Source organism: Crinia signifera, chromosome 4 (genome assembly GCF_055691185.1).
Source record: "Crinia signifera chromosome 4, ASM5569118v1, whole genome shotgun sequence".
NCBI classification, from domain to species: Eukaryota; Metazoa; Chordata; class Amphibia; order Anura; family Myobatrachidae; genus Crinia; species Crinia signifera.
The window spans coordinates 269,717,491-269,861,669 of record NC_139220.1 but is presented as its reverse complement, the minus strand read 5'-3'; the positions used below and the strand labels follow the sequence as shown (position 1 = coordinate 269,861,669).

The 144,179-nt window shown below is 45.1% G+C and overlaps 1 protein-coding gene and 2 pseudogenes across 1 annotated transcript; 1 reads left to right on the top strand and 2 right to left on the bottom strand.

Moving 5' to 3' along the window:
* Nucleotides 1-2,005: 2,005 nt before the first annotated feature.
* LOC146076167 (5S ribosomal RNA) lies at nt 2,006-2,128 on the bottom strand (annotated as a pseudogene).
* A 4,766-nt stretch (nt 2,129-6,894) lies between these two features.
* LOC146077293 (5S ribosomal RNA) lies at nt 6,895-7,017 on the top strand (annotated as a pseudogene).
* A 23,774-nt stretch (nt 7,018-30,791) lies between these two features.
* On the bottom strand, nt 30,792-129,073 carry LOC146075375 (pyroglutamylated RF-amide peptide receptor-like). Its single transcript, XM_083184539.1, has 6 exons — nt 128,344-129,073; nt 55,564-55,722; nt 49,691-49,752; nt 49,314-49,549; nt 38,878-38,975; nt 30,792-34,086 (listed from the first exon to the last, which is right to left on the bottom strand). Exons 1-6 carry the CDS (start codon nt 128,684-128,686, stop codon nt 33,698-33,700), a joined length of 1,287 nt encoding a protein of 428 aa, XP_083040665.1. The 5' UTR covers nt 128,687-129,073; the 3' UTR covers nt 30,792-33,697.
* Nucleotides 129,074-144,179: the final 15,106 nt, after the last annotated feature.

The following is a 144,179-nucleotide window of genomic DNA, read 5'->3' as shown; positions in this document are numbered from 1 at the left end:
TGTAATACCGTGCAGAATCGGAGTGTTTCTCCCGCACACGCATGGTTTGTATGTCGTCCGTAAACACGCCCTGTTCTTAAAGAGTGAGTCCGTCCGAATGCGGAGGACACGTGGGCGTTTCTACGGACGATGGCCGCATGCGGCAAAACACCGTAGCGTGCGGACCGCTCCGTAAGAATGCGGGAATATCCGCACCGATCAGAATAAGGGCCGTAGAGAGGTAGTTCAGGAGTCTGACCATATTGCCAGGACCTCATTGTCGTTACAAAACTATATGACTTCACTAGGAAAATATTCTTTCTTGATGATATTTCTCATTTTAAGGAACAGGGTTGGATGGGACAGTATATATTATATTTATTTATGTATTTAATACATTATTATTATTTTTTGTGTTGGGTGTATTTATATATATTTTTTTTATTTTTTTTACAGTAATATTGTTCATTGTTATGATAACATTGAATTATCCATAAGATAACTATTCTTGATGTTTTTGTTTATTATTCCTTTTTGAAATGTAAATGCCTTTCTTTAAAATAATAAAATTACTCTATTGGAAAAAAAAAAAAACACAAAAGACAGAATATATTTTCTTATCAATGTAATATTTGTGCAAAAATTAAATATAACTTTTATTAATGTGGGTTCAATAGATGAAGATGCGGCGACTATTGCTCTGGAGTAGTCTATACTGAGTGTGCTGGTCCGCACCGTAACAACCATAAAAGAGTTTTTTTAAAAGTGGATTTAGAACACGGTATATATTTCTCTATAGGTATGATAAAAATATCAAAAGGTAGGTATAAAAAATAGATACATTTATTTGAACAAGGTAGAAGAAAATATGTTTCCAATAAAAAACAGACAATTTAATAATTTTTTAAAAAACGTTCTATACTAAAAAATTATTAAAAACAATAATAAGGTGCAAAAAGAGAAAGGAGGGTAGCTTATCTTTAAATAGATGAGACAGGAGGGCTGTAGAGTCCCAACGCGTTTCGTCCTTCAGACTTTATCAAGGGGTGCAAGTAGACTGAGACCAGACCTATATTTATACTGGTATAGCTCCTGTTCCTATAGTGACATCACTTCCTGTCACTTAATTTTGCTATCTAAATATCAGGGTATAAAATCGTTATATCTGAGTCTCCTATATTTTGCGCTGTAGTGCGCTACAGTAGCATTAAAGAGTGTGTATGGATAACATAAATCTTTTATAAAACAATAGATACGAGTAAATTGGATATGTGAGCGGTACTTCCGCCACACATCCGGTGTCCGTTTAGCGCTACTGCGCATGCGCCCGCATCGCGTTAGTTCAGATGCCGGCTTTCTGTACTGTAGTGTCCTCGCGCTAATGCGCATGCGTCCGTCCCTTCCATGAGATGTGACGTTCAGGTTCTCTAGTGGATGGAAAGGCGTCTCGAGGCTGTGTATACAGTTGTCTGTTCTGAATATTTCTCATAGCGGCGGCCATTTTAATGAGGACTGCTGATCATTTATGAATGCAGGAGTTGCGGTGGCCATTTTGTGAGGGGTTTTCCTTATGGCAACATAGAGTGGGATAGAGAATAAAAAACGTAAATGGACTTTAAATGACAAATTACATGAACTTGTATTCAAGTAACGTTTTGTGGTTTATTAACGTATTTTAGGTGACTGGAGGTGTTCAACATTAACACATACAGACTTTATGAGTGATGAGCGATAATAAAGTGATCCGTGCAGAAAGTGCTTAGTGCTAATTATAGGTGGCTTATTTATTAGTATGTATCATAGTGATGTGCCTATAAATAATTAATTCAAGGGTATCATGATTAAATGCATTTATTTATTGAACAGTGTCCAAAAACAAAATTAAGTATACAATCTATCATATGAACAATAAAATAGACGATTAATACAATGTAATAGATTTAATAATATAATAATATAAGTATTAACCCTCCCTTCGATATCACAATGGTGTTTAAAAATGACATTGACCAATGTTCACAAGTGTATTCTACAGCACTGAATTTTCCCGGGAGGTCTCCCATCCCCGTACTTGTCCAGCCCAACACTGCTTAGCTTCCAAAATCGGACAAGATTGGGCGTGTACCAGTAATGTGGTTTGACTGTAGAAGTGTGAACCGGTCCGATGTATAGTGGTCCAAATTAGTGATTCGATAGGGAGGGTGTTCTAAGGTGATCGTGCTTAAAGTGATAATAAGTAGGTGGTGGTAAAGGATAAATGGCGTATAAAAGATAGGACCTTATAAAAACGGGGCAATTTCGTAACTTTCATTAAAACCGTCTGGATGCATGGTTTTAAGCTCGAATATCCAGAACATCTCTCTTTGCGATAGTTTATTAGCTGGGTCACCTCCTCTGGGGCCTAGTCTCACATGTTCAATTGCCTTGAAGGTGAGTCCCTCAGGGTTAGCGTCATGATGCGTCTGAAAATGTTTGTAAATATTATGTGTGTCCACTTTGTTTTTAATGTTTCTGCTGTGTTCTTGTATACGTAGTTTCAGGATCCGCTTGGTTTTACCAACGTATTTTAGGTTGCATGGACATTCTAGCAGATAAATAACTGAAGAAGTATTGCAGTTAGTGAAGTCTTTGATTTTGTAATCCTTGCTGTTATCCGAGTTTGTGAAGCTTTTCCTGTTCGGATGTACATGTTTGCAAATATTGCATTTGCCGCACTTGTATGCACCTTTGCACTTTGGTCCTGATGGGTTTTGATTATCATTTGAAGTTAAAAGGCTGGGTGCCAGGATGTCTTTCAGGTTTCTGGATTTTTTGAATATTAATGCAGGTCGTTGGGGGAGAATCTCTTTGAGTATGGGATCCATTAGAAGGATGTTCCAATGGTCGTTCAATGATTTCCTGATTTTTGGTTCATGCTGGCTGAAGGTCGTAATGAATGCTGTAGAATTGTTTTTATCGTCTTTTGTTTTATACTGTAGGAGTTCCTCTCTGTTAGTATTCTGAATTCTGGATGTCGCTTGTTGTAGAATATTTTGAGGGTACTCTTTCTCCTCAAATCTTTTCTTATAGATTTCCAGTTGTTTTGCACACTCATCCTCCTTGCTACAATTCCTCTTGATCCTGTGGAACTAAGAGTAGGGAATGTTTTCCTTCCATTTGCGTTGATGGTTGCTTTTATAGTGTAAATAACTGTTTGTGTCCACTGTTTTGACAAAATTAAGTGTGTTTATGGAATTATTTTCCCCTTGCAGTATGAGGTCCAGAAATTCGATTCGGTTCTTGTTGAAGTTAGATGTGAATTTCAGGTTCAGTTGGTTTCCTCCTATGTATTTCGGAAAATCATCAAACAATTCCTCCGTACCTTCCCAGATAATTAAAATGTCATCAATATAACGTTTATAAAATTTGATATTATTTTTAAAAACGTGATCAGTGTGGATAAAACGTCTCTCCCAGCTACCCATAAAAAGATTCGCAAAGCTGGGGGCAAAGGTCGTCCCCATTGCGGTCCCGCATTTTTGTAAAAAGAACTGGTCTAAAAATTTAAAATAGTTGTGACTTAAAATGAACTTCATTGCATCACATATAAACGTTTTGTGGTTCGGATCCAGTTCGATATCTTCTTCAAGAAATTCTTTACATGCGTTAATCCCCATCTCATGTTCGATACATGTGTAAAGGGACTGAACATCGATGGTTGCCCAGTTAAAGGAGTTGTCCCATTTAAGATCTTTTAAAAGGTTTAAAACTGTGGTGGTATCTTTTAAAAATGCAGGGAGATCTCTTACATATTTACTCAAGAAAATGTCCACATATTCAGAGAGTCCGGATGTAAGGGAGTCGATTCCTGCCACAATGGGGCGACCGGGTGGGTTTTCTAGAGTCTTATGTATCTTGGGCAGGAAATAAAAAATGGGGGTGATGGGGTTGGTCTTCATCAGAAATTGGTACTCTTCTTTCGTGATGGTGTTGCTCCGAAGGCCCTGTAGGAGTAAGGTGCGCAGTTCATCTGTAAAAGTTTCCGTGGGGTCCTTCTTGAGTGCCGTGTAGGAAGATGTGTCCCCCAGAAGTCTGTTGGCTTCCTTTTCGTAGTTTTCACGGTCCATAATGACCAGCCCCCCCCTTTGTCAGCCGGTTTGAGGACTAACTCCTTGTTTTCTTTAAGTGCTTTAAGTGCTTCCCTCTCCTTATTGGTCAGGTTTTTCTGCTGGATAGGTTGTGCTTCAGTTTCGCATAGGTCCTTCTTCACCAGGTCAAAAAAGATGTTAATGTGATTGCCCTTCGATTCAAGTGGGTAGTATTTTGAAGTGGGCTTCAACCCTGATTTTGATCGAATTTCATAGTTGTTTATTGCCGCGTTTTCTTTTCTTGCAAAGTGTCTCTTTAGTGTTAATTTCCTGACAAATTTGTTCAGGTCTATGTATGTTTCAAACTTGTTCATTCCACCTGTTGGTGCGAAGTTGAGTCCCTTGTTAAGTAATGATGCTTCTGCTGTTGTCAAGTCATGTTTAGAAAGGTTGAAGATCCCTTTAGGTTGTGCCATTACTGTAGGTTTCTTTTCTTGAGGTCTCTTCCTCCTTCCGCTCCGTTTGCCTCTTCGTCTGTGAGTCTTCGTTTCAGTGGTGATGCGTGTTTGATATTCTCCTTTAGGTTCGTTCTCAGGTTTTCTCTGACCCGGGTGGCTGTGTCCGATGACAAAAAATTCTCCTGTTCGCCTGTAGATCTTAATCTCTGAAGTGGTTTGTAACGATTCTGCAGTCTAATGGTCGGTGTACGGGGTGATCCATAGTTCTGATTATGGAATCTTGATGGTTTATTGAAGTTTGTGTAGTTTCTTCTCGTATCATTTCTTGGTTGCCGGACGTTATCCGTGAACCTGCTCCAATTTTAGATTTTTCCCAAGTCATAGTCATTCTTGTCTCTTGCAAATTTCTTTTCTTTATTTCTTATTACTTCCTCCTCCATTCGTTCAATCTTCTTGTTAAGTACCACCTCATTCTCTTTGAAGTTCACCTTGTCTTTATATGTGTTAAGAGTGGTTTCTTTGGATTTAATTTCTTCCTCAAGTGTCTGTAGCGTTTTCCTTTTTTCTTCTACTAGTAGTTTCATTAGGTTGAGAGAACAAGTATGTAAAATGGCGTCCCATTTCTCCACAAATGTGTTGTCTGTGTTACCAAAGGTGGGTTGTTTAGTGATCCTCAGACCTCTTGGTATTCTGTTGACGGAGATATATTGCTTAAGTCCTTTGATGTCCCACCATGTTTTCATTTCTTTTGCAAGAAGTCTTTCCATGGACCAGAATTTATCGTCTAGGTCATTCGTGTTCTCGATTTCCACTATAGGTTTGGTTTCATTGAATATTCTCTGACACCAGTCATTTCTTATATTAGTACGTTCGTTTATTCTAAACATGTTTCAACTGGCAAGGATATTCACCAGGCAGCCACGCAAATGATACCAGAATTTGTGAAAACAAGAGGATGTGTGGCGCCACCTGTGAAGACCTCAGTCCAGATACCAGGTATACCAGGCAGTATCCCCCTTCTAATTACGGGGTGTCAGCCAATCTTCAAAAGTAGAAGTAATGGTAAGTTACTTTAGGAAAAGTGTGGGTTCAATAGATGAAGATGCGGCGACTATTGCTCTGGAGTAGTCTATACTGAGTGTGCTGGTCCGCACCGTAACAACCATAAAAGAGTTTTTTTAAAAGTGGATTTAGAACACGGTATATATTTCTCTATAGGTATGATAAAAATATCAAAAGGTAGGTATAAAAAATAGATACATTTATTTGAACAAGGTAGAAGAAAATATGTTTCCAATAAAAAACAGACAATTTAATAATTTTTTAAAAAACGTTCTATACTAAAAAATTATTAAAAACAATAATAAGGTGCAAAAAGAGAAAGGAGGGTAGCTTATCTTTAAATAGATGAGACAGGAGGGCTGTAGAGTCCCAACGCGTTTCGTCCTTCAGACTTTATCAAGGGGTGCAAGTAGACTGAGACCAGACCTATATTTATACTGGTATAGCTCCTGTTCCTATAGTGACATCACTTCCTGTCACTTAATTTTGCTATCTAAATATCAGGGTATAAAATCATTATATCTGAGTCTCCTATATTTTGCGCTGTAGTGCGCTACAGTAGCATTAAAGAGTGTGTATGGATAACATAAATCTTTTATAAAACAATAGATACGAGTAAATTGGATATGTGAGCGGTACTTCCGCCACACATCCGGTGTCCGTTTAGCGCTACTGCGCATGCGCCCGCATCCTGGCACCCAGCCTTTTAACTTCAAATGATAATCAAAACCCATCAGGACCAAAGTGCAAAGGTGCATACAAGTGCGGCAAATGCAATATTTGCAAACATGTACATCCGAACAGGAAAAGCTTCACAAACTCGGATAACAGCAAGGATTACAAAATCAAAGACTTCACTAACTGCAATACTTCTTCAGTTATTTATCTGCTAGAATGTCCATGCAACCTAAAATACGTTGGTAAAACCAAGCGGATCCTGAAACTACGTATACAAGAACACAGCAGAAACATTAAAAACAAAGTGGACACACATAATATTTACAAACATTTTCAGACGCATCATGACGCTAACCCTGAGGGACTCACCTTCAAGGCAATTGAACATGTGAGACTAGGCCCCAGAGGAGGTGACCTAGCTAATAAACTATCGCAAAGAGAGATGTTCTGGATATTCGAGCTTAAAACCATGCATCCAGACGGTTTTAATGAAAGTTACGAAATTGCCCCGTTTTTATAAGGTCCTATCTTTTATACGCCATTTATCCTTTACCACCACCTACTTATTATCACTTTAAGCACGATCACCTTAGAACACCCTCCCTATCGAATCACTAATTTGGACCACTATACATCGGACCGGTTCACACTTCTACAGTCAAACCACATTACTGGTACACGCCCAATCTCGTCCGATCTTGGAAGCTAAGCAGTGTTGGGCTGGACAAGTACGGGGATGGGAGACCTCCCGGGAAAATTCAGTGCTGTAGAATACACTTGTGAACATTGGTCAATGTCATTTTTAAACACCATTGTGATATCGAAGGGAGGGTTAATACTTATATTATTATATTATTAAATCTATTACATTGTATTAATCATCTATTTTATTGTTCATATGATAGATTGTATACTTAATTTTGTTTTTGGACACTGTTCAATAAATAAATGCATTCAATCATGATACCCTTGAATTAATTATTTATAGGCACATCACTATGATACATACTAATAAATAAGCCACCTATAATTAGCACTAAGCACTTTCTGCACGGATCACTTTATTATCGCTCATCACTCATAAAGTCTGTATGTGTTAATGTTGAACACCTCCAGTCACCTAAAATACGTTAATAAACCACAAAACGTTACTTGAATACAAGTTCATGTAATTTGTCATTTAAAGTCCATTTACGTTTTTTATTCTCTATCCCACTCTATGTTGCCATAAGGAAAACCCCTCACAAAATGGCCACCGCAACTCCTGCATTCATAAATGATCAGCAGTCCTCATTAAAATGGCCGCCGCTATGAGAAATATTCAGAACAGACAATTGTATACACAGCCTCGAGACGCGTTTCCATCCACTAGAGAACCTGAACGTCACATCTCATGGAAGGGACGGACGCATGCGCATTAGCGCGAGGACACTACAGTACAGAAAGCCGGCATCTGAACTAACGCGATGCGGGCGCATGCGCAGTAGCGCTAAACGGACACCGGATGTGTGGCGGAAGTACCGCTCACATATCCAATTTACTCGTATCTATTGTTTTATAAAAGATTTATGTTATCCATACACACTCTTTAATGCTACTGTAGCGCACTACAGCGCAAAATATAGGAGACTCAGATATAACGATTTTATACCCTGATATTTAGATAGCAAAATTAAGTGACAGGAAGTGATGTCACTATAGGAACAGGAGCTATACCAGTATAAATATAGGTCTGGTCTCAGTCTACTTGCACCCCTTGATAAAGTCTGAAGGACGAAACGCGTTGGGACTCTACAGCCCTCCTGTCTCATCTATTTAAAGATAAGCTACCCTCCTTTCTCTTTTTGCACCTTATTATTGTTTTTAATAATTTTTTAGTATAGAACGTTTTTTAAAAAATTATTAAATTGTCTGTTTTTTATTGGAAACATATTTTCTTCTACCTTGTTCAAATAAATGTATCTATTTTTTATACCTACCTTTTGATATTTTTATCATACCTATAGAGAAATATATACCGTGTTCTAAATCCACTTTTAAAAAAACTCTTTTATGGTTGTTACGGTGCGGACCAGCACACTCAGTATAGACTACTCCAGAGCAATAGTCGCCGCATCTTCATCTATTGAACCCACACTTTTCCTAAAGTAACTTACCATTACTTCTACTTTTGAAGATTGGCCGACACCCCGTAATTAGAAGGGGGATACTGCCTGGTATACCTGGTATCTGGACTGAGGTCTTCACAGGTGGCGCCACACATCCTCTTGTTTTCATAACTTTTATTAATGTTTAGCTAAAATACCAATGGCAAATTTACACTAACGAAAACAAAACATACATAAGCATGGAAAACAAATATACAGTACGGTTATGCAAAAAATCTCCTTCATACTATCATTGTTGGACACAAATATCAATATATTGGAGTTCATCGGCCACATGTTATAGCCCCCAGGTTCGGCGGCCATGCAGGATGCCAGCCGAGCGCTCATATTTATTTTTTAGGGGCAGTCATTTATACGGCAATCCTGTGCCTTGTAAATGATTGCCCTTTTAAGAACCCTTAGATCTTGGACCGGCATCCTGCATGGCCACTGAACTCAGAGGATATTACATTTGTCAGCATGTATCAACTTCTATGTATGGCAGTGGCAATTAGATGTGGAAACCTTAGACTGCCTTAGAGTTATACAGAGCAAATTACTCTATATAGAGTATGATTATATAGAGTAATAGATCATAACAATAAGTGGTCGGGACTAACAAAGTAGGTAGGGCCCTCTTCCCCTTTCTCGAACACCCAGCATGCCTGGTGAGACCTCCTGTGTCTGCATCTCTGTCTGAGCTACGCAACATCTTCATTGCTTCAAGGAAAATGTGAAATCTGTTTACAACTCGAGTCCTGGGCATCCTTTCTGTCTGGGCCTGGGACTGGAATCATCATAGCCCCCCTGATGGCTGCCCTGATCTTAACCCCTTCAGTCCCACTGGGCAAGTTTTTTCCGGGGAGCGCTCCCAACCCCCCCCCCCACCACCACTGTGTCCCCGGGTTCGGGCAGCATTGCTGAACCGTCCATCAGCAGCTGCCCCCGGCCCTGTACCCCGGCACCCTGTCCCTGCATGTGGCAACCCAACTTCTCATAAGCCAGTGCCGCAGGCTGTAATACAACAGCCGGGGGGGGGGGGGGAGGGGGAGGCAGAGGCGCGGCGCGGCGGAGTAGAGGGAGCCGGCTCTAAACACTGGCAATCCCGAGAATTTTCCGGGCTTGCCAGTCTGGGCATTAAGGCATAGCTTGGAAAACTCTCGGGATTGCCAGTGAATGGGTTAATGGTCAGTGTGGCCTCTTTTTAGTGACCAATGTGTTGCAGGCCATTCAGAGTTTTGGGAAGGGGGTCGGGACTTTGAGAGATGTCGGGGGTGGAGCAAGGCCTGTGTCCCAGCATCTTAAAGAAGAAGAAAAAACGGTAACTCGTTATCATCAATGGTTGGAAACCATCCGGTTCTCCACCATCGATGGTAAAAGTTTCTACAATGGGCCTTATTCAGACCCATTTGAAAGGGCTGCAGATTTGTAGTCTGTCTGATTTTCAGACAACCTCGCCTGCCCACGGTACGCTGTCCGCATGTGCAAGCCGTATGCAAGGTGATTGACAGCCGGCACCCAGAAAACGCAGGCGGCCTCCTTCTCCCTATGTCCTTTGCAGCGCTGAGCCTAGACTTACTCAGCAGCTGTGAACAGGAGGGAATCCATTCGACAGTGAGTGATTAATAATGGATTTCCCCCTGTGTGCACGGCTGCAAACGCATTTGCAGCCGCGCACGTAGGCAGGCAGCGTTTATCTGATCGCTGGGCTCCGAACACTCGCAAACGGCGCTCAAGTCTGAATCGGGCCAAATAGGTCATAGACATCTGAATGATTGCCTGTGTGCACTAATTGTACATACATATGAAATTGACAGCAATCCCAGCTTTTGTTTTTATACAAATTCATATTTTATATACTGTACAGTTCTCACATATATTTGCAGGTCCCCACAAGGCTTGTTTACCCTCCCAGGAGATTAGACCAGTATGGCAGTAGGAGAGATGCTGTCTATGAAGTTTCTGAGCTCCAGAATAAAAAATATATATACACATTTTGCCAAGTAGTAATGTCAAAATAGTAATAATATGCTCTTATTCTTTGTAAGTCTTAGTCAATTCAACCACCCATACAGTAATTCACTCAAGTTGTGACCCACTCGTATTTCTTAGCTCCTCTTGAAATCGTTCTTGCACCATTTTTCTAGCAAATGTTATTTTGATTTTCATTTTGTTATCAAGACATGTAGATAAAACAGAAATTTTCTTCTCTGTAAAAGAAGGAGATTATCACCACAGCGCTACAGAGGAATGCTATTCCAAGCAGACATTTCAATTTCAAAAAGATCTATAAAATATGATGACCTTTTTACTGGGTTTTCAAAGACAAAGGCCCTTATTCTGGTTCACTTGCAAAGGCAAATTCCTTCTCAAATGGACAAAACCAAGTGACTGCAGGGGGGCAGATGTAACTTGTGCAGAGAGAATTAGATTTGAGTGGGATTTTATATCAAAGTTCTATATTGCAGTGTAAAAATAAAGCAGTCAGTATTTTCCCTGCACAGAAACAAAATAACTCACCCAAATCTAATTCTCTCTTCACATGTTACATCTGCCCCCCTGCAGTGCACATGGTTTTGTAAATTTGAGAAGGAATTTGCCTTTGCGAGTTAATCAGAATAAGGGACAAAGTCATACAGGGTGTCTTAGTAAAGTCTCAGAAAGGGCACTAGAGGTGACAGTTAGGGGCAGATGCTGGTATACCTCTTGCATCTTTTCACACTTCACCTGCCCTGGAATGTACACAAGTATGGATGTGGACTATGGAAAATGGAGGGGTTTGGGGGGGGGGGGGGGGAGTTCTGTGCTGTGGACAATGGAGGGGGAGAGTGCTGTGGATGTTGAAGGGGTTGGGGGAGAGTGTGCTGTGAACATTAAAGGGGGGTTTATTGTGCCGTACTGTCAGTGTTGGAGGTGTTGGGAGGGAGGGAGGGCTGTGTTGTGGTAAACATTTAATAGGTTGGGGAGAGGTTAGTTCTTTGGGGTAGACATTGAAGGGTGGGTGAAGTGACATTATGGGCCTGATTCTGATTGGCTCAATAAGCTGTGACGATCCAGAGAGGCCGCCTCACTGAATACCCGGCCCACTCCCCGCCGTCGCCATTTCCCCTTGCAACCATGCAGGGGGATGTCTACCTAAGACACTTCCCCTTGCATGCCGCAGCTGCAGGAGATATCATTCAATGGTCGCCGACAGGGTGGGCAGCTATCATCACCCTGCCCGCGTACCTCTGCGTTTTCATGGGGATGCCCATAAACCGCTAGGTGTTCCCATGGCCTAGCATGGCCACCGCCCCCGATCCTCCCTCCCCACTGCGAATGGCCCAGCGAGTAAGTAACCCAAGCCTCTATTTGGAGGGTATAGCTACAAGCTTTTAGATCCCATATGCAAAACGCTAATGTGTTTCATAGCATGCAAGTCACAATGTGAACGGTCTTCCTCATGGTGTGTTGGCTGGGACCGTTTTAAGGTTATATGAGGAGTCACACGAGGGTCATAACATTTAACTCCTCATATGCTTCAGGCTAGCCTTTTGTCAAGGCCAGATATAGTACCAGGCTTAACGTAAAAGGTAACATCAATTAAATACAAAATGATAAAAATAAAGACCATTTTGTTCCATTTATCTATATTCTTGAGGGACATTTGAAGACAAAACTGATCTATTGTTTTGATTGTGTGACCCCGATCTATGCTATTTCATCTGGCCTGAGTGAGGCCTATATAGAGAATGCAAGCTTGATAATCATTCCATTGCACAACCCACCCTCTGAGTATCTAAGTCTGCACCATAAATGGTTTCTACATTTGTCTCCCTATTTTGAGGTCCATTGTCACTGCTCTAGAACATAAGACAACATAAGAACTTTGAACTTAAGCTTCAGTCTTGTAGACAACCGCCTATACCCCGATAAGAAGCTCGGGTTCCACCTGTTTTTGTTTTCTTTGGCACTGCCTGTTATCTCCCATAACTGGTCACTCCCTATCAGCCACTCTGTGATTATATGCTCACCGCGAGTGTGATCACAAGGGCACCTTTACTCATGCGCAGTGCGACTGAGGCACATGTGCAATCTGCAGATAATCACTCAATTGGGAAATATTGGCATTGTGTCCTCTGTCCTCTGTACACAACATAGTTTTGAATATCAACATCGTGACCATCCCCAGTTATCCTTGCGATGAGATTCGAGGCCGGCTCTAGGCAGCTTACTAGGTGGTCCAGAATCTTGGAGGAGCCATTGATTCTTTTCACAAAATAAGGGATGATTCTGACAGAACTTATTGAACATAATGCAAATAGCAGGTGGAGACCTTCTAAGACGCCACCTTCACAGCTTCACCTGAGATTCTGGCAAGTTGGTATTGGTGTGTGGCTGGTGGTGGGAGTTTTGCCTACGGTGACGAAAAACCTTGCACCGGCCATGACCATATTGCATTTTCAGGTACCTATAGAAATCATAGGTTCACACCACTGAACTGCATTGCAATCATTTGAGTCAGTTGTGGGATAACCTAGTTCGTGGAGGGTGCAGGTTATTGTGCCTGGAACTGGAAGCCCTAACTTCTGTGCCTGTAAGTTTGTACCTTTTTGTTATGTGTACTCACTTGAACCCATATCATTAATTTCATGTCCTTATAACCTCCTTCCATGGCTGTAGAGGAGAACTCTTCTCATGCTGTGTAGAGATGTAGATATATTGAAGAGTTCCTTCTCTTTGACACATATTACCAGCACAGGGACTAAACAGCAAGTCTCGGCAAATGACATATGGATGTAAAAACGATCTTCCCAATGTGATGGATGACTTACTGGGTACTCTGAAAGAAATACACTAGAAATACAGATTGTGTGAAACATTATGCTTTTCCTTAGATATATCTAGTGTAGACACGGATTGATCGCAACCGCTGCACAGAACAAGGCTGACGGTATCACCCCCGTGCACATCACACTCCGCAGTTACAGTTACCCTGGTTACATTCTGGAACATGGACTAGCTGTAGTGATTTTGATCATAAGGAGTAAGGAATGTTTAGGCCTTAAGCAATATTGCAACTGTAGTGTACAGATAAGGGGTGGGTGCGTAAATTTTAACTTTCCGTAAATATTTCCTATTACAGGACATTGGCATCTTTCCATATTGGATACTTGCCCTGCACCTTGTGGAACCTCATTATCTAACTTTCTGTCAGTTTCTTATTTCTATTTCAGTAGCAGTCATTTCTCTGTTCGCTCTATAAATCCCTGCTGCCTCCAGTTATTATATCCTTGTTTTTGTACCCCTACTTTTTTCTGTTCAATGTTTTCCCATTTCACTTCTGAAGTTAATAAAGTATTCCACACCCCCTCCTATGGGATACAGCCCATCCTCAACCCTCTTCAGTCACCATTTCTGCCATGGCTCCCTGCGATTTGTCCCCGGTACTCCCCCAAGGTGTACTACGTCTCCTTCATTGGTAGTCTGTTAAACCTGTCTTACAAAGTCCTCAGGCATCCAGTCACCTGCTCCAGTCCTTACTCTCAGTATCACAGCCAGGTCTGCTGCTGAGGTTCTTGCATGACATAACTCTGTGCTGCATTGAGTATCAGCATTTTGGCAAGGTTTTGGCTTTAATATGGGTGTTTGGTTAGGGAGCCCTGGTGGTTGACCTTAAGTCGTCTTGTATCCTTCTTTCTCTTTATCCTGTGAATGGGATGTACCAAGCCTTTGGGGTACATCCCACCACTTACCACAATTATACTAATCACATGAGTACTATCTTATGTACTGTAATTAGTATTGCAATGTATTCTGATAAGAGATATTCGTTGAGATGTCAGTATTTCCAGTTCTCAGCCCCAGGAGTCCCCCTGCGCTTGCGCAGAGAAATGTGACGGCAGTGGGGGTTGCTGGGAAGGATCCAGTCAGATCCCTCTACAGCACAATGCTGAAAGAAGCCCATTGTCTTCTACAGGGTAATGCCAGCAAAATCTGGCCTTACCCCTTGCACCAAAGCCCTGGCATCTGGGGCTTAGTACATATGGGAAATGAGGCCAAAGCTCAAAATATAGCTTTTGGACACAGTTCCCCTGTATTACATCCTGCCATAACTCCTTTAAATGTATGCAGCTTTGCAGTGAGGGCGAGTATTTTATGGTCAAGTTCTTGCTGGTGGCCATCCAGCTTTTTAGCTAGTTATTGTGTTGGTGCATGTCAGCAGGTACTGGGCAGCATGCTATAGACTGGGGAGCTAAACATTACTGCTGGGGACCTGCTATCCCTGCCCTGAGACCGCTTCTCCTCCTAGTTGCACTGTATCTGAGTGGTGGGCTTCGACCTGGAATTGGGCCGAACAGTGGAGATGCCGTACATGCCGCCCATCACGCGTGTTTGTGAGGAGGACTGGGATATCAATCTGGGATCGGTGAGCAGTTTTTTGCAAGCAGCGTCTGGGGCCGGAACATCTCAACCTTCATCTTTCCTCTACCCTGTTCCTCTGAGCAACGGTTTGTGAACTGTTTTGATGTACTTTTACCGGTTTTTTTTTGGACATTAAATATAAGCATTGGGACTGTGTGAATTAAAGAACCTGCTACAGGAATGCAAGCTTGAACTATTAAGTAAGTGAATAAAATATCAGCAGTCAAAGGATAAAGAAACCAAAGTAAGTGTTTGCCTGGTATATGAAAAAGTGTCCTTTGTCCTTTGACCAGTGATATCCAAAAAGAAACTGGGTACTTATGTAGTATCTGGGTGCCCGATTTTGTGATTGTATGCCTTACCTTAAGGCATACAATCAGATGCGATTCGACGCGATTTTCGGCAAAATCGCATCGAATCGCATCCGATATCGCATGCAATGCGATGCGATTCGATGCAATTTTGCATAGGATTCAATGTTAACAAGGTCATGTTCATTTCCCCACTATCCAAGTGGGAATAGAGTTGATTGTATATAGCGTGGCGAGCGCAGCGAGCCACCGAGCCTGAAGCGTGGCAAACCCCGCGAGGGGACGCGGAAAACATTTTAAGTAATCCGCGGCCCCTCGCGGGGCGCGCTGCGCTCGCCACGCTTCGGGCTCGGTGGCTCACTGCGCTCCCCACGCTTTATAAAATCAACTCTATGCCCACTTGGATAGTGGGGAAATGAACAGGACTTTGTTAACATTGAATCCTATGGAAAATCGCATCGGATCGCATGCAATATCGGATGCGATTTTAAAATCGGGCGCCCAGATACCACATAAGTACCATAAACTGTTACATGAACGCGCAACTAAAATTAGAGTAAGTAAATGTGAAACCAATGGGAATTTGAGTCCACCAGAGTCTGCTGCACTCCACCTCATAGCAAGCTCACAACAGCGCTGGTTTTTCTCCTAAACCTTCTTCTTGTCACAAGCATGCGATGGCGCTCTGCTATCATGCCTGGCTTTTGTTGGGTTCCAGCGATAGTTTGGTTTGTACTGATGTCCTTTTTTTTGTGTATGTGTTGTTTTTCAGTTTAAGGGCCACCGTAGTTAACTATAAGTCTGAAGGCCCCGCTGCTTGCTTGTCTTATTCGGGATGGAAATAGATACAGTAGTACTTCAGGGTGTTGTTGTTTGGATGTTTAGCAGATAAAGCCCCAATGAGTTTAGCAGAGTTTGTATTTGGCCTTCACCTTCAGTGTTTATCACTGTTCTTCAGTGTTTTACTGACACGGTGAGATTGGTGGGTCTTTGGGAGTATTTGGTTTGAAAGTGGTGTGCTACCTCGTGGCTAACTAACATAAAAGGTGTACTTCATGTATACCAAAAACTTATTCCTAGAGGAGGAGGGGCCCCAGCCAGTGGGGCCAACCAATGGTTTCCCACTGTACCCCAGAACAGAGGGGTAAAATCATTTAAAAAAAATGATGAATAAAATTGCCTGCTGCAGAAGATGCTGCCAGTCCAATGGTATCCCACCATGAAATTACAATGGTATTAACTCACAGATGCGGCCAGTGGCAGTGATTGGGCTTAGTGTCCAGGTACAGTAGGTCGAGCAGCCCAGCAGGGGTGTGGATGACAGGATGGTGAGCAGTCATCGCTGTTCCCAGGTCATACAGCAGTCAGATCATTGCTGCTTGGGAACTGCTGCCAGTCTCTGTTGGTTTGGTATTTGTGAGGGTAAGAGCCTGTTTGACCGGGGACATCAGCTTGGTGCTTCATCGCCCTGGCATGTGCACTTCTAGATGGACTCTGGGGCTAGATTTATGAGAAATGCTGAGCCCCTGAGTAGAGAGCTCCCTATGTACTGTGTTGCATAATGTGTTTTGGCAGCCCTACAGTGTGATAAAATGGTAATTAAGGCACTACTATGGGCTATGGCATCAACTAAGGCACTGCTATGGCTCAGAAAATTAAAATGAACAAGTGCTGTAGAGAGGTATCACTCTAGAACTGTGGTGGCCAAGCTGGTCCTCTAGAGTTAACAACGGTCCATGTTTTCCAGACCACCTGTGGATCGGTAGAATGTGTTGGATAGTAATGAATGCAGCGTACGTTTGAATATTTGACCTAGTAATGAATGCACCTGTGCACCAGCTAGGTGGTCTGGAAAACATGAACTTTTGGTAGCTCTCGAGGACCTGTTTGTCCACTCCTGCTCTAGAGGCACTGGCAAAGAGTCCAATTCAATATGTTGCGATTGGGCCCATCTGGTTTCAACCCTAAGTGTCAGGCTTGAAATAGAGCAAAACCTAAGGGTTAGTAAACTACCCCTATTAGACCTTAAATACACTTGTCCTTATATTTTGCTGGCTGGCATAGATAAGTGATTTCCCAACCTGTCTTCTTCACCGTTTAGTTAGTTAATGAGAGTACTTTGCAGAAAGAAGACTGTATCATATGGGGCTGCTGTCCTGAAAAAGAGTCTTTCCATAGGTAGGAAATCCTGCTGTTCTGTGTTATTGTCAGCTCCAAAGGCAATTATGGAAATCGCCTGAAAAGCCTCCCATAACTCACACTGCGTACTTTTTAATAACAACTCTTTTATCAGAGGAATATTTTACCCCTTTGATTTGGTTGTATATTACAAATTAGAGTTATTTGTTAAAAGCAGCATAATCACTTTCCTTTGAGAGATGGGTCCCACGGAAACCATCAATGTGTTTGGATGTTTTGTGCTCTGAGAGACAAAACAAAAAAAGGCAGCATTCAAATTGTGATTGTTATCCTGCTTTTTACTGCTGTCTGAATGTAAATTGATTGTAGAATCAGATTAGGGGTTCTTCATAAAGAGCTTGAATATGGCAATCTCAAATAATAACAGGGACACTTTCTCACTGTAAAACCACAAAACTATACTCACATACTGTAACTTAACTTATTATAAGCAACCCAGATCATACATGCCTACGTTTGAAAACTAGTTTCATGGTGATTTTAGTTGGTAGCAGAATTTTGCAAAGTGCCCCATTGAGGGGGCGTGTCAAGCTCCAACCAAAGGGTGTGGATAGTTCCATAAATTAAGAGATTGTAAAAAGAGATTGTGAACCTGTCACCTAGAAGCGTGGGTGTGTATTGATACATCCAAGGCCGCCATCAGGGGGGTGCTTAGGATACAACTGTTGCACCCTCTACCTAGCCGACGGTCCACCACGACCCGCTTCCTGACAGCCACTTACATTTACAGTGGCAGGCTGCGAGTTGTCCTCCGTCGCAGCCTGCTGCATGCCGCCTGTCAGCCTTCTGTCACATGCCTGCAGAGGAGCCACCGTCTGGAAGAGCAGGGAACTGCGACACTGTCTACAAGAGGAGAAAGGTGATTTTCAAAACCACGGGACGGGGGTTTCGGGGCCCTGCCTATTTTGAAAGTGCCAGGCCCCATAATTTCACATGGCAGCCCTGGCTACATCTGAGAGGAATCTTTTAAAATGACATACTGTATCAAAATGTATCCCGATATAATTGGTCCTGTCTTTGCAAAAAATTTGTTCAATGCTCTTTGCAGACAGGATTTTTTCCTCAACCACTAAAGGAACCAATTGTTCGACCTCTTCTCAAAAAACCTAATACAGATCCAGACTGCACAACCAACTGTGGTGGCCGGGACACGAAGGGAACGGGTTCCCCTTACCGTGATACTTCAGGAGCGACTCAGGTTCATCCGTTCTTCTGTTCTCCAGTGGACGGGAGAGGGGCGCTTCAATGAAAGGGGACAACGTTCTGCGGTTAAACTCAAGTTTATTAGGAGATAAAGGCAACCTGTGCCCACTGACCCTCGCGGCGCAGTAGCCCTTGGGGTTTGAGGCACATTAACAAGTGACAACAGTTATCAATATTCACTTTAACTCTTGGTATTTATCTAATAGAACAATAAGACGTGATAACTCGCCACCAAGGCGTTTCACTGGCAATTAGGCTCGGTAGTACCAACCACAAGCGACCTAGTCACACTACGCATGTGCCCACTAGGGCCTACAGACTCCACGTGTTCAAGGTACCGTGACGGCGTTCTGGGTAAAACACCCCCGCTTTGAGTTTACTTTTGGGTCAACAAGTCGACACGATACCGTCAACACTGAATGCTACCTTTGAAATATACACACATCAACTTCACATGAATCATGACACATTAATAATCTTGACAATAGACAATATTCTGAACAGCTGGTGCACCAGTATAACCTTTTAGCAAATGACCTGAGGTGACGTCACCCTCAGTGTAACTCAGTCTTGGACAACCTGTGCACAGGGGGAATAATGTCAATCCGGGGTAACTATCCGGTGCAAACAGTGGCCCCCGTATTACCTTTAGAATAAAGGCCTGTTGATCGGGGGTCGGTACAGCGGGACTCCAGAAGGGGTTCCTATGGCCGCAGGTACTCAGTCACAAACACACCCTGTAGCACAAGGCAGCCAGCCTAGTCAGGGATTCCTGATTCCTGGTGAATGATCGTTGTACGGGCACCGGCCCTTACTACCACGGGCCGTTGGGGCAGTTCTCTGACACTCCCCGTGAGAATAGCCCTCTGACTCTGCTGGGGGCAAGCGGGGGATTGGGGCTGCTGCTCGGGATCCACGGGGCACCAAGCGGGCACCAGATGGGACGAGTGACAGGCAGGGGAAGGCTGCGTGTATGTCAGGTGGAGGGACGGTACCTGATTGAACTGGATCAAGTTGCAGGCTCCTGCCCATCATGCTCTGCTGTGCAGGGTCGGCGTCTTCTTCTTCAGGGCGGGTAGCACATCAGTGGGGGCGCCACAGCTGTGGCGTTGCCGCACTCGGTGGCTCTCCCGGTCCCTTCTCTCCCCCTTGGATGCGGCTGACAGGCTGGCTGGCAGCGGCAGGAAAAAGGTGCGTCGCATCTCTTCCCTCTTCTGGGGGTCAGCGGGGGTCACGCTGCTGCGCCCCATCTCCAGGTGTCCTCTTGCTCTGGCTGCGGCAATTCTCCGGGCGCCGTCTCCTACTCCAGAGGTCGGCGGGGGTCACGCTGCTGCGCGGCTTCCTCTCACTTCTCCCTTCTCCTCACGTGAGTCTCTCCTTCCTCGCCCACGCGCTGGCTTCTTCCTCTCACTTGGTCCTCCTCTTCCTTCCTCCTCCCGGCCTCAGTACAACCAACCCCTGACTGCTCCAGCCTGCCAATCAATTTCGCAGGCGCGAAAGCGCCGGGGCATAGTTTACCCCTGATGTCCTGTCACTGGGGGGTGGGGTGGGGTGGTTGCGGGCCTCATGCAGTTCTGGGGCACCACACAACTACCGACCGGTATCAAACCTCCCTTTTCTAGGAAAAAGTCATTGAAAAAGTGTTGCAAATCAACTGGAAACCCGCCTGATATGTATGAGTAATTACATTCAGGATTCAGGAGAAGCCATAGCACTGAAACAGCCCTGGTATATGTGCTTAATGATCTTCTGATGGAAAGAGACAGGTGACTGTTCAATCTTAAACCTTGTGGATCTCTCTGCAGCATTTGATACTGTAGATCATCGGCTTCTGATTGAGCGCCTGTGAAAACTAGCATCGGGCTCCACTAGCCAAAAGGTAATGCCACAGCCTGGGGACACTTTTATGTTGTTCCTCCATGGTGGGCGCATTATCCCCCACCCCAGCTAGTCAGAACAGGCCGAGGTCCTGGGGAGTGGGAACTCCCCCCAAAAAGGGGTCTCTCCAGGGCTTAAAATGGTCCGGGAGAGGTAGGGGACTCATTTCCCTGCAAACTAAAATGCTTTTCTGTTACAATTACTGTGCATGGCCAAAGTGGAGATTGAACTAGTTCCACCTCACCACCCCCCCCCCCTTTCTAGGGCTATCCCAGACACCCCATGGGCTGTGGGTGCTGAGTTGAAAGTCTGCTAAGTGTAAAAAAAGAATTATCTTTTACTGGTATACCATACCTTCCAACTGTCCCATTTTCCGCAAGCCAGTCCTGTTTTTTGGGAATGCGGCGCGCGGGGGGGGGGGGGGGGTACAGTTGCATGCGCACATCGTCTATTCCCCGCAGGCAGAGGAACGGTGTTGGCAAAACAGGGGCATGGCCTTGCCTGGGTGACGCAATCTGAAGGTCATGCCCCCTCGCCACGCCAACACAAATTTGGGCATGCGGGAAGGTCCCGTTGAGCCACCACTGAAAGGTGTGAGGTATGGATATACTGTAACTAAAGTTTCCAGCAATCCTCCTCGCTTGCTAATACTTGGAGAACCACAAGTACCATCATGTAGTTCTACCTGTAAAATACATTTTACAATAAAGAAAATACACACACTGTGACAGTACAACTTTAATAAATCATTGTTGCACATACATACATACATACATACATACATACACTCACACATACACTCACACATACTGACGTAAGCATGCACATGTGTGTCTGTCACATTCACCTGCCTGAATCTGGTCTATTATTATGGAGACTTTTGGTAAGGTTTGGTGTGCGCTTTTTACAATCGCACCCTATAACATGTTTTACTTCTATACTTTTCAATGGGAAAACATCTGGATTTGATTTCATCTTTGCGGTTTTTGGTAAAGGCAGGAAATGTGCGATTTTGACCCTAACTGTATCTTACACATAAAAATCGCACCCTATTACATTTGGCCCTTTAATTTTTAGAACTACTTCCAGAAACAAGAAGACAATTGGATCATTTCAGAAATGAATACAATAAGTATATGTACAGTAGTTCAATATATAGTAACCAGTCTTCAGCACTTTATTTTGGCACATTTTTATTATTTTTACATTTTTTCCCAAAAACATTCAGTTGATGATGATGACTGCTGCATCTTCACGCTCTTTGTACCAAAATGCCCTCATAGTGTCCCTTCCATTGGGCACATATTGATACTGTACTGCGAGTTGCATGCATCTGTTAAAGACTGCTTAAAGACTGCTTACTGCAGTGGTCTTGCCCACTGCTGTAAGCAGTGGGCAAGACCAAGTCATAGTGGGTATGTTCTAACTAGAAGGTCACTATTTTGTTCCTGTACCCAGTAAAGGTACCCAGCCCCATTGAACTGTAAATACCACCCTCCCCTCAACCACTAGCAAATTGGGAGAATTGAGAAACCATGACCTAGCAGAACAGTCCTCCAAATCAGGACTGTCCAACTGAAATCTACATGGCTGTTAAGGTGCCCACACTCTAGAACGATTTTTTGGCCGATTGGCCAATTTCCGATAATTTGGCCGATTTTGGTCCGATGCACGCTCCCGTGGATCTTTTGCTAAATCTTCTGATCTTACGTGCTGCATGAAAGATCAGAACATTTAACAAAAGATCCATAGGAACGCACACGGGATCTTAAGAAAAATCTTTGGTAAAGATGTGCGCTTGCCTGAAATCTTTTGTCCAGGACAGGCAAAAGATTTGAAAGCGAATTTATGCGCACATCTTACGATCGCAGATCTTTCTAGTGTGTGGGCACCTTTATGTATGACGTTGGTGATGTTGCTTCGATAAACTTTCCAGGCCCCTCCCACTGCATATCAGAGTGTGTGCCTGTTCTATGCCAGGAGACAAAACTGCGGAGATCCACGCTCATCCATGTACTAACCTGACAATTGAACTGTGTAAAATACACAGCCTTCTATTACTGTAGTATCAATTACTCTAGTTATTAATTTTGATGACAAATAATTCTGAGAGAATCAAACATTTTAATTAAAGACATTCTACAGCAAACATGATTATACAATTATCTCAATGGAGTGCGGCAAAATAAATGTCGGAGGTATCTGAGTAGAACAATATTGATTTTATACAATGAATTTCTTATTAAAGTTCACATATGAATTGAAAACGGTCTAAAATGGATTTAAGAGGGAAATTATATTCAATACAAAACCAGTAGCGGTTTGTATTGAATGTAATTACCTATTTAAATTCATTGGCCGATACTATTCAAGACACGAAAAGTGCTTTAAAGTTACAGTAACTGTTTTCTCTGTATTTTGTTATACAAAAGATACAAAGCCGGCTTCAGTAGAAGAAGATATATTGGACATTCAAAGTGCTATAAAGATGGTCTGGAAATAAAATTGCTGCAACATATGAAAAATAATGACACTTATTAATACGCAATTTGTCATGTTTCTAATACATCCCTGCCTCTATTACCACTGTGTGGTACTTCCTGAGTTTTATAAGTATCCAGTATAACAAATAGGTGCAATATAGGGAACGCACAAAGAAGACGAACAAGGACAATGTTGGCCGCATCCGGTAAGTTAAGTGATTCATACTTGGATTCTCTGGGGCAGATGTATTAAGCCTGGTGAAGAGATAAACTGGAGATAAAATGGAAGGAGATAACGCACCAGCCAATCAGATCCCAACTGTCATATTTCAAGCACAGCTGATTGGCTGGTGCGTTATCTCTTCCATGTTATCTCCACTTTACCTCCAATTTATCTCTTCTCCAGGCTTAATACATCTGCCCCATTGTGTGCATGAGATTTATTATTCCATTATATTTATATACAATAGAGTTTTCTGAAAACTAATTATTCAATGCATGAATAGTTCATAATTCCCTTGATGATATTGCTATCTACAGTATTTTATTGTTAATTTGAACCCCTTTCTTCCCACAACATCTGCTTGCATTGTATCGTCCTTCACCTGTTCCATGTTAGAATGGGGACCTTATTCACAAGAGTACGTTTGTGATCACTTTCTGACTCGTACTGTGTGTTCTGCGCTGTTGATACAGATGCAGCCGGCGTCATCCAGCCAGGGTCTGGTGGTCGGATCGCCAACCGCCAGCCGCCAGGAGGGGACATGCGCGCACGAGATGATCGCGTGTCCCCTTCCAATGAAGCCCACCGCTGCCCTCTGCCGCCTCTAAACCACTGCCCCATCAGTGCATGCAGCCCCCAACACCCCCCCCCCAAAACCCTTCCCATCTCCCTGAAGCGGAGACCGGCAGGGATTACTACCCCCGCCTCGAAAGGCGGGGATGCGCGTGCGTGTGAGATGCTTGCGCATCCCAGTCAGATGGAGCACCTCTTTGCCAGCAATCGCCAGCGGGAAAATTCTGGCAATCCCCGGCACTGAATGAGAAGTGCTCCATCTGTAGGTACTGAAATTTCAGACCCCGGTCTCTCTGAGTCTCTCCAGTTTCTGTGAGAACCTTTGCTGATGGTTTAAATGAGTTAATAAGCCTTCAAATGAAATAGGACGCAAAATAAAGCAACATAAAAACAACAAGGTAATAAAGAGTGAAATCAAGACTGTAGACAACACTCCGCCTTGATTAGACACCAGATGCACTAAGCTTCAAAGGTGATAAAAGGGGAGTGATAAACAGCCAGCCAATCAGCTCCTGCCTGCCATGTCACAGACTGTGTTTGAAAAATGTCAGGCAGGAGCTGATTGGTTGGTTATTTATCACTCTCCATTTTATCACTTTTGAAGCTTAGTGCATCTGGCCCATTGAGAGCTAGAGCTTATGAATGTTCCTTAGGATGCTTGTTTTTTCACTGGAACACTCAGACATCTGTCTGCTATTAGAAGACATCTGTGCAACCAAACAAAACTTAGATGTGCTGAGAGCTGAGATGAACTTGTATTAATAATGAGAGAGAGAGAGAGAGAGAGAGAGAGAGAGAGAGAGAGAGGACATTTATCACGTGACAGATAGGTACATCTGTGTGGTAGAGAAAATCAGAGCCAGAATACAGCTCCTATTAAAAGTACAACGTGAAACCCGAGGCCGGCTAGTTCTAGATAGAGTTAGTACACAACTGAGGTTCTGTTTGGTGCGGTGGAAACCCTGTGCTCTCCATTGTACTGTATGACAAGAAATACCCCTAGACCAGTGTTTCCCAAACATTTTTTTCTGCTCTAGAGTATCCAAATTTTATTTATAGCACCCCTAGGCCAAAAGATTCTTATTGTGAAATTCAGAAAAACTTATTAATTTAGGGAAATTATGTTTAATTGTCACCCTTAGGTTCAGTTATGTCATGAGGGACAGGTTTTGCTTCTGAATGTCCACATATTTTATAATTGAAAGCCACAAGCACTGGTTTTGCTTATTAGATTAACCATAAATAATTTGAATTGGTCCGGGACCCCCAAATCAGGGCATCCCTGCAAGTGGCGATAGGCACCCCAGGGTTCCTATGCACACAGTTTGGTAACCACTGCCTTAGACTAATCTTGCATCTACACTGCTTTACTGAAGGAAAGGTATTGGTCCATCTACAATTTAATAGGATCACCCTAACTTTCCAGCACTCATTTCCACCTGTCCATCTGCTGCAGTTCTGCAAATACAATCATCCTGCTATGCAAACCCAGACACGTTATTGGAATTCTAGCCATGCTTGTGTGCTGCAGATTATTCTTTCTGTGCATGACCTAGAATTCTCGAATTAAGAATCTAGAATAATTGATAGCCCAAGAATTAACACAACACATAAAATGAATGAACAATTAATACTGTATATCAGATTGTAATTATTTTCTGAAAAAATGTATGTACAAGCGCAAAGCAATTGCTTTGGCATTTATATCAATACAAGTAAGTCAGCTCGAAGCAAAAGCGTTGAAAGCTAGTCTGGTACCTTCTGTGTTTGTGCATGTGTGAGAAAGAGATGTAGTTTCACTCTCTGCCAACAGATGGCAGTGTTTCGGAGACTCAAGGACATTAGACATATATAGATGATGGTGCTTTTACAAATAACAAGAGGCCTATGTTGTTATGTGTTAGGTATAATGCAGTGGCGTAACTAGCTTTTGGGCGTCCCCTCGCCGTTAAAGGGAGGGCGCCCACCCACGCACCCTGCCGCACCAACCCCCGCCCGCCTGCCCCGCCGCACCAACCCTCGCCCGCCCCGCCGCACCAACCCCCGCCTCGCCGCACATGCAATCCCCCCCATCCCCCGCAGTCTTACCTACGCTCAGTACGCGCTGGTCCCGGCTCCCTTCTTCTGCTATGAGGACCACCACAAAATGTCCGCCCCCATGCAGCAGACAGTTTCAGAGAACTGCCTGCTAAATGGGGGCAGACATTTTGTTGTGGTCCTCACAGCAGAAGAAGGGAGCCAGGACCAGCGTGTACTGAAGAAGACACTGACAGGAAAAGACTGCGGGGGATGGCGGCGGGGCGGCGCGGTGTAACTATAGCACTGTAGCCCCCGGCGCCCGCACATGCACAGCGCCCCCACGCGGTCGCGGGGGCTGCGGTGCTATAGTTACGTTCCTGGTATAATGTCTTTAAAAAAGTGGTAAAACAAATGAACATAAAGACAAAACTAACTTTCTAAGAAGTGCTGGATAACGGTTCCATGTGCATCAGCTATCTGCAATAATATAATTAATAGTCATTCTCTTTATATTCACCCTGAGAGCTTGTTCTGGACTAGACACTGAAAGCATGCTCAGTCTTTAATGGGAACTGTAGGCCTAAATCTGAGTCAGGTGTGCTCTGCAGTTGCATCTGCTACATAATGCTAATGCAGCGACAGAGTCCCTCCCTGGCAGGGGCGGATTGGGGACTAAAAGTGGCCCTGGAAAATTTCTGGCAGTGGCCTCATGTGGGCGGCTACAAATCAATAATGGCGGCTCTCAAATACATGCACCAGGTCCCTGCCGCTCTCATACATACATACATACACCCTGCCGATCTCATACATACATACACCTGGTCCCTGTCACTCTCATACATACATACATACACCTGGTCCCTGCCACTCTTATACATACATACATACACCTGGTCCATGCCGCTCTCATACATACATACATACAACCTGCCGTTCTCATCCATACATACATACATACATACACCCTGCCGCTCTCATACATACATACATACACCCTGCCGCTCTCATACATACATACACCCTGCCGCTCTCATACATACATACACCCTGCCGCTCTCATACATACATACATACACCCTGCCGCTCTCATACATACATACACCCTGCCGCTCTCATACATACATACATACATACACCCTGCCGCTCTCATACATACATACATACACCCTGCCGCTCTCATACATACATACACCCTGCCGCTCTCATACATACATACACCCTGCCGCTCTCATACATACATACACCCTGCCGCTCTCATACATACACCTTGCTGCTCCCATACATACATACACCCTGCCGCTCTCATACATACATACATACATACATACATACATACACCCTGGCGCTCTCATACATACAACCTGCCGCACTCATACATACACCCTGCTGCTCTCATACATACATACACCTGGTCCCTGTCACTCTCATACATACATACATACACCTGGTCCCTGCCACTCTTATACATACATACATACACCTGGTCCATGCCGCTCTCATACATACATACATACAACCTGCCGTTCTCATCCATACATACATACATACATACACCCTGCCGCTCTCATACATACATACATACACCCTGCCGCTCTCATACATACATACACCCTGCCGCTCTCATACATACATACACCCTGCCGCTCTCATACATACATACATACACCCTGCCGCTCTCATACATACATACACCCTGCCGCTCTCATACATACATACATACATACACCCTGCCGCTCTCATACATACATACATACACCCTGCCGCTCTCATACATACATACACCCTGCCGCTCTCATACATACATACACCCTGCCGCTCTCATACATACATACACCCTGCCGCTCTCATACATACACCTTGCTGCTCCCATACATACATACACCCTGCCGCTCTCATACATACATACATACATACATACATACACCCTGGCGCTCTCATACATACAACCTGCCGCACTCATACATACACCCTGCTGCTCTCATACATACATACATACATACATACATACACCTGGTACCTGCCGCTCTCATACATACATACATACACCTGGTTCCTGCCGCTCTCATACATACATACACCCTGCCACTCTCATACATACACCCTGCCACTCTCATACATACATACACCTGGTCCATGCCGCTCTCATACATACATACACCCTGCCGCTCTCATCCATCCATACATACATACACCCTGCCGCTCTCATACATACACCTGGTCCATGCCGCTCTCATACATACATACACCCTGCCGCTCTCATACATACATACACCCTGCCGCTCTCATACATACATACACCCTGCCGCTCTCATACATACATACACCCTGCTGCTCTCATACATACATACATACATACACCCTGCCACTCTCATCCATCCATACATACATACACCCTGCCGCTCTCATACATACACCTGGTCCATGCCGCTCTCATACATACATACACCCTGCCGCTCTCATACATACATACACCCTGCCGCTCTCATACATACATACACCCTGCCGCTCTCATACATACATACACCCTGCCGCTCTCATACATACATACATACATACATACACCCTGCCGCTCTCATACATACATACATACATACATACATACACCCTGCCTAGGGTGACCAACTCATCCCTTTAATCCGGGACACACATTAATTACACAGGTTCTGTGGCTGGCTTTCACTTGTTTTAAAACTGCCACACCTCAAGACTCCAGAAATGGTTTTAAACTGCCACAGAACCTGTGTAATTAATGTGTGTCCCGGATTAAAGGGATGAGTTGGTCACCCTAACCCTGCCGCTCTCATACATACACCCTGCCGCTCTCATACATACATACATACATACACCTGGTTCCTGCCGCTCTCATACATACATATACCCTGCTGCTCTCATACATACATACATGGTCCCTGCCACTCTCCTACATACATGCATACATACACCCTGTCCCTGCCACTCTCATACATACATACATACATACACCCTGCCACTCTTATACATACACCCGGTCCCTGGCGCTCTCATACATACATACACCCTGCCACTCTTTTACATACACCCGGTCCCTGATGATCTCATACATACATATATACACCCGGTCCCTGCCACTCTCATACATACATACACCCGGTCCCTGCCACTCTCATACATACATGGTCCTTGACGCCCTTATACATACACCATGCCGCTCTCATACATACATCCTGCCGCTCTCATACATACATGGTCCCTGCTGCTCTCATACATACATACATACATACACCCTGCCGGTCTCATACATAATGTACATACATACACCCTGCCGCTCTCATACATACATACACCCTGCCGCTCTCATACATACATACACCCTGCCGCTCTCATACATACATACACCCTGCCGCTCTTATACATACATACATACACCCGGTCCCTGCCACTCTCATACATACATGGTCCCTGACGCCCTTATACATACACCATGCCGCTCTCATACATACACCCTGCTGCTCTCATACATACATACATACACTCTGCCGCTCTCATACATACATGGTCCCTGCCGCTCTCATACATACATACACCCTGCCGCCCTCATACATACACCCTGCCGCCCTCATACATACACCCTGCCGCTCTCATACATACATACATACATACACCCTGCCGCTCTCATACATACATACATACATACATGGTCCCTGCCACTCTCATACATACATACACCCTGCCGCTCTCATACATACACCCGGTCCCTGATGCTCTCATACATACATACACCCGGTCCCTGCCGCTCTCATACATACATACACCCTGCCGCTCTCATACATACGTACATACACCCTGCCGCTCTCATACATACATACATACACCCTGCCGCTCTCATACATACATACATACACCCTGCCGCTCTCATACATACATACATACACCCTGCCGCTCTCATGCATACATACACCCGGTCTCTGCCGCTCTCATACATACATACGTACACTCTGCAGCTCTCATAGATACATCCTGCCGCTCTCATACATACATACACCCTGCCGTTCTCATACATACATACATACACCCTGCCGCTCTCATACATACATACATGGTCCCTGCCACTCTCATACATACAAGCATACATACACCCTGTCCCTGCCGCTCTCATACATACACCCTGCCACTCTTATACATACACCCGGTCCCTGACGCTCTCATACATACACCCGGTCCCTGACGATCTCATACATACATATATACACCCGGTCCCTGCCACTCTCATACATACATACACCCGGTCCCTGCCGCTCTCATACATACATACACCCGGTCCCTGCCGCTCTCATACATACATGGTCCCTGACGCCCTTATACATACACCATGCCGCTCTCATACATACATCCTGCCGCTCTCATACATACATGGTCCCTGCTGCTCTCATACATACATACATACATACACCCTGCCGGTCTCATACATAATGTACATACATACACCCTGCCGCTCTCATACATACATACACCCTGCCGCTCTCATACATACATACACCCTGCCGCTCTCATACATACATACATACATACACCCTGCCACTCATACTACCACTTTTATACATACATACACTGCTGCTCTCATACATACACTGATGGTCTCATATATACATACATACACCCGGTCCCTGCCGCTCTCATACATACATACACCCGGTCCCTGCCGCTCTCATACATACATGGTCCCTGACGCCCTTATACATACACCCTGCCGCTCTCATACATACATCCTGACGCTCTCATACATACATGGTCCCTGCTGCTCTCATACATACATACATACATACACCCTGCCGGTCTCATACATAATGTACATACATACACCCTGCCGCTCTCATACATAATGTACATACATACACCCTGCCGCTCTCATACATACATACACCCTGCCGCTCTCATACATACATACACCCTGCCGCTCTCATACATACATACATACACCCTGCCACTCATACCACCACTTTTATACATACATACACTGCTGCTCTCATACATACACTGATGGTCTCATATATACATACATGCACCTACCTCCACCCTCATCCATTTATATGCAAATATATACTTCGACCCAGTAAACGCCCCCCCCCCCCCCCCTCCCCCATATATTAATCCCCCATCCAACATTCACAGTCACACAGAGACCGCCTTACCAGGGATGGTGACTTCAAACAGCCACTACTCCGGGGCGGGCCTCAGTTTGCCGCTTCTTCCGATGGGGCACTGGCACTGCTCCCAATCCTGCTCCCGGCTCCATAGTCCTGCTGGAGCGTTGGTGGTCTCGCTGCAGGGGGCGGCATTGGCACCTGCACACAGGAACCTGCGACCCTGCGTCCAGTCCCGGCCAAGCACACCTCCTCCCTCCCGCTGTTCTCCTCCAAGCCCTGCCTCCTCGAGTCCTCTTGAGTCGCCGTCCCAGTGCCCCCTGCGGCCCCGCCTCCTCCCGCCCGCTGTTCTCCGAGTCCCGCATACAGTAGCAGGGCGCCGATTAATGTGGTTGATGGAACAACCATAGAGGACTCGAGGAGGAGGTGGGGCAGTGGACAGCAGCGCCGCACGGAGAGAGCCTGAGGAGAACAGTGGGCGGGAGGAGGCGGGACCACTCTGGGAAGAATCTCCACTCCGACTGCAGCCACCAGTGACAGCCGGAGGAGGCGGGGCCACACGGGGACTGGGCTGAGGCTGAGCCTGCAAGTGAGGCCGCCTACCGCTGAGCAGTCAGCCCAGCCGGAGGTGAGCTGAGCTCGCTGTACATTTGTCTTGTTTATTTGTTTGCGCTGCATGCACATCTTTCGGCCTCACTACCGTCGGCCTCCCGGGAAAGTTCCCGGTAGATTTAATGGCCAATCCGCCCCTGCTCCCTGGTACAGGTCGCTAAGTGCAAGGACTGAGACACCCAATGTCAGCATCCGTAGATACTGAAATACCCACTGATGCTTCTGTAGGTGCACCATCAGTCGCACTATAGAAACTTGCACTAGATGTTTGGTAAGTGCAGTTTATTAGTCTGTATATGCAGGGCAGACGAGAGGTATGCCGGGCCCGGGCAAAAATTTTGGGGCATGGCCTAATTGTGGGAGGCGTGGTCACCTCCCGCTATTAGGCCACACCCTCAAATGTTTAGGGGGTTGAAAAATGCTCTAATGTTGAGGGAGGGAGGTGTTATTGTCCCCTCTCCCTCAGCAGCAGAACACTGACAGCATGGGCTCTCACGTTGTCAGTGAGACGCTCATGCTGAGCCTGCTGTCAGCACAGCACTTGTTGTAGGTGTGTACTGCCCAAGAGGAGGGGAGTTGGACAAGGGCCCCCGCCAGGCCCCTCCAGCAAGCCCAGGCCAAGGTAATTAGTGCCCGCTCCCCCCCCCTCTCGGCGGCCCTGTGTATATGGCTTCCAGCGGACATAGCTCCCACAGACACTCCCATAAGAAGAATCATCTCCATACATCATTTAAGCCAACCGTCCTTCCCGTTAATCCCTCTATCACGGCCAAGGAAGCCTCCATACATTTCTGATACACTGTCTACATTCAATCTGTGACTCCGTATGTACAAAATTGAGACAATGGACAATGTGACACAAAACATTACTTGACATTCATCTCAGAACCGAGTTGTTGTACAGGGCGAATGAGACATAGTATTCTCTAGTCACATGTTTCTTCATACAGTAAAAAGCTGGTACTACAATCCGCTGTGCTGGGAAAAGTGAGTATCCTTTGATTAGTTCATTAAACAACATGCTGATATGTCTATTTACCTTGTGGGGAATGTCAGGTACCACATTTCAGTTTTCCTACATATACAATAATAAAAAAGCTTGTCTCTCAATCAGCATCTTAACAAAATTTGCTTCAAACAGATTCCAAGTATCCATGCAGTGATGGTGTCATTAGCATCAAGAAGCCGTATTTTGGAAATTCGATTATAAAGTGACATTGGTTTGCAAATCATTACCCCATGGGTAATATGAATATTTTGGTGTAGTAGAAAGGCAGACAAATAAACCATAAATATAAGAAAGAGTCCCCCTGATTTTAACCAAAACTGAGTTTTGGTCCTTTGTTTATATGAGGTATTTTGAATAAAATGAATTTACTAAACTATGGTAAGGTTTCAAATCCAGGGAAATTGTGATTTTCAAAACCGTATCATAACAAGCATACGGCATAGTGCTCTGGTCAACTACATTTTAATAGTTAGCGGGCCTGATTTTTCCTGCTTTCAAAACGCGTAGTAAACAAACCATGGCTAAAAGTCTGATTCCTTCCTGCTTACAAAACGCGTGGTAAACAGACCATGGCTAAAAGTCTGATTCCGTCCTGCTTACAAAACGCGTAGTGGACAGACAATGGCTAAAAGTCTGATTCCTTCCTGCTTACAAAACGCGTGGTGGACATACCATGGCTAAACATCTGATTCCGTCCTGCTTACAAAACGCGTAGTGGACAGACAATGGCTAAACATCTGATTCCATCCTGCTTACAAAACGCGTGGTGGACAGACCATGGCTAAACATCTGATTCCGTCCTGCTTACAAAACGCGTGGTGGACATACCACAACTAAGTGTCTGATTCCTTCCTGCTTACAAAACGCGTGGTGGACAGATCATGGCTAAACATCTGATTCCGTCCTGCTTACAAAACGCGTGGTGGACATACCACGACTAAATGTCTGATTCCTTCCTGCTTACAAAACGTGTGGTGGAGAGACCATGGCTAAAATCTCGATGCATAAGGAGCAAAGGAGAAGCTGTTCAGGCCAGGCTTATAATGGAGAGTCACTGCTTCCTATGTACATCATTTTATATCAACAGCTCATCATTTACGCCTTCATCTTCTGTTGACCGAAAAGTACTATCTGTTGGTGATTTTTTCCTAAATAGCAGCCATTTTCCTCAGCTCTTAAGTCAAATTCCTGTAGTGTCCCTTTTTTTCCACACAATTAGTTTTCATTAAAATGTTTTACTGATTAAAAGCCCGGCTTAGATTCCACAGTCCTTATGCTGACTGTGCATTCGGTAGAAGGTCCTTAGGAGGGTTCACCAGAGGGTAAGTGACAGACTCCAGTTTGGCAGCTGGAAACTGCTCATATAGCCGGAGCTCCAGGTTCTCTGCACTGAGGTGGCTGTGGGCGCTGCGTCCATCTCGCCTATGAAGAAATACTGCTGCTCCAACTTTTGGCTTCTCCAGATGCTGACTGCCCCTCTTATCAGCTGGTTCTTGTGTTCGGAAGTGACAGAACAGAATAGCCACTAAACTCTTCTTGAAATTCTCATTCATGAATGTATAGACCACGGGATTGTTGAAGGAGTTAAAAAATCCAACAGCTTGAACAATGGCCACAATCATTTTCACTGTGACATCATCATACTCCTCTTCCAGGTCATCTGTAAATAGCAATAAGGATAGGAGTGTAAGGTTATTTGTTTACTAAATGTATAACAGAACACTTTTGTGAGGTGGTGGCTGCATTGCACAATATACAGTAATTCAACAATTCTAGGTTGCAGGGGCAGACTGGCCCACAGGGGTACAGGGACATTCCCTAGTAGGCCCACTGCTCAAGGACCCCAACCTTTGTAAGTGCATACACACTTGCCGATGTCTGCTGCAAGGTGAGGGGCGGTGGAAGGAGCGTATGCACTAGGCGATATTGTCCACAATATTGCTCAGTAGGCCCTTTCTAAACAATATTGTGCCCAATATTGTCTAGAGTGTATGGGCCATATCTCTATTTTCTCTCAAATCTCTCTTGTTTTTATTTTAATATTTTGCAGTCTTAATATTACATATATATTTTGAGGTGCACAATGAAAGTTACATTCTTTCTCTTCCTGTATTTCTGATGATATTACTGCCCAGTCTGCCTGCTTTATATTAAGAGCATTTATATTATTAGGGGGTCCCCCCTATATAAGCTATCCTGTGCGACTGGTACCATATCCCTCCTTTACCTGGAACCCGAACTCTTGAAGTGTGCCCTCAGGCAATGGAGCCTACTAGGGGTTCCTTCCTATACCCATGTGGGCCAGTCCAAAACTGCTCTGCTACATACGGTAATTCCCTCTAATAATCTGATGTTATTCTGCAGAAGTTGCCCATGTTAAATTTCAACAGGCTATATACTAAAATACACATTTTTCAGCACATAAATATGGAAAACAATCAAATAAGACTTGCTGCAGGTAGAACATGTACTGTACTTAACAGTAACCATTTGCATATTAACTTGACAACAAAGTACTAAGGGCCTTATTCTAGTTCACTGTTTCTGACAAAATCCTTCTTAGATGGACAAAACCATGTGCACTGTAGGGGGGCAGATGTAAAATGTGCAGAGAGAATTAGATTTGGGTGAGTTATTTTATTTCTGTGCAGGGTAAATACTGGCTGCTTTATTTTTACACTGCAATATAGATCTCACTTTGAAGTAAAACCCCAGCCAAATCTAACTCTCTCTGCAAAAGTAACATCTGCCCCACCTGCAGTGCACATGGTTTTGTCCATCTAAGAAGGATTTTATCAGAAAGAGTGAACTAGAATAAGGCCCTATGTACTGTATATCTGCCTGATCGCTATGGGTTTAAATGCCTAGTTGGTCCTTTTAGCCATGTTATTACAGTAAATAAGATCATATACTGTATATCAATAAATATGAATGCAATAAAAAATGTGAACCTGTAAGTCCCGCATAGAAACAACTCTGTTACCTTCACAAACAATGTTAAGGATTTGAGAGTGATTCTTGAAAACAGCATTAAACTATTATAATATAATCTTCCAGCTGCTCCCCAAAGCACATTCCTTTTATCCAAATGTCAGAGCAATTGGTATTTTGCTGCGTAACAGGAATTAAAGAGCTGACGGACTCATGCTGTGTGTAACACTGCACTCATTTTATGGTGCAGTAAGCATCTTACGGCTATTATGTGCCTGCTTTTCCCTTTACAAACAGGCATATTACTTTTTGGAATCCTCTGGAGCCGCCACTGGTTGTAACTTGTAAGTACTGTTTTCAATACTGCACCGTTAGTGATGATCTTTCTTTCTATCTTTTGTCACTGTGTCATATACGGAATGCTGATAAAGAAGGGACGCCTCCCCCATTTGGGAAAATGCATCAGGGATATGATAAGTGAGCATATGCCTGGATTATGTGAAACAACTGCGAGAAAACGTAATAGGGTCCTGAATTTCTTTTTCCTCATCCCGCACTGCTTGCAATCGATACGATACAAAACAATACCCTTTATTTTTGTTACTATGTTATGCATGGTAATAACAACAGGGGCGGATCCAGGATAAAATGACAGGGGGGGCACCATGATAAAAGAGGGTTTAGGTGGGGGAGGGCTAGTGTTAGTGGTGCCAGTGCACATGCTAAGAGAGCGGCAGAGAGAGGGTGGCAATGGGATTAAAAATAGGCCCTGGCATTTAAAGTATGCAGGCCCACCATGGCAACAAAAGTGAAGGATGTAGTTGTGCACGCGCCGAAGGTGCGCTCTGGAAAAGGGGGTGTGGCCACTCAACAGGGGGCGTGTCCTTGAGTGTAGTGTACAACACCATATACAACTTCTACACATTATGCAACAAAATACTAGACCCCATTATACTTGCCCCTTACACATGACCCCAAATGGAATGAGCCAAAATTCACAAAATGCCACACGGATTGAGCCAAAATTCACATAATGCCACATGGATTGAGCCAAAATTCACATAATGCCACACGGATTGAGCCAAAATTCACATAATGCCACAAGGATTGAGCCAAAATTCACATAATAACACACGGAATGAGCCAAAATTCACATAATAACACACGGATTGAGCCAAAATTCACATAATAACACACGGATTGAGCCAAAATTCACATAGTGCCACATGGATTGAGACAAAATTCACATAATGCCACACGGATTGAGCCAGAATTCCCATAATGCCACACAGATTAAGACAAAATTCACAATACGCTTCATAAACAGGGACATTGTCCACCAAAGGCGCGCATTAAACATTTACACCAGGCATGTCCAATGTTGGCCCTCCAGATGTTGTGAAACTACACATCCCAGCATGCTTTGCAATAGTTTTAGCATTCTCTAATAGCAAAACTGTGGCAAAGCTTGCTGGGATGTGTAGTTTCACAACATCTGGAGGGCCAACGTTGGACATGCCTGATTTACACCATAATGTCCATTGCACGTTAAGTTACACGGCATGATGTCCATTATGTATTATGCCAAACACCATAATGCCTATTAAAAATTATGCTACATACAGTAAGTGCTGCTTATCTACATGCTCATTGCCAAGGGTTCCATGCTCATTGCCAGAGGTTCCATGCTTGTTGCCATGTGGGATTACATGCTCATTGCCAATGGGTAATACATGCTCGTGGTAAATGGGGGACAGCCGCCGCCAGGCAGAAGTGATAGCCACTGACAGTGGCAGAGCCTGGCTGTATTCCGAGCACTGCAGGTCCCAGCTATTTGAAATAATACCCATTTCACACCAGAAAATGCATCCCCAGGTTGGCCCCTTTTACACCAGCCTAGTCCCTGCATTTTCTGGTGTGAGGGGGAGAGAAAACCACCCCTCCCCCCCCCCCCCCTTTAACCAGTTATCTCATTTAACCGGCTAGATCTTCGGAACTAACTGACCCATTTACATGAGACAAGTATCATATTGAAGAACTTTTGAGTGGGCTTTTAATGATTTTGGTCCAGTGAAACTGGAGCGTTTGGTTCCAGAGTAATCTGCCCTCAAAGAACATGAACAGCCATGAAATTACATTTCAAAAATAAAATAAAATCGATTTACACGCTATATCTCTGGAACCGATTGACCGATATGGACCATCGTGGTATCATATTGAAGGCCCAGCGATTTGGAATTGAATGACATCAACCACAAGCTCCTGTGATGCCAGGGGGGGAACTGGCAGCCGTCGGAACTGGGTGGGGGTCGGAATTGACGGGTCCCATATTATCCTATGGGGAAAAAATGTCACAGCTTTGCCAGGCGATATCTCCGGTTCCCGTGGGGCTAGAGACACGGGGCTGGGCTCGTTGGAAAGCTCCGGTCCTCATCTATAAATTGAATGACAGGGGGGGCACGTGCCCGGGTGCCCCCCCCCTGAATCCGCCACTGAATAACAATAAAGTGTATCGTATCGTATCGATTGCAAGCAGTACGGGATGAGAAGCAACCATTTACAAGGCAGAAATATGTATTGTAAATGATTGTCACATTGGGGCAAGGTCTGATGATTTATACTAAATATGTATATATACAGTAGATGGGTTAATTTAACGGAGGAGTGTTAAAGTGTACCTGTTCATATATAGACAAAGCCAAATTGGTACTTATGTAGTATCTGGGCGCCCGATTTTTTGATTGTATGCCTTAACTTAAGGCATACAATCAGATGCGATGCGATATCGCATCGCATCGCATACGACCATATCGCATGCGATGCGATGACCCGATTTTCCCTTAGGATTCAATGTTAAAATGGACTGAGTCCATTTTAACATGGAATTCAATGGGAAAAGGGGGTCCTTTTCATACCCCTACTATCCAAGTGGGCATGGAGTTGGATATAAACCTGTGGCGAGCGTAGCGAGCCACCGAGCCCGAAGCGTGGCGAGCGAAGCGAGCCCCGCGAGGGGACGGTATTCTGTGTCCCCACGCGGGGCTCGCTACGCTCGCCACGCTTCGGGCTCGCTACGCTCGCCACAGGTTTATATCCAACTCCATGCCCACTTGGATAGTAGGGGTATGAAAAGGACTCAGTCCATTTTAACATTGAATCCTATGGAAAAATCGGGTCCATCGCATCGCATCCGTTTGGTCGCATGCGATGCGATGTGCCCGATCCGACCCGATTTCTAAATCGGGCGCCCAGATACTACATAAGTGCCGCCAAATTCCTTGTCCAAAATATAGATGGAATATAGTTACTCATGCTAAACAGCATTAAGGTGAAGTACAATTCCTTTTACTAACCAGTAAATCAATTCTATTAATCTCTGATCTAAATAATGAGCTTTCTAAGGCATGTAAGTCGTTAAGAAAGTGTTGGACCAACTTGCATTGGCAATGTCTACTTAGATCTGCTTGGATGCACCAGTAACCTTTCTCCCACATATACGCAATGCATGGACACAACTTACTGTATTCAAACAGGATGTGGACCACATGGAATGGGGCCCAGCAGGCTGTGAAGAACAGAACGACTATGACCATCATCATTACAGCTCGCTTTTTCTTCCTGGGAGAGATACAAGAGACAAATGTAGATGAAGTGATCCCCACCAGCACCTCTCCTATCAAAGGACATATTGCACTTACCGGAGATTAACAAGTTTAAGCAGTCTATACAATCACAGAGGCGGTTATATTATATACTATGTTAACATTCGGGCATCCTGGTGCTAGGGCTCAAACACTCCGTGTTTCTTTTCTTACAGTAGCTCAGTGTTGAATAAAATATTCCTGGAGGTGTTTTGCACCCCTCTTTCTCCCAAGGCACCCAATGCAATTGTACTTCTCATTCCTAAGTCTCATTCCCAGCGGAAATAGATACCACTTGCATTTTTGCCACCCCGTATTGGTAATACATCCTCAATGGCAGAGACCTCCCGCCCCACCCTGATATTAATAGATAGGTATTTATTTTGTGATACATATGAGGGTGGTAGACCACTACTTCCCCTCAGCTGATATTAGTCATAGGGCGGGATGTACCAACCACTTCGGGTACTTGCACTTGGGGGGGGGGGGGGGGGGGCCTGCGTCGGGAAAGTTGGGGGGTATGCTATAGGAATCTCCCTGAAACTGGTTTTCAAAAGTAGGCAAGTAAACACACACCCCGGCAGCTGCTCCCCGCCTAAACCAATGCAAACATGACTGGGGTTGTGTTTATATCACAACAATGTTAAACAAGCAGGAAATCACTAAGTGGAACTAGACAGTGACTGCTGTGGGGGAAAGAAGTCCAAGTACAACTTCTGCCCAGAGAAGAAGGTATCCGGATGGCTCACATCAATGATTAGGTCGACACCAAAAGGCCAACATGCACAACGTCGACATTGACAAATGGCAAACGACTAACATGGCAATGGTCAACACACAGAAAGGTCAACTTGAGTTTTTACATAATTTTCTTTTCCCTTTTTTTGGGCTTTTTCATGCTTTACTGTTCAAGCAGACTCTGACTGCGAATGGCGATGGTACGTGTGATGCTATTTGGAGTCAATGTGTGTACTAGTTGACACGAATTCCAAAACATTATACTACGCCTGCGCGATATGGATTGTATCGCGCATGCGCAAGGCCGTCCTGCAATAAAATACTGCAAACTTTTTGAAAGCTGCCACTTTGCAAGATGATTGACATGAAGCCGGGGTTTGTAGGAGGTAAGCAGAAGTTACACGCCGAGTAAGTCCTGGGCTAGGCACAGACAGCGGCTTACAGATGGATTTGCAGCTATTTTCCCGATACAGCTAATTTTCACAAGCCCGGCTAACTAATTTACAGGCTTGCACAGGGCAGGACAATATACAAGGCATACAGTATACCTGATTGCAGGGCTCCAAAAATTACCAGCCCAGCGATCAGGTGTGAAATAGATCCAATAGGGGGTATTCATTCAATATTGTTTTTTTGCCGATCTGTATTCATTCATGGGAGTTTTCACCCATGTTTAGTATGTTTTTACTGAAAATTTTTTTGGGGGGGAATTGGCATGGTGAAAATGGATCCAAAATGCCTAAAAAATATTACAAAACACATGGATAGGCGGCAAATTCGCTGATCCTTGTGGTTTTCACCTGTGCTGGATTTTTTGGCATCATACCTCCCAACTTTTCATATTGTGGCTGAAGGACAAATGGGTACACCAAGGTGCGTGCCTGAAATAAGGGGGCATGGCTTTGTGGATAGAGGCATGGTCTACTATCAAGGCACTTCCCTTGAGGCCATGCCCTGTTTTTGCCACTGTGGTGGCATGGCTAGCACTCTGAGAGCTCACAGCCATGCCCCCTATTCCTCTGTCTCCCTGAATAGATGCTGTACGCATGCGCAGAGCAGCTAGTGACATGGTGACTCCCAACTGCCCCCCCCCTCCCCATCCTACCATGACCACGGGACACTACCATCCATGGGTGGGATGTGGGAAAGTCACAAAAAATCATAACTATCCCGCAGAAATTGGGACAATTGGGAGGTATTGGGGTATGGCCTCATAACAAGGGGCAAAGCCTTGTGGGGAACTCTGTGAGCCACACCCCTATTTGTGTGAAGTTGGGGACATGCCCATCACTCTAGCATATGCTTAGCATACCCCCAATTCCTCCTTCCCTTGAATAGAGTTGTGGGCATGAGAAAGGCATATATGCCCCACTTGCTCGGTGGGTAAGTGAATTACCCCCCCCCCCCTACACTTCTCCAGCCCAACCTACCCCCTCAGTGAGTGGGATGTTGGGTCAATGGGCACTAAAAAAACAAATGGTTGTGAATGTATGGATAAATAGACTATACATTTATAAATTGGATAAATAAAACAACATTTAAAAAAATGTCCTACAGGTGGGATGTGCAAGGGGTATGGCGTCATTCATTGATTCCCGGCATTAGGGACAAAATGCCACCATTTACCGGAAACTGTATCATGTACGCTTAAACAATCCACTGCAATGGATGAGGGGGGGGGGGGGGAATCACGCTATGCGCCTCTCTGTGAGACTTGTTGTTACCTGCCCACTGATTCACCCCCCCACCCCTTGCTTGTTCCACCCTTGCCCGGCATACAAAAGGCCAGGGAAATATCCATGTAATTCGGGACATTTCTGCACATTCTAAAGTAGGCAAGTGTGGAATTAACCACTAAATACATTACTAACAAAACCCCATAGCTTTATTTTTATGTTAAGATGCTGATCATTTCTCCTGACTGTAAATGACACCATTTCCAGTAACACAGTGATAATGAATAGTTTTCTCTTGCATTAAAATACATTTCAACTCTAGTCATTATTAAACTGGCCTCTGACTCCGTCAGCGTAACATGATGTAAATAAGTCACAAGCGGTAATGATGAGTGTGTGTTCCAGTACTTCACCCAGTTATTGCTATCCCAAGGTTATGCAAGTTATAAAGCAAGAACTGACTGATTCAGGTCATGCTACCTGGTTGCTGCAACATTAATGTGAGAGTTAACATGTACGTCCTAAAAATACAAATTTATAAGGCCACATAATAAAGAGGATTATCTTACATTATTATATTCCAATTTCCATATACAGTATATATACCTCAAAACAGAAGCTATCTAGTCCCTTCTGGACACAACAGCTTCTAACAAAATAACAACTGGTGTACAATACTGTCCTTCGAAAAAAGCCACAATTCACCAGCTTATGTTCATATACTTGCACTGTCAGATCTTTATAATTCTGGGCCAGATGCACTAAGCGTCAAAAAGTGATAGAATGGAGAGTGATAAACAGCCAGCCAATCAGACTGTGTTTGAAAAATGTCAGGCAGGATCTGACTGATTGGTTGTTTATCACTCTCCATTTTATTACTTTTGAAGCGTAGTGCATTGCTCCGCTTTGGCCGCTGTACGGGGGGGGGGATGATGCGGTGACCGCCGCTAGGTATCTCCAGGGGTAGGGAGGCAGATTGGGTGATGCGGCAGCGGCCGCCTAGTCAATTCAGAGGGGGGGGGGGGTTGCGGCCGCCGGTCCCACTCACCGCCATGGGGGGGGGGGGGGGGGGGTACCTGCTGCAAACATGCGCCCTATGCACAAATGCCTAGAGCTGCCTAGTGGTGGCCCCGGCCCTGCGTATGGCTCATCTCCCACAGTGGTAACCTTCATAGTGCACCTAACATGGCTGCCTCATCTGGCACACTTGGGAATGGGATGTATAATACATGGATTTGATTTTTTGTTGGCATCCTACTCTAAGCATTAGGATGCTGCAATCACTCCATTTTTTGTCATCTCTTCTAGGAGGTGATCCTACACAGTGCACCCAAAATAGCTGTCTCACACTATGGTACCTTGTGTGAGGGTAGAATATACAACCAGGAAAGTTCTAACCCAAAATGCTTACACCAACCTTGCATTAAGCTGTGTGCTCTAGGGATGTTATTACAACAAGGAAAGGAAAGAATGTCACTGTGTGGTGCACAAGAAGGTTGACTTAATCTAAAATCTAACTTTTATTAGGATTTTCTAAAATAGTAGCGAAGTATAAGACACAAACATCACAGAACATGAAACATAGAGTGATTTTAAAAAGGATAATATATCCTAATAGGTGTGACTGCAATACTTTTCTCCCCTTATTAGACTGGTTTATTAGATGTCAGTCTCCACGTTTGTATAAATTCAATCGGTGCCTGGAGACTGTTAAAGCCGAGTCTGCCCACTCTCTCCAAGCTTTATTTAGCTGTATGGAGTGTGCGCCCGCTTGTCAATCAGTGGCGGGTCCCGGGTTGGGGATCTGTTCTCCAGTGCTGGTATGCGGGCGGTGTCCGATGTGAGCTGCCACTATCACATTCAGACCACCGTTTTGCCGCAACAGCACGGAGCCGCGGATCGCCTCCCGCTGTGATACAGGTTAAGCCGCGGCGTCTAGGAGTAGTACGCCGGGGGTTAGAGCCCGTCTGACCGGTTCCAGGATAGTGCTGACATCAAGCACTGCGTTCCTGGCCGGGCGTGTCCAGTGGCGACTGGCACATGCTGGTGAGGCAGAGATACGGCTGTTGATAAATCACAATAATATATACATTGGTATGGGGGGAAGGGAGTAGGGAGTCACAACAAGTTGCTGACGGGTCAGCGTACGCTTCGCTTATGGGAGCTTCATCAGGACCCACGTGGACCCCCGGCGTACTACTCCTAGACGCCGCGGCTTTACCTGTATCACAGCGGGAGGCGATCCGCGGCTCCGTGCGGTTGCGGCAAAACGGAGGTCTGATCGTGATAGTGGCAGCTCACATCGGACACCGCCCGCATACCAGCACTGGAGAACAGATCCCCAACCCGGGACCCGCCACTGATTGACAAGCGGGCGCACACTCCATACAGCTAAATAAAGCTTGGAGTGAGTGGGCAGACTCGGCTTTAACAGTCTCCAGGCACCGATTGAATTTATACAAACGTGGAGACTGACATCTAATAAACCAGTCTAATAAGGGGAGAAAAGTATTGCAGTCACACCTATTAGGATATATTATCCTTTTTAAAATCACTCTATGTTTCATGTTCTGTGATGTTTGTGTCTTATACTTCGCTACTATTTTAGAAAATCCTAATAAAAGTTAGATTTTAGATTAAGTCAACCTTCTTGTGCACCACATAGTGACATTCTTTCCTTTCCTTGTTGTTATAATTAACTTGTGTCCAGTGGTAGCACACCCTCCATTGTTTAAAGTACATCATAATAAAATAATACATGAGGGTAATCTCTAAAAATATTGTTATACCTGAACCTGTGCGACTGTTCTGATCCCTTCCCCCCGACTCCCCCCTAAACCTTGCTCTAGGGATGGCCATCGTTGCCATTGCCATCGATGGTTGGCATCGATGGCAATTCGGCAACTGGCCATCGATGGTGCTAAACTATGCAATGGATGACCATCAATATTTTTACATATCGATGGTCATCCATTGTGTTTGATTGATTGGCCTCTGGGCCAATCAAAACACGGGGGCGGGGCTTCATGGGTGTCGGGGGCGGAGCTATGCTCCGTGTCCCGGCACTTTAGGGAAAAAGCAAAAACGAAACTATTTGTTTAAGCTTTACATCGATGGTGGGAAACCATCTGATTCTCCCCCATCGATGGCGAAACTATTCGACATCGGCCATAAACCATCGATGATTTCTAATCATCGATGGTCGATGGCCATCCCTAGTGTGCTCTAGGTTTTCTTTTTTATGTCTGAGTGGCTTGTCTATTGCTGTATTACTAAAATATTCTTTATTATGGGCCTTATTCAGCTTGGTTTAGATATACTATGCTGTTTGCTGCACCTTAGCATATGCAATCATTAAGCATAGCATATGCAGGAGGAGGTGCATACCACTCCCGTCCTGTATTTGCGATTAATACAATGTCAGTTTAGAGGAACATGTGACTATCCTACTAGTTTATCCCAAGATGTCATCACACCAGTCATCATCTGTAATGATCCAATTTAGTTCTCTGTTGTTTTTGAGTCTTGAATTCTGATATTCTGTTAATCTTATAGGTCATACTAGCCCACTTTTATGTGCTCCTCTCTGGAAGAATCCCGTAGTTGTAGAGGAGACACAGATGCTCAGTTAGGGTGGCGGGACAGATACTAACGATATTAACCCCTTCAGTCATAATCCCGAAAATTTTCCGGGCTATGCTTCACTGCCCAGATTGGCAAGCCTGGAAAATTCTCAGGATTGCCACTGCTTATCGCCGAACAGCGCCGCTGAGCTGATCACTGAACTCAGCTTCAGTGCTGCCTGTCTCCGGCTATTCGGCCACGCCCCCCCCCCCCCCCCCTGGCTGTGTGCGAGCCTGCGCCGTGACTGTGAAACCTCACACCGGGTTGCTGGGGGCAGGGCTGGGTTGTCGGGGGCAGGGCCAGGCAGCAGCTGATATATAGTGCTCAGTGGCGCTGCCCACGTGGTGTTTTTTTTTTAGGGATCGCAGCCTAGAAAAAAAACACCACTGAAGGGGTTAAGCCGCATTTTTATTCAACCAAATGTCCTGTTTTTTAAGTGTATGGGAGTAAAAACACACAAAATGGCGCTCTTTTAGCTATTTTAACACCGCCCCTCCCGAAACGCAGCATTCAATGCCATTTGTCTCTTTGACTGGATTTCAGCTAAGGGTGATGCAGGGCTTGGAGGAGGATGTGGTCGACTTGCCTAGTTTCTGGGACTGGGTAGGCCACCTTATTTTTGGGAGGCTCACAGCCATTCTGCGTGGGTAGGGAAGTATACTATAGGTGTTGCCAATAAGCTTTGCTAAAACAATAGTCCTATAAAGCTCAGAGATTTCGTTAATGTTTCATAAATCATATATCGTAATAACTTGAAAATTCATATTTATTTGCAGTCATGTTTGCAAGCAATCAAGTGTTTTTTAAGTCATGTTTAAGACAAGGTTCTAATAGAATGTCCGGTTATAATTTCATAAGAGATTGAAACAAAGCCATACATGGCTTTCTACTGGGAAATAAAAAAGAGCCACTACAAGTAGACACTACATCTAAATGCTAATCAGTAATGTGATAGGGGACGGATGCTTTCATATCACATGATACAAATATAAACATTGTCCAGATGTTACAGATGTCAGGGAGAATCGGCGCCTATTGTTGTATATATGGTCCTTTAGCCTTTAGCAATCATCTGTGAAGCTTTGTTTGTCCATTTCCTTGACACAGTTGAGCTCGGTACTGATCCGTGCATTGTATCCAATTATATCTACATGGATAATATCATTACATTGCCAGAGCATGTTTTTTTTTGTATCAATCTGTAGGAAATGGATAACATATGATCCTGGATAATGTAAGGGATTTGCTGACAGGCTTAGAAAGAAATTAGAAACATAAAGCAATGTGCTTGGTAAAAGTTGCAGGAGGAAGCATACATGTTAATAATGTAAAATTATCTCATTGTGGGGCCCATTTACTAACAATATTTTTTACTAAAATAATGCGGAAACGGTGGTTTCACATCCTTTTTACGTTGTTAGTTTCACCTGATTGTGTTAAAGGGCTTTTAGAGCAGTTTTCATGAAAAACTGCTCCAAACCCTTCGATTCATTTTTTTTTCAGTATGCAGATCGCATTTCCCATACCTAAAATGGGAAATGCGATCTGGGCTAAATTAACTTGATGTAAACTTGACTAAAAATCGCATTCGGCCCTACGATGATAACCCCAGCTTCAGCTGGTGAATCGCAGGGCTCAGATGTGAATTCTGTCCTTATGCACAGCTTTCTCTGCTCCTAGGCTTGCTTTATTGCAAGCCCGGTCCCTACATACGATAATTGATACATCCATGCAATGTAGTCAATTATTGCATTGAGAGTTGTTTTAGTATGGTGCGATCTGCACCTGTCCCTCTTAGCAGCAGCATCCTGGCTGCTTTGTCAGGGGAACATCGATAGTCAATAGCCATCCCTAACCTTCACTGATAGAGACCGCGTGCTATAGTGAGACTGTGAGAGGAAGCCTGGGCTGCAGTACAGTGTATAGTTGGACGGAGATCCCATGCTGTGCTGTGCCTGTGATGAGTATGACAGGATGCCACCATTACAGTACCCTGAGCCCCGGCAGTTAGACCCCAATGGAGCTGATCCTGTCAGTCACCGCCGGAGCGTTCCCCTGCATACAGCGCCGACAGTGATAACCCCACTGTTACTTACAGACAGACCAGCTACAAGTCTGCACGGCTGTAAAATTATACCTGCAAGTTAACCCTTAATGTTATCCTGTGCATGTTACTAAACAAACCAAGTATATGGTTAAGCTCCAAAACTGTGTCGTCTAGCAACACCTACAAGCACCACTATATTCTCTGCAAAGTTGGGCCAATGTTATCACTGCAAATCCGCATCCTGCAGATGGTGATAAATGGGCCCATAAGTGTGAATCTAAGATCATCCTCGATAGGAGAGATTCACATCTTAAAAAAAAATTGTACAGTGTGTACCCAGTTTTACGTTTGGTACACACTTGTGCAATTCTCATTTAGTCCAACATCCGACCTACCAGTTGGTCAGACATTGGTAGAATGTGTGCGCTCACACAACCTCTAGTTTTATCCAATCCTGGTCAAACGGTGTTGTCAAATGAGTTTTAAAACTACTGAAAAATCAGGAGACCAGGGGTTAGATACATGGGTACTTGTGTACTTTCACGGCTCCCACGTACATGTGCATCGTACAGGGAAAAATCGCATCGCATCGCATGAGATCGCATGCGATCTCATGCGATGCAATGTCATTTTTCACAGAAATTATGGACATGAGTTGACATCATGTAAAATGCACCCCAAATGTCATTTTCACACTGTACCACCCCCACTATCAACGCCAACCCGAAGCGTGGCGAGCGGCGGCGGCACGCGTCCTACGACCTTTTCATACCCCCACTATCCACGTCGGCGTGGAGTTGAGAATAGAAAGTGTGGCGAGCGCAGCGAGCCACCAAGCCCGAAGCGTGGCGAGCGCAGCGAGCCCCGCGAGGGGACGCGGATACCTGTGAAGCCCGCGAGGGGACATGGATACCTGTGAAGGTATCCGCGTCCCCTCGCGGGGCTCGCTGCGCTCGCCACACTTTCTATTCTCAACTCCACGCCGACGTGGATAGTGGGGGTATGAAAAGATCGTAGGAAGCGTACCGCCGCCCCTCGCGGCCTCGCTGCGCTCGCCACGCTTCGGGTTGGCATTGATAGTGGGGGTGGTACAGTGTGAAAAATGACATTTGGAGTGCATTTTACATGATGTCAACTCATGTCCATAATTTCTGTGAAAAATGACATTGCATCGCATCAGATCTTATGCAATCTTATGCGATCGCATGCGATTTTATAAAAATGCATAAAAACATGGGAAAATTGCATCGCATCGCATGCCATCGCATGCCACTACATATGGCATGCGATGGCATGCGATGGGAGCCGTGAAAGTACACAAGTACCGATACATGAAGCAGTGATAAGAATGGGGAATTGTGCCAGTGGACAAGTTTGCCATGGCAACCAATCAGCTTTGAAGTAACATTTATCAAGTGTATTCTATAAAATGAAACTGCTGATTGGTTGCCATGGTGCACTCCTTCAGTGTTATTATCACTGCTTCATACATATCCCCCGGGATCGCTAATCACCAGAGCAGTTTATAAGTGTGTACACTTGTGAGAATAAATGTATAAGACAACCGTTCATGTTGGATAATGATATTGAGAAATAAAACATACTGTAAATTTAACAATACAAAATGAAATGAATGTGAGAAATTACAAATAAGATATGGTAGACCAGAGATTACAGGGAGATGAGGGAATTACGAATGGTGAGTCTATGGGGAAGGGATGCAAGAGATACAGAGAATTGTAGCTAATATTGCCGGTCCAAATTTGTATTACCAGTATAGTGTTCCTTCTAGGAACCGGGGCAGGCAGGGCGCCGCTGCACGGGGGGCATCGTCAAGGGCTGCGGCGTGACGAAAAGGGGCGGGCCCGGGCCGCGGCATGACGAAAAGGGGCGGGCCCGGCTGCCGTCGTCAGGAAAATGGGCGGGCCCGGCCAGCATCGTCATTGAAGGGGGCAGGCCCGGACGCACCGAAGGCTCTCCGCTGCCGGGGAAGCGCCGGGCACCGCTATATACTGCGGCGCCGGGCTTTACCGATATCACGATAAGAGAAGGAGGCAGGCTGTTTTAGCGGGGCGCTGCCAGAGGGGCAGGGCGCATTTTGCCCTTGAAAAATCGGGCAGGGCACAGATCCCCGCTAAAACAGCCTAGCGGGAACACTACAGTAGTGCCGGTCCAAATTTGTATTACCAGTAAGGAGATTATGCATGAGCCATTATACATTATACAGTACCTGGTGATCTTTGCCATCTCATTACGGCTCAAAGTATTCAACACTGAGCAATCTCCAATGCGTTTTTTAATCCACAGCTCATACCCGATACGGGTGTAGAGGAGCAGCATGGCAGCGAGGGGTACTAGGAACAGGGCAACAAGAATAAATATTGCATAGGCCCTGCGCAGACCAGCATCACTCCAGGACTCAAGGCAGCACACGTGGTACAAGTTGTAGAGCAAGTCATACTTCACCTGTAAGACAAATGTCCACGTTACCGAGCCAGTACTCACATTAAAGGTAATGAAAGAAATGTGTGGCTTAATAAGGAATATTTTCCATTGATTACTTGGTGCCACTGGTGAGTCCTGAGGATAAAGTAGTCCGTTTCTTACCTCTAATGTCTGTACGTGCAGCATCGGGGAACCAACCACTATAGCAATAGTCCACACAAACCCTGCAAGAGAGAAGGGAGAGGTCTTCACCACCGATTCATTGTACACATGCAGAACACTGGACTACATTTACTCTATACACTGCTCTTGTGATACGTAATAAAAAGTAAGGACATCAAATGCCACTACTGTCAGTATATTTACTGACACTCAGTAAGCAAGAAGCAAAATCTGAACCTAAGAGAAAGATGTCAGGAAAAATTGCCCCCTCCCTGATACTGCAATGAGACACACATTGGAGACAATTTATCAAAGTGGCAGGCCGCTATCAGGTACTAAGTTGAGTGTTGGGCCCACATGCTACAGAATGAGTGGGGCTCTCTTCCACCACACCGCATCAAGTTCATAATTTGCTACATGGCAGTGGTTGCTGAACATACTGAGCGATATGGAGATCCACAAAGATGTACCTTGGTCGGGGCAGGAACACAGTGGTATCATCACTCCTTGGGGTAAATTTACTAAGAATCATTTTTGGTCTGAGTATAGTCATGCTGGGCATTGTTTGGATACCAGTGCTGGGGCAAAGAGTTGGCCCTGGTTCTAAAAATATGGGGGGGGGGGGGAATTTGCATAGTGTGCCCGTATTTTAAGAACCAGCAGCGGGATCCACTAGCAAGGGGCCAAATCAGTAACCTTCGTCAAACTTCTCAGCCAAGGCCAAGGCCACATAACCCAATCCACCAGACAAAGCAGTGCATACATTGCAATAACTAGTAATGCCTATCGGAATGATGGTTAGTTCAGTAGCTCCCAACAGAGGTTGGGGCCGAACTCCCGGCAGTCAGGATCCCAACACAAAGCCATAAGACCATCAGCAGGATCCAAAGGGCCAGAATAATAATGCATCTTGGTAAGTATTTTCTCCCTAACCTTACCCCTAATTTTAATCCTAACCCACTTCTCCCATAAATAACCCTAGCCTTCCCCTCCTATTTGACTAACAGTAAACTCCCCCTTCCACAGCCTAACCCTAACCTCCCCCTTCCACAGCCTAACCCAAACCTCCCTTTTCCGCAGCCTAACCCAAACCTCTCTCTTCCACAGCCTAACCCAAACCTCCCTCTTCCACAGCCTAACCCAAACCTCCCTCTTCCACAGCCTAACCCAAACCTCCCTCTTCCACAGCCTAACCCAAACCTCCCTCTTCCACAGCCTAACCAAACCTCCCTCTTCCATGGCCTAGCACTAACCTCCCCCTTCTACAGCCTAACCCTAACCTCCCCTTCCGCAGCCTAAACCTAACCTCCCTCTTCCACAGCCTAACCCAAACCTCCCTCTTCCGCAGCCTAACCCAAACCTCCCCTTTCTACAGCCTAACCCTAACCTCCCCTTCCGCAGCCTAACCCTAACCTCCCTCTTCCACGGCCTAGCACTAACCTCCCCCTTCTACAGCCTAACCCTAACCTCCCCTTCCGCAGCCTAAACCTAACCTCCCTCTTCCACAGCCTAACCCAAACCTCCCTCTTCCACAGCCTAACCCAAACCTCCCCTTTCTACAGCCTAACCCTAACCTCCCCTTCCGCAGCCTAACCCTAACCTCCCTCTTCCACGGCCTAGCACTAACCTCCCCCTTCTACAGCCTAACCCTAACCTCCCCTTCCGCAGCCTAAACCTAACCTCCCTCTTCCACAGCCTAACCCAAACCTCCCCCTTCCACAGCCTAACCCAAACCTCCCTCTTCCACAGCCTAACCCAAACCTCCCCTTTCTACAGCCTAACCCTAACCTCCCCTTCCGCAGACTAACCTTAACTTACCTCTTCCACAGCCTAACCCAAACCTCCCTCTTCCACAGCCTAACCCAAACCTCCCTCTTCCGCAGCCTAACCCAAACCTCTCTCTTCCGCAGCCTAACCCAAACCTCCCTCTTCCACAGCCTAACCCAAACCTCCCTCTTCCACAGCCTAACCCAAACCTCCCTCTTCCACAGCCTAACCCAAACCTCCCTCTTCCACAGCCTAACCCAAACCTCCCTCTTCCATGGCCTAGCACTAACCTCCCCCTTCTACAGCCTAACCCTAACCTCCCCTTCCGCAGCCTAAACCTAACCTCCCTCTTCCACAGCCTAACCCAAACCTCCCTCTTCCGCAGCCTAACCCAAACCTCCCTCTTCCGCAGCCTAACCCAAACCTCTCTCTTCCACAGCCTAACCCAAACCTCCCTCTTCTGCAGCCTAACCCAAACATCTCTCTTCCGCAGCCTAACCCTAACCTCCCTCTTCCACGGCCTAGCACTAACCTCCCCCTTCTACAGCCTAACCTCCCCTTCCGCAGCCTAACCCAAACCTCCCTCTTCCACAGCCTAACCCAAACCTCCCTCTTCCACAGCCTAACCCAAACCTCCCTCTTCCACAACCTAGCACTAACCTCCCATTTCTACAGCCTAACCCTAACCTCCCCTTCCGCAGCCTAACCCTAACCTCCCCCTTCCACAGCCTAACCCAAACCTCCCTCTTCCACAGCCTAACCCAAACCTCCCTCTTCCGCATCCTAACCCAAATCTCCCTCTTCCACAGCCTGGCACTAACCTCACCCTTCTACAGCCTAACCCTAACCTCCCCTTCTGCAGCCTAACCCAAACCTCCCTCTTCCACAGCCTAACCCAAACCTCCCTCTTCCACAGCCTAACCCTAACCTTCCCCTTCCGCAGCCTAGCACTAACCTCCCCCTTCTACAGCCTAACCCTAACCTCCCCTTCCGCAGCCTAACCCTAACCTCCCCCTTCCACAGCCTAACCCAAACCTCCCTCTTCCACAGCCTAACCCAAACCTCCCTCTTCCGCATCCTAACCCAAATCTCCCTCTTCCACAGCCTGGCACTAACCTCCCCCTTCTACAGCCTAACCCTAACCTCCCCTTCCGCAGCCTAACCCAAACCTCCCTCTTCCGCAGCCTAACCGTAACCTCCCCCTTTTACAGCCTAGCACTAACCTCCCCCTTCCGCAGCCCAACCCTAACCTTCCACTTCCACAGCCTAACCCTAACAGGATTTCGGCCATCGGGATCCTACCGTCTGCCCCCTAACTGTCTAGATCCTGACTGCCAGTATTTTGACTGCATCCCCTCCACAGTATCACATCATACAGTAGCAAGAGGACTCGCTGCACAGTATGTCATACTATGAAGGTCATCCAGGTAATGTTTATGCAGAGGACAAAAATAATGATGTTAGCTCTGCCACCTATAATAATAATTTACTAATGACACATTCACATAACCAAATCAGCGGAATGCATTTACGTAGTAGGAAGTTTGTGCAACCAGCCTCTCTCTGGGTGACCCAATCCACCCCACACAGTGACTCACCCAGAACATATATCATATACTATAGCACTAATAATAAGTGTTGTCACTACACTCTGGACATAATGTTAATGTTATTCATTAGTTACACAATTACAAACACTGTTTGCTTAGCAAAGTTTTATACCGGAAATGTTTTACTGGATGTATACATATACTATATACTGTACTGTTGATTTGCATCTGTAGACTGAGAAAGAACAAATAAGAACGTATAGAAAATCATGTGTTTGTATAATTTGGCTACAGATGAGGGGCCCATTCAGACCTGCACACACAGGTCCAAATTTGGCCCCTCTTCTGATGGTCGGGCATCTTTAGAGCTCGTTTCGGTACTTTTTTCCTAGCACGGCGCCAGCGATAATAATTGTATCCATCGGGACCCCAAAAATCACGTAGATCGCATCGCATGCAACCAAATCGCATGCGATCAACGCGATTTTTACATTGGAATCAATGTAAAATGGTCCCTGAGACCCGATTTTACATTGGCCCCAATGTTAAATGCCCCAGAGACCCCAATTTTCATTGTTTCCCAACCCTGATGGGTCAAATGCCCCCCAATGTTAACGCCACCCCACGATGAACGGCAACCGGAAGCGTGGCGAGCGCAGCGAGGGGCGGCGGTACGCGTCCTCTGACCTTTTCATACCCCCACTATCCATGTCGGCGTGGAGTTGATTTTATATAGTGTTGCGAGCGCAGCGAGCCACCGAGTCCGAAGCGTGGCGAGGGGACGCGCATTACTTCGCAGATATTACCCGTCCCCTCGCGGGGCTCGCTGCGCTCAAAACGCTTCGGGCTCGGTGGCTCACTGTGCTCCGGGTTGGCGTTCATCGTGGGGTGGCGTTAACAATAGGGGGCATTTGTCATGTAAAATACCCATAAGGGTGGGTATACAATGAAAAATCGAGTCCATTGGCCCATTTAACATTGTTACCTATGTAAAATCGGGTCCATCGTATCGGTCGCATCGCATGCCTTAACTTTTTTCATTGTCGGGGAAAAGGCTAAAATCGCCCTAAAATCACGTTGGTCACGTCCATCGCATACCTTAAGTTAAGGTATGCGATCACCTACGACGGGCGCCGCGCTAGGAAACAAGTACCCTCGTATCCTATTGGGATGTTTTGTGCGCTCTTTCTGAAAAAATATTTCTTAGATGGACAAAACCATGTGCACTGCAGGTGAAGCAGGTGTTACTTGTGCAGAGATAATTAGATTTGGGTGGGGTTTTACACCTGCCTCACCTGCAGTGCACATGGTTTTGTCCATCTAAGAAATATTTTTTCAGAAAGAGTGAACTAGAATAAGGGCCTCAGTTCCTGCTGGAGCCTGCTGAAAAATAGCCCTGTATGTATATATATATATATATATATATATATATATATATATATATATATATATATATATATATTTATTTATTTATTTATTTATTTACAGGTTCTTATATAGCGCAGCAGATTCCGTTGCGCTTTACAATAGTAGACAGTGATAAAACAAACTGGGTAACAACATACAGACTTGGAGGTAGGAGGGCCCTGCTGCAAGCTTACAATCTATAGGGATATTGGTGGAAACACAAGGACAGGCACCAGTAATACCATAGCAGTCCCACCAAGTTACAAGTCCAGAAGGGTAGCTATATAATACATAAGTGCCTCAGAGGGTTATGCATGTAGAACTTAAACATTATAGGCTTGCCTGAAGAGGTGAGTTTTCAGGGAACGCTTGAATGTTTGGAGGCTATTGGAGAGTCTTATTGTGCGTGGAAGGGCATTCCATAGGATGGGAGCAGCCCGATGAAAGTCCTGTAATAGTGAATGGGAGCTGGTGATCCGTGCAGAAGAGAGACGCAGATCTTGTGCAGAGCGGAGTGGTCGAGATGGGAGATATTTTGTGATAAGTAGAGAGATATATGCTGGTGCAGTATGGTTAATAGCTTTATAAGTTAGTAGAAGTGTTTTGTATTGAATACGGTAAGATACAGGTAACCAATGGAGGGACTGGCAGAGCGGATCAGCAGATGATGAGCGTCTTGCAAGGAAGATCAGCCTAGCAGCAGCATTTAAAATGGATTGTAGTGGTATATATATATATATATATATATATATATATATATATATATATATATAAATATATAGCTTTATTTATTTTGAAAGCATTCACTTATAGATATTGTACTATTTATTTGCATTATGTTTAATATTAATAGGAGAAGAGTAGAGAGGCCAGTCACCGCATCCCACTGATCGGTAGGATTTTAGGATTTTGGCCCAAAAAGGCGAGATTTTAATCTAAGGGGACTCATGGGAATTGGTTGCACATGCACTGAGCACTAAGAGCACTTAGCTCAGACACTGACCAACTGTATGGCCTGGGTGGCAGCGGTGTATATGGAACTGAATGCACACTTATGGTAATTAAATAAAAAAAAATAGAGCATGTCATTAACGGTTTGTCTATTCAATAACATCCAAATACAATATGTGAAGAAAGGAACATTCTTACCCAGCATCTTGTAGGCTCTCCTATTTGTGTACTGCCTCTTCATTTTCAGTGGGTGTACAATTCCCTGGTATCTCTCCACTGCAATGCATGTCATGGTTAATGTGCTGGCCACCACCGCTGTTGTCTGAATAAAAGGCACCATCTTACAGACAAATGGCCCTTGGAAGAAATAAAAAGAGGCAAATTATTAGCTACACCGCTTTATAAGTTTGCATATCGGTATTTCTATTGTGCTTTTGTGTAATGTTATCGCCTTTACACCAGTGGCGTAACTAGTGCTCAGCAGTCCTAGCGGTGGCGAGGGGGGAGCAGGCGCCAACGGGGTGCAGGGTCATGGTGTTCACTGGCTGCCAGGAGCCCTGTGTAAGGTGAGCTCTGCAATACTGTAGCAGCAGCAGCCAGTAAGCATTATTAGCAGACTTCTCTCTCCGGCTGTCTGTATGAGGACAGTTAGTGACCCGCCCTATGAACCGGCCATGGGGCGGGTCACTGAGCATCCTCACACAAACAGCCGCAGAGCTTCCCCTTACACCGTGGCCGCCTCTCCTTCTTCCACCCTGCCCGTTGCTCCCCCTTACACCATGCCTCCCGCTCCCTCGTCCTCACTTGTAGGATCCAAGCAGTGCAGGTTCTGCTCAGTCTGTACCTGCGCTGTCAGTGTGTTTAGGGGGGGGTGTATGTGTGTTTCGGGGGGGGGGAGTTGGCTGCTTGGCAGCAGCAGAACTTTTTATGGCGGGGGGAGCTATTTTTCTAGTTAAACCACTGCTTTACACAACACTGTACAGAGAACATCTGTTGTTCACAACAGCCTCTGCACCATTATCATAAAAGCCCCGCAGTACACAAGGGGCGACGGGGGAGCCGGTGCCAAGCGATGTGCTTAAGCACGGATTGCTCTGCACACATTGCTGCACACGAACAATGTATGCTGAACGACGTATGCTAACAGGCTAAGCGCTGCAATCCTAGCAGGAAAGACAGTGTATGCACTGTCAAAAGGCAAAGCACCAAAACAAAAAGCAAAACACCAAAAATATTACAAAAGTTTACTCAATACCACAATTCAGTATGCTAACAACCAAACTAAATGAAAAACATAAGCAGAAAATCTCACCAATGTATAGACCACTGTAGAAGATATGGATAAAATCTAATATTATCTGAGCACCAAAGAAAGCTTTATAAGAAAAACTTTTCTAAGAACCAATGAGGCAGCTGGTCATTTGGGCCTACTGGTTTAATTGTATACGACTGGTAAATTCAGCGTGCTACCAATTGCAGAAGCCAACATTCTCAATCCCCTCCTTTGATTGAACATGGCACTACAGTACATTGATGAGCTTTTACTTCGAAATGGACAAACTATGTCTAGCTTTAAAAAAATAATGTTTTGCCACCTGTTGTTCTGATGGCTTTCCGTTCGATACTGCCCTACTTTGTGACCCGTGCAGAGCCATCCTTTCTTATAATTGTTTTTCCAATATAGTGTAAACTGTAAGGGTGCAAGTGACTGGATGATTAATGTGGTATTTCTATCCTTATTGTGGCCGAAGGGAAAAAACTGCTCTTCTCCACGTACAGACAAGTGATGCACCCAATGCATTTGTAACATCCATTAAAGTGAGTTAGCATAAAGAGATCTACAGGCCTATTATCACTCACATCAGTAATCACAGTCCAATCCCTAGTATTTCTTCCACTAAGATAGCAGGACATTCCTCTAGTGTTTCTCAATGTTGATAGATAGCGCTTTGTCTTGTTGAATTATAGGCCGGAGCTATTTTAAAGCTCACTGCACAATATGACTCAAGCAATTAAACTGATGTGACCAATATATTCCTTCCTTTTGGGTTAGCACAGCAACTTTGATCATGGAATATAGGAAACTTTGATTATTAATTCAAAAGGTTCTCGGAATATCCCTTCGGTTTGTTCCTTAGTAATTATTTTTAACACATATAAATTGCATATATGGAAGTCCATTAAAGCAGGTGGGTATGAAGGTTAACGTGGCACTGTGATGATATGAAGTTCGCCATCTGAGTAAACTGGGGTCTTACCCTAGGGACCCCCAATGAAAATACACTATATACAGATGGAACTCAGATATTAGACGCTCCCCATAGGGACAAGTGCAAAAAATATGAAAGAGAGATACTTCCCTTTTATGTGGGGAATGTTCTTTCCTATCTGCACTCTCCTTTTGGATCTTCCTTCTCGTCCCAGATGTATTAGGGAATATATGTAATATAAATGTATATACACAATATGTTATGTCCTTCCTTTTGAAATAGACAGGTAAGTAGTACATTTTCTTTCATATATTCCCTAATACATCTGGGAGGAGAAGGAAGATCCAAAAGGAGAGTGCAGATAGGAAACAACATTCCCCACATAAAAGGGAAGTATCTCTCTTTCATATTTTGTGCACTTGACTTGTCTATGCCCCTATGAGGAGCACCTGTTATCTGAGTTCCATCTGTATATACTGTAGTATGCTTGATAACTTTATTCATGGAAGATGGCGCCTGTGGTTTGCGCATAGATTTCTACTAGCTTAGGGCTTGGAACTTGTTTTCCTGGACCCATAACCTTTTAGAAGTATGTGTGTATATGCTGAGGCTGTAAAAAAGTGGTAATGGCAAGTAATTAAAGGTCTCACTGGATCTATATGGAAGACTACTGTCAACCACTATGGTACTCTAAAACAATGACAAGATGGCACAGTGCATGCACAGTACTTAGTTCGGTGGCCATCTTGGTACAGGTAATGAGGCCTCCCAGAAGTGCTATGTATCATCCCATTGTAATAGGGATGCAATCAGCATCCCGCCAATCAGGATGCTGACGTTCAGTATACCAACACATGCCAACTGGTTTCAGAAGACTGTCGCTGGAACCCTGAAAGGATCAGGATGCAGACACCGGAATGCTGTCGGACGGCATCCTGATAAGTGAGTATGCGGGCAGGGTTAAGGTTATGGGAACGGGGGAGAGTTAGGTTTAGGCACTATTGGGGACTTCGGCTTAGGCTTTGGTGGTGGGGGGTTAGAGTTAGGCTGCTTGGAAGGGGGGTTAAGAATTTAGAAGAGGGGGTTCAGCTGTGAGGCAGAGAGATAGGTTTAGGCAGCTTGGTGTGGGGGATCAGGTTAGGCATTAGCAGGGAGGGTTAGGTTCAGGCTTGCGTGCGGGGCAGGAAGGGTTAGGGTGGGCTGCTGACACCGTTAGAATTGGGGTGGGCAGGAGGATGATAAGTATATGACCCCTGTCGGGATTCCCTCCTTTAGGATGCCATTGTCTAGACCTCTGGTCATCCATATGTGTCTCCTGTAATACAGCTGTGCACTCTGCTTGCCATGGCCTCACCTGCATATCCTTGTATGGACATTCATAGGGCGGGATGCTCTAAAACAAAAATACGGTGAAAACCCTGTTTGTGCATGCTCTAATGCCTCTCCGTTGGGGCAGCGCTTTTGAATCAAATTAATTACAAAAAGCCCATACTGTATCTTAAAGCCGCTCTATCCAACAGACCACCACTTCCTGTCGTTACTATAACAATTAGGCACTTGGCAAAAATTACATAGCAAATGAAAATTAAAGCAATAACTTGTGCTGGACAACTTCAGTTGCGCTGTTGGAGAGGGCATTACAAAATAAGGTTCTTGTTTAGTTTCACGGCGGCAGCATGGCCGGCCGCTACTTCCGGGTTCGGCGCTCGGCAAACTTTTAATATAAAGTCAATGCCAATGTGAATAGTTCATACCCCCACTATCCACGTTGGCATGGAGTTGATTTTAGATAGCGTGGCGAGCGTAGCGAGCCACAGAGCCCGTAGAGTGGGCGAGCGAAGCAAGCCCCGCAGACGCTGCTGCGACTGGGACGCTGCCGCCGTGAAAATAAAGGAGAGGGTCAGGTAGGCAACCATGGATAAAATGGAGAGTGATAAACAGCCAGCCAATCAGCTCCTACCTGACATTTTTAAACACAGTCTTAGATATGGCAGGTAGAAGCTGATTGGCTGGCTGTTTATCATTCTCCATGTAATCACTTTTGAATCTTAGAGTATCTGGCCCACAGTGCTGAACAAGCACCATTTTAAGAAAACAACTTCTTCTTTTACAAACTCACACAATGTATGCAGGGATTTGTTTTGTAATGAATCGTAAAGAGACAGAAACTGTACAATAAAAAACAGATTTTTGATAGACAAAAAACCTGCAGTTTTGATAGGTTTGGGGACCAAGAGATAAAACCAGCATAAAGCAGTGAAAATGTTTAGATTTCTATTCCTTATTTTCCCAAGATACAAAGCCACTGACGGATTTACAGCCAAATAAAAACGCTTGGTGCAGGAAAGATTCATAGCTCATTTTCGAGATGTTTTTGATTAAATAAATCTTGGTTTGCCTAGCCAATGAATTATATATGATCCCTGCAATGCTAACAGTAATCTATAGAGTATAGTATATTAAGCAAGCCTTATTCTGGTAAACAAAATTCAACAGAGACATCAATCTAGTGGTTACTGGCTAGTATATGAGGCAAATTCTATATAAGAAATATAAAAAGGAGCGTTAATTAACATAATAAATTCATATTTATAAAAAAATAAGCATAAATAAAACCACAGTACAGGTACTAATATTCAACAGCTTATTCTATCAAGTGCATAATTATTCAATATACTTTACAAGTTGATTCAAGTCCCGAAAAATAAATAATTAATACTTAAATAACCAGCATTTCATTCAAGGGGAATTCTTGTCCTCTTTATGGTGCGTACACACTGCTGCAATTAGTCATGAAATCGCTGGCAAAATGGTCGCTCAGTGACCATATTGCCAGTGATTTAATGTGCAGCCAGCGATAAATGGCTGGGAGCACGCTCCCGCGGCCAGCCCTTCATGGTCGCTGGTCGCAGGAGCTTGCTCCTCCGATTCTCCCTAAAAATTGCTGGTCGCTGGTGCACAAAGCACTGTGCACCAGCGACAAGCGACACCTTCTACGTCCAGCGCCGGCCGGGACCCGCGGACCCGCCCACCCGCCCTGTCACAGCGTGACACGCCGGCCGGGACCCGCCCACCCTCCCTGTCACAGCGTGACACGCCGGCCGGGACCCGCCCACCCTCCCTGTCACAGCGTGACACACGGCCCCCCCCTGCTTCCTCCTCCTTCCCTGGCCGCGCATACAGCACAGAAGCTGCTGCGCAAATCTGCCAGCCCAGTACCAAATCTGCCAGCACCCACACCTCCTGCGCGCCCCACAGCCGCACTAGTCAGTGCATAGGCTGTCTTTAGAGGACATTGGTGTTGGGCAGCATGATTATGTTCATGCTGCCCATCGATGGTGATTTGCACCATCGGTGGGCGGCATGAGCATTACCATGCTGCCCCACACCAATAGTATGTGGGCTCAATATAAATTAGGGGGCATTGGTGTCGGGGTGGCAGGGGCCGCACGGCCGTCTTGTGCCCCCACACTCCTGGCAGGAGCGGGGCACTAGCGGCTGCTGCCGCTAGATTATCCTGCCCCTACAAAGATGACCCCTGCTACATCTGTATATACACCATATACACTTTTTTTCCCTTCCAGAAGGACTTCCCACAACCCATGTCAATCATAAATGAATTTAAATAGAGGGTAAAAAAAATCTAGTCAAAATTGCTAGCAATTTTCAGGGAAAATTGCTGGTCCCTTTGAAAAACTGGAAACTGAGCAATATATTGCTGAGAAATATATTGCGGAGATATATTGCAAGTACACTGAGCAATATATTACTCAGCAATATATTGCAAGCAATATATTGCTAGCAATATATCTCCCCCGTGTGTAGACACCATTAGGGTGCTACTGTAAACTCCACCTCCGATTTTTGTGACCACAGATGGAAACTTTGTTAAAGAGAGAGGTGATAAACTTCATACCCTCCAACATGACCCATTCCATTAGGTATAAATGCTCTGTTCCAGGACTTTTTTCTTACTTATATGATTGCCGTCACCTGTGTTGACACATTTTTCTTATAAATTATCTAGTTCAACACAGGTGACATCAATCATAAATTAAAAGAGAAGTCCAGAAAGAGAGCATTTTGTACCTAATGGAATGGGTCATGTTGGAGGGTATGTCGTTTTTGAGGGCCGCTGTATGCAATAGCCTCTCTGTACCAGATGTATCCAGTGTTGAACACCGTATGAAGATTGAGAACCAAAAGTACCTTTAACACCGCTAAAGTGAGTCTCCCGGTACTCGCGGCAAAGGGTAACTCGCATTGTTATGGAAACATATGCTTGTGTGCTCTCCCGCTCCCAAGGGAGCCCAAAGCTGAAATGCACCATAAGCCAGATAATTTGGAGTCAACTGACTGCCTTCCTTTTTGCAGACACCAGGGATGAAGAGCACCTGTCTGCAGTAATTGATGTAAGGCTGGTACTTCATACTGGACTTGGGACCGCTGGAATACTGTAGGCACCTTTATTCATTTCTCTGCTAGACTGTAATGGCGGTTTCCTCAGAAAGCAAATGGTGGCATTACAGAGAAGCAGAGGTCATTCTGACGGCAAATGTAAACTATAAACGGGTGTGGTATATGGTCCCGACAATCGGGATCCCGACAGTCATTAGCCCAACATTAGGATCCCGACTGGCCGGACTCAGACAGCGGGGCGAGCGCAACAGGCCTTGCGGGCCTAAGCCTTGGAAAAAAATTAAGTGGATGGAGATAAAGTACCAGCCAATCAGCTCCTGTCATTTTTCAAATTCATCCTATAATATGGCAGTTAGGAGCTGATTGGTTGATCCATACAATCCATGCTAGCCCTAAAACTGCCTCGTGTCTATAGTCCTTAAGCGAGATTTCACTCTATGTGGAATAATAACTGTCCCACCCTTATATTCTGTACTACAAATTATGGAATGTTGCAACATTTTTGTTTGTGTGCATTGATATATATATATATATATATATATATATATATATATATATGCAAAGGGACAGCTATCATTGTGAGTATTACATGTTTTAAGATTTTAATTTTAACGGTTATACATGTAAATATTTTAACATTTGTTTCAATGAATATTTAATTATGAATCTGTATAACTAGTCATCTGAATCGTCATTTATTATTGTGTTGTTGGCAATGTTTGCGTAGCAGATATTTATTTATTCAGTCCACAGACAGTATTCGGTTACTGAGCCAACCAGGCTTTATAGATGTTAGCATGGATGATTATGGGTATATGTGTACAGATGTCTACAAAAGTCTAACACAATCTCAGAGAGCTACAGTACTCAAGACATCACCGATCTGTTGTGTTGTCACATCAATGTGAGATTGGAGTGCTGCCTTTTCTTGAGATAAAAGGACATACCTGCACGGCTCAGGATATGCCTATCAAATCCTTACGGAAACAGGTCTATAACATGGCAGATAGGAGATGATTGGCTAGTACTTTATCTCCCCCCCCACTTGATCTCTCTTCACTTTATCTCTATCTAAAGCCCTCATACACGCTGTGATGCTGTCCATACTTTTTGAACTGGAGTTGGATGTTGGTTATGCGCATATTCACTTATGCACATGTGCAGGGCTTCTATGCGGGCGCCTTTGAAGACTTGCATAGTCTCATAGTCTCATAGTCTTGCAAAGGGGAGGCAGTGTAGGAGGAGGGCAGGGAGCATTCGCATGTGGACACCTGCCTTCCGGGGGCAGCCAGCTGATGTCACTAGACGTCAGCTGCCCGTCCAGTTCTCAGAGCAGGAGGCCGCTAATCTGAGTCAGCAGAGACTGACTTAGATTTGCGAGCACTGCAGAAATCATTCGATGGTCGGCGACCATCGAATGATTTAAGGCCCAATGATTTCAGTTCCACATGAAATCCTGCGAATGGATGTTTATGCAAAACATCCATTCACAGTGCGCCGGGTATCTCCACTGGCAGTCGATACAAGGCTTGGAAAGAAGCGACATACCGGGATATGGTCATCCAGATCATATTACATTATAGGTATCATTGGGTCTTACTAATATTCAGATTATGCCTTATTTGGAACACAAGGATATACCGGCACCAGTCAGCATATGCAAGGTTGTCCTTACTCCCTAAAGCAGTGGTTTTCAACCTTTTTACCTTGCGGCACACTAAATAAGATTTTAAAATTGCCAAGGCACACCATGAGATCCCCACAGGGCAAAACACATTGGCCCCCACAGGGAAAAAAACAAACCTATTGACCCCTATATAAAAAAAACAATCACACTGGTCCCAACAGGTAACAAAAATAAAATACATTGGCCCTTTACATTAAAAGAAGAGACCAGTAAATATCAATTGAACTGGTGGTGGCTGTAAATTGGTTTGGTGCTGTCTAGATCTGGGGGCACACTTGAGAACAGCTGAAGGCACACTAGTGTGCCACGGCACAGTGGTTGAAAAACATACCCTAAAGAATTGAGATTCCAACTCATAATTATGAATCTCAAATTTCTGTTATGGATGATGTCAATGATTTTACTTCTGAAGTCCATTCATTATGATTTTAATCTGTTTGGTATCTAAGATTCCTCCGCTGTGGAACACCTACAGTAAATTGTAATTGTGTTTAAAATGTTCCTTCTGCACTGATTATTTTCAGCGGGCGATCTACAAAGGGTATAATCAGCTGGTAAAATGGTATGTATTTTTGTTGTAGATGTGATTGCTGGCTTCCCATTCTGCAGCAATATAGCTCAAAGCATCCCATTTGCCATCCTTAATGAATACATGCACCAGCACAGGAACCGGTCAGCTTATTCCACTTTAAGCGGCGCTGCCGCCACCGCCAAACACCGGGTGTACCACACAAATCGATATACGCTGACAGCTAAAGGGTGAGCTTAAAGATCATCACACTCCCCACTGTGTCACTGTCAACCTACCTAAACCGGGAAGGGTGAGAACTCTTTATAACATCTATGCTACTAACTCCATCTTGCGGCTTTCTTGCGACTATTGCCTAACCCCTGCTAATTGCGTGTTCTGCATACATGCTAATACCGCTTTCACACGTCAAAACGTTTTAAAATCCGCTATTTTTAAACGGTATTTAAAACGGGTCTGAGCCTTCACATTGCAGTAGATTACCGTTTTAAATACCGTTTAAGTACCATTTACATCAGTCAACCCGTTTAATCCCCTGAACACGTTTCAAGGCAGAATGCAGGGGACAGCCTATCACAGGTCTGTAATCTGTTGTTTTTACTAAATATCGTTTCAGAGCCATTCTCACTGCAAAAAAAACGGCTCTGAAACGTGTAGGACTCTGCTTTTTAAACGTTTTGAAATACTGGTTATCTTTAACCGGTAAATCAACTCTGGCGCTTTCCCACTGCAGCCATAAACGTGTTGAAATGGGAAAAAACGGCAATATACAGTTTAACAAGTGCAGTGTGAAAGGGGTGTAAGACTGGCTTTACTTATATACAAACAGCTTACTAACCTTCAATTCTGCGAACTTATACTTTTATCATTGACATCTTAACAAAAAGTTATTTCTCTATTAACGGCATCAAGTATATTCTTAACTGGAGTCCCACCAAACTTGCTATAGGCTTCTTATGATTTTTTAGGAGCATTTTATTACTTATTAATTTTGTATGGATTGTCCTTTATGTGCTTATTGTGGCCACAAACAGTTTTATTTATTGTATATTATATGTGCATTATTCTTTTTATAAAAATTTATAATATATAAAATAAATAATTGTGTGTGTGTTCGGTATCTTTTGCTCAACAGAGATATTCGGAGTCTAATTAAACCTAGCAGCCCATTGTGTCTAAACCTTTCCTTTTTATTTTAAAACATGCAGAGTTTACCTTATTTTAATTAATGGTCCCATTCATTATTAGTATTCAGCAAACTATGAATACTTTAACTTTTCGGAATTTGTCTGCAGGAACAAGACATGTGAGGTTTAGTTCTTTGGAAATCGGAACTCACACAAATTTTGCAGATCAAAACTGAACAGAGCTCTGGTTTGAATGTTTCCCTGGTTCAGAATTTGGATTTGAAGAAATTTTGAATTTAAAAAATTATATGATTTTAGGTGAGTCGAGTTGAATATATCTGGCCCCTGATGATGAATAGGTCTTGTTTAATAGCATCGACATGAATTGCCACTTCTAGTGCCATGTTATAACGCCATTGGGGTGTATTCAATGCCGCGGCTAGCGGCCAGTGAGGGGGTTAACCCCCGCGCCGGCTGCTCGCTCTATTCAATGTTCTGGGAAAATCCTCGCCATCACAGGATGGCGAGAATTCCCCAAAACAGCGAGACCCGTGGCTAATGCAGAAAACTTGCTGTATTTAGCCGCGAGTCTCCCTGGTTCAGGAGCCACATACGCCAATTTCCTCTCGCTCAAAAAATGGAGCGAGGGGAAATTGGCATATGAGGGGGCTGCATTGAATACTGTCAGGGTGAGTGGTGACAGCGAGCAGGAAGCTCTGCTCGCTGTCACCACTCGCCCACAGCATTGAATACCTGCCATTGACTTGAATTCCATTGAATTGCCAGATGCCACATCTTGCTGTGATTGGCATCATCAGAGGTTTTTGCGAAAGGACCTGCAATGTGCAAAAGCAGTCTGCTACATACAGATGCTCTCTGCACTGCTGAGAGCTGGTAGAGAAGTGCTCCATCTGATGGGGACGCGTGAGGGTCTCATACGCACGCGTGACCCTGTCAACTTCAGGGAGATGGGCAGGGTTAGAGGGGGGGGTGCAAGGAGCGGCGGGGAGGCAACAGGAGGCGGCAGGGGGTTCAGGCGAAACGGGCGTGCAAGCTTCTTGTGCGCACTGCCCCTTTCCGTCTGATGGCGGGTCCTGGCAGTTGGCGATAGAATCGCCAGGACCCGCAACAATAAGAAGCACTCATCTGTATATTAAATTATTATTATTAATGCAAGACTAGCAACTGTCATTTTTTGGTAGTCTGCCGGACTTAAAATTGGGGTTTAATAGACTCTGATTGGGGAAAAGGAAGACCAATAAAACCTGTCATTGTATTAATTATATACCTGATGAGGACCCTATTCATTACAGCCCTGTTTCTGTTTGCATAAGTAATACATGTATTTTTAGTGTCATTCATCAAACTTCTCTTGCTGTGGCAATAGAAGCTCTAAGAGACCACCCTGATAAAAACTGAACAGTAGTGATAGATTTTGTGATTTATTTTTATTTATTAAGTTTCTTATATAGCGCAGCAAATTCCATTGCGTTTTACAGTAGGAGACAGTGATACAACAAACTGGGTATTTACAGAAAGTCAAAGGTATGAAAGCCCTGCTTGCAAGCTTACAATCTAAAGGGAAATAGGCTTTTATACACAACGATAGATATCCTACATTGCATAAAGTCCACCAGAATACAAAGGGTGAGGTTATATGGGTGGTTCTGGAATTTGATAAGCTTGCCTGAAGAGGTGAGTTTTCAGGGAACGCTTATAGGTTTGGAGACTGGAGGAGAGTCTTATTGTGCATGGGAGGGCATTCCACAGAGTGGGTGCAACCCGAAGAAAGTCCTGCAATCGGCAATTGGAGCGAGTGATGAGCGTAGATCTTGTGAATAGCTGACCTACTGGGCATGCATGGTCATCGGGTCGCACATTTGCAAGTATAGGTTGGTGGTGAGGGATCCAGACATACCTTTATGTTAACCTATAGGTTAAAACGGAATTATTCATATGGGACTAGCTCAGAAAGGCTCAGCTCTGTAGCTTCGTAAATTAAAGTGCTGTCAATTGCTGTTTTCATAGAGGTTGTTGGGAACTGCAGTCCTTTGGTGGAAATATGATAAGATATCTACAGCAAAATACATTGCCCTTATACTAAGATAAATACTTATCACAATTCACATTGTTATCCAGATATACATATTTATGCCTAAATTTGCAACATGAAAAGGAATATTTCCACAGAAATCTGGTAAGAAGCTCCTGCTGGGATAAGGGGTCTGATAAGATCTTATACCAGCGAAGAGCTGGAAGCAGAGTCACATCATGTTTCCTGCTTTGGTTCCTGAGCGCATACCGAGCATGTGTGGCCATCGTCTGACAAATGCATGGGGGGGGGGGGGGGGAGCATTATAGTAGCATACCAACTGTCCTTCGTTAAAGTGGGGAGAAAAGAAAGACAAAGGAGGCTCTGCATATATTGTCCCAATCCCTTTGCTCAAAATGTGGGCTGCAGCTCCAAGGTACTAAGGTGTTGTTTCCTCAGTGAATCGATAGCAAATACGGAAATACACAGTTTGGAGCATTTCCCACACAGAACAAATGGTACCAATCAAGCAATTATATGAAATGTTTTTTTTTATTAAAATGGTTTTCTTAAATCCAAAAATTCTAACAGTTTTGTTATTAGTCCATATATACTTGTTTAAATCTATGCGCTCTGCACCTTAGTGAGGTAATAAATTGTCCATATCAAGAAATGTTTGTATAGTGTTACTTTGTTTTAGAAGTATAGTCAGTGAAGAAATTGATTCACAGTTTGAGTTAGTTAGTAAATCATTTTGTATAAACAATGTAGATATTGATGTAAAAGTGGACAGGTGAAGGTATATTTACCACAATTAGGTCTGGGGCCCAGGTCCCTGCATGATATTCCTTATGACTGCTGTCTGAAAATGCAGGGTGGCACGCTCTAATCACCCCGCTCTCACAGTGAAGCCAAGATCTTCAGGTTGTGCGTGTCTGCAGTATGAGGTGGTAATTATTGGTGGGGTCTTTGTGTGTACAACTGTTGGTGTCTACTCCACCGCAGTGACCGCTAATTGGCATACAGCTCCTGATCTCTGTAAGTTGGAGCCATTTGTGTCGGCCTGCGAAGCCGGACGTGTATGCGACTTATATACTTTTTCTTGCAACTGATCTTCGTCTAGTTGCAACAATAGACAAACACAGTCTGCTTTAACTAATACCACACAAATAATTATATGTTCTCTTGTTTTTATTGAACACACCATGTAAACATTCACAGTGCAGGGTGGACAAAGTATATGAACCCTTAGGCTAATGACTTGTCCATGAGCTAATTGGAGTCAGGTGTCACCCAACCTGGAGTCCAATCAATGAGACAAGATTGCAGGTGTTGGTTAAAGTTGCCCTGCCCTATAAAAAACACACACACCAGTTTTGAGTTTCCTATTCTCAACAAGCATTGCCTGATGTGAACCATGCCTCGCACAAAAGAACTCTAAGAAGACCAATGATTAAAAATTGCTGACTTGCATAAAGCTGGAAAGGGTTACAAAAGTATCTCTAAAAGCCTTAATGTTCATCAATCCACAGTAAGACAATTGTCTATAAACGAAGAAAGTTCAGCAATGTTGTTACTCTCCCTAGAAGTGTCTGTCCTGTAAAGATGACTGCAAGAGCACAATGCAGAATGCTCAATGAGGTGAAGAAACATCCTAGAGTGTCAGCTAAAGACTTACATAAATCTCTGGCACATGCTTACATCTCTGTTGACAATGTAAAACTCTAAACAAGAATGGAGTTCATGGGAGGACACCACAGAGGAAGCCACTGCTGTCCACAAAAAACATTGCTGCACATTTGAAGTTTGAAAAAGAGCACCTGGATGTTCCACAGCACTACTGGAAAAATATTATGTAGACAGATGAAACCAAATTTGAGTTGTTTGGAAAGAACACACTATGGGCCTTATTCAGATCAGATCGCAGTACACATTTGTTCTCAATATGGGCAAAACCATGTGCACGGCAGATGTAACATGCGTAGAGTGAGTTAGATTTGGGTGGGGTGTGTTGAAGCTGAAATCTAAATTGCAGAACACATTTGTAATGTGATCAGATCTGAATAAAGCCCAGTGTGTGGAGAAAAAAAAGGCACAGCACATCAAAACCTCATCCCAACTGTGAAGTATGGTGTAGGGGGCATCATGGTTTGGGGCTGTTTTGCTACCTCAGGGCCTGGACAGATTGCTATCATGGACAGAAAAATGAATTCCCAAGTTTATCAAGACATTTTGCAGGAGAACCTTAAGGCCATCTGTCCACCAATTGAAGCTCAACAGAAGATGGGTGATGCAACAGGACAACGACCTAAAGCACAGAAGTAGATCAACAACAGAATGGTTTTAACAGTAGAAAATACGCCTTCTGTAGTTGCCCCGTCAGAGTCCTGAGCTCAACCCAATTGAGATGCTGTAGCATGACCCAATTGAGATGCTGTAACATATCCCAAGAATATTGCTGTACTGAAACAGTTTTGTAAAGAGGAATGGTCCAAAATTCCTCCTGACCATTGAGCAGGTCCGATATGATTGATCAGACGGTTGTCCGGCATTTTAAACAAGCGGACCATACATTGTCTAGGGTTGGGGTCGTTTGGTCGAATGCATTATGGTCGAATGTCATTACATCGAATCCATTAATTCGAATTGCTAAAAGGTCGACATGATTCTAGGTCGACATGGGAAAAGGTCGAAATGATTTTAGGTCGAAAGGTCATTAGTTCGACAGGTCATTAGGTCGACAAGGTCATTAGTTCGACATTGTCTAGGTCGACATTCACAAAGTCGACATGGGGTTTTTCACTGTTTTTTTACCTGAATGTCAACACAGTCGACATGGACACAGTTTAAAGTGCACTGCATCCCCTCGCATCGCTCGCTGCGCTCGCTATGCGTCGGGCACGGTGCCTCGCTACGCTCGGCACACTATTTTATTTTCCCACCACGCCCTAGTGGATGGTAGGGCATGAAATCTTAAAAACAGATACTGTGACTGTCAGTGCACCTACACTATTACTTACTTTTTCTTGTTATAAATGTGTGTCTTTACTTAAGTAGTAGGTAGCACCTCCTCAAAAGAATACATAAGAAACTAAAGGAAATCTTCCTATGAAATACTTATATTAGAGGAGATATAACTGTCCCACATTAAATCTTAAAAACAGATACTGTGACTGTCAGTGCACCTACACTATTACTTACTTTTTCTTGTTATAAATGCATGAAATACCGCCTGTCAGCACATGTCGGCTCAAAAAACAGTGAAAAACCCCATGTCGACTTTGTGAATGTCGACCTAGACAATGTCGAACTAATGACCTTGTCGACCTAATGACCTGTCGAACTAATGACCTTTCGACCTAGAATCATTTCGACCTTTTCCCATGTCGACCTAGAATCATGTCGACCTTTTAGCAATTCGACCTAATGGATTCGATGTAATGACATTCGACCATAATGCATTCGACCAAATGACCGCATCCCATTGTCTAGCCTTAAATACAAAATCATAGATCATATACCGCAGTCTCCTAGGGGAGGTGATCGCCCAAAAGCACTTATACAAAAAGAATGCTTTTAGATATGTACTCTAAATATGGTGGCACCAAAGGGCTTTAACGAAAAGATCTATTGGAATATCTTCTGTTAAACTATATTTAAAATTAATCACCATGACTTCATTAGTGCTAATAAGAACATAAACAGCATTAATAGGAACATTAAGAATTTTAGTGCTCTAACTTTGAAATATTATGTAAATTAATAAAGTAATTAGAGTCACCCTTTTAAGTTGATTATAGCTCACCCAGAACTCTTGTTATAGTGAATGATCTTTATATCACATTATTCATTATATGTATATACGTAGTCTTTCAGATACGCACTTTCCATATTCTTTATGATCACTGTTATGTAATGTAGAGGTCTGTATTATTGGTATGGACGTATTATTTATCATGTTTTATCGCTGTGTATGTTTTAATACTATTTTACAACCCCCCTGCTTTGGCGTCCGCCATCCGGAGCAACTTCATCGGTTGCTTAGCAACCGGGTGACATCAAACGAGTCACGGCCATGTCCCCAGGAAGCGGCACAGAGCGACATCAGCGAAGAGTATTTTCTAAATTCTAGTGGGCTAAAGGACCTTTCACACCCAGGGGGAGAAGAAAGGCTGGGGGCTTGCTCCTTTACTATCCATGCCACCACTGGTTGCCTTTAGAAACAAAGCTAAGCGAGCCCGCAAGGGTGTGTTTGGGTCCCTTGTTCTGGCCTTGCTCCTCCTCTCTCCGCCCCCTCTCCTCCCCTGTCCCATGACAAGGTCCCTTAGTCCACTTGAATTTAGACCTAACTGTCCACGAACACAGCATGGGAGCTTCACTCTTTTCAGTCCTCTTTAGTTGCTATAAGATGAAGTATGTTTTTGCATTTCACATCTGTTTCATATACTAGAGCACCATCATTCACTTCATGCATTAAGCATTAAGTCTTGATTAAAAGGCTCTCATGCCTTGATACGGCATGTTGACTCATGCTGTGACTTATGTATTTTAATTTATAATATACACTATTTGAATTAAGTCAGTGAAGTACAGCCTGTCTTCTTTGCCTCTGGAGGATCCGGAACAAAGATATCACATTAAATTTGAAAGAATATGTCCAATTTGACATGTTTTCTACATAGATGTAGCTAAATACAGGTGTTCTGTTGTTACAGTATTTGCAAATTCTACAGCATTGAACACCCAACCCAGCTGGCAACAACACTAGATCAATTTTAATAATGTGGGAAAAAATAAACAAAAATAACTGAAGTAAATTATATTTATTTAAAAAATATTTTTTTTATAGATTTAAAATCCGTCTGTCATTGCCATGTTGGGATGACAATAATCCTTGTCTTATATTGAGTGCATCAAAATCGAGCCCTAAGGGTGGGTACACACGGGGTGATATATCAGCGAGCGATACTGTATACCACATCACCAGCGACCATATTCCCAGCGATATCAGCCCCTATCGCTGCCGTGTGTACACGGCTTAATGTGCAGTAGGTGAAATTTTTGCTCTTCCCATAAATTGCTTCATTGAACCAAACACAAACCTGTTATATCTTATGTCATCAGTGCTAGTATACACAGAGGCAGATGTACTAAACCTTAAGGAGAGTAAAGTAGAGCAAGATATACCAACCAATCAGCTCTGTCCTATGGCAACTAGGATGATTGGCTGGTACTTTCTGGACCAGATGCACTAAGTTTCAAAAGTGATAAAATGGAGAGTGATAAATAACCAACCAATCAGCTCCTACCTGACATTTTTTAAACACAGTCTGTGACATGGCAGGTAGGAGCTGATTGGCTGGCTGTTTATCACTCTCCATTTTATCACTTTTGAAGCTTAGTGCATCTGGCCCATATCTCTATACTTTATCACTCTGCAAGACCAAGTACATCTCCCCCCGTAGTCCATCACAAACTGTGCTTTTGGTTCACTTATTGTTATCATCATATTGTAGTTAGGAGCTGACTGGTTAGCACTCTTCCTTTCTCCACTTTATCTCTCTCCACGGCTTGATACATCTCGCCCACGGCTTGATACATCTCGCCCATAGGGCCAGATGTATAAAGCTTCAAAAAGTGATAAGATAACCAGCCAATCAGCTGCTAGCTGTCATGTCACAGACTGGGTTTGAAAAATGTCAGGAGCTGATTGGCTGGTTGCTTATCACTCTCCATTTTATCACTTTTGAAGCTTGATATATCTGGCCCAGTGGCGTAACTAGAAATTTAGCTCCCTCTGCCAAACAAATTCTGGCGCCCCCCTTCCCATTTTCCTGCATTACACTGAAATGTTTCTAAAACCTATCATAAATACACACAGGACATACATGCACACATCACATACCCGCACGTCACATACATACATACATACATACAGGACATACATGCACACATACAGTAATCGCACACATACCATACAGACACACAGGACATACACACACACATACCATACAGACACACAGGACATACACGTGCACATACCATACAGACACACAGGACATACACGCGCACATACCATACAGACACACAGGACAAACACACACACATACTATACAGACACACAGGACATACACGTGCAGTCGCGCACATACCATAAAGACACATAGGACATACACGCGCACATACCAAACAGACACACAGGACATACACGCGCACATACCATACAGACACAAAGTACATACACACCAATGACATACACGCACACACACACATGGCATACAGGCACAGATACAATACATACACACACACACTGCATATTTATAAACCTACACAAGCAAAAGACACACATAGCATATACAAAGGAGGGGAGGGGAACACACGTTTAGGCACTTGATGTGCCAAGTTATGCATATGATAAATCGCATGAGATTTATCATATGCAACTCCCGGGGAGCTGCAGGGGGAGAGCCGGGTGGGGGACGCTGGGGAGCTGCAGGGAAGTGCCGGGCAGAGTGAGCTGACAAATACTGTAGTCAGCAGGCGGGGGACGCCGGTGAGCCGGGCATGGGGAGAGGCTGGGAGCGGAGTTCAGCGGACACAAAGGCAGCGGGCGGGGGGTACACGGGTGAACCGGCGAGGGGAACAGGTCACGTGCTCGGCAGGAGGACCAGGCAGGCAGCCGCAGCTTCAAGGAAGAACAACCCAATACAAACTAATGGGCAGCCAGTGATTGGCTGAGAGCTTTCTCAGCCAATTGCGCATCGGGTCGGACAGGGTGTCAAAACATGCGATTTGGGACGATTCATCTGAATCGGGTGAAATCGGGCCCAAATCGCATAATGTATGAGGACCTTAAGTTTCCACATACCCAGTCCTCCCTCTTCCCACTGCAACTACCATGACATCATAGTTCTCATTGGGCCAGCATACATTAATGGTGCCCACACTCTTTATCCCCCCTGCCCATGCACCCCACTGCCCACACTCCTGGTTCTGGGAACTTCTAGAGAGTCACACGTCCTGAGAGCTACCTGTTAGCAGAGGAGCTGTGCGCAGCAGTGCCACCTGCAGGCAGCTTGGCATTACATACATCTACTTCTCCATCTACTAGACATAAATAACCTTACCCCCTTCTACGCCTGGAACCATTGAAGTTGAATTCTGCATGACATTGAAACCTTTTTTATTCCCCTGATGGTCTCCCAGTCCCTACTGGTACGTTACATGCATGCAAACTGTCCATATCCTGATAGGTTGGGCATCTTTATGCTGTGGCTGCATGCTGTGAGCTACCAGCTTGCTGTAGGCTAATATGAAATGTCAGATACGATGAGATGGTTGTCCCCTCTTCGCTTAACATCCTCATATTAAACATACTGTACACAGCAACAACATTCTGTCACAGTGGCATCAGCTAAGGTTTGTGTTATCCTCTGCTACAGTATAATGCACAATTACATTTCTTTGCTTTTATTAAACAGCAGATGAACTAATAAAATGCTAACCCTATAGATCTTAGGCTTTAGTTCTGGCATTTCCCTGCAATGGTTCAGGGCTGCCTACCCTCACTAAATGGCTGGGAGGCTCCAGAAATTCGAGTCCCCCTCCCGGCTCCCTGGAAGGGTGGGCAAGCCTCCTGCATTCATCTGACTCCCCCCACAGCCCCCTCCTCTACCAGTGAAATACCGGTATTTGCGGCTCTTTCTGGAGGGGCGGTGTCAAAATGATGCAAATATCGTCATTTTAGCCCATCCCTCTTCCCCGAAAATCCACAAATAGCGACATTTACTGTGCTGAGGGTGGGGCTTCATGACATCAGGGTCCGGCCCTGCCCCCAGAAATGTCGGGGTTTCTCCTGGAGAGGAGACATGTAAAGTAGGCAAACCTTATGAACATTATTGTACACTCATATGTTTAGCTAGTTAAAATCCTGTCAAAATGACTGCTTCTGCAATATAGTTTTTAGCCCACAAACTCTCCGCCCCAACCCCAGTCCCTATCTGCTCCTACCTCCAATCTCTGTCTTCACAGCTCCCTTTCTCCATAACCAGTAAGTTTGAAACAGATCAGCGTCCCTGCAAAAATTGCTTATACTTTCTGCTAGGAGCTGATTGGACGGTTCTTTAGCTCTCCCTAGTTTATCACTTTTCAAGGCTTAGTACATCTCTAGTCCACAGTCTCTGACTGATAGGTTTAGGTCTGTCATAAACTGTGCTATTGGTTCACATTCTTTTCACCATTTTATAGACTTTATATCTAGGACCAAGGGGGAGATTCTCTAAGCTACAAATGCGCGAAAAACCCCGTTATCGGGTTTTTACCGCATTTTGGGATGCTGTAAGCATCCCCCACCGGGTTACCGCGGCGGGGGGCATCGCCAGAAAAATTTGGCAATGCCCCATAGAAGCCAATGGGCTTCTACCGCAACCCTCCGCCGCCCCGCGCCGCCCTGCAAGGACCCCCACCGCCTCGCATCGCCCCCCCTCTCACCTGTGTCCGGGCAGCACAGAGCTGTGCTGCCCGGACCTGTGACCTCCTCCCTGCACTGATCCTTTTCCGGGTGCAGGGAGGAGGAGAGCCCGGCGCAGCAGCAGCAGCACCGGGTAAGGGAGGGAGGGGAGAGCCGCCGGGTCCCCATGGGACCCGCTGACTCTATCGCAAAGGACAGCTCTTAACGCAAGAGCTGTCCTTTGCCATAATTATCGCATATGTTACTGCATATGCGATAATTATGCAGGCGATGGGCGGCGATGTGCGGTGAAGCTGGGGAGCGGATGTTAGAGCATCCCCCCAATATGTAATAGGGTGTGAGAATCAGAAAGTGAGAGATTTTGGAACAGCTTTTCCTTTTTTTAAAGAAGCAATCAATTACTGTGAAAAACCAGGGTGATTTTGCCATGTAAATGATTGCTGCTTTAAAAAAATGGGAAAACTCTCCCAAAATCTCTGACTTTCTGAGTCTCACACCCTATTACATTTGGCCTCTAGCATCTAATACAGCCAGGCCTGAATTAAAGCTGTGTACACACACTTCGATTTGCTTTAGTTTTGATGTTAGATTCGATTTTCTATTAGATCTGGCATTAGAACTGTAGTTTAGATATTGATTTCGATATCGAATTCGATTTACATTCAAGGTACAGTGTAAACATTTGATGTACTGGATCAAATTCAATATTTCCTTGGCTGGACAGTCTATTTTTCTTTTTGATTTTGAGAAAACATCGAATCGAATACAGATTGAAAGTGTCTTACAAACCGTTCGATTTTGCTTCTGTAAGCAAAATCGAATCGAAAACAGGGAAAAATCGAAGCGTGTGTACCCAGCTTTAGGTCCCATTTTGTCCTAAATGCTGGAAAATGGATAAAAATGATTGTTCAGATTTTTTTTTAACCCCTTGGTAATCCCGAGAATTTTCCGTGCTACGCCTTAGTGCCCAGACTGGCAAACCCAGAAAATTCTCGGGATTGCCACTGTTTAGCGCGGGGCAGCGCCGCTGAGTTGATCGCTGAACTCAGCTGGCTTCAGCACTGCCCGGCTCTCTCTCCTCCGCGGTGCCTCCTCCTCACCCCGCCCACTCCAGCTGTTGTATTACAGCCTGTGGCACCATCATAAGCGGGGTTGCCGTATGCAGGGACAGCAGTGTTCAGCAGCGTTGCCCAGACCCTACACACAGCATGGTGGGTTTTTTTAGGTAGCGCTCCTCCTAAAAAACTTGCCCAGTGGGAGCGCTACGTTAAAAAAAAAAAAACACTGAAGGGGTTAAATTTAATAGATTTAACCAATTTGTCTGAATGACTATTGTCTGCTTTCACACAGCCATTATGTATTTTTACATACGCTGTAAAATAACAGACACGGATTGTGTAGCTCATCATCTCTGTCCATGGTTTGATACTGTACATCTCCGCCTTAGTAAGCAGATTGGCACACCACTACTGACGTGTCCCTCCGACTGCTACATATGTCCTCTTCTCCATCTACTACTAATGCATAATAAATAACCTCATTCTTTATGTGCCTGGAAAGAACCATTGAAGATGACATTGAAACCTTTAAATTCCCCTGCTGGTTACATACTGGGTAGTTGCACACATGCAGAATCCATGATTTCTGTCACATGCCACAGGCTATAACTTTGTATTTGCAGGTTCATGAGCTGCAAACTGTCCATGTGTCCTGACACAAAGGTTATCGTCAGGGGCGCAACTAGATATTCACAGGCCCCATAGCAAAAGTTTGTAAGGGCCCCTCTAATACCAAATATTGGCGATAAATGTATATAGAAAATATGCCTTATACAGTAAAGATGGGCCCCCATCAGCTCTGGGCCCTATAGCAGCTGCACCCCTTGCAACTATGGTAGTTACACCTTTGGTTATCGTTATGCTGTAGCTGCATGCTGTAAACTATAAGTTATACTTGTGCTCATAAGCTTACATACCCTAGCAGAATTTATGATTTTCTGGCCATTTGTCAGAGACTATGAATGATAACTCACAAACTTGTCATTCACTCATGCTTAGTGGTTGGGTGAAGCCATTTATTGTCAAACAACTGTGTTTACTGTTTTTAAATCATAGTGACAACAGAAACTACCCAAATGACCCTGATCAAAAGTTTACATACCCTGGAGATTTTGGCCTGATACCATGCACACAAGTTGACACAAACAGGTTTGAATGGCTACTAAAGGTAACCATGCTCACATGTGACCTGTTTGCTTGTAATCAGTGTGTGTGTATAAAAGGTCAGTGAGTTTCTGGTCATTCTGAAAGACCCTTGCATCTTTCATCCAGTGTTGCACTGACGTGTCTGGATTATGATTCATGGGAAAAGCAAAATAATTGTCAAAGGATGTGCGGAAAAAGGTAATTGAACTGTAGAAAACAGGAAAGGGATATAAAAAGATATCCAAGCGATTGAAAATGCCAATCAGCAGTGTACAAACTCTAATTAAGAAGTGGAAAATGAAGGATTCTGTGGAAACCAAAATCACGTTCAGGTAGACCTAAATTTGTTTTAGCCGCAACTAAAGCTTATAAGCACAACTGTATTTAGTTATGACATAGGAGACATATTTTCTGTATGGCAACAAGAAAAGCCAGATACGACGAGAGTCTGCCCTCCCCATACTCATATCATACACAGCCAGTGGTTTTGAGAGACGGGAGCAGGTACTTGCCCCCGCCAGAGGTCACGACCCCCTCTATTTTTATTTTGGCACCCCTGTACACTGCAAGAACATTCTGTAGTGGCAGCAGCTAAGGTTTCTGTCAAGCTGTGTGCATATTAGACAATATTTTAAATTATATGCAAAATAGCGACCAGTCATGACGTCATTTTCGTGTGTATGCTCTTTTAACCAACCTTATTTTTAAAAGAAACGATATAGGTACATTTTCCAACAGGTGGTGCCCTATGTAGGATTGCAGTTGGCAGGAGAAAAAAATTAAGAAATATTTAATTATGGAACCTTTTTATGAATGCAAGCCATTTTGTTATTTTTTTACCTTTTGAAATTAACCAGCAATGAAGAAGTCTAACTCATTATTTTCTTATCTTATATCAATCCATTGGGTGCTTGTTAAAGAGATTGTCAGTTATTGATGATCTTAGGCTTAGACATAAGATCAGTAAGTGTTGATATCATCACACTGTGCTAGAAACCCAACATACAGAATTTATAATACAGACTTTGCGGATTTACGGCAGGGGGTCTCCTCTAGGGCTGATATATGATCTTGTCTTATCTTTAGCAGAAGCTATGGATGCAGAGCAAGAAATATAAAATGGTTGTCTCACTGTGTGTGAATTTGCATGTAAAGAAATATTTCCATAGATTTACATCAAGGGCTGATTGATTCAATTGTAAAATAAAGTTGGACTTTATGGTCAGTGGATCTGCTGTTGTGGCAAGATGGCGCAGGAATTCTCTGTGGGATCCTTCTGCAAAATGTGTAGAAGGAAGTGCTCGCTGCACGTGTATGGGTCATTGGGTTGACACTATAAAGGTCGACACACATTAAGTCAGCCATTAAAGGATGACAGAGCTTAGGCCGACACATGAAATAGGTCAATATGGATAAGGTCAACAGGGTCGGAAGATCGACACAAGCATTAGGTCAACAGTCAAATGGTCGAAATTAGTTTTTCACATTTTGGACAAACTGTATAAGATAGTAACTGGTATTTGAAGGGGAAAGGGGTTAAGTGCGCCAGCAAAAAAAGACAATCCTTTTCTGTCTTTCTTTCTTGTAGATACTAACTGACCAGCTGCAGCATGGCCGTTGTTAACAAAGACCTTCCTCTTCTGAATATGAAGGACGAGGGTTAGGGTTGTTAATGATGCGCGGGAGCCCTTTCTGAACGATATTGTTCCCAATATCGCCTAGTGTATATGGGGCATAAGGGACTTGCGCCCCCCTATATTTTAACCACTTACACTTGCATTTTACACCACACAACAGTACCCCTTTACACAATATACTATAGCCCCTTATTCGTGTTATGCTACACAGTAGTACCCTTTATACACATTTGCAGTGCCACACACAAAGAAGCAAATTTAGTACACTATTTAGTCATTACTAATTATATACATTTTAAATAGTTTTGCATGTTTTTTTTTAACAAAATTATACTTAATGTCATATGGGGTATGTCCCTAAATCCATAACTTTCCGGGAAAATTTGCCTACCCTTCTGAAATGGCAGAGAGGGTAAGTGGTAAGTAGTGCACTTACACAAAATGGCCGCTGTACTTTCTGGACACAATCCCATTGATGATGGAATATACTTGCTGTTCTACAGTATAAGGCAGCTAAGCCAATGGTTCAAATGATTCTACCTCATCAGGATTTGGGTCCCCTTCTGGGTCAATAGTGACTTCCATATAATTTCATGCTTTAACTATATGTCTATAGCACAATTCCAAGTAGATTAGTTCTCTGAGATTTTTACTTTTATGAAGCTCATCCTTGCACTTGGATCTCATATTTTTATCTTCAATACAAATTTGTAATCCCTTTTGAATGGATAGCTCATAGCTACTGAGATGAGCCCATACCTACAAATTGGTAGGGGGTGTAGTGGATGTGAGAAATTTGGTTAGTCCAAAGACTGATTCCAAACCAGAGTATGTTTTATTGAATATAATGGGGCACTTGTAATAGAAAATAAACATCAGTTAATACGATCAAATATCAATCTCTCATGGGCTAAGTACTATACAGCCAGACAGCAGCGGGCAGTCCAATAACACAGTGACAAACTTGTGCACATGTATATACTTTTATAGATGCATGTAAATGTGAGGTCCCGGGGCCGGTAAGGCTCTTTTTGTCCAGGGGATTGGATGGCAGTATATGAACGCAACTTTGGGCAAACAAATTCAGTTAAACAACCGTGGCTTTATTTTCTTCACTGTTTAACAATAGGCATTTCTAAAGCCTCAGACGAGCAAATTACGGATACCCGAAGATCAGTGAGATAAGATACAGGGTTAAACAGTTAACGTTCAACTTATCATAAACGCTTGTCACAATACTTTCTACAATACTAGTAACCCTAGATTAGAATCTAAATGTAAAACTTTAGTTACTGCGCTATCAATAATATATCAATACTGATCCTAATGGATTTCACTTATACTCTAACGTGAGGCTGACTGGTACTGGTACCCAATTGTTGTCCAGAACCTGAGTTTACAATGCATGGCAAATGTACCACTTTCCAGGGCATGTGCCTACAATGGACAACCTGGCCTTCCTACGGATCAATAGCAGGGATCAGGCCTTCCTGCGGATCAATAGCCTGAGTCAGCATAAATTAGGCCTTCCTACGGATCAATAGCCACAATAGCAGGGATCAGGCCTTCCTGCGGATCAATAGCCTGAGTCAGCATAAATTAGGCCTTGGTGACCGGGCTGCCGTGGAATAGCGACGGCGCCCGTCCTAACAGACAGGGAGACCCTCTCTACATGGGTATCCTGCCATGGGACACTAGCCCTCCACTTGGAAGTAGAAAGGGAACAGGTGGAAGTCCTTCTGTTCATAGGTATAGTGGGGGAAGGTAGGAATCCCTTCACCGGTGGGTATGGAGGGGACAGGTGGATTTTGGGCTACCCCTACCTCTCTTTCACTTGCCTTAGCCTGGTCAGGCTGCACTCTCTCCCTTCTGACACTGAGGGGGTGCTGCACCACTGGGGTTTGGGCCACTGGGGCTGACTCACAGTTTAGCGGGTGGTCGTGTGGGGAGAACACAGCTCCTTCAATTGCCGTGTCTTGCCGGGCTACACTGGCCGCGCTGCTGCAGCGGCTCCAGGCCGTCTCTGTGTCCACCCGCCAGCTGCAGGGATGATGATGGCGCTGGGACGCACTCTGCTCCTCTCCTACGGGCGCAGCCGCTCTCCGGACCCCCGGGCGGTGTTCACGCGCCTCTCGGTGACCTCTCTCACCCCTCCTCTGCCCGACTCTGCTCTCCCCGATCCTCCGTCCCTGCCAGCTTCCTCCTCGCGCCCCCTGGTCACCTCTCACCTTCCTCTTCCGGCTTCTCTGCCTCGGCGCTCTGCGAGAGATTAACCCCTGCTCTGCTGGTGGGTTAATCCTCGCTAATTCCATTAGTGGAACCCGCGGCAGGGTACCACATTCACCCCCACTTTTCATGGGCGTGTCCTCACGCAACAACATTAAATTTGAGTACTCCTGGTTCTTATTTACGCCCTCTCCACCAGATTCTGCAGCATTCTCTCCCCGTGGCCGGTAAAAACGCCTGCGGAGCCAACGTCGGATGGGAGAAAACCAGCTTCCTTTAACCGGCATACCCCTGGGGCCAGTCACGTTTGCTGCCTCAGCACCCTTCTTTCCTTCTACCACATCGAATTCCACCATCTCGCCATCTTTAACGCTACACAGACTCTTTCGGGGGTTGTTTCTCTTTATGGCTGTCTGATGGACAAAGACATCATCTTTCGTGTCATTTCTGTTAATGAAGCCGTATCCACTTCGGACATTAAACCATTTGACGGTTCCTTGTATCTGTGTAGCCAGCACTTTCTTCCCCGCCTGGCTCCTCTGGATGCAGATAGTGCGTTGCAGAGTTCGTTTCTCAGTCTGGTCTTGGGTGAAAAGTTCTTGCTTCAGTGCTGAGATCAGCTCTTCAGGGCAATTTCTTAGGATGTTCATGCCCAGGATGATGGGGGACACCTTTCCTTCTCCACAGGTAGTCACCAAATACCCTTGTTTGGGTAATTGCGTTTGCCCGATCTTCAGGTCGGCCTTCCAATACCCGCTGCAGGTAATCTCCCGGCCATTGCTAGCGACCAGTTGCAACTGCGTGGGGGGCGGTGCGAGTAGTGTTTCTTCTCCCCAGTATTTTTGAAGAGTGTTTAATTGTATCGTGGATACTTGCGACCCTGTATCTATCAGAGCCAGTGTCTCTATGCCATCGATCAGCACTTTAATTCTCGGACATTGTCCTACATATTGGGGCCACCATGTTTCCGGGTCTGGATCTGCTCCCGGTATTTCCCTTGCTCTATGCCGTTCGGTTCTCCACCCCGACTCTCTATCATCGCCGGTCGGTGATCTGTCCTTCTGATACATCTCCCTTCTCATGTCTGCCATTCCTGCAGTCAGCTGTTCTATTTGTCTGCTCAGCGTCTGGAGTTTGTCTTCCTGGAGGTTCTGTCCGCCTTGAACAGCCATGTCTTTTCTTGTTCTGGTCCCATTCTGGCCGGTGGTGGTGGGCCCATGCAGGTCCCGCAGTTCCTTCAAACCCAATAACTCGGGGTATTCATCTTCTCGCTTGACCTCGGTGCCAACTACCGCGATGGCGGCTTCTTTGAAGGTGATGAATGGTTTCCCAGGCATCCGTCGACGGAGTAGCCTCAGTTGCGCACGCATACTTTCCTTCGCCACCCCTTCTATAAGTTGGATGGTCATTGTCTCATCTGAGTTTTTAGTTTCTTCTGGGTCGATGGCTTGTATTGCCCTCAAAGCCTCCTGCAGACTGAGGGCGTAGTCCCGTAGTGTTTCTCCAGGTTGCTGTTTCCTCCCATATAGTTTCACTTTCAGTTCCGGGAGATTTCTTGTTTCAAACATGGTAAACAATCTCTTTAGGATCTGTTCCACCGTCTGTTTATGTTCCGGGGGCCATGACATCACCTCACGTAGGGCGGACCCAGTCAGCTGTCCTATCAATATTTCTATCATCTGTTGCTCTTGAAGGATGTAGAGCCCGGACATTGATCCTATTCTGTTTTTAAACTGTGTGAACGTCGCCCCTGACGATTTGTTTGCATCCCCGCTGTAGGTCGGCATCCACGGGGCCCCGAAGTGGTACGGGAGCGTGATGGTTGTGACCCCCGGTGGTGCTGATTGTTTGTGTTGGGATTCCCCTCCTGGCGTTGCATTTGCATTCGGTGGCGCTGGCACCACTGGTGCCGCTGGTTCTTCCATCCTTTATTGTACCCTGGATCCTGTTCGTATGACGCCAAGTGTGAGGTCCCGGGGCCGGTAAGGCTCTTTTTGTCCAGGGGATTGGATGGCAGTAAATGAACGCAACTTTGGGCAAACAAATTCAGTTAAACAACCGTGGCTTTATTTTCTTCACTGTTTAACAATAGGCATTTCTAAAGCCTCAGACGAGCAAATTACGGATACCCGAAGATCAGTGAGATAAGATACAGGGATAAACAGTTAACGTTCAACTTATCATAAACGCTTGTCACAATACTTTCTACAATACTAGTAACCCTAGATTAGAATCTAAATGTAAAACTTTAGTTACTGCGCTATCAATAATATATCAATACTGATCCTAATGGATTTCACTTATACTCTAACATGAGGCTGACTGGTACCGGTACCCAATTGTTGTCCAGAACCTGAGTTTACAATGCATGGCAAATGTACCACTTTCCAGGGCATGTGCCTACAATGGACAACCTGGCCTTCCTACGGATCAATAGCCACAATAGCAGGGATCAGGCCTTCCTGCGGATCAATAGCCTGGGTCAGCATAAATTAGGCCTTCCTACGGATCAATAGCCACAATAGCAGGGATCAGGCCTTCCTGCGGATCAATAGCCTGAGTCAGCATAAATTAGGCCTTGGTGACCGGGCTGCCGTGGAATAGCGACGGCGCCCGTCCTAACAGACAGGGAGACCCTCTCTACATGGGTATCCTGCCATGGGACACTAGCCCTCCACTTGGAAGTAGAAAGGGAACAGGTGGAAGTCCTTCTGTTCATAGGTATAGTGGGGGAAGGAAGGAATCCCTTCACCGGTGGGTATGGAGGGGACAGGTGGATTTTGGGCTACCCCTACCTCTCTTTCACTTGCCTTAGCCTGGTCAGGCTGCACTCTCTCCCTTCTGACACTGAGGGGGTGCTGCACCACTGGGGTTTGGGCCACTGGGGCTGACTCACAGTTTAGCGGGTGGTCGTGTGGGGAGAACACAGCTCCTTCAATTGCCCTGTCTTGCCGGGCTACACTGGCCGCGCTGCTGCAGCGGCTCCAGGCCGTCTCTGTGTCCACCCGCCAGCTGCAGGGATGATGATGGCGCTGGGACGCACTCTGCTCCTCTCCTACGGGCGCAGCCGCTCTCCGGACCCCCGGGCGGTGTTCACGCGCCTCTCGGTGACCTCTCTCACCCCTCCTCTGCCCGACTCTGCTCTCCCCGATCCTCCGTCCCTGCCAGCTTCCTCCTCGCGCCCCCTGGTCACCTCTCACCTTCCTCTTCCGGCTTCTCTGCCTCGGCGCTCTGCGAGAGATTAACCCCTGCTCTGCTGGTGGGTTAATCCTCGCTAATTCCATTAGTGGAACCCGCGGCAGGGTACCACATAAACAAGTGCTACACCTGGTGTCTAGACAGTCAGGCATTTCATTTTGGGGAATAATATTTACTCAGTTATATGATGATATTTCTGCAGATAAGTCGTGAACAATAAAACTGTTAAGAGACAGCATAAAGCAATAAACCATTTAATCATATCTCAACACGATCCACTGATAGCCATCCCAACCCTGAGCCTTGGTTGGGGAGTGGAACACAGTTCGGATATCATTACTCCCCACAATATGTGGAGGAAATACCACTATCCAGTAAACTAATTTCTAGTGGCAGTATGCCTGAGTATGTGTGATGAATTTGTGTCAAAGGAAGTTTGGTATTTATTTGACATATAGGGTGAAATTTACTAAGATGTGAAATACACTTCACAGGTCATGTTGCTATGGGCAACCAATCACATCCTGTCTACTATATTCTAAAGGATGGTAAATAAATAAGAAGTAGCTTCTGATTGCTTGCCCATAGCAACATGACCTGTGAAGTGTATTTCACATCCTAATAAATGTCACCCATATACTCCATTACAAAGCATGATTACATTGGATCTATGCTTAAAGATTTTTGTTGTGTTACAAGGGAGGTGTAAAACATTGTAGGGACTGTTTCCTAACTTCCATTTCATAATTTAAAAATGGGTATAAAGCTCAAATCCTTACGAAGCAAAGATTATTTTGCCACCATAAGCTTATGTTTAGAAAGGTTAAAAATGAATTCCTCTGTGACACCTTCCCATATATTAATTGAGCTATATACGTTATATAAGGAACTATAATGTATACAAAGTACTGTAATGTTGGTAACTTCAGAATATGGAGATATAGCAGTTTGGGGATACTTCTTGTTTTATTACAGGTAAGAATGCTATTGGAATGTAATACAGTTTACAATCATAATACTTAACTTTATATTAACTACTGACATTTTACAGTGAGATTTTAGAATCCCACCCAGGTAGACATCAAGGTTTTGTCTGTCTGAAAATCACTGGGTATCCGGTTGACAGTCAATAAGTTGACACTTGAAAAAAGGTTGACATGCATGTCGACATGGAGAAAATGTTGACACAAGCAAAAGGTTGGCATGCCAATAGTTGACACATGAAAAGGTGAACATGAGCATTTCATTTTTTTTTTTTTAAACCTGTCTTGTTCTTACATCCATGTCGGCATAGAGTTAGATTATAATAGTGTGCCGAGCATAGAGATAGATACCAAAACCATGAGTTGACCTTTTCCTGTGTCGACCATTTCCATATCAACCTTTTTCATGTGTCAACCTGTTGACTGACGACCAGGAGTGGTCGACCTACTGTATTGACTGTCGACCAAGACACTGTTGTCCTAATAATCCCCACCCAAACCACTGAGACATTTCTGATTTGTGTGACTGAAACAAGAAGTGTATTAGGATATATTATAGCAGAGCTATGGGGGGATGAGCTGATTGGCCAAACTTCTGGCCAGACCAGTCCTGCATGGAAGTTTGTGATAGGTTAGCTCTGTATACAGTATGTACACCAGGGTTGCCGACTTTTAGAATCTCCTCTCCAGGAGAAGCCCGGAGAGGAGACGCTCAGCAGCAGCTCAGGGAGCGTGGCTCGAGCGTGGCGCCATTCAGCCCCGCGGTAGGATGAAAAAATAGCCAAATTCACAGATCTCTGTGGAGGGAGCGGTGCTAAAATGACGCGATTGTGATATTGTAGCTCCGCCCCCTCTTCTGAGACCCGCGGATTGCTGAATTTAAATGCAGAGGTCAGGGGAAGATGGCCGCGTTCGGGAGGGGGACCCGATTTTCGGGAGACTCCCGGCCATTCCGGGAGGGTAGGTAACCTTGATGTACACATCTTCATTTTACACAATGAAGAGAAACACCTATATCACTGTTTGACCCTAAGTGCAGGCTGGGGGTAAGGAAGATAAGACAATACAACTGTGACTCTCTCTAAGCACTATTTGATGTAATCAGTTAGTTTGGATCTTTGACATAACCTGTATTGGGAAGCTGGAAATCTAGAATTACAATGAAGATTCCGGTCTCTGACAAATCACTATTAGCCTATTTATGTGTAATGGTTAGCATTAATGCCTCATAGCGCTGAGGTCATGGGTTCTGTTCCCACCATGGCCCTAACTTTGTGGAGTTTATATTCAGTAATCTCCCCATGTTTGCTTGAGTTTCCTCCGGGTGCTCCGGTTTCCTCCCACATTCCAAAAATATACTGGTATGCTATTTGGCTCCCAACAAAACTAACCCTAGAATGAATGTGTGTGTGTACATGTGGCAGGGAATAAAGATTGGAAGCTCCACTCGGGCATGGACTGATGTGAATGTTCAAATATCCTCTGTAAAGCGCTGCGGAATATGTGTGTGCTATATAAGAGCCTGTTAATAAATAAATGTGGAATATCGACATCTGTGGATGTCTATGGTTAAGGTTAGATTAGTGTCAGACTGAGGGTGGGGGAGTTAGAGTTAAGCTATGGACACACGGGCCAATCCGGCGGGGTGCTGGCATCAGCAGGAGGGAGCGCCAGGGGGAGCGGGGGCCATGTTGGATTGAGCAGCATGACCCTCTTTCCGACATAGTAAAAATAGACTACTGACCACTTACATTAAAAGTAACATATGTTTGTCACCACTTATTGTGGCAATTAAAAAAATGATTCTCATGTTGCACAACATAAATAATCCTTATGTATAATTATCCTTAACCCTTTGCAGACCAAATTATTATTTTTTTTTTACATTTTAAACTGTTTGGTTTAAACGTTTAAATTAATTGTCATTTTTATACATTTTGTTGAATGATTTATTAATGTTCTTATTGTAAAGTGACTCGCCATTGGATCGGCTACTAGCGCTAGGGCTGATGAGCCTGACTAGATGTTGGCCTTGAAAGGGTTAAGGAGATCATGTTCTGCTACAGATCTCAATAACAGAAATTCGATTTTAAAAGAATGACAGCGAACTTTGGAACCTGTAATCCTGTCAGATGCCCTTTTACCTGGCCTTTCTAAATCCCAGGACAAGTTGCTCGTCCATGTCTGAAATGTGGATAAAGTCTTAATTTGCAAAACACAGGAAGGACCAGTCCCATCCCCTAACCCTTCCCCCACCACCCCTGCTGAGATGGCATTACCGGTACGGCATTACCGATACAGATTCTTACCATTGGTGACATTTGCTAAATACTCTGCCCCTTTCAATAGCATGGAGACAGCTTTGCCAGCAATAAAACAGCAGCAATGATAATGTACTGTATCCATCTACATTAGGTAGATTACTGTTGTTTGGGTGCACGGCAGCAGCTGTCATCCATCCGCAATTCATTTATGAATTGTCCTATTATCTTGGAGGAGAATGTTTGAAGTCACCTTGAACTTCCCCTCTGTTTCCTTCTCTGTACTGAAATAGTGGGTAATAGACACAGCTTGTATGATCACTCCATTACTATGACTTTGTGTTGCTAGACACATTGCATTCAGTGTCTGAGAATGTCAAGCCACAGAGATGTACAGTGAAGAGTTTCAGTATCCCAGCAGTGATATTATACGGCCTCTAATTAAATTTGTAATTAGTACAAGCTGAAGTACCAAGGCTGTAGCAACAGATGAGCACTCTAATTGTCAGAGTAGGTTAAGAAGGTGAAGCTTTTCATTGATACAATGACTGCCGGGTTCTGGGTTATCTACGAAACTACTGTCACTAACACCCACCCCCATCTTTGAGATGGTGAATTGATGGGAAAAGCGTTCACCCATATAAAGAGATGAAGACACAATTACTGAATATCACAAGAGGACTATACTGAGGGTGTCAGCGACAACTACAGGGGTTATTATCATTTCTGTCACAGTAATTAGGTATATGGCATAGTAACTATACAGTGGATATACTGTAAACTAGAAATTTTGGGGGATATACTGTAAGCAGACACGAGAGGGTAGCCATGTAAAATCGGTCTTAATTGGTGTGCGGCTTCCTGGGCTACACACTTATACACATAAGACAGTTGAATCTTATTTATTGATTTTTAAGTGTAAGTAAATGTGTGTTCTAGCCCTGAAAGTCCAACAAAATTGACAAACACAGAAAACAATCCACTTTTAGTAAGAAAACCGAATGGAGTATTTTAATCACTTTGCAATTCATGTTAGGTTGACTATTGCATCAGGTTTGCCTACCGCGGGAGGCTTCCAATTTTTACAGGAGCCTCCCGCTGCCCCGCAAACCCACTCTGTCCTGCCGGTTTTTTGGGACCCCTCCATAGAAAGCCAGACTGCGCATGCATGCATCTGGAACTGGTGGGGGCGGGCCCTTGGGGAACACATCACAGCCGGCTACCGCGGGGTTGTGGTTAGCGGTGGCCGAGCTGAGAGGAAGTCCGTCTGTGTGGCTGATCATCGGGAGGAGGAGAGACTACAGCTGGAAGCCAGAGCTATGCTCTGCTGAGGCTGGCCCCACCTACCACACTCAGAGCAGCAGCAGGCTCCTTGTATCAGGGCAGCCCTGCTCATGCTCTTCCTGCTCCTATGCCTGCCTTGTGCCTTCAGTGAGCTGCCTGCCCCACCACACTGCTGGGTCCCTACAGGAAGGAGAACACAGCCAGGTGAGAGCTGTATCTCCTGGGGGGAGTGGGGGCTGTATATAATGTGTGTGTGTGTGTGTGTGTGGTGGTGGTGGTGGTGGTGGGGGAGGTGTTGGCTGTGTGTAATTTAAAACAGTGGTGTGTGTGCTCAACTACCTCTAATATGATTGGGGGGGGATGTGTATAATGTAATACTGTACAATGGTGTGTGTGTGTGTAAAATGGAATAGCAGTGTGTGTGTGTGTACTGGCTGTAATATGGGGGCTGTGTATAGTATATTATTATGGTGGGTGTACTGGCTGTAATATTGGGGGCTGTGTGCAATCTAATGGTGTGTGTGTGTGTGTGTGTGTAATGTAATATAGTGGTGTGTGTAGTGGCTGTAATATTGGGAGCTGTGTGTAATGTAATAGCGGTGTTTGTACTGACTGTAATATGGGGGGCTGTGTGTTATGCAGGACTCGACAAACCCCGGGGGCCGATTGCCATGACGATCAGATCCTGCTTCCTGGTGAACAGGAAGCAGGTCACGCTGGGCAGAGTGGTGGCTTGTGTTAATGCAACAGCCGGGCAGAGTGGGGGACAATCCACCCAGCTCTGGCTGTATGAGATCAGGTCCGCGGCACAGCTATTTCAAAGCTCAAAATGGCTCGCGACTAATCGGAGCTCACGGTTTGGCAGCCAATCAGGAGCCACAGTGGTGGCTCCTGACTGACTCTCTGACCACAAGCTCCAATTGGTCCTAAAGCCGCCTTGAGTTTTGAATTAGCCACGCTGCAGACCTGATCTAGCCGAGTGTGCTGCCCACCACTCTTCCCGGCTTTTGTCATTATCGCGCATGGTAATGGTGGGGAGGGAAGAGGAGGAGGGATAATCCCTCATGGTAATGAGCATGCAACCCCTGGCAAAGAGCATGCAACTCCTGGCAAAGAGCATGTTACCCCTGGCAAAGAGAATGTTACCCCTGGTATCAAGCAAGTGGTATTATATCTATTGGGTGTGTGGAATGTGTAATAAGCATTGCGGTGTAATTTTTGTCGTGCCCTTCTGTGCACAGTGTCCCTATTTTTTGTTTGTCTGGTTCCTACACTTTCATCAGGGGCCTAGATTAGAAAAACAATGGTAATTGTGTATTATCTGGGCGCCCGATTTTTTCATCTCATGCCACTACTTAAGGCATGCGATGCGATGCGATTTTTCATTGTAAAGACCAGATTTTTAATTGTATAGTCACCCACGGGTGATTTCATACCCCCACTATCCAACTACGCATGGAGTTGATTTTATATAGTGTGCTGATCGCAGCAAGCCACCGAGCCCGAAGCGTGGCGAGCGCAGCGAGCCCCACGAGGGGACGCGGATTACTTTACATGTATACTTTACACACACGTATAGGCAGCAAGAGAGGCAGAAGAGTTCTATTTCATGTTTAGTGCAGTGTTACAGGCAGCAACATCCGTAACTGAATCAGGCCCAAAGTGTTTCACAGTTTTCTTCTGACACTGCAGGACACACCCCTTAGTGGCTATAGGTGCACCCATAGATTAAGTTAGACACGCCTTCTGGGCGGAGTATGACACACCTTTTCAGCAGCATGTTGCATTCTTCTAGCAGCTAAAATCTCCCTGAAACTAGTTATATAATATATAATGCATGTATCAATAAAATGGAGACTTTTTTTATATTCAAAGTTTTCAGTACTGCATAAGGTGGACAACAGAGTATATTCTGTGCTCTCATAGGATAAATACTGAATATACTGTATATGGGCCAACACCAACCTGTTTCCTGTATAATATCAGATATCTGATGAAGCCGCTGACACCCCATAGGAGGCGGAGAAACGCGTCATACAAATTGATTGCTACCTTGCTCCAAAAAACAGGATCCTACATCTGCCAGCATAAAAGCAAGTACTGACACTTTTCACTCTAGCACTGTATTAACAGTGGCTGAATGCTGGGCAACAAACAGACACTGGGTTACCCTTTTTTTCTGTCTGGCCAGACAGTGGACAATAAATTGTGGCTATTGTGAAATAGTGTGCCCTAAACAATTAAGGACACACTGTGGAGATTATAGCTGGATATAACTGATTTACGGAGGTTTTTCATTTATTTAACTCCCAGCTACCAATACAATCAGATAACCGTGGCCAACTCTGGGAGTTGGCAATTCCCTCTCACGCTGCTTGAACCATATATGTTTTAGAGTCCTTTTAATTGTATCTATTTTTTTTCAAATGATGTTTTAATCAAATTGGTACACACTTGCAGGTGTTAATATTACGGAAAAATTAACAGAGTTTTGGGCCAACAGGGACAAGAGCCGGTTCCCATTTTTTTTTTAGTTTTAATCGAATCCATGCAGACTGAGTATAAGATAAAAAAAATGACACAAAACTTTTATTTTTTTAATGAAACTTGTTATATTACATTTCATAGCTGTGATTTAAAAGCAAAACCCCGGTTACACACTATTAGCTACTGTGTAATGGATCTAGGTTCTTCAGGTTACGGGCTAACGTTCCATAAATCTTTTAATGAGCGGGAATTTAAACATGCTTCACAGAGTTCGACGTCACCCCACCTTTGCTTTAAATTATTAAATCTTAAATATTATGTAATGATGGATCTTAACCTTAACCAGAATCTTCCAAAGTAATTCATATTATAATTACTGCTAAAGTAGTTCATACTGTATAAAAAAAAGTAATTACTGCTAAAACATTTCATACTCTGTACCAGGGGTGGCCAAACTATTCCTCGAGATTTGCCAAAGGTCCACGTTTTCCAAATTCCCTAGCTGGTGCACATTTGTAGTCATTACTAACTATCACATTTCCCAGACCCCCTAGCTGGTGCACAGCTGTAATCATTATTAACTGTCACATTACCAGACTCCCTAGCTGGTGCACAGTTGTAGTCATTACTAACTGTCACATTTCCCAGACCCCCTAGCTGAGGAACAGCTGTAGTCATTACTAACTGTCACATTTCCTAGACCCCCTAGCTGGTGCACAGCTGTAGTCATTATTATCTCTCACATTCCAGACTCCATTACTAACTGTCACATTTTCAAACATGCTGCATTCATTCCTACTATAAATCCACAGGTTGCCTGATAAACATGAACTGTTGGTGGATCTTGCGGACAGGTTTGGCCACCCTTGCTGTATACAGTTTTCTCCCTAGCAATAGCTTTATAAAAATAATTTTTGCGAATGTATGAATGTTATATGGCTGTAGTGGTCTATGCTGTTATAGGGTATAGAATTGTATTGCTAGTTAAAGAAAAAGTAGTTGCCTGTAATCAAAAAGTCAGTGCCCAGAAAGGAAAAATAAACGTCCGTTGCAAAAATGTGAATGCATCGCAAATATCGATGTATTCGCAGAATCATTTGCAAAAAAAAAAAAAAGAAACATTGAAGAATTTTACATTTCAGTAGATCTGGGGCTCCACTAATCAGCTACAGAACCAGGCTTGAAGTGATGTCATAGACTCTTCCAAAAAATGCTTTTTTGACAAACACACCCAGAAAATGCCATGTTTCTGCCTCTACATGCTGGCTTCCTGTCAATTCTTCACTTCTACTTCTACACTTCTATATATTTGCAATATGAGCATGGGCATGTGCAATGTGTGGTTCGATGATCGTCTGGACTGCGAATTCTCTAAATTAGGCCCCACAAAGGAGATATATATTACATTGCTTATATTACATTTAAATCAATTAAATCTGCTTATTAGATTTAAACTAATAATAATTTAATAATGCATGGGAACTGTTTATAGCTCCACATAATTTATAACTATTTTTCTTGCAGTGGAACAAAGACAACCTTAAAATACAAATTGTATATAAAAAGAAAATCTATAATCTATCTTCACATACGAACAGCAGCCTCTGTACATACTGGGACATGACTTAAGAGGACTCTGCGCATCTCTCTCAAGTCCCAATTATTCTCATCAGACAACAGGTTACATAGGACCCAGACACATCAATATATCCTGCAATGTATGGTGAAGAGGGTAGTGGAGAGAAGCTGGGATCCCTGGATCACTTACAATCTCCTCATATCTCTTCTCTGATAGAGAAGATCTCTTGGCAATTCATGAAACCTAATACTCTAATATAATAGAATTATATTTCTGCACTATCCGCTCTCCTGATCTGCACTGCACACTCTCCTGCTATGCACTGCACACTCTCCTGCTCGGCACTGCCCATTCTCTTTCTCTACACCTCACACTTTTCTGTCTGCACTGCCCACTCTCCTGCTCTACACCTCACACTTTTCTGTCTGCACTGCCCACTCTCCTGCTCTACACCCCACACTTTTCTGCTATTCATCTTACACTCTCATGCTCTATACTGTATGCTCTCCTGCTCTAAACCTCACATGTCCCTGCTCTGCATCTCACAATTTTCTGCTCTGCACTGCCCGCTCTACAGCTCTACACTTCACTGCTATTCATCTCACACTCTCCTGTTCTACACCTCACACTCTCCTGTTATGTATTTTGCACTCTTCTCTTCTCCTCACACTTTTCTGCTCTACACCTCATACTCTCCTGCTCTACATCTCATACTCTCCTGCTCTACACCTCATACTCTCCTGCTATGTATCTTGCACTCTCCTGCTCTACACCTCACACATTCCTGCTATGCAATGCCCACTCTCCTGCTCTACACCTCACACTTTTCTGCTCTACACCTCATATTCTCCTGTTCTACATCTCAAACTCTCCTGCTCTACACCTCACACATTCCTGCTATGCATCTTGCACTCTCCTGCTCTACACCTCACACATTCCTGCTATGCACTGCCCACTCTCCTGCTCTACACCTCACACTTTTCTGCTATGTATCTCGCACTCTCCTACTGTAGATTGCAACTATTCAGCTCGGCTGTAGATTGAAAGGTCTACAGTGTCTCAGTAGACAGTCAACAGGTCAACAAAAAAAGGTTTACATGCAATAGGTCGACACAGAGGAAGGTCGCCATGTACTAGGTTGACATGCAAAATGACAATCATGTCAAAAGGTTGACATGCGTTTTCACAGGTTTTTTTGGTTGACAATAACATGGGCCCTAAATTAGTGTAGCACGTACCTCACATGCCTCAGCCATGGTGCCTGCTCCACTGGCGCTTCACTCTGTACACCCTGCTATTCATCTCACCCTCTCCTGTTCTACACTGCACACTCTCCTGTTATGTATTTTGCACTCTTCTCTTCTCCTCACACTTTTCTGCTCTACACCTCATACTCTCCTGCTCTACATCTCATACTCTCCTGCTCTACACCTCATACTCTCCTGCTATGTATCTTGCACTCTCCTGCTCTACACCTCACACATTCCTGCTATGCAATGCCCACTCTCCTGCTCTACACCTCACACTTTTCTGCTCTACACCTCATACTCTCCTGTTCTACATCTCAAACTCTCCTGCTCTACATCTCATACTCTCCAGCTCTACACCTCACACATTCCTGCTATGCATCTTGCACTCTCCTGCTCTACACCTCACACATTCCTGCTATGCACTGCCCACTCTCCTGCTCTACACCTCACACTTTTCTGCTATGTATCTCGCACTCTCCTGCTGTAGACTGCAACTATTCAGCTCGGCTGTAGATTGAAAGGTCTACAGTGTCTCAGTAGACAGTCAACAGGTCAACAAAAAAGGTTTACATGCAATAGGTCGACACAGAGGAAGGTCGCCATGTACTAGGTTGACATGCAAAATGACAATCGTGTCAAAAGGTTGACATGCGTTTTCACAGGTTTTTTGGGTTGACAATGACATGGGCCCTAAATTAGTGTAGCACGTACCTCACATGCCTCAGCCATGGTGCCTGCTCCACTGGCGCTTCACTGGGTACACTCTGCTATTCATCTCACCCTCTCCTGTTCTACACTGCACACTCTCCTGTTATGTATTTTGCACCCTCCTCTTCTCCTCACACTTTTCTGCTCTGCACCTCATACTCTCCTGCTCTACATCTCACACTCTCCTGCTCTACATCTCACACTCTCCTGCTATGTATATTGCACTCTCCTGCTCTACATCTCACACTCTCTCCTGCTCTAAATCTCACACTCTCCTGCTCTACATCTCACACTCTCCTGCTATGTATATTGCACTCTCCTGCTCTACATCTCACACTCTCCTGCTCTACATCTCACACTCTCCTGCTCTACATCTCACACTCTCCTGCTATGTATATTGCACTCTCCTGCTCAGCACCTGACACTATTCTGATCTACACAGCCCTCTCTCGGGACACTTTACCATTCCCAATTGTAGTCTACGTCAATGATACAGTCTGAAAAGGCCCAAAATATGAAAACAATTGTTAAAAAAACCTCATGTTGATCTTTTTCATGTGTCGACCATTGTCATGCCGAACTTGTACTTGTGTCAACATTTTGCCATAGTTGACCTAGTGCACATCGATCTTTTGTTGTCAACCTATTGACTAAACACCTGGATACTGTAGGCTAGGCATGTCCAAACTGTGGCCCTCCAGCTGTTGTGAAACTACACATCCCAGCATGCCTTGCCATAGTTTTAGCATTCCCTAGTAGCAGAACTGTGGCAAGGCATGATGGGATTTTTGTAGTTTCACAACAGCTGGAGGGCCATAGTTTGGACAAGCCTGCTGTAGGCCTTTCAACCGCTTCCCATCCGGCTCACATTGTTGTTGACAGGTTTTGTAATTGTGCTTTTGCCGGGTTGAGGGTCTGAGTAAAGTGGCCTTAACCCCCCACCACTAACACCACACACACACACACACACACACACACACACACACACACACACACACACACACACACACACACACACCTTTATCTGGGTCTACTAACATGTTTTCTCTACAATTGCAGAATAAACCCAAATTTGGCATTAGAAATTTGCTTACACTTGCCATTCATGGCATTTTTTTAAGGCTTTTCATTATCAGTTGTGTTGTGCATTCACTACTGAATTTAAAATATATTACCGTTAATATGAGGACTGGAGAGAATATGGTCAACTGGATTTCAGATATTCTGACAGCTTCTTTCATTTCAGTACTATTCAATGAATTGCAATGAGAAACAATATTCTGTTGAGAAATAGGGAATCTCTGTCAATATGTTTTTTTTTTTATATAATGAACACTATTCCAATTGCTGCCTTAGGCAGAACAGTGAATAAGCCGAGGATCTAGAAGACCTGTCAGTTGAGGAACTTATGAGCTGGCACCCTGCTGAAAACTGAAACCTTTCTCTACATGCTCCTAAATACTTCTCTACAATGCAAACTTCACAGTCATTTAATGGTCTCCCTCCACAAGTACTAATGATCGCTTCACACACAACAATGATAAAACATATACTGCCCATATAGATAGATATGACACTCCTACACTATTGCTGCAGTCTCACCAAACAGCTCTTCTTGGCACCACTATTGTGCTTGAATCTGTGTCTATAGGTACACACATAGACCAGGCTTGCCTACCCTCCCGGAATTGCCGGGAGGCTCCTGAAATTCGGGTCCCCGCACCCCCCTTCAATGCTGTATAAAATTACAGTTTTTCGCAGGTCTACGGTGAGGGGCGGGGCTAAAATTACGCGAATTGTGTAATTTCACAATTCGCGGACCCACTAATTACGTCATTTGACTGCCATGGGGGCAGGGCTTGATGACGTCTGCCTGCCCCGCCCCCCTGACATGCTGCTGTCGGGTCTCCTCTCTGGGCTTCTCCCAGAGAGGAGACAGAAAAGTCGGCAAGTATGACATAGACATGTGTGACATGCCTAGTGAAAATTGCTGCACTGAGTGATTTGTCAGGCAGTGATTTTTACATCATTTCTCGACAAACGCAATGGGCAAAACACCTAAAGCCAAATGTGTGTATTTACGCCAATCATTTACACTGCTAAACCAGTTTGATTTTGCCATGTAATTTAATACTACTTTTAAAAAAATGGGAAAACTCTCCCAAAATCGCTCATTTTCTGATTCTCACACCCAGGGTAGGTGACAGGGGGGGCCTAGGGGGACAAGTGTGACAGGCCCCAGCAATATCAAGGGCCCCAGAGCTTCCATGCCCCATCATGGTCACTGGGCTGTCAGTGACCCTTGAAGCCAGGCTATCTATTGTTCACCATCTGTCTGTGGCTGAGTCTGACTGACTCACTGTGTGCCACTGCTGTCTACTATGTGCGCGCCCTGCCGTTCAGTGCTCAGAGCTGTCTACTCTGTGTGTGCACATGGCCTGTGGTCCGTCTCCATAGCATCAGACCAAGCCAGGAGGGGAGCCGGGATGAATACAATTAAATGTGCAGGTCTGTGGCGGCGGTGGTGGAGTTACAATAGCCCCGAAGCCCCCCCGGTGCCCGCACTTACACAGCGTCGCCCGCTACCACGGGGGCTGCAGGGCGATTGTTACGCCACTGGCCGCTGGCACTGTGGCCTCAGTCTCTGGCCCCTGTACTTTATAGCACATGCGCAGGTTGTCTGTTCCGTGCCTGCTCATAGTGCTCGGAGTTCTTTTGTCAAAGTGACAGGCCAGCAGAAGGCAGCAGCCAGGAGCCAGGCCAACAGGACTGAGAACGTGAGAAGTCTGCACCAGAAAGCAGGATCTGGAGCAGCGAAAGGTTAAATGAGGCTCGTACAGAAGAGGGTTGTGTGGATTTGGGATTAGGTGGGGGCCCCAGAAATATATTTGTACAGGGCCCCACGATTTCTGTTGCCAGCCCTGCTCACACCCTATTACATTTTGCTCCTAGTGCGTATGCATCTTTCAGTCACAATTGGATGTAACAAAAGCACTTCTTGGGACTGCACTGATTCATTTCATATATGAGACACATCTGTGTGCAAGTGAGTCTGCATCTACATACGAAATGCTTCAGGTACAGTGACTGCAGCTTGTTCCTCATCTGAAACTATGTTCATATTTAAAACGAATTCCATTGTAGTTAAAGTCACAGCCCAGTGTCTCTGGCATAGAGTGGGTGCAATACACACACTGTACCCATTATATTAATACTTACCCTCCGCAATGAAGGTGGCAGTGCTGGCAGAACCACCAGAAAAATGGCTACTTCTACATTTTTACAGAGGCCTGCACATGCCGTAAAAAACAAAAACATCAAAAGGGTGCCATGTTTGCAGTCTGCAGCACGGCCCTTGTTAACAATGTGCTCTGTCTGTACATGCAGGAGGACATTGCGTAAGCATGTCATTCAGCAAGATACCTGGGTCACCCCGTGTGTATGGGGCTTTACTTACTGTGAGATACAGGCCCTTATTCAGATCTGATCTCAGTACAAATTTGTTCTCAAAAGGGGCAAAACCATGTGCACTGCAGGTGGGGCAGATGTAACATGTATAGAGAGAGTTAGATTTGTGTGAGTTATTCTGTTTCTGTGCAGAGAAAATTCTGGCTGCATTATTTTTACACTGCAATTTAGATTTCAGTTTCAACACACCCCACCCAAATCTAACTCTCTCTATACATGTTACATTTGCCCCATCTGCAGTGCACATGGTTTTGCCCATTTTGAGAACAAATTTGTACTGAGATCAGATCTGAATAAGGGCCACAATACGTGTATACGTGACCGTATGACCTCACTTGCCTGGTGATCACAGGTTTGTTGTATTGAGTAACATGAATGGGTTTACTATACCTAATTACTCTTACGGATTCCCTCTCACCGCTAGTCAGTTAATGACTCCTCCCACTGATTAGTACTCCTCCAGGCTCCTCCTACTGCCACCTTTTGAGCTCCTCACCATGAATCAGTCCTACAGTTGGAGGCATCATTAAGAAATGAGATGCCCCCCACACAGCTCAGGAGGTGCACTCTTGCCACTCTGCATTGTCTACGGGACATCCATAGGTCTAACTACATCCATAGGTCTAACTACATCCATAGGTCTAACTACTGCTCTGAGTACAGTTGTTTCCAGATACTTAGAGGATCTACACTTCCCAAAGACACATTAGCCCCATATATAGTAAAAGGACACCAGCAAGGGGTAATCTCACCCATGTCCCTAAGACTATTACATAAATCAGAAATCTTTCTCTCAAAATGAAAACTTAAATTTCAAAGGAACTTATCTATTGAGTTACTCTTTGCAATTACTAATGTGAACAATACCTATGTTATAATAATCTCTTATATATTTAGCCAGATCTGTCACTCTGTGACTGTGTGTATAACGCTGGGCGGAGTCATAGAGTGAACTCCGCCCCGCCCCCCAACATTATACACACACCCAGCGTGACAGTTCTGGGTTATATAGCGCCTGCAGCCACCTGTTCGTCAAGTGGCCCCCTCCCTTCCCCCAGCCTCCTGCTCACCTGCAAACAGCCAGAGGAACAGCAGGCAGCAGCTCACACCAGTCCCCTGCGTCATCCCCAACCTCCACACTGCACCCCTCTCTCAGGCTGATCAGGGAATAGGTTCCGACCAGAGGCATAACTACTAGTGGTGCAGCTGGCGTTGAACTGCACCGAGGCCCAAAGACTTGATCCCGTGGGCCCCTCCACCTCACAGGCTATTTCAGAACCCCGGAGGAGAGCCCCACCTAGGCCTGCATGCTGAACACAATGGTATGGAGCAGTGCGCAGTCTCCCCCCCCCCCCCCCCCCGCAGCAACTACCATGTTACCGGTCTCTCTACCAGCCCCACCCCCCCCCCCCCCCCCTGTGTGCCCAGGGCTGTAGAGAGAGGGGGGAGCGGGTTTGTTGTACCTGCGCCGGTTATCAGGTGGATGGGGATAACCCGGTGAGCTGGCAGCGGGTGCGGGGGGAGATTGGCTGAGGAGGGACTGCGCTGTGGACTATGTGTGCTGCTGCTGGTCCCCTCCTCTCCCCACCACCACTAACCCCACCCTCCCTATGGCCTGCTGCGCCTGTATCCCCGGAGCATGCCATGGAGTAAGAAGCAGGCACACAGGGGGGGGGGGAGGGTCATGGAGAAAGGATCAGGCATTGGGGGGGGGCGAGGAATGCAACAGGCAGGGGGGGGCATGGAGAAAGGAGCAGGCATGGGGGGCCTGGAGAATGCAGCAGGTGGGGTGTGGCCATGGAGAAAGGAGCAGGCACGAGGGGCACATAGAAGCGGGGGGAGATTGGCTGAGGAGGGACTGCGCTGTGGACTATGTGTGCTGCTGCTGGTCCCCTCCTCTCCCCACCACCACTAACCCCACCCTCCCTATGGCCTGCTGCGCCTGTATCCCCGGAGCATGGAGTAAGAAGCAGGCACACAGGGGGGGGGGGGGATCATGGAGAAAGGATCAGGCATTGGGGGGGGGGGGGGCGAGGAATGCAACAGGCAGGGGGGGGCATGGAGAAAGGAGCAGGCATGGGGGGCCTGGAGAATGCAGCAGGTGGGGTGTGGCCATGGAGAAAGGAGCAGGCACAAGGGGCACATAGAAGGAATCAGCCAGGGGGGGGGCAACGGGTAAAGGGGGCACGGGGGGGGGTATGTGGAAAATAGCAGGCTCAAGGGGTAGCCATCAGGCACAGGGGGCATGGGGTAGGCAACAGTCATTGGGTAAGGAGGGGCACGTGGACGGGATCAGGGGCACAAGATAGGCATCAGGCACAGGGAGCATGGGGTAAGGAGCAGGCAGAAGGGGTGGGGGGATGGACAAAGGATCAGCCATGGGGGGGGGGCATGAACAATGGAACAGGGGGGGGCGCATGTAAAAAGGAGCAGGCATGGGAGGCACATAGAAAAGAGCAGGCACGGGGGGGCAATGGGGAAAGTAGAAGGCTCATGGGGTAGGCATCAGGCACAGGGGGCATGGGGTAGGCAACAGGCATGGGGTAAGGAGCACGCACACAGGACATGGGGTAGGCATCAGGCACAGGGAGCATGGGGTAAGAAGCAGGCAAAGGAGCAGCAATCACTAACAGGGGATTGACTACAGCTGTAGACGCGCTCTAACAGTAAATAAAGCCACCCCCCAGCACCCCGTTCACCAAACCATATTTCACACAATAAAGATTCTCCCAGGTTATAGGGGGCTCAGCCCCTTACGACGGTTCGAAGAGCGCCCGTAGAGCGCGATGAATCACCTAGTTACCAATTTTATTTAGTCATCAGGAAGTAAACTAAATCATTTTGTCTTAAACACAATCTGATTTAAGACATACTGGCCTTCTTCATGGAAAATGTATCCAGGAAACTCCCAGTTGCAGGACTACCTAACGAAAAGGCACCTTTGGCCCTACAGCAACTATATTATTCCCTACGTCTGTGTAACTAACACATACAATTATTTTAACAACACACTGCCCAGGGGTCTATGAACAAAAGTACCATTAGTTAAAAGTTCTCAGTAAATACTTGTAAACATTTATATAGATGTTCTGTGCCCATCACACAGCACAGCACCTGGGTTTACATGTGCCTCCGTTTACTCCAGAACTCAGCTCACTCAAGGCTGCAGAGCATGGGTCTTCAACCTGTGGCCCTCCAGATGTTGTGAAACTACATGTTCCAACATGTATTGCCACATTTTTTCCTATAAGAGCATGCCAAAAAACCTCAGGGCATGCTGGGACATGTAGTTCCACAACATCTGGAGGGCCACAGGTTGAAGACCTGTGCTGCAGAGTAACCCAAACCACACTTAAATACCTTTTCTTATCTATGCATTTAAATAATTTAAGTTTAAGTTTACATCTATAATGCTCTCATACTCCGAATATTGCACATTATCTGCATTGTGTCCTATTCCCAGCACTGGGATTTTACCTCCCTAGGTGTTGCCATCACCAGACATTGGACCTTATTTAGATGTGGCTGGAGGTTCTATCACTGCTGCTCACAAAAAATAAGCAGCTGATCAAAGTTGCATTCTCGGAAGCAGTATTGGCTTAATTGTGACACGATTGGACAATTGCGTGACCCATAAGGTCAAGCAAGCCAGACATTTCAGGTCTGAGCAAGTCTAGAAAATCTCTGTCCTCTAATGGAGATCCTGGCTTCACCTCTCCCAAACAATGGCAGCCACCCCTCTCCACCCCAAATTGGCATCAGCCTGTAAATCACTGATACTCTAATGCGTACTGTGGACACCATCACAGAACCATATGGCACCTTTTTATACAGAAGAGAACACAGAAATAATTAGGCCAAAGAAAGGAATGTTTCCCATTGAGTATGGCAGAGTACAGAAAGTAATCACATTTATAGAAGGCACAGTGTGATTGAAGGAATTGTGTTCTGCTTATGACCATTGGAACAGATTATTATCCCTCAGATTGGGTCACGGAATGATGAATAGCTTCCCTAGCCAGGTGACAAAGGCTAATGGAGTGAGGACCGCCAGAAGTCCGTGTGACGGACATACAGCTACGCTTCCTTTCAAGGAAAAAGTCAGGGATCAGAAAATGTATAAGTAAGGGAGCAATTCAAGCAGAACAAAACTTTCTGAAACTGATTTTTGGGTACTTGTTTCCTAGCACGGCCACACCGATTAAGATCGGGGTGGTCGTGCTGAAAAAAATCGGGTCGATCGCATCGCATGCGATTTGGTCGCATGCGATGCGATCGACGCGACCGACCGATTTTTGACCCGATTTTTTCATTAAATCCAATGTAAATTGGGTCCCTGGGACCCAATTTTACATTGGATTGAATGAAAAAAATTCCAAACCCCCCCAAATTGAAGCGCGTACACAGCGCCCCACGATAGACAGCAACCCGAAGCGTGTCGAGCGCAGCGAGCCCGCGAGGGGCGGCAGTACGCGTCCTCCGACCTTTTCATGCCCTACTATCCACTAGGGCGTGGAGTGAGAATAGAATAGTGTGGCGAGCGCAGCGAGCCACCGAGCCCGAAGCGTGGCGAGCGCAGCGAGCCCCGCGAGGGGACGCGGATACCTTCACAGGTAATCGCGTCCCTTCGCGGGCTTCACAGGTGTCCGCGTCGCCACGGACACCTGTGAAGCCCGCGAAGGGACGCGTTTACCTGTGAAGGTATCCGCGTCCCCTCGCGGGGCTCGCTGCGCTCGCTGCGCTCGCCACGCTTCGGGCTCGGTGGCTCGCTGCGCTCGCCACACTATTCTATTCTCACTCCACGCCCTAGTGGATAGTAGGGCATGAAAAGGTCGGAGGACGCGTACCGCCGCCCCTCGCGGGCTCGCTGCGCTCGCCACGCTTCGGGTTGGCGTCTATCGTGGGGCGACGACGGGGACATTTATAATGTCAAATGGGTCATATTGACCCATTTCACATTTTTTTACATTTTTACACCATTTCAATGTTAAAAAATTTTTTAACATTGAATCCTATGTAAAAATCGGGTGCATCGCGTCGCATCGCGTCGGGACCAATGTTAATGGTCCCGACCGACGCGATGCCCCCGATATTTTACCGTTCACGACAAGATTTCAATGTTAAAAAATTTTTTAACATTGAAGTCAATGCAAATATCGGGGGCATCGCGTCGGTCGCGTCGGGACCAATGTTAATGGTCCCGACCGACGCGATGCCCCCGATTTTTGTTTCCTAGCCGGCAAAATGGACCTGATTTCAAAAGAAATCGGGTCCATCGGGGTAATCGTGTCCCTTAATTAAGGGACACGATTACTTAAGATTGTGGCCGTGCTAGGAAACAAGTACCGATTTTTGCTATGATTTTTGCTATGATTTTTGCTATGATTTTTGCTATGATTTTTGCTAAGTCCAACACATACATCTATTTCCATACTTTCACAATTTTGTGATGCTCACCTGTTTGTGTTGTAGTTTGCAGGAATCTATGACCTGCAAAATGTCTTTGTTCTAGGGAATAGGATTGCAACCTAGCAACAGCTGATGGGTTAGGTGGGCAAGCCTCCCGACGGCGCAGGAAAGGAAAAAGGAAAAAAAATTCACTTACCTTTCCCACAGACCTAGGTCCGGGGCCTCAGGCACATGCACGTGCCGGGCGCACGCTTGTCACGTGCCCGCTCCCCTGAGCGCTGGATCCTGCCCCCTAGTTTTAGTTTTTTAGGAAGCTCTCCAATGGCAATCCGAAAGTAGAACAATACGGATGAAACTCCTTAGTCAAACTATTAAGGAATAATGACACAGGTCAATGTCTGAGTGATCTTCTAGTATGTCAACTCTACCAGCGTGTTGTTTAGGGAACTGTTTTTTGTGTGACCCTTTAGGATGATATGAAAACCTAGTGGGGTTTGTGTTAGCCAAGGGTCTGATATGTGTATGAGGCTGAGTTCAGCACCTCTCGCAGCGAAGGCTAAGGCTAACAGAGATGCTAGTTTCTTAGATAGCAGGCCCATATCTGTCTATGGAGGCCAGGAATTTTTAAAGTGGTTCGGTGTCCCATGTGCTAGAGTAGCAGGGACAACATAGTCTAGAGAGGAAAGCTCCTTTTAGCAGGTGTAGGTAGAGTTTATTCTCTGTAAGACCAGTAACCAATAACGCTAAGGCGGAGCCATAAGAGCGTATGGTGGTAGATGCCAATCCAGCTTCAAACTTAGCTGCTAAGAAATCTAAGGCTAAATTGAGGTTATTGGAAGAAGAGAGCTGTGACCGAGTAGCTATCCACGTTCTGTATTCGTTAATGATAGCTCGGTATCTGGTCCTCATTCTGGGTCTCAGAGAGGCATTGATTAGTGTCACTGATGCGGATGATAGGTTGCTAACAGCCGAGTAATATCGCCATCCACATGGACTGTGTAAGTTTCTGGAGGAGGTCTGGGGTCCCCTGGAAACAGTCCCTGGAGAAGCCTAGAGGAATCTTGGGCCCCCTTGCACAAGTGATTGACTAAGGAGAACCAAATCCAGGAAGGTCACACTGATCAGGATTAGGTGGGCTACTTTGTCTAGCCTGATTTTGTGGAGGACTTTTAGCAGTAGAGCTGTAGGGGGAAATGCATATGGGAGGGGAAGATCTGTCCATGGGAAAGACATGGCATCCATGTGTGATGTTCCCTTCGTCCATACCCTGGAAACAAAGGTTGGAACTTGTGCATTGGATGGGGTCGCAAAAAAGGTCTAACCCCAGAATTAAAAACGTTTTGATAATGTTCTGGAAAACCTGTGGTCTGAGGCTTACTCTGTCTAAATAGAGATGATCTCGGGATAAAGAGATTGCCAGTTCGTTTAAATCCTCCTGTATATAAACGGCTGCAAAAAGAATTTTCCTCTGGACAGCCCAATTCCAAATCTCTACTGCTTCTAGACAGAGATGGAGAGATTTGGTGCCTCCCATTCTGTTTAGGTAAGAGACCACGGTCCTGTTGTCTAAACAGATCTGTATTGACATTCCCTGAGTGTGGGGAGGAATGAGGGAGTGTAATGCTAGTTTGGCCACCCTCAGCTTTAATAGATTTATACGGAACCTGGATTCCTGAGTGGACCACACACCTCTTATTGCTTTGTTTTGTGTGCATGCCCCCCCCCCCCCCCATCAGGGAAGCATCTGAGGAGATTATTATGTTTGGTGTTGGATCTAATAGAGGTCTGGGTAGGGGCAAGGGAAGAATTGTCCAGTTCTCCATTTCTGTTCGAACTGGAGGGGTTAACTGGATTTTCTCCCTCCAGGAAAAACCCTTTCTGAGTAGGTTTCCTAGGAGGAACTCGGAAATCTGCATAGGAGAGGGAGTTGCAGAAATCCAGGACCCAGAGCTCTCATTTTCCCTATGAGTTTGGCTAAGTCTCTCATTGATAGCTGGCGATGGAGAGTATGAGAAATGATGTTTGTACTTCCGTCCTTTTCTCTGGTTGGACTGTGATTGAAAAAGAGACGGAGTCTATTACGATTCCCAGAAATATTATTGATTGACACAGGACTAGGATCAATTTGGGGTAGTTTATGGTGAAAACCAAGTCGAGGAGAAGGGTTGTAATTAGATTCTGTTGTGAGAGGAGGGTCTCTCTGTCTGGGTGAACTACTAGTAGATCGACCAGATATATTAGACAACGGATTCCCTTCTAATGATGGTGAGTCACTACCACTTTCATCAGGCGTGTAAATGTGTACAGTGCGAACAAAAGTCCGAAGACCATCACCGTTCATTGGTTATGTGTCTTTCCAGAAGAATCTTAGGAATATTCTGTGATTTTCGCAGACCCGTATTGAATGAAAGGCCTCTTTGAGGGCTATCTTGATACAATAGTCATTTTTGGACGATAGGAATTGGACTTCTGGTAAGCCCTTCATCTTGAATGTGCGTCTTTTTTAAGAACTGATTTAGGGCTTTCACGTTCAAGATGCATCTGTAAGAAATATCGGTACTTATGTATTATCTGGGCTCCCATGTTAAATGCACCCCATTTTTTCATACCCCTACTATCCAACTATGCATGGAGTTGATTTTATATAGTGTGGCGAGCGCAGCGAGCCACCATGCCCGAAGCGTGGCGAGGGGACGCGGTCTCATAAGAAAAACGGGAGCCCAGATATTACGTAAGTACCGAAATATCTATTTTCCTTATTGGGAAAAGATGACTGATCCAACCTTTTTTGGTTTTATCCGCTAATTCTATCTTGCCCTATGATAGTGCTATGGACATCACTTCATCTATTTTTTGTACAGGGGAATGTTTGGCATGGAAAATGGATAAGCGGTAGGGATAGCCCTTTCTCTATAATTTTTATGATCCACCTGTCTGTGGATATTTTTTTCAAAACTGCTTTGGCTTGAGAGAGGCCAAGGTGGGGGGTTATGGGTAAGGGACTAACCTGCATCTCTCCTTGAGAGGTTTCTGTTGAAGGACATTCCACCTCTTGTGGGTCTTTTCCTGTAGGAGCCTCCTCTTGATCCTCTGGTGGCGCCACTGTAGTCTACCTGAGGGGTTTGTGGCTCACTATAATCGTGAGGTTTAGGCAGTGCGTGCTGCGTGCTGGAACCCTTATGGGACTGGGTCAGCAAATGCTGCCATTCAAAGGCAGTGTATTTGTGCTGGATGTGAGCAGTAGATGGTGGTATCAGGGGCGGAACTACTGCCGGTGCAGACGGTGTTCATGGGGCCCATGCCGCCTGCACCGCATGCTGTCATTTCCATTTTTTTTTTACATACATTTCGGCAGCGTGGGTGCGGGGACCCGCAGGGGGAAACGCGTCTCCTAGCGTAAGCAGGCGCCAGCAGCAGTGCCCTTCCTCTGACATGTAACAGCGGGGATCGGGCAGCTCTCTGCACAGCAATCAGCAATCCGCAGCGGCAGCTCCAGATCCCCGTGCGCACCCACTTCAGCAATTCACGGCAGCAGATCTCATGCCAGGTGCACCCACAACAGCATCTGAGACTGATTGCCGCAGATGCTGATGTGGTGCGCACGGGGATCTGGAGCTGTTGCCGTGGATTGCTGACGTGGGTGCGCACGGGGAGCTGGAGCTGCTGCCGCGGATTGCTGTGCTGAGAGCCGCCCGATCCCCGCTGTTACATGTCAGAGGAAGGGAGCCCTGTGTGTCTTCACACTGCTGCTGGTGCCTGCTGATGCTAGGAGATGAGTCCGAGCTGGTTGGCGGGCATATGCAGGCTCTGTGGTCCCATGCTGCATCCTCCCTGCTCCTCCAGCTGCGTGGTCCGGGGTCTGTATCCTCTCACTGCCCCTGCCTGTAATCACTCTGGGTCCTGGAGCTGCTTTTGATGGTGACTGGCTGCTGTGTAGTGTACGGTCAGTGGTCTGCCTGGTGCTATCTGTAAGTATATATAATAAAGTATATAAAGGGGGGGGGTGGCAGATATTTTAATTAGAGAGGACATGGGGTCTGTTAATATTAATAATACTATGGGGGAGGGGGCTAATAATATAAATACAACTACAAGGTGGGGGCTGTTGATTATACTACAGGGGGGGGCTGATATATAATAATTATACTACAGTGAGGGGACCAGGGCCTGATATACCAATAGGATGATCAGGCAGGCTGCAGCCTAGAGTGCTGGGTCCTGGGAGGGGGGGAGCAGCACATGGCCACTCACTGCCCATCGCCATGGCTCTGTGTGGTGTACTCTCAGCTCCTTTGCTGCTGAGGGGCTCCAACCAGCACTGACAAACATTTGAAATATGGCTCCTGCCCACCAGCCTATCAGAGCTCACGGACCGGAAGCCGCAGTTAGCGGACCTCTGCCGGACCGTCAGCTCCAATTGGCTCACTACCCTGTGCCATATTTCAAATGACCATCAAGGATTGTATGAGCCACTCAGCAGCATAGGAGCTGAGCACACACCACACAGGTGAGCTCTCTCCTCCCATCTTATATGGCACTAATGTGAGCAATGTTTAAGGGGAACTACTGGGGGGAATTATGTGTAAACATTACTGGGGGCATAAAATGTAATGGGAATTACATGTGTGGCATAATGTAACAGGCATTACGGTGTGTGGCATAATGTTAATAGGCAATACAGTGTGCAAAAATGTGTAATGGGAATTACGGTGGGCAACAATGTGTAATGGGCATTATGGTGTGCGTCATAATGTGTAATAGGTAATACAGTGTGCGGCAATGTGTAAAGGGCATTACAGTGTGCAGCATAATGTCTAATCGGTTCTGCAGTGGGGGGGGGCCCGAAGCATATTTTTGCACCTGGGCCCACAACTCGCTAGTTCCGCCTCTGGGTGGTATGTCACTCACCATTTGTGTATTCCGTATACAGACAATACCCGGGAAGGAGGCGTGTTCTCCCGTGCAGGCATCTCTGTGAGAAACATTGTCTGTACTGTATGTTTCTTTTTAGTGGTGTGTTTCCTCACCTTTTTCTGAGGAAACACTGAGGGAGACTGTTACTGGCCAGCAGATGGCTCCCTCTCAGACTGAGAGCTGTCCCTGCTCTCCTCAGAGCCGACAGGGACTGTGCTCTTTTTTCTCTTTATAACTATTTCTAATGAGGAGGAACTGTCCTCAGACTCCTGTTGCCTCCTCTTTCTGTTCATTTTTGGCCACTTGGTGATGGATGGGGACTGGTAAAGGGTGTCTGTTGCAGAGACAGACACTGAGTCCTCCATCCTGCCAGTGCTGTAGAAAAAACTAAAGCTAGGGGGCGGGATCTGGCACTCAGGGGAGCATGGGCATGCACGTGACCAGTGTGCATGCGCGCGCCCGATACGTGAACATGCCTGAGGCCCTGGACCCGCTCCCTAGGTCTGTGGGAAAGGCAAGTGAAAATTTTTTCACTTTTTTTCCTTTCCTGCGCCGTCGGGAGGCTTGCCAGCCTAAACCACCAGCTGTTGCTAGGTGGCAAGCCTCCTGACGAACAAAGTAGGAAATAAGGGTCTGATTTGTATACTGCAGTGTCCTTGTAGTTGGGTTATGTTGGTATTTCTTGTGAAACTTTGTAGTACAGCTAAAGCCAATCCCAGGTGAACTTCATCTGTATGTACAAACTGTGAGAGTCAATGCTTACAGTATATCACCACTACTCAGAAGAAGGCCCTATATGTCTGTGTGTGTCTATATATGGTCACCTTTTATAATGTCGACAAGACAGAAGGTGAAAAAAACTGTCACAGGAGTTCTAGAAGTGACTTATCTATTCCCAGCAGCAGCTGCAGCATTATCTGCTGCTTTCACGTCCTGCAGTAACATGTTGAGTAGTTGCGGCACATATATCTGATGAAATTGCAGTCCCGGTGAATATTCTAATCCCTACCCCTAACCCTCCCCCTAGTGCCTAACCCTAACCTCCCCTCCCCCAGGTTCCTATCCATAAAGCTCCCCTTTCAGGGGCAAACGCAGGATTTTCAGAAGGGGGTTTCCAGAGGGGCGGAGCAAAGCACGGAGATGGACACTTAGGTGACCCAGTATATGCCGGGTCAGTTAAAGTGTTATAGATAGACCAAATTTATATAAATAATAATAAAATAAAAATATATATACACATACAGGGGCACCAACAGCAGTGTAGACCCCTGGGAATAGCATTGTATTGGGGCCCCTACTGATCCTCCAGTGGTAGGGGTGGGGGAAGCTTTGATGTCCCACGGGTGGTAGGGGGTATTATATCAACCGCTCAGCATGTAGGGCCTGGATCAGTAATTTCCACTAAGTACCCCTTTACTTCACAGATGGTGGGAGATGGGGAGGGAGAAGGGGGCATTGGGTTGAATGAAGGGGCCCTGATACATAACTTCCAGGGTGGTAGAGGATGTTTAATATGCAGAGGAGAGGTGTATAGTGGAGTGGGCTTATTATTCATAATTTTCTGGTGGGAGGACAGCTTGATTGACTGCAGATATCTCCAGTTCCAGGAAATAGATTTCTTAGATTTTAATGGAATTAAAAACAAGATAATCCCACCTACCAGATGGTACTGGGGACTAGGTGATCAGAGTTCAGGAGGCAGAGAAATCTGCCAACAAGGATATAAAACTACATACCAGGTGTGTGGAGCTGGAGTAGTAACCAGCTGCTGGAAGGTTGATATCTCTGGTTCTGGGAACAGTAGAGACAAGCTACCAGTGTCCATTAAGGGGGAGAGTCCTAGTTTTTGGAATATACCCTCAGAAAAACTCTAAGTCAGACAGAACCTGAAATATCTGACTGGGAAATGCAATTAACAGGCTTGGATGGGGACCACTGCTTTGAAGTCAGATATCTCCGGTTCCTAAAGGCCAATTTTTACCATTCTTGTACCCATGGAAAGAGGGGACCCTCAGCTTTCAGGCTAGGGTCCTTAGACTCCTGGAGGGGTTTCTGGGTACTCAGAAACCCCCCCTGCGGCGCCTTATAAATAAACGTACTACTACTACTACTGCCTTTAGTGCCTAAACTTAACACTCCAGCTGCCTAATCTTAATGTTCCTAGAATCTTGGAGTTTCAATTGTCAACATATCAGTTGTCACTGCGAACATGTCAATATTCTGTGGATGTTTACATTTCAACAATTGTGCCGACATTATGATTATTGGCATTAAGAATGTCAACCTTACTGTGGCCCTTATTCTAGTTGAATCGGACGGATGCGTTTTTCGGGCAGGAACCGAGTGTACTTAGCCCCGCTAATGATGGACCGAGTGGTCAGGCAACACCGAGTGCTCCAGACCACACGGACATTTTTCTGAATGAAAGCAGGGATATGGGTTGCCAGCTGACATTCGGCTATGTCATATGTCCGCCCCCACACGTGCGTCACGGCCGCGTTACCATACGTACGCCCAGCATTTTCATGAGAATACCCATCAAACGTGGGGTGTACGCATATGTTAATGAGCCTAAACAGCCCTTCACGCCCCTCTCCACCCCCTGCTCTGATGGTTCCCTACGATCATTTTCTGTACGGAACTCACGCCGTGTTCGTACGTGTGAGGCGTTCACACATGCGCAGATACGCCTCCGCACATGCGCAAACACCAACCATCGGCCGTCCGCATTCGGAGCCATCCGACTCAATCAGAATAAGGGCCTATATGACAACATACTGACCCGTATGTTATATCTTTCTATCCTAATTGTACAGAGGTAAAGACAATGTAACTGCAGGAAATGAGCCTGTGTACCGAGAGAAGACTTGCTTCTAGCTTGTGATGTACCAGTAAGGAAACAGCTGGATGCTGTCCAAGCTGCTTGGCGCATCCTCCCCTCAGCCACCTGGTACAGTAGACATCATTAATCTGCTCTGTTGCCAAGTAACTCCAATAATACACATTGGCATGATAATGTATAGCTCCTCTCCTACTGATGAACATTCAGTCAGTGTAATTGAATTAGATTATTTATTGGTTTGAAATGATGATTGTATTAGTATTTACAGGAATAAATCCACTTAAGGAAATGCATTTTGAAAGTTTAATTAATATGGGTTCAGTATCTAGCGTCATTATCTAGATATCTTTTAAAAGGCCAAACACATTATGCACTGGTGGGGAGATTTATTGGTAGAGGATATGTGCAAACAGCGTGTATAAAATACTGTATTTTGAAGTTGCTATATGTTTGTATAACCAGTGGTCCTTGAGCTGTGGTGAAACTCATTTGCCCTGTCAACTACCTACCCCCCCCCCCCCCCCCCCCCAATTACACAGTGCCAGGAACAGTGCTAGGGTTTTCCCCTGCAAACTATAAATGTATAACCTACCTTCCATACCTTATAAAGGGACAGTGGTCTCAAAAGAAAGGGCATGGTCACACAATAGTACCCCCAGTTCGAATTATGTTACACAGTAGCACAATCTTGTTCACATTACAATTTATAATGCAGGACTCATATTGCACCACATAATAGTGCCCTTTATTCACATTATGTCACTCAGTAGTGCCATTTATTCACATTATGATATGCAGTAGTACCCCTTATACATGATATGCCACACAGTAGTGCTCCTTATACACAATTGTCATGCCCTTTATACACATAATGATCACACTAGTGCCCCTTAAACACATATCTGTCTCTTTTACTCAAGCAGCTCAAGTTTCCCTGCCTCTTTGAGTCCTTCCAGGCCCCCTCTCACCTTGTCTTCAGCATGCACAGTGCCTGCTCCTCTTAGTGGCTCTTCTTCATTTCAGATATGGTGATGACATGACATCACTTACGCTGTGCCAAAAATGAAAGCCACTGGGAACTGAGGAGAATACAAATGCTGCCAGGCAGACTGAGCCAGCAGGAGTGGGACACAGGTGAATCATGTAGCCGCCAGGACCTGAGTAAAGAGGGAGGTGGCTGCAGCTCATCAGTGATAATAGCGCCGGCTGCATCATCTTTTGACGTGGTGGTGGGATGATCTCTTCTGTTGGAATTACTGTGCAGGGCCATGGTGGAGGTAGAACTAGTTCTACCCTGTCCCGCCCACCACACACACACACACACACACACACACACACACACACACACACACACACAGACACACACTTACACTTTACCTCATGTGTAAAAATAAAGCACTGTTGCTTGAATATAGTATTTCTAAAATTGTGATTGGATTTAGGACTTCATTGTTTATCTGTTTACCTAAAGACTATCTGCAATTAGGACATAACATAATGTGACTTAACTCAAGAGCAATAAAAGCAATATAGGGACTTAAAGGATCAGATGTACTATGCATTAGAGACTGATAAATTAGAGAGATATACAATACCGACCAATCAGCTCCTAATTGACATTCTATAAGCACAGCATGTAGCCTGACCGTTAGGTGCTGGTTGGAAGGGACTTAAGCATCTCTGCTAATTGCAATTACTTGTTCCTGGCAATCTTATGATTCTCTTTCTGACAGTGTTCCCCTTACTATTATCTCTGGCTGGGGAGAGATACAGTAATTGCAGCAGCATGTATAGGTTGTAAAGTATCCGTCTGGTCTATATTATGTCTCCAGCATGTTTCAGTCTACTGGACGTCTTCTGGGATAAATGTAGATGTGACGGAATTTAAATGCATATGACCTGGATCACCTGTACTTGGGGGGGGGGCTAATTCCATATCACCATCATCATCATCATCATCATCATCAGTGTCGACTCATGCAATATACACTATAAAAAGTTGTACATCCAACTGTGCATCAGCCGACATGGCCTTGTGGAGTATAAAGCATATAATAAGTACTTATTCACTAACTGGCTAAGCAGTGGACATTATCCAGATAAGGATGCTTATTAAAGATTTAAAACATAGAGTATTGGGAGGATTATAAGGAATTTCTGACATTATACGGCGCTTGACTTTCAAAATTCGCAAGCGGTGGATCAGAGGGGCGTCTTCCTGTAGGCGTTTGCCAGCAGACGCAATCACAGTACAAAAACGTAATTTTTCCCACCTCGGTAACAGGCCCACTGCATAGTTACAATGAAAGTAAGAGATATGTGTAAAAAACAAGAAAGTAAGTGAGACAACAGATGACAACAGAGGGAGGAGGAAGAGATGCTGCTAATGACCAAGTTATTAAATGGCCCAACGCCAATAGTCATTAAGGCAGTTTTACTACAGTACTTCCCAATGCATCACGTCTACAAACATGGTGACATACTTTGAAGGGCGATATTAATGTACACAGCCCAAATTCCTGCCAAAGGATAATATCAATCAATAGGGATAAACGTGCTGCAGATCATAACAGTAAACGGAAGAACGATCTATAATAAGAAAAAAGTGCTATTATCAAACTAATGAGCCAACATTGAAATGATGTAGGTACTGTACACTGACAGCAGAATAATGGTCTTCCAATCTCCTGTTACATTACTTGAAACATCATAAGGCCGTTAGTCATCTTGTTCTGTGTATTAGTAATGACACACGATGGAGACCTTGATAGATGAATAGGGATTATAAAAGAAAGCCATTGTTACAACCACTCTTATGAAAATGCTGTGCTTAATATGCTATTGATTGGTGGTTTGTTCAGCAATAACTACAGGAGAATATTCATTTGTTTGACTTACTGTATGGCGCACGTTTTTCTATCTTTACAGACTTGTCTGCTACAAAGTATCAAATACATGTAAGGATGTGGCTCCCCCTAAAGGTGGAAAGTGAATACAACAGGTGAGAAAACAACAGATGAAAGGTATTCACCTGACCAAACTGTAACCTGAGATTGATAGGGTGATGGGTGGACGCACTTCTGGGTATTACATTGTGACACAGACAACTATAAGCTATTTATTTTCTACTACTCCAGTACGGCAGTCCATCCTATGAATGGATTATTAGCTGTTATATAAGTTCATATTTTGAGATTTTGGGGGGAAATTTTATCAAGCAGTAAAAAGAGAGGAGAATTGGGCCATAAAGGACAGTGTCGGGCTGGGGAATGAAGGGCTCAGCGGGAGAATGCAATGGTAGCAGCCCATGTATATATGGTAATAATCACTGCTAGTGCATACATAATAATGTACCAATTTAGTTACAGCAATGCACCACAGGCAATACATCATAGTCCTGTGCGGTATAATGTACATATGTATAATGTGTAGGGATGTCCATTGACCATCGATGATTCAAAATCATCGATGGTTCATGGCCGATGTCGAATACTTTTGCCATTGATGGGGGAGAACCAGATGGTTTCCCTCCATCGATGGAACAGCAAAACAATGTTTTGCTTTTTTTTTGTTTTTAAGTGCCGAGACAATGAGCATAGCTCCGTCCCCCGACACATGCGAAGCCCTGCCCCTGTGTTTTGATTGGCCCACAGGCCAATCAATCAAACACAATGGCTGACCATCGATGTGTAAAAATATCAATGGTCAGCCATTGCATAGTTTAGCACTATCGATGGCCAGTTGCAGAATTGCCATCGATGGCAACCATCAATGGCAATTGCAACGATGGCCATCCATAATAATTCAAGTGCATTGTCTGAAGCCTGGTCCTTAGAGGAAAAGGTGGTGCCTCAGGCAGTGGGGCCCACTGTGGGTTTTCCTTGTCACCCAGTCCAACCTGTGGAGAAAAAGAGGGGGTTGTAGTGACCAGGAGAGGCCACACAGTAGCGCTGATCTGAATAGATGTTGTTTTTATATTGTAACAACTTGATTTACTATTATTATCCCAATATATAACTCCGGGCACAGTTTGTTTTAATTTAGATATTGGAGTGTGGTTGCAGCCTTCTTTTGGGAGGATTGTGTACCCCCCACACGTGTAAACAAGAAGGATTATAGTGGCAATCAGATGGTTGTCACTGAGAAAGCGCAACTGCACTCCAATAATACACACTGATCAATGAATAAAGCTGAAAATTTATTTTAAAAAATACATATTATAACAATTCATGCATGATATATAATTCATAATAAAAAACACACCCACAGACAAGACATACAACATATAACATAGAGAGTCCGGTTATTAGGCACTTGATGAGGCTTATTTATAGTCTCTAATGAGGCTTAGTGAGGCTTTCTGTATGGCTTAATGATTTGCAAAATGAGTGAGGCAAAAGATATTTTATAGTTACCAGTCCCGAATTCCGACTTATTAAAGATGTCTCCTCTGAATGAATTTAACACCATAAACGTCCTTTTTCTGAGTTTTTGCTCTCTACCTCCACTGAGGGAGAGCACTCCAGGGAAGGTGTAGAACAGGGTACTTTCCCCAAAGATTACCGGCAGATGAATACCGCAGAGTATTGAGACGCTTTTTTTCAGATGGTCACGGGTGCTGGGATGGTATTGGGGCTCCACATACGCGTTTCTCCGCCTTGGAACTATATCAGCGGCTTCCTCAGATCTGAGGAAGCCGCTGATATAGTTCCAAGGCGGAGAAACGCGTATGTGGAGCCCCAATACCATCCCAGCACCCGTGACCATCTGAAAAAAAGCGTCTCAATACTCTGCGGTATTCATCTGCCGGTAATCTTTGGGGAAAGTACCCTGTTCTACACCTTCCCTGGAGTGCTCTCCCTCAGTGGAGGTAGAGAGCAAAAACTCAGAAAAAGGACGTTTATGGTGTTAAATTCATTCAGAGGAGACATCTTTAATAAGTCGGAATTCGGGACTGGTAACTATAAAATATCTTTTGCCTCACTCATTTTGCAAATCATTAAGCCATACAGAAAGCCTTTACTAAGCCTCATTAGAGACTATAAATAAGCCTCATCAAGTGCCTAATAACCGGACTCTCTATGTTATATGTTGTATGTCTTGTCTGTGGGTGTGTTTTTTATTATGAATTATATATCATGCATGAATTGTTATAATATGTATTTTTTAAAATAAATTTTCAGCTTTATTCATTGATCAGTGTGTATTATTGGAGTGCAGTTGCGCTTTCTCAGTGACAACCATCTGATTGCCACTATAATCCTTCAACCTGTGGATAAGTTGATCATAGTATATGTAAGAAAACATCTACCTATGATTTTATATACTACTGTATGTATATTTGATAAATGCTACCTTGAAGGTTCCTATGGGCAAATTTCTCCACAGGTCCACTTCTCCACTCATTGCTTGATGGGGCTAATTCAGACCTGATTGCATGGCCGACTATTTCCAGACTATTTGTTATCTTATTTACTCTTAGGACCTTATTCTGGTTGATTCACAAGGCTGCATATTTGCAGCCTTGCGAGTACACCAGACGCCGCCCTGCAAATGCCGATACGCAAGACCCCCACTTGCACGCCGCATTCGTACGCACGGGTTGCGAATGGATGTTTAACATAAACATTCAATGGCAGGCTGTGGGGGAACACCCACATCATTCAATGGTCGCGGACCATCGAATGATGGGGAAGGCACACGCACATCTAAGGTTACTCTGAGGTAACCTTAGATGTGTGTGGGCATTCAGAAGAAAGTGGGCAGGCAGCTGACATTCAGTGATGTCAGCTGCCCGCTCCTGGCACCCACATAACCGGGCGATTTCCATGGAAACGCCCATGAAACTGTGGGCGCTGCCAAGGGTGCGAATATCCCCCCCCCCATGCCCCCGCCTGCACTCTTGGTTGCGTGGCCCAATCAATCTATAATCCAAAACCATCTGAAGATTATTGCAAGCAGCTGACATATGGGCTGAACATTGAGCCTAAGGATCTTATTCTGGTGCATTTGCTCCCCTGCACATTCACACATGAGAGCGATGTTTCGTGACTGCGTATGCGCATAAACTTTTATGCGCATGTTCAGGCACTTGGTGCGAGTGGGCGCGGCACTAGCATTAGCAGTGCGGTGGGGGGCGTGGGGCGGCGGTGAGGGGAATGCGCCCATGGGAACGCCCAGCGAACATCGCAGCATACCGAGCCAACCTAAATCAGCCAAATATTCTGACATTTTCCTCGTCCCACTGAAATTGGAATGGCATGTTTGGGGGCATCCAGGTGACTCGTAGACAATATCTAGGTAGACAGTCTATAGGTTGACAATAAAAGTTAGCTGATAGGTCTACAGTGACAAAAATTCAACTATACTATAGGTGATTGGTCAGTATTGACGAAAGGTCGACGTGAACTACTGTAGGTCATCAGTGATAACATTTCAACATGGGAAAGGTGAGTTTTTATCAATTTTTTGTTACAAATTTCGGGCTATTTCATGTTTTACTAACCATGTGGTCTCTGAATAGGAAAGGTAACGCGTGTCGAGCGCAGGGTTAACGGATCAAGACACCGGTCCGCTTTCAAATCGATATGCCGGGTCCGACCTGGCCCTGGCAATTTCTTATTAACCCCTTCAGTGGTTTTTTTTGGGGGGGGGGGGGAGCGCTCCCCACTGGGTGAGTTTTTTATGGGTAGCACTCCCTTAAATAAAACCCACCTCTGCCTCCCTGGGTCCCTGTCCTCAATGAAAGGATTGCTGTGCACTGCGGAGGGAGCAGTAGCTGAACAATCACTGGCCTGATTTATAGAATGTATGTGCTGCCTTTCTCAAAAGAATAGCTATAATGAGGTAGAGAAGCAGTTGTGATGATGGATCCAGGGAATTATTGTGATGGCATGTATGTGTCAGGAAGTCCCCCGCGAGGACAAATTGACATTTTTTTCTTGAGCTCTTATTTAGCTGCCCACCTTGTCATTGCATGTAGCTTTTATTGGCGGTTGTATTTGATGGACTTGTGTCTTCTATCAGCTTCACTAATGATGCATGCCATGCATATTATAATGAGGATTATTCTGGCCGCATAAAAAGGCTGCGATTGTGTGTAAGTGATGTTTGCAATTGAAGGTAATTTTATAGTCTCCTGGAGATTGCCTAGTTACAGGAATGGTGCTATTTAAAGCATCCAAACATGAAAGATATAAACTTTTGTTTTAAAAAAAAAAGCATTTTATACATGTATAGATATATTACGGACCTTTTTCTAGTTGCATGTCATTCAAACGCCGCACTGCACGGCTGGCCGCCCCCTCGCATACAGAGTTCCCCCGCACGCGTGCGAATGGATGTTAGCATAAACATCCAATCGCAGCTTGCCTGCGGGGCAGAAATCATTTGATTCTACCGCACTCACAGATGTAAGACACCTCTCTAGTCTTTCATCTGCAAGCGCCCTTTGGGGGAAGCGGTCGGGCAGCTGACATTCGCTGATATCAACTGCCTGCCCCTGCACCTGCGTCATTGGGAAATCACCATGGAAGGCCCAGTGTTTTCATGGTAACATCCGTTAAATGCTGGGAGTTCCCATGGGTGCAGCCCCCCGCCGCCACCCTACGCCCCCTGCCCGCACTGCTAGCTGCGAATGGAATGGTGAACAAGCAGTTCGCCCCGCCTGCTTGTGCCAAGTGGCCGCACATGAGCATGAAAGTATATGGGTATGCGCAGTTGCAAAACATTGATCCCCTGCTCAAATACGCAGGGGAGCGAAATTACCAGAATAGGGTCCCACATGTAAAGGAGACTTAATGATCCATACCCCTGCAGTTCAGTAACCCTGCCATCCAGTAAGGCTACTATGGTCATGCAGCATGTTATACCTGACCTCTGACCCAGCCAAATTTTACAACATTTTCCAGGGATACTTTTAGTTCCCTATCTGCCATGCTCAGTGCTATAGCAGAAACATTGATAGACTCCTACTGATCCCTCCCCCCCCCCCCCCCATAAAAAAACTGGACTGTCCGTGAAAATTGTGACAATTGGGAGGTATGAGTAAAGATATATACTAGACCAGGCATGTCCAAAGCCCGGCCCGGGGGCCAATTGCAGCCTCCAGCCGGAAGCAGGCTGAGCATTAGAAGCAGGACGAACATCGTGGGATTGTAGAGGTGGGGCCTACAGCGAGCGCGCATTACCTTGTATGCAGCGTGAGAGGGTGTCGGCAGCCACTGTTCAGTGTCTTCATGTGAGCACAGGCATCCGTCTCCTCTCCTTGTGGTGCCTGCTTGGCCTTTCCATCCTGTGGCTTACAGAAGGGGCCATACAGAGGAGGAGGGTCAGGCAGGGGGAATATACTGTGAAGGAGCAGGCTGGGGGAAATACACTGAATGGGGGACATACAGAGAAGCAGGGAGCAGGCTGGGGTAAATACACTGAATGGGGGCAGAGTGGGGGACATGCAGAGAAGGAGGGAGCAGGCTGGGGGAAATAGATTGAATGGGGGCAGAATGGGGGACATGCAGGGAGCAGGCTGGGGGAAATACACTGAATGGGGGACATACAGAGAAGCAGGGAGCAGGCTGGGGTAAATACACTGAATGGGGGCAGAGTGGGGGACATGCAGAGAAGGGGGGAGCAGGCTGGGGGAAATAGATTGAATGGGGGCAGAATGGGGGACATGCAGGGAGCAGGCTGGGGGAAATACACTGAATGGGGGACATACAGAGAAGCAGGGAGCAGGCTGGGGTAAATACACTGAATGGGGGCAGAGTGGGGGACATGCAGAGAAGGGGGGAGCAGGCTGGGGGAAATAGATTGAATGGGGGCAGAATGGGGGACATGCAGGGAGCAGGCTGGGGGAAATACACTGAATGGGGCAGAGTGGGGGACATGCAGAGAAGGGGGGAGCAGGCTGGAGTAAATACACTGAATGGGGGAAGAGTGGGGGACATGCAGAGAAGGGGGAGCAGGCTGGGGGAAATAGATTGAATGGGGGCAGAGTGGGGGACATGCAGAGAAGGGGGGAGCAGACCTGTACTATTTACTGCAGTCAAGATCTCAGTATCACCCGTCACACTAAAGCAGGTAAGACAAGTTATTTGTTTAGTCTTCTGATGTGATTCATGGTTCATGGTTCAGGCTGAATTGTCGGGCCCCACACATTTTCACCTCACCAAATCTGGCCCTCTTTGCAAAAAGTTTGGACACCCCTGTACTAGACGATCCATGCCAATATCTTATAAAATATGGGGTAGTGTGTATCTGGCTTTAATTTGAAATCAGTAGGAAGGAAATTAATGGAAAAAAGTCTTCTGCAACGAGAATCTGTGTTTCTAAGTTGAAGATGAGAACCAGAACTAAGAAGATTATGAGAGTCAAAGCAAAGAAAATAGGACATGCGTAAATTCATGTTATTGGATCATATGCCAGCAAGGTTTTTGTTTTGCCAAGCTTCTCACTCTGGAGAGCCATTCACTGAGCTATCATCTATTCAGGGACGTGCAGTCAGGGGAGGCAGAGCCTCCCCTGTCATAATGATGAAAATAATAAAAAGAAGATATTTATATATCTTCTTTTATTATTTTCTACATTTCTACCTCTCCCGCTGCCTCCCACCCTCTTTCACTGCTGCATGTGAGGGTGGGAGGCAGCGGGAGAGGTGCCTCCCGCTGTTAACATTAAAACTCCGGGCAGCGGGGGGCGGGTAGGGGTGGGCAGGGTGCAGCAATGGGCTGTAAAAGCCCATTGAAAATGAATGGGGAAGTGGCACTTATACTGGTGCCGCAATGACAGGGGCACCAGTATAAATGCAAGCCCCCAGATGTGATTGGGCCAGCAGATCCAGTGCTGGATCCGCTGTCCAATCACACACATGCAGGGCCCACCTGGAGAGGATGCAGCAGCGCGGCCAGCGGGGAGTCCGGCACCGCTGGGAGAAAGCCGATGTCACCACCGTGGAGAGGACTGGTCGCCGCCACCGCCAAGGAGACAGGTGAGTCCGCCATGGGTGGGAGGGGTGGCGCATGTACTGGCGGCCGCTGCATACCATGTAGCATGGTGTCCGTGCCTGCCCGCACTGGGGGGGTAGGGGGGGGATGGGGGGGTGAGGTCAGTTCCTCCCCAGGCAATGACCTCACCGCACGACACTGCATCTATTGTATATATATGTCTAGTGTCTGTGTGTCACCAAAACACTGCCATCTGTTGGCAGCAAGTGAAACTACATATCTCTCTCTCTTACAGAGGCAATCATGTACAATTAGCTGCCTTCCTAGCTTTCGAAGCATTTGCTTCGAGCGAGCTCACCAGTTGTTCATAAGATGCAAAGTATACTTTGTTATGCATAAAACTGTGTATCATCATCATAGAGCAGGGATGGGAAAACTTCAGTTCGCCAGCTGCTGTTGAACTACATATCCCAGCATGCCCTGCTACAGTTTTGCTATTCGGCCAGGCTAAAACTGTAGCAGGGTCTGCTGTGATGTATAGTTCAATAACAGCTGGAGGGCCAAAGGTTCCCCATCACTGTCATAGAGGATGTACTTGAACTTGAAGCAATAAGTGATAGTAAGAGGTCGCACATTACAGTGTTCAGCCTCCAGCATTTTCTGCAAATGGAACTATTTCACAGACTGGAATGTAACAGAAATACTCTTGAAATATCTAGACTTAGGAAACCATTTAACTCTAGTGAAAGTACAGTAATCTGCAACACATTTCTGGGACACACAGTGGTATTGATCCAACCTGCCACCCAAGCTCATTGTCTGAAAGAATGATCTGCTGGAATACAGTATTCTGGGTAGAGCTGCATCCCAGGGTACAGGATTACGGAAGCTGCTGGAAGCTCCTAGGTACCTTCATTTAATCTACTGTGCTATTAACGTAGCAATAATAGCTATCAACAGAAGGTTCAGCAAGACCACAGGACACAGAGTAGATTATTGTACCATTCCTAGTGTTTTTCTAAACCTAGTCCATACTTTTGAGCATTTATCCTTAGAATACTGTATGTGTGGCCTGGGATTTTTATATTAACCAATTGTTCACTTGTCTGTAATCTGTTCTTCTCCTGTATGCTGTTATATTGTCAGGATGCCCAGATCACCCATTTAGAGATATGTTACCTGAGCATTTCAAAGTTCATTCCATAATTGCTGTGTCTAGATCCACTTCCGTTTCTTGAGGAGGATGTGGCGTTAGGTGAGGGCGGAAGTTGTTAGATGCCCTCACAGCATTTTTTATTTTATCTGTAATTTATGTACAGTAGGTGTAGGTTTTCTTTTATTTCAGCTGAATTATACCCTCGCGGGCTTCAGGCAAGGTGACTTGCTTCACTCACCACAGATTTATATCCCCCTCTGCAGGTATGCGTGGATCCAGTGCATGATGGGAAAACTCAAGGAACATTAGTGGATCTATCCGTAACCGTAATGCTATAAAGATCACCGGTACTTATGTATTATCTGGACTCCCATGTTAAATGCACCCCATTTTTTCATACCCCTACTATCCAACTATGCATGGAGTTGATATTATATAGTGTGGCGAGCGCAGTGAGCCACCGTGCCCGAAGCGTGGCGAGCGGACGCGGTCTCATAAGAAAAACGGAAGCCCAGATATTACATAAGTACCAGATCACCTTGGCCCTTATTCTGATCTGTGCGGCCGGAGCCGCATACGTTGCTCCGGCCGCACAAACCAATCCCCGCCTACAAGACGGATCGCCACGGCCGTCCGTACGCGGACGGCTGGCGATCCGCATGAAAATGGTGGGGCGTACGCCTCCACCATGGTGGGAGCTGCCCCCTGCATTCGATGGTCGACGACCATCGAAGGCAGGGCCGCACGCTCCACCCGCTCACGCAAGCTTAGACCACACGGACAATCGTCCGTGTGAAAGCTTGTATGGGGGTGGAGAGCTGACATCCGGCGATGTCAGCTTTCCGCCCCCATCACTGGCGTCATAGCCTCATTACCATGCATACGCCCCGCGTTTGCATGGGAACGCCCATGAAACGCGGGGCGTATGCATAGGGAAATGAGGCTATTAAGCCCCTCACGCCCCTATACGCCCCCTTTGCGGCGTATAAAATTTTTGTGCGGCAAATTCGCCTGCACATGCGCAGAGTGACCTCTGCGCATGTGCAGAGTGAAAACATCGGCGGTACGGCCGCACGCGGGCCGTACCGCCGAGATCAGAATAAGGGCCCTTGTTACCTGTTCTATACTATAAACTATAATGGAAATAGTCGTTACAAACGTTGACACCACAGAGAGTGCAGCCATCACAGGAGCATGACCCCATAGAGCACATTTATCAGAACAGCAGGACTATGAGTCTGCACAGACACAATGTACTTATGTTCAAATGCTCCATTCAGCCATGCAGTCCTGAGGGAAATCTTATCAGGTACTGTAAGCCTGGCTGCACGGTAAATGATTATGTGTGACTGGGAGTCAACAAGCCACACATCACCATGCTGTACAACTGTTTGGCTGCCATACCTCAGACCAATCAGCAAGGCTCATTGCTCACAGCGGAAAATGCACTTTAGAACACTGGAATCTCTGTGGTAATATTTTTATAAAAAATGTATTAGCTTTTATGCGCTAATGCTGCAAAGTTTTCATCACAAAGTGACTGATATTGAAAATATAAAATACAGTAAATACATAGTTCTGCCTATCTCCAGATATAACAGAGCCAGGACATACAGTATTAGCAATATTGCTGTACCATTAATCTGTAGTACTGTAGGATTGCATATACCCATAAAAACCGGACCTAGACAAGACCCCGGACCACCGGACCGGACATCGAAATTTGCAGTCCGGAGCTTGTAGTGTCCGGTCCAGGGAGGTGTCCCGTCCTGGGGTGTCCTGTCCGGAGGGGGGCTTAAGCTGTCACAGCTGTCACCAGAGAGAGGAGGAGGAGGGGGAGAATAAAGCCTCCCTGTATGGTCTGGGAATGTATCAAAATCCTGAATGGTCCGGACCACATGGCGGGGAGGTTGTAATCTCCCCTTCCCCGTGTCCAGGGTAAAAGCTACCACAGCATCCCCCCGGGCAAGACACCCCTAGGACAGGACACCTGCTGGACCGGACACTACAAGCTCCGGACTGCAGATTTTGATGTCCGGTCCGGGGTTTTGTCCGGGTCCAGTTTTTACATAGTCTCCATTTCCCATACTTACATGGTACACAATAGTTTGGGAGCTCTACAAGAATTCTTGCTGCAATCCGTTTTAAATTCAGGATCAGCAGCAAAAGAGTGCAAAAAGTGTGTTAGGGACAGAAGCAGTACGTGTCCATACTGTATAGTGCTGGGGATGCCGCTAGCACCGTTCCTTGAGGTATAACAACTGGCAGAACCATAACTCTCAGAAAAGTTGGCAACATACTGTAGGGAATTTAGTATTTTTCCCATAAATAGGTCACTGACAATCTTTATGAGATAGTTTCCTTTGAGTACTGGCAGCAATAACCAGTGTGAGGTAATTTGGGGTTACAGAAAGTTAGGAAGTCTTTCTGAAGTTTAGTCATAAGACCGAGATGCTACTTCGAGGGAGTTATCAAAAAGGTAGGAGCATAACACAGCATATAAACAAATATAGAAGAAACAAGCAATGAATATTTCAATCACACAGAGATGGGGACAGAGGATCAGAAGGCCATGGGACACCGCTCTACAGACATAGATCAGCATGCAGATGAAAAGGAGGAACAAATAGCAAATGAATGTTCTCCCCTGGAAGGGGGAGGGTTAATGAATACCCAGAAGCACAGGAGGGGATCTGCACACATATATCAGACTTGTCATTTTGTTTGCTTTGCATGAGCTGCTGGCTGTGACACGACAGTATGACTGCATTACATATACTGCCAGGATAAAGTCTGTGCGCCTAATTAATTCTGAACGATTCCTTGGATTAATGAAAAATTAACTGACAACAGAGAGACAGAATGAAGCCCAGTTTACACACTTCCATAATGTCATGCATAGGGCATAATGTCATGCATAGGCTTTCTAGGGGATGCAGTCTATTTGCCTATAATCAAAATCCCAACAGTCAAAATATCGTCAAGTTCCAAATACTGGCATTTAAAATGTCGACACAGTCAAGATACCGACATTTAAAATGTAGACAGGTCAAAAAGTCGGCTAAAGTTTTTAATGATTTTTTTTCATTGTTCATACTTGGACATGGAGGGGGAATGCTATAGTGTGCCCGACAGGCACTGTGCCCGAAGCATGGCGAGCACAGCAAGCAATGCGAGGGGACGCGGTACACTCCTATGGGGTTCATGTCAACCTATGTCAACATACAGCCCAAAACAAATATGAAAAACTTGTGTCTACTTTTTGACCTGTCTATAGTTTAAATGTTGGTACTTTGACTGTATCGACATTTCAAATGTCGGTATTTTGACCATGTCAGTATTTTGACTTTGTCTGTATTTTGAACATCGGGATTTTGATCGTAGGTAAATCATACCGAACCCCATTCTAGTGTCTGACTAGAGGGAGCAGGCAACACTCCTACATGAGTTATTGTCACTAATTATCAGTCTATCACAGGGGTTCTCAAACTCGGTCTTCTGGCCCCCACACAGTTCACGTTTTCCAGGTCACCCGACAGGTGCACTAATTACTGACTGACATATTTGAAAAGATCCACAGGTGGAACTAATGATTTCACTTGATTCTGTGAGGAGACCTGCATTCCTGTGGTCTATAATAAGTAGGTTTGCATCAAATCTGTGTGACAAGAAGTTTTTGCAGTTTAAAAGACACCATTTGGGGTAGAAATAGCAGTAACACAGTGTAAGGAAAGCATTCATTATAACTCTATTAAACAGGGTAAGTATATCAGGAGGCTGAACTCTGAAAGTTTTCTCGACCAAATATTTCCAACGGCGGCGAAGAATCCTAAAAAAAAAACTATGATACATGGGAATTCTAAATGTATACAGTATATTGGTCAGCAAGCTTTGACCTACAACCCCCACTGTCAGCCTACTAAAGCATGATGGGAGTTTTGGTTAAATAATAAAGGAAATAGGCTTTCATAAGTTTAACCCTTTGAGTGCCAACATTGAGCGATCCTCAAAAATTTCCGCTAAAAATGCCTGAGCCGCTCGCAGCCACTGATCTTTTAGTATAAATGAATACAAATGCGGCCGAGTTAACCAAATGAAAGTTTAGTTAATTATTTCACACAAAAAAAACAGTCGTCGTGAGGGGCGCCGTCATTTTTTTTTTTAACAGTCATTTTCAGGATCTCTCATAGCAAAAGTTGGTTAATGAGAAAAAAAAATGTTCGCTTGCCAATTTTCAAGCCTATTTTGACAAATTCCCTTGGCACTCAAAGGGTTAATAAGACCTCACGAGCAAACGCATGCATGCAATCAGTACATATATCCATACTTTTGTATATACGCACATAAATTTGTCATATGCGGATTAAATGATCAAAAATGATGTTGCTCAAAGGATTTGCTACAAACAAGAGGTTCTACAGCAGCTGTCTTTTGAAAATGCTCTCATCCCAGACCGCAAGAGTATCTACATAACACATAATAACGGCTAATAAGTGCTTATTTGAAGTGCCTCAGCATTCTGTCCCATTGTCTCTTTGTTCTAGTCACACAGTGACTTTGGACTGTAAAAAACTGATTGGCAGATATGGGGCACTTGTACTTGAGATGCATCTTACATGGACAGGACCAGGTTTATTTACATTCAGGTTCTTTTATAGAGTTTATAAAGTAATTGGCCAACATCAATCTCTTAAATTAAACATGAGACAGCTGCAAGTGCCAGTGGTTTATATGCCGCATATGTCCAGCAAAGCTTTACATTGTGTCTGCAACTATAGAATTCATGCTAGAGGGAGATGATAGATTGCACTGAATAAATACTGCAAGACACATACACTGTGCATGGTTAACTCTTCTCCTACTGGGTTCCCAAGCAACACGCTCATGAAAACTAATTGCAGATAAGGACAAGGTGGGAAGTTTATACAGGCTTAGTAAAAAGGGCATAGCATCTTACCTCCCAACCACTCTGATGAGATGTTCTGCAGAAGAGTGAAAGGGATGCAAAAGAAAGTTACCAGCAAGTCACTACAAGCCAGAGAACATATAAAGATATTGGTGGCTGTCCTCATCGCCTTCTTCCTGATAATAATGTAAACCACAAGGCTGTTGCCAAACAGAGCTAGGATGAAGATGATTATGTACAGCACCAAGAATATGACCTTGGCATTCAGGGGCAGCTCTGGGATATAAACCAAGGGCTTTAGACCATAAGCTGCAATGAACTCCAGCCTGCTCATGTTGTGTTCTTTCAACAATTGGTTAAAGGCTTCTGGAGTGATATTGAGTCTCCTGTCCATGGTGCTGAAGTTCCTTGATGAAGCCAACTGCGAACAATGAGGGGAGCCCACCTGCTCAACAGACAAGTCTCACGTGGCTGTTCTAGAACCCATGTGATCAGAGAATAGATGTAGAGCAGTAAAGACTTCAAAAGTTGAAATGACATAGTAATGCAGTACCTCCATCCATCAATCCCTTGTGTGACAGCAGACCAAATGGTTCATAAAGAAGACACTTTCCTTTTCAAAATCTCTCACTGGCAAAACATATATCACACTTTTCCAGAGTGATATCCAGAAAGTGATGGATTGCATTGTCTCCTCTTTCTACAGGGCATCTCTCTACTCATGTTCCTCCTCCTCCTGAGGTCTGTGAGATTGTGATCCCCTCCTCTCCTCTCTCTCTCTCTCTCTCTCTCTCTCTCTCTGTTAAAGCTTAGCAGCAGCCCATGAAATGATGTCTGTGTTGCGGTGCAGACCAGCTTTATAGGCAGGAGACAGCACTGGTTACTGCAATGCTGCTTACATTAGACGATACAATGCTTTTTGTGTCCAGAAATCTTGCACGCACACAGATCATTAAATGTGTGACTAACAGAGCCTGAAACGGCTTAGCACAGATGTGCAGTCAGTGAGATAAAGAGAATGTGTTCGGACTTCATATTCACCTCAGGTAGCACGATTGCTGGATACAAGCGCTATTTTCTGTAGTAGTAGTAGTAGTACGTTTATTTATAAGGCGCCACAAAGTGTCTGCAGCGCCGTACATAGCAAACAAAAAACAAATTACAAGGTAACGTACAGGGTGTGATGATAAAATACAGCATAAATAGGGGTATAGCTGGTAGAACTAAAATCAGCATCAGTTCAGAATTAGGTGTCGAAATTGTCGAGGAGACTGAAGATGAAGTAGAGGAAGGGAAGAACAGGACAGGAGCACAGGTGAGGTAAAGAGGTAGGGTGAGTACTTGAGGAAGGAGGGCCCTACTCATAAGAGTTAACAGACTAAAAAGAGGTGGGTGGACGAACGAAGAACAATAGGATAAGTAGGAATGGATGGAGTGGTAGGGTAGGCAGGATAGGAGGAGCAAAAGAGGTTAGGAGGAGGAGGGATAGGCTAGTCGGAAGAAGTGGGTTTTGAGGGAGCGCTTGAAGGAGGTAAGGGAATCAGAAAGCCTGATGGGTGGCGGGAGGTTGTTCCAGTGCAGGGGGCAGCGCGAGAGAAGTCTTGGACTCGGGAGTGGGAGGAGGTAATTAGGTGAGAGGAGGAGAGAGCCTTGTAGGTGGTGGTGAGGAGTTTAAAGAGAACCCGGAAAGGAATGGGGATCCAGTGAAGAGATAGAGGGGGGAGATGGTGGTAGAGCGGCGGGAGAGGAAGATGAGCCTAGCAACAACGTTAAGAATGGATTGGAGAGGGGCGAGGAGGTAGCCCAGAGAGAAGGATGTTGCAGTAGTTAAGGTGGGAGATGACAAGAGAGTGAATGAGAATTTTGGTCGTGTCAGTGGAGAGGAATGGTCTGATGCGCGAGATGTTGCGGAGGTGAAAGCGGCAAGACTGTGAGAGAGCATGAATGTGGGGGGTGAAAGAGAGGGAGGAGTCAATGATGACACCGAGGCAACGCGTTTGGTCGGTGGAGGTGATTTCGGTTCCACCAATGCTGATGGAGATAGTGGGAGAAGAGGGGATGTTCGGGGGATGGAAGATTAGAAGTTCAGTTTTAGCCATGTTTAGTTTCAGGAAGCGTTGGGTCATCCAGGCTGAGATGGCCGTGAGGCATTCGGAGACCTTGGACAGGAGTGATGGGGATAGGTCGAGGGAGGAGAGATAGATTAGGGTATCATCAGCATAAAGGTGGTAATGGAAGCCATCTGTGGAATCAGATCATAAGATCCCGATTCAGACCTGATCGCACAGCGGCAAATTTGCACATTGGCCAATTATCGTTATATTGCGCATGTGTACGGTCAGTAGTACGCATGTGCGAGTCCATCCTGTGATGGAGTCCTGCAACTTTTTCTATATTTACGCTGTTCACAGGGTGAGTTACAGGAAGTGGGCGTCTGGGGATGAAAACTGACTGTTTCATTGGAGTGCTAAGAAAAAATATGGTCTGCCTAGGAAAATGCTGGATGTGTCTGGGAAAACCCTAGGCATGCCTGAGAGATTTAGGGGAGGATGTGAAGCAGCCTTTTTCCATAGCGCCGCCAAATGTGTCCGGGGGGTACGCGGCGCCTGCGGTGAGTTGTGGTCAGTGCAAAAATCATTTGATGGTGAGCTTGTTACGATGGATGTTGGACATATTTGCACAGCTGCAAAAGATGCGTAGCCGGACACATCCATTTGCACTGCGTGCATATTGTGAACTGCAAATTGGATGCGATCCGGTCTGAATCGAGCCCATAGGATGGGATCCGGTCTGAATCAAGCCCATAGTTTCAAACAGTCTTGGAACATGAACAACATGTTAACCCTTCTGCAGCTGGAAGATGTTGGGAAGTTACTGTACACTGATGTTTAACCAGTACATAAATATAAGAAGGTTTATTCCCTAATATTGCATTCATGTGTTCATTTGCCAGTAAACCTAAATGGAAAATAGACAAATTATTATTATTATTATTATTATTATTATTACTTTTTTATATAGTGCCACCAATTATGCAGCATTTAACAGTGAATATTTTCCATTCGTATCAGTCCCTGCCTCAAAATAGAGCTTACATTCTAAGAGTCCTATTTGCTAAGTAGTGGAGAGAGATAAAGTACCAGCCAACAAGCTCCTAACTGCTATAATACAGGCTGTGGGCCTGATTCAGACTTAGTTGCAGTTTTACAAAACTTTGCCATCATCACCCCCTCCACATCCCCCCACTCTATCCTCATCCTCTCCCCTCCGTTTCTTACCCCTCCTCATCCCCCCAACCCTATCCTCATCCTCCCCATCATCCTTGTATCTCATAGCCCCCTATCCACCTCCATCCTTATACTCTCCACCCTCTCTCCCCCATTCTACTCTCTTTCTCTTTTGCTCTTTCTTCCCCCTGGCCTTTCTTTCTCTCAACCCTCTTTCCCACCTCCCTTATTATCTCTATCTCTTTCTGCCCCTTATTTCTCTCCCACTCCATGTATCTCACCCTTTCTCTCTCTGACACCCTCTCTCACTCCCTGTCTCTCCCCCTTCCTCTCCTTGGCACCCTTTCTCACTCAATATCTTACCATTTCTCACTATTTCTCTCCACCTTTCTCTTCCTGACACCATATCCCTCTCTTACTCCCCTGTCTCTAACTTTTCCCTGAAGCCCTCTTTCATTCTGTCTCTCCCCCTTTCTCTACCTGACACTTGCAACGTGCTGAATTGCATAGAATTTTTTGCTATGTGGCCCACAAAGTACTGGTTACGCCCCTGGCAACAGCAGAGCAGGCAGTGCGGCTGGAAGCTGCGCACAGGAGTGGGGATGCGGTGGCGCAACATGGCTTCTGACCATCACGCTGTGCAGATCTGCATGCCTGGGTTGGGAATAGCATTAGACTGCGCATGTGCAGTATAATCCTGAAATTTTTGCAAATCCTGGCAAATTTGGGGCCAAATCCCAGAATCCCGCTAATCCCGATTCCAGAATTGACCACCCTAGAGACGCGGGTGCGAATTTAGTGAAACAAACAGGAGCGAGCCATGGCGATAGGGGTTAGATGAGCACAACTATATCTGACAGGTGTCTACTGTTTATTTTTAAGTTGCTTACATTTTGTGTCCTGTGCAATAAATAAAGGACCCATCCTAATATGGCTGCATTGTGGGTTCCCTTTATCTTGGGCAGATGTACTCAGCCTTAGATAGTGATATCATGGAGAGAAATAAACTATAAGCCAATTAGCTCCTAATTGTTATTTCTCAAACAACATGGCAGGATCTGACTAGCTGGCAGGGCTGCCATCATGGGGCCTAGGACTGACAAAATATACAGGGCCCCCTTCCACTTCTGGAACCCCCAGCGTGGCTGGTGAGACCTCTGGTGTCCACAGCACTGGCTGCACCACTCAACATCTACATTGCGTCAAGTGACATTATGACAAATTATACTTGATAGACTCCAATCGCACCCTATTAGATTTCGCCCTTGTAGAGAGATAAAGTACCAGCCAGCAAGGGGGGGGGGCTGCGGGGACTCCAGTCCCGGGCATAGAAAGATAAGGAGCCCAGGACTGGAGTCCCCACAGTCCCCCCCTGGTGGCTGGTACTTTATCTCTCTCCAAGGGCAGGAGCAAATGCAGGATTTTCAGAAGGGGGTTTCCAGAGAGGGGCGGAGCAAAGCATGGAGATGGACACTTAGGTGGCCCAGTATATGCCGAGTCAGTTAAAGTATTATAGATAGACCCCTGGGCATAGCAATGTATTGGGGCCCCTACAGATCCTCCAGAGGTAGGGGTAGGGGGTGCTATGAGTGGAAGCTTTGATGTCCTGCAGGTGGTAGGTGGTATTATATCAACCGCTCAGCATGTAGGGCCTGGATCAGTAATTTCCACTAATTACCCCTTTACTGCACAGATGGTGGGAGATGGGGTGGGAGAAGGGGGCATTGGGCTGAATGAAGGGGCCCTGATACATAACTTCCAGGGTGGTAGAGGATGTTTAATACGCAGAGGAGGGGTGTATAGTGGAGTGGGCTTATTATTCAGAATTTTCTGGTGGGAGGACAGCTTGCTTGACTTCAGATATCTCCAGTTCCTGGAACTATATTTCTTAGCTTTTAATGGAATTAAAAACTAGAGAATCCCACCTACAAAATGATATTGGGGACTAGGGGATCAGAGTTCAGGAGGCAGAGCAATCTGCCAACGAGTATATAAAACTACATACCAGGTGTGTGGAGCTGGAGCAGTAACCAGCTGCTGGAAGGCTGATATCTCTGGTTCTGGGAACAGTAGAGACAAGCTACTAGTGTCCCTCAAAGGGGGAGAGTCCCAGCTTTTGGAATATACCCTTAGAAAAACTCTAAGTTAGACCATGGTTGCCGACTCTTCCGGAATGTCCGTGAGACTCCCGGAATCCGGGGACATCTCACGGACTCCCGGAAGAGCTCCCCTTTCTCCCGCAGCTGCTACTATGTGCTGCCGTGATCGATACTGCACATGCGCTAGATAACATTGATGACGCCGACAACACGATGACGCTGTTATGTAGCGAATGTGCAGTATCGACCACGGAAGCGCATAGCGGCAGCTACAGGAGAAAGCATGAGGGGTCCTCTCCCGTGCGTGCGTAACGGGCGGTAAGTATTGGCATTTCCATGACAGCCCATGCTTCCCTCTCCTCTCATCCTCCTCGGCCTGCACTTATTCACAAGTTGTAGTCTGTCCTCCTCATGCTAGCCGGCCCCTTGCACTGCAGCCTGTCTTCCAGCCCTCTCCTCCTCTGTGGCTCAGCCCCAGACCACCCTCCTCCCAGCCAGCTCTAGCCCTAGCTTTGCCCCCCTCCAAGTGGAGGACTAAGGGGGGTGCCCAGGGGGTCAGTACCCACAGGCCCCCCCTATCTTTATGGCCCCCCTAGCAAGAGCTGCTATATAAACTATGTTTACATAATTTTAAAAAAGTATATAGAAAACTAAAGGGGGCATAAATAATTATATATATTTATATATATATATATATATATATACACACACACACATATATATATATATATATAATATATATATATATATATATATATATATATGTATATAATTATATATTTACTTTTCTCCCTGATAAGGATTTTTAAAAGTAGGCAACCCTGAGTTAGAAAGAACCTGAAATTTCTGACTGGGAAGAGCAATTAACAGGCTTGGATGGGGACCACTGATTTAAAGTCAGATATCTCCGGTTCCCCAGGGCCGATTTTTTAAATTCTTGTACCCATGGAAAGAGGGGACCCTCAGCTTTCAGACTAGGGGCCTTAGATACCTGGGGGGTTTCTGGGTACTCAGAAACCCCCCTGCGTGCGCTACTGAAGAGCGAAATGTAATAGGGTGTGATTTTGTACAAATGTGCGATTTTTGGTATAAAAAAATCGCACATGTAATAGGGTGCGATTCGCGGTTAAAAAACACACTTTTTGACGTGAATTCGCACATTTTGAAATGGCGATTTTTAGTCACATTTCAATTCGCATCCAGATGTTTTCCCAATATAAAGTATACAACTCACAAATGTAATAGGGCGTGATTTTTGGTAAACGTTACCAAAAAAAAATTAGACCAGGTTCTGACAGGCGAATTTGACAGAACCATGCACAGATCATTGAGATCTGTGCATGGACCTGTGTAAAAAAATGTGTAAAGGTGTTTTGGTACTTATGTAATATCTGGGCTCCCGTTTTTCTTATGAGACCGCGTCCCCTCGCGGGGCTCGCTGCGCTCGCCACGCTTCGGGCACGGTGGCTCGCTGCGCTCGCCACACTATATAAAATCAACTCCATGCGTAGTTGGATAGTAGGGGTATGAAAAAATGGGGTGCATTTAACATGGGAGCCCAGATAATACATAAGTACCGGTGTTTTTTTTTTTTTTTAAATGGCGTGGGGTCCCCCCCTCCTGAGCATAACCAGCCCCGGGCTCATTGAGCCGGACCTGGTTTCAAAAACACAGGGGAACCCCAGATTTTTTGTCCCCTGTATTTTTGGAACCAGGACCGGTCCAAGAGTCCGGGGCTGGTTCCAGAAATACGGGGACCCCTACGCTTTTTGTCCCCCGTATTTTTGGAACCAGGTCTGGCTCAATGAGCCTGGGGCTGGTTATGCTCAGGAGGGGGGACCCCATGCGTTTTTTATTTTACACAAAATCGCATGTCTGAAAATGCGCACATTTTCAAGTCTAAAAATTGCCCGAAATCACGCCATATCGCAATTTTTTTTTAAAGGTGCGATTTGGTGTGTTTTTTGAACATGTCCAAAAAATCGCACCCTATTACATTTCGCCCTGAGTCTTAGTATGTATGACTCAGAGAGCTTTTCAGGGCTGTGATATAAAGTACCTTAGATAATAGTTCTGCAGTCTACGTTAGACTCAATCTTCAGATTGACTACACTTATTTGCATATAATGAAGGTTATTACTGTATTTTGTAGCTAACAAGCTATTTCTTTTTTTTTTTTTCATGTTATTTCAGACTTTAGGTCTGTCAGTTGGTAAGACCATAATTGCAGATTATATTTAGAGAGCTATGTCTGGTTTTCACACGGTACATTTTGTGAATGTCAGACCACTCTCATCTCATCAATCATTCTTCAATAATTTCAGATGCTTACAAATTGTAATATTCTAATTATTGAGATAAAAATGTACTCTGTCTCCTCCTCTTCGATTTACTGGTATATGATGTATGACTTGTTGCTATAAGTCACTTAAAGTGTGATTTGCTTGGACAAAATACCTGGCAACCGGCTGGTCGGGGGACTTGCCAGTGGGTTTACCTCGAGGAGCTGCTTGGATGGCAGATGGCACTGTGTAGTGCCATGCATTCATGTAAGGACCTAATGGTTTTACCTACATACCCCAACCTGCAAGGACACATGATGCGGTACACAATGTAGTTGGAAGTGCAGGACAGTACATGTTTGATATGAAAGGACCTTGTAGCCTTTGAATTTTTGAAGGTTGATCCTGTTACCATGGTTCTGCAGGTGGTATAATGTAAGCACCTGTAGCAACCAAGTGCTTTTTGGAGAGTGAAATTGCCAGGCCCTCCCTCATATCAGATGTTTTGAAGTCCGTAATTTCGGCATGTACCACCACGTGTCTTATGCTCTTGCCCCTGGTATAACACAGCAAATCGAAGAGGAGGGGACAGAGCCAGTAAATTATTGAAACTAGAGGCCAAGTGGATATTTGACCTCAGTACCATTCATCCCCAGGGACTAAATGAGAGGATGCCCTGGAATGTCTATTAATTTGTTCTTCATTTAAGGGACACAGGGGGGCCGTTTAGCAATGTTTGCTGGTGCTACATTCGAAGTGGCCTATCCCGAAGTCTTACTTGACTCCTGCTAACAGTAGCCGTGCACATTTGTCTCACATGGACATAGGGGGTTATTCTGATTCACTCGGAAAGGCACAAGCACTCTCTAATGGATAAAACCATGTGCACTGCAGGTGGGGCTGATGTAACATGTGCAGAGAGAGTTAGATTTGGGTGTTTTATTGTTTCTGTGCAGGGTAAATACTGGCTGATTTATTTTTACACTGAAATATAGATATCAGTTTGAAGTACACCCCCCACCCAAATCTAACTAATCCCCATAGACTCCTGGACAGCATTTACTGACACCTGCAAGAATTGAAAACTATTGAGTTAATATGTTGTTGATTACTCCTAGAGTCAAAACATCTACGTTTATACAGAACATGCATTGATATAAATGGCCTGTCTTGTTAATTGCATTTTATTCTAATGTCTCTGTTAGTCAATCCTCTTAAGGCTTTCTTCTTCAGTTAAGCTTATCACAGGGTGTTTCTACTTTCACATGCTGATGTTATTATTTACAGCCATTTCCTATTCAATGCTTTGTCTCTCACATGGGTAGGGATGGCCATCGTTGCCATTGCCAATTCTGCAACAGGCCATCGATAGTGCTAAACTATGCAATGGATGACCATCGATATTTTTATATATCGATGGTCATCCATTGTGTTTGATTGATTGGCCCACAGGCCAATCAAAACACGCGGACGGGGCTTCGCGGGTTCCGGGGGCGGAGCTATGCTCCGTGTCCCGGCACTTTGAAGAAAAAAAAAGCAAAACATCGTTTTGCTGTTCCATCGATGTAGGGAAACCATCTGGTTCTCCCCCATCGATGGCAAAATTATTCGACATCGGCCATGAACCATCGATGATTTTGAATAATCGATGGTCGATGGCCATCCCTATGTCTGGGAGGCTGGACCGGAAGTGACAGAGCCGCACTCCGGCCCCCAGAACGGACGCCACTGCATGGTGATGGGAACTTTTCACTCTTCTCTGCTACTATTTAATGTCGGAGTCCTACATTGTTTATTTGTTCTGCATATTGTTAACAGGGTCTTTTTACACTGAAACGTTGGTTGTTTTTGTTTTTTGATTATGAGATAAAAATCTTTAAAAATTGAGCAGAGTATAAGTGCCGCTGTTTATCAGAAAATTAGGTACTTATTTCCTAGCACGGCGCCCACGATCTAGATTGTATGTGTCGGGCCGATATTGCAAGCATTGCATGCATCTTATGTGTTTGTGCGGCATAAGATGCATGCGATGCAATCAACGCGATCGACGAGATTTTTACATTGCAAGCATTGCATGCATCTTATGTGTTTGTGCGGCATAAGATGCATGTGATGCAATCGACGCAATCGACGAGATTTTTACATTGGAATCAATGTGAAATGGTGCCTGAGACCCAATTTTACATTTATTCCATTGTAAAAAGCCCCCAAAACCCAAATTTTAATTGCTAACCCCCCTCATGGGTGAAATACCCCCCCCCCCCATTGTTAACACCACCCCACTATTGACGCAATACATGTGAAGTAGTCCGCGTCCGCTCGCCACGCTTCGGGCTCGGTGGCTCGCTGCGCTCGCCACACTATATAAAATCAACTCCACGCCGACGTGGATAGTGGGGGTATGAAAAGGTCGGAGGACGCGTACCGCCACCGCTCGGGACGCTTCGGGTTGGTGTTGATAGTGCCGGTGGCGTTAACAATGGTTATTGGGGGTTTTATTACGATTTTTATGTAATGGCATCTTTTGGATCTCATGGATCTTATGCATCTTATGGATCCATGAGATCCATAAGATGAGATCCATAAGATGTGATATTGTAAATGCAATTAAAAATCTTTTCAATTGTATAGATTGTATGCCTTAATTAAGGCATACAATCTTATGCGATGGGCGCCGTGCTAGGAAATAAGTACCGAAAATTACATTATTCATCCAGAAAGCACCTGAGCACACTACATCCAGCAAGAGTGAGTGCCAACACGTTCTTTGATATTGCATCATAAGCAGGGAAGTGCCACCCATTAATCCTAAATGAAACATTCACAATCCAACTATACATCCATAGTAGATCTTCGCTGCCACTAAAAGAAGAATAAGCCTGACCTTGCTGCAAGCCAACTTTACACCGAAGGTATTAGGAATATCTTCAGCTGACATCAATTGGGAATTGACGCCTCTTCTCAACAGGAAATTGTATTTAAAACATAATTGCAGTTTATCTCAATTGCATTCTAATGTAATATTATCTAGGTAGTTGAATGATAAAGAATCACATTGCCATAAGCATCTGCTTTTGTACTAGTTTGTGCCACAGCACCCTGGACCACTGGAGGTACTTACCGGGGCCCGGGGGGGTGCTGTTGTGGGCGGCAGTGGCAGGGGTCCGGGCAGCATTGGCAGATGTCTGACTGATAGGCGGGGGGGGGGGTTCCAGGGTGGACCTCTAGCATTTCATGGGCGTGCCTGAAAAATGGTGTGTGTGCCCATAGAAACACTGGCCAGCGAATGCAGGGATACCCCTGCCTGTTCAGGTTGAGCACATGATGTCGGCGCCCATCCCAAAATCCCATCCATACGAGCAGCTGCCGAGTGACTCCTGGGTCATATATACAGTATAACTGCAAAGTTTCGAATCAAACACAAAGCGAGCATGAAATGGAGAACTGGCTGCGGTGTCATGCCACAGCCGGGGGACACTTTTTACATAAGGTCCCCCAGCCGTATCATGCTCAATGTGGTTGGTCAGCCCTGGACTGGGGGGAAGGGGCTGTGGACGCCGGGCTGATACATGTAAAAGTGTAAAAAAAAAAAAACATTGCTTTTTAAATTGAACTACAAGTCCTAGTAGGCCTCCCCTGCATGCCTGGACTTGGTGAACCACAAGTCCCAGCATGCGTGGCATTAATGGTCCCCCTTGGACTTCTAGCTCACCTGTAAAAAGAATGTTTAAATAAAAACACACACACACACACACACAGCAAAGTATAACTAATATACATACACTAATTTTACAGCAGTATACATGGATGTGAATTGAAGTGTGACCAAAAATCGCCAGGTCAAAATATGCACATTTTGCAGCCAAAAAGTGTGATTTTTACAACAATTCGCTCCATATTAAATGTGCGATTTTCGGAAAACATGCAAATTTGTCAGTTTTTGACCAAAAATCGCACATGTCTAAAAAAACATCACGCCATATTACATTTTACCCATATGTCGTTTACTCCTTTTCCTCATGTCACCCATGAGCCAATCATGTTAAGTTGTTCAGCCCAGAATTGCAGTTTATATTTAGAGAGCTATGTCTGGTTTTCACACTATACATCTTGTGAATGTCAGACCACTCTCATCTCATCAATCATTCTTCCATTATATAAGACAGTTACAAATTGTAATATTGTAATTATTGAGATGAAGATGTATGTTGTCTGGATAAAGACAAAAAGAAATAAAAGATTTTTTTGATTGGAAAGCCCCCTACCCATCAACCGCCTTCCTGCAGCCCTGCAGTGGTCACTGATGAAAATGGGACACTCAGTAATTTGGTCGCTGAGCGATATATTGATGCGCGACCAAACGCTCCGTGTGTACAGAGCTTAGGTCTCTGCTTTCTTGTTTTGCTCATTTGTTTATGTACTTTGTTAGGTGCTGAAGAACATACACTCACATACTTACCAAAATCGCAAGTCACCATTCAGACAGACCTCTTGTCTACTAGAATCCATTGGGGCATCAGAAACAGGAAGAAAAAAAAAATATATGAATATATATATATAGAGAGAGAGAGAGAGAGAGAGAGAGAGAGAGAAGAATGTGGACAGCACTCCAATGTACTTAATGTACTGTGCTCCGGTGCCCTCAAAGGACCTGTGCAGTCCTGAATATAGTGGAAGAAAGCGGCACTCGGAGTCAAAAACACGCAACAGCAGGTGATTGTGATCAATCTTTTTCTAAGTATTTTAGAATTGATTGGGTGAGTTATTTTGTTTTTGTGCAAGGAAAATACTGACTGCTTTATAGATCTCATTTTGAAGTGAAACCCCACCCAAATCTAACTCTCTCTGCACAGGTAACATATACTCCACCTGCAGTGCACATGGTTTGGTCCACCTAAGAAGGTATTTGCCAGAAGGCGTGAACCAGAATAAGGCCCTAGGTGTATGTATATACACTATAAATATATATATATATATATATATATATATATATATATATATATATATATATATATATATATATATATATAGCAGCACGGTCCGGTGGCACTCAGGAAAAATAACTCACAACAGCAGCCTGTGTGTAGTCAACGTTTCAATAAGCTTTACTTATTTTCGTCAGGACTTATGGAAACGTTGACTACACACAGGCTGCTGTTGTGAGTTATTTTTCCTGAGTGCCGCCGGACCGTGCTGCTATTTGGGAACTGCATGTTTCCTAACTACGGAGGGCAACAGGGACTGATACATATTTTAGTGAGTGCCGGAACCCACTGCTGCTCTCTCTCTCTCTCTCTCTCTCTCTCTATATATATATATATATATATATATATATATATATATATATATATATATATATATATATAAAAACTGGTATTTCTGCGCAATGTCACAAATGCATGAATAAATAGCTGGCTGAATCTCTGTATATTTTGGTATGGTGCAGCTCACTCCTATGGGCTAGTCTGGCCCCAGATAACAGTATGTAGGAACAGAGAAAGAAGGAGCGCACAGCGTGAGCGACAGTTTATAAAATATTTACTGTAACTAGGTAAAAGAAAGCTCACATACATAACAGTTGGGGCGTTTCCATCTGATGCTGAGATCACTGGCCTTCCATCTGTTTTGTGCTGGTACTATCTGCTGTTTCCCGCTGTGAAAGTCTGGTTCCCGCTGCTGCTACATCTGAGCCGGAGTTACCGCTGCCGCTGATACATGCTAGACGGTGTGACTGGAGTCCCCAGTGCCCGCCCCGCTACCTGTTGAGAGTATTGACGTTGCACTAACATCGTGTTGGATCGACTGGTGTCCCCAGTGCCCGCACTGCGACATGCTCTAGGAGCGGTGAATATGCTACAACTTCATGCGGTTTAATTTATTCTGTTATGTATGTGAGCTTTCTTTTACCGAGTTACAGTAAATATTTTATAAACTTTCGCTCACGCTGTGCGCTCCTTCTTTCTCTGTTCCTATATATATATATATATGTAAATGTATATATATATATATGTAATAGAATTCCAGACTGCGCACAGTCACATATGAATCAAAGTGTGTCCTTGTCAATATGTATCTACAGCTCTTCTCCTCATAGCCCCACCGTGGCTTAATGATCCCGTGCACATATGAAAAGAATGGAGAAGGAGCGCACTCATGAGCATAAAGTAAAAGCAACTTTACAAATACATATAAATAAACAGCAAACAGCATGCCGGTATGGATTCCACCACCATGTGCCGCAAACAGGAAGGACTGGGACCAGTCTTTTCACCGTCTGGAGCTACTTGTGGGTCAGGAACAACAAGTCCAGGGTGTGGCCTGAAATGACGATGCTGTGCCTTGTTGTTTCTGACCCACAAGTAGATATATATATATATATATATATATATATATATATATATATGTAAAAAAGGATGAGAAGGGCGCCTCCTAGTGTAGTATTAAAGGTTCTGGTTTCCCTTCACCAAAGGTAAAGAAAAATAGGCACCCCAAAGTCAAAAGGTGTACCGTATTCAGTGGCCTTTCACCACTTTTTATGAGCGTAATTTCAAATGTTCCCCCAGGGTACTCTCTGGCTTCCTCCAGTAACAATTCTTCTCTAACACTCTTCTCCTCTGGTGATTCTCACCGTCATCCCAATATATAGTAGGAAGGAGAAGGAATAGAGAGGCAGACTAGTGTAATATAGTTTAAAACTTTTAATACACACTGCAAACAATAAAAACTCATACAATAAAAAGAGAAAAGTGAGGCTTATCTGATGTTGCTTTGCATGGTCTGGAACTGTGTCCCCTCAACGCGTTTCATCCATCTAGGACTTCCTCAGGAGTGGGTTCAAGTTAGCTCCATACCCTCTATTTATAGCAGGATAACTGATTCAATAATCAGCCTAATTTCCCGATTTTTCTTGACTAACTTCCTGTTCCTGTATTTGGAACGCATATAACGTCCATTGGAACGCATACTTCCTATACCTATAGGCCTAGCTATTCCTGTTCTACATTTAGCCTCAAGAGCAAATTAAAATCTCTAATCCCCATCCCCAAAGGTACCCATGTCCATTTCCCTCTGGTGTTGAAATTTTTAATTGCATTAATTCACTTTAACGGAGTTTTCCGCGCTCATAGCGTGGCATCCGGTTGTTGGAACGCAGAACTAGTAGCCGGTGGAGCGCAAGCTCCTTCCTGCTCTCTCAGAAGGACATCGTCAAGCCGCGCTAATGACGCGGTTTCCAGTTTAAAGGAACGCAGAGTAACCAGCGGTGGAGCGCAAGCTGCTTCAAACTGACAGCGCGTCACTTCCACCGTGGCTCCCCGTCGGTGAAGCGCAGCGCCGTCCATAAATAGAACGCACGCCCCCTCCGCCTTCCTGCTTTGTCGCGTTGCGTTGTCATAGTGACGGAACAACAACTCGATTCCTTTAGATTATTTCTATGTGGCACAGAAATGATCCGTACAGCCAGAAGGGCTAAGGATTGTCTTGTCATAACAGCATAATAATCTCTGACGTGCCATATCGAGGTTTTTTATATATATATGGTATGAGAATCCCAATTTAGATTATGGTCTACAATGGCAATATTTCTAGTCCTACACTACGTTAGGATAGAGGTGGATGCGTTTTTGATTAGTACTGTGATCAGTGAATCGGGGACGCACGGGCCCCCTTATCCTGGACCAGAAATAATTGAGGTTTGGTACGTCCAATGTTGGGCGTGAGTAATCCTAACGTAGTGTAGGACTAGAAATATTGCCATTGTAGACCATAATCTATTGCAAACTCTGTGAGAATTAGTAAGAACAGCCCTTTAAAATAAATTGGGATTCTCATACCATATATATATAAAAAACCTCGATATGGCACGTCAGAGATTATTATGCTGTTATGACAAGACAATCCTTAGCCCTTCTGGCTGTACGGATCATTTCTGTGCCACATAGAAATAATCTAAAGGAATCGAGTTGTTGTTCCGTCACTATGACAACGCAACGCGACAAAGCAGGAAGGTGGAGGGGGCGTGCGTTCTATGGATGGACGGCGCTGCGCTTCACCGACGGGGAGCCACGGTGGAAGTGACGCGCTGTCAGTTTGAAGCAGCTTGCGCTCCACCGCTGGTTACTCTGCGTTCCTTTAAACCGGAAACCGCGGCTTGACGATGTCCTTCTGAGAGAGCAGGAAGGAGCTTGCGCTCCACCGGCTACTAGTTCTGCGTTCCAACAACCGGATGCCACGCTATGAGCGCGGAAAACTCCGTTAAAGTGAATTAATGCAATTAAAAA

What these genes read in the sequence shown, in the direction of transcription:
- LOC146075375 (XM_083184539.1), bottom strand. Translation starts at nt 128,686, where the DNA reads ATGGACAGGAGACTCAATATCACTCCAGAAGCCTTTAACCAATTGTTG. An exon ending in CTCATCAGAGTGGTTGGGAG is followed by an intron (nt 55,723 to 128,343) that starts GTAAGATGCTAT and finishes ATTTCTTCCAAG; the next exon opens with GGCCATTTGTCTGTAAGATG. An exon ending in GAGAGCCTACAAGATGCTGG is followed by an intron (nt 49,753 to 55,563) that starts GTAAGAATGTTC and finishes TCTCTCTTGCAG; the next exon opens with GGTTTGTGTGGACTATTGCT.